At 44.5% G+C, this 137,126-nt stretch overlaps 2 protein-coding genes and 3 long non-coding RNA genes across 6 annotated transcripts; 3 read left to right on the top strand and 2 right to left on the bottom strand.

Annotated features, from left to right (window-relative positions):
- The first annotated feature begins 24,297 nt into the window (after nt 1–24,297).
- ZNF792 (zinc finger protein 792) lies at nt 24,298–30,779 on the top strand. Of its 2 annotated transcripts, XM_033225677.1 has the most exons (4): nt 24,298–24,632; nt 27,271–27,397; nt 27,898–28,020; nt 28,683–30,779. In XM_033225677.1, the coding sequence occupies exons 1-4, from the start codon at nt 24,600–24,602 to the stop codon at nt 30,302–30,304; spliced, it is 1,905 nt and encodes a 634-aa protein (XP_033081568.1). In that variant the 5' UTR covers nt 24,298–24,599; the 3' UTR covers nt 30,305–30,779. The 2 variants fall into 2 exon arrangements, with proteins under 2 accessions (XP_033081568.1, XP_033081569.1); XM_033225678.1 differs by lacking the exon at nt 24,298–24,632 and having other exon boundaries at nt 27,311–27,397; nt 27,914–28,020.
- Nucleotides 30,780–56,730: 25,951 nt separating this feature from the next.
- ZNF30 (zinc finger protein 30) lies at nt 56,731–76,907 on the bottom strand. Its single transcript, XM_033225676.1, is given in 5 exon segments — nt 56,731–58,679; nt 70,080–70,175; nt 72,114–72,246; nt 74,113–74,185; nt 76,848–76,907. Coding segments are annotated over 4 exon segments (1,944 nt in total). The 5' UTR covers nt 74,122–74,185; nt 76,848–76,907; the 3' UTR covers nt 56,731–56,973.
- A 19,327-nt stretch (nt 76,908–96,234) lies between these two features.
- LOC117092326 lies at nt 96,235–99,555 on the bottom strand. Its single transcript, XR_004440748.1, has 2 exons — nt 98,182–99,555; nt 96,235–96,949 (listed from the first exon to the last, which is right to left on the bottom strand). It is a non-coding gene; the product is annotated as an uncharacterized LOC117092326 (long non-coding RNA).
- Nucleotides 99,556–99,584: 29 nt separating this feature from the next.
- Nucleotides 99,585–106,027, top strand: LOC117092329. Its single transcript, XR_004440751.1, has 3 exons — nt 99,585–99,667; nt 101,622–101,737; nt 105,990–106,027. It is a non-coding gene; the product is annotated as an uncharacterized LOC117092329 (long non-coding RNA).
- A 25-nt stretch (nt 106,028–106,052) lies between these two features.
- LOC117092328 lies at nt 106,053–113,461 on the top strand. Its single transcript, XR_004440750.1, has 3 exons — nt 106,053–106,136; nt 112,054–112,166; nt 113,193–113,461. It is a non-coding gene; the product is annotated as an uncharacterized LOC117092328 (long non-coding RNA).
- The last annotated feature ends 23,665 nt before the right edge of the window (nt 113,462–137,126 follow it).

Genomic DNA, 137,126 nt, shown 5'->3' with positions numbered 1-137,126 from the left:
ATATGAAACAAACTTAGACTTTCCACTAATTTCTCAATAGCAAAAATGGGAACAAGAAGACAGTGGAACAATACCTTTGATGTGCTGGGAGAAAACACGTGTCAATCTACAGCTGCAGTCCCAGCAATCATTAAAGGATAAAGATGAACTAAATACACTTTCAGAGAAAAACTGAAATATTTTGTGACAAACATATCCCCCTAAAGGAAATTCTTTAAAAATTAGGTCAGAAGAAAGAAAAGCAATATCAGAGGGAAAATATGAGCTGTAAGATGGAATAACAAGCAATGAAAATGATAAATGTGTGGGTAAATCTAAATGGACAGTGATTGTTTTAGTCCATTTTTTTTTTTGGTATAATGGAAAACTACAGACTGGGTAATTTATAGCGAACAGAAATGTATTTAGCTCATGGTTCTGGAGGCTGGGAAGTCCAACACCAAGTGGGCGGCATCTGGTTGGCTTCCGGTGAGGGACTAGTGCTTGCATCATAACATGATGGAAAAGCAGAAGAGAAGCAGGTGTGTGTCGAAGGGGCAAAACTTAAGGGGGAACCTCACTTTATAGCAGCCTGCCCTTGCAATAACCAATCCAGTCCCCAAAGAGTGAGAACTCACTGCCTCCAGAATTAACCCAGTCTCCAGAGAATAGCATCAGTCTCTCTTAATGACCAAATCACCTCTTAAAAGTCCCATCACCCAGCACTACCACATGGGGGGCCAAAGTGGGAGGATCTCTTAAGGTCAGGAGTTTGAGACCAGCCTGAGCAACATAGTGACATCCTAACTCTATTAAAAAATTAACAGGGATGGTGGTACAAGCCTGCAGTCCTAGCTACTTGGGAGGCTGAGGCAGGAGGATCGCTTGAGCCTGGGAGCTTGAGGCTGCAGTGGGCTATGATAATGCCACTGCACTCCAGCCTGAGTGACAGAGTGAGAATTTGTCTCTAAAGAACAACAACGGCCGGGCGCGGTGGCTCAAGCCTGTAATCCCAGCACTTTGGGAGGCCGAGACGGGCGGATCACGAGGTCAGGAGTTCGAGACTATCCTGGCTAACATGGTGAAACCCCGTCTCTACTAAAAAATACAAAAAGCTAGCTGGGCGAGGTGGCGGGCGCCTGTAGTCCCAGCTACTCGGGAGGCTGAGGCAGGAGAATGGCGTGAACCCGGGAGGCGGAGCTTGCAGTGAGCTGAGATCCGGCCACTGCACTCCAGCCTGGGCCACAGAGCGAGACTCCGTCTCAAAAAAAAAAAAAAAAAAAAAAAAAAAAAAGAAATGTCCCCACAACAGAAAGAAATTTGAAGGGCCTGCAGTGTCCCACAATTGTTAAAATATGGTAATAATGTTTCAGAACATCAGTTCTAGAGGTTTCCAGAGAGGAAAAAAAAAGCCAAACAGATCACAGTCAAAGGATCACAGGTGGGAGGACATTGGAAACTCTGGGAAAAAAATGCTATTTAACCTAGACTTTTATCAAATTATCAGTCAAGTGGAAACCGGGTTAGACATTTTCAGACAAACAACGTCTCAAAACATTTCCTCCCAAACAATCTTTCTCAGGAAGCTCCTGGAAGATATTTCCACCCTAAACAAGGGAGTAAGAGGAAAGAGAAAATGAAGGACCAATATGACAAGATGGTGAAGTGAAGTCCCAGCAGGAGAACCATGCAGCTGGCTTAAAGAAAGTATAGATTGGAGCAGAAGAACAGAGATTGGAGGTTAAATTATTCAAAGCGGGGAAAAGGACAAATCTTAACTACAGTTGTAAAGGAAAACAAAAAGTTTGCATGAGAAAGAAATGTAAGGACAACACACGACATAGCTCATCTCTAACATTTTCCTGATCACCATAACATAATCGCTGAACTTCATAAAAATCATGACTTGACAATTCTGGGAGGATGGAGAGAGGGGAACGAAATATGTGTGTGGGAGAGGAGTGAAAAGAGCGAATTCATCATCTTCTAGTAAAAAGTAAGTTCATAATATATAGCACTCAAATTCAAGACTGTATATAAACCTGCTATTTATAAACATGGAGCTGGGTGCAGTGGCTCATGCCTGCAATTCCAGAACTTTGGGAGGCTGAGGTGGGTGGATCACTTGAGGTCAGGAGTTTGAGACCAGCCTGGCCAACATGATGAAACCCTGTCTCTACTAAAAATACAAAAATTAGCCCGGTGTGGCGGTGCATGCCTGTAATCCCAGCTACTTGAGAGGCTGAGGCAGGAGAATCGCTTGAACCCGAGTGGCAGAGGTTGCAGTGAGCAGAGATGGCACCATTGCACTCCAGCCTGGGCAATAGAGCAAGACTCCAACTCAAAAAAGAAAAAAAAAAGGAGACGAAAATAGAACTGGGCCGGGCGCGGTGGCTCAAGCCTGTAATCCCAGCACTTTGGGAGGCCGAGACGGGCGGATCACGAGGTCAGGAGATCAAGACCATCCTGGCTAACATGGTGAAACCCCGTCTCTACTAAAAAATACAAAAAGCGCCGGGCGCGGTGGCTCAAGCCTGTAATCCCAGCACTTTGGGAGGCCGAGGCGGGCGGATCACGAGGTCAGGAGATCAAGACCATCCTGGCTAACACGGTGAAACCCCGTCTCTACTAAAAAATACAAAAAACTAGCCGGGCGCAGTGGCGGGCGCCTGTAGTCCCAGCTACTCGGAGGCTGAGGCGGGAGAATGGCGGGAACCCGGGAGGCGGAGCTTGCAGTGAGCCGAGATCGCGCCACTGCACTCCAGCCTGGGCGACACAGCGAGACTCCATCTCAAAAAAAAAAAAAAAAAAAAAAAAAAAATACAAAAAACTAGCCTGGCGAGGTGGCGGGCGCCTGTAGTCCCAACTACTCGGGAGGCTGAGGCAGGAGAATGGCATAAACCCAGGAGGTGGAGCTTGCAGTGAGCTGAGATCCCGCCACTGCACTCCAGCCTGGGCGACAGAGCGAGACTCCGTCTCAAAAAAAAAAAAAAAAAAAAAAAAAAGAAAATAGAACTATTCACTAAAAGAGAGAGTGGCTAATTCTGGAGAGGGGGATGGGGCAGGAAGGCATGGGGTAGAGAAGAGAGCTGCTGGGTTTAGAAATCTTGTTGAATTCTTTAACTTTTTCTGTTATGCATTTATATGACCGATTAGAATTAAAATTTTAAAAGTTTACAACTGGTAGGGCCAAGAATTTTGAGTCTAAGAATCCCAAACTGATGGAAATACTTATAATACTCACAAAAAATTTTGTTTACGGGTAGACTAGGCAGTATAGTTTGCAATGAGGACAAAGGAAAAAATGCGTTTTGTTTGATATTTACAAGATATTATTATTTTTATTTTATTTTATTATTTTTTTTTTGAGACAGGGTCTCGCTCTGTCACCCAGGCTGGAGTGCAGTGGTGCAATCTCACCTCACTGCAAGCTCCACCTCCTGGGTTCACACCATTCTCCTGCCTCAGCCTCCCGAGTGGCTGGGACTACAGGTGCTATCCACCATGCCCAGCTAATTTTTTGTATTTCTTTTAGTAGAGATGGGGGTCTCACTGTGTTGGCCAGGATAGTCTCGATCTCCTGACCTTGTGATCTGCCCACCTCTGCCTCCCAAAGTGCTGGGATTACAGGTGTGAGCCACCGCACATGGCCTACAGGATATTATTAACAGGACATTATAATTAATTGTTTTATTTTCCCCACTGCTGACATGCCTGTGTGAATATGCTAAGCTAGTGGTTTGATGACTTATTTGTAATGCACTTTTAGAGCATTGTAAACACCTAATAAACACATGTGGAATGAAGGTGTGTGAAAACGATAAGTAGCAAAAAAGGGGTGCATTTTATTGTATATAAGCTATCCTTCAATAATATTGATTAAAATGCAAAAGAGATATTAGAATATGCAAATTATTCAGCAACATGAAGCAATAGTAGAAGAGCCAAAAGATGAAAGTGATTGACTATGGGATGTGGATGCAAGGCAAAGGACAGTTATTTATGTGTCTTTTATTGTTCATTTGTTTATTTATTTATTTATTGTGACCAGGTCTTGCTCTGTCACCCAGGCTGGAGTGTAGTGATGCCATCCCAGCTCACTGCAGCCTCGGTCTTCCATGCCTAAGCCATCCTCCCGCCTCAGCCTCCTGAGTAGCTGGGACTATAGGCACATGTCACCATGCCCGGCTAATTTTTGTATTGTTTGTAGGCATGGAGTCTCACCATCTTGCCCAGGCTGGTCTCAAAACCCTGGGTTCATTCCATCTGCCTGCCAGTTTCCCAAAGTGCTGGAATTACAGATGGGAGCCACTGGACCCAGCCATGTCTTTTAATGCTGCATGATATTTAAATGTTAAATATGTATATTTTAACACTACTTTATATATACTCACTACCTAAGGTAAGTACAGTTATAAAGTAAATACAGGATGGGTGCAGTGGCTCATGTCTGTAATCCTAGCACTTTGGGAGGCTGGTCAGGAGTTCAAGACCAGCCTGGCCAACATGGGGAAACCTCATCTCTACTAAAAATACAAAAATTAGCTGGGCGTGGTGGCGCATGCCTGAAATACTAGCTACTCGGGAGGCTGAGGCAGGAGAATCGCTTGAACCTGGGAGCCAGAGCTTGTAATGAGCTGAGATGGCGCCACTGGACTCCAACCTGGGCAACAGAGTGAGACTTCTCTCTCTCTCTCAAAAAAAAGCAAATACAGCACATATGTATTATGCATAATATATATATATATATATGTATGTATGTATGCTGGGTCTAGAATTTGAAAGTCACCTGAAAATATAATGCTTAATTTTTCAAACACTTATTTTGTGATTAGAACGAAGACAAATGCATAGTGGATGACGTTGTTGCCTTTCTATTCTATCACTGTCTATGCACCATGTCCAGATGGTCATGAACTTCACTGGGTGAAGGCAGATATCGGAATCTGTCTGGTATATGCAGGGACTCAATGACACTGGCTGCAGTACGCCCATGAGGTAGGAGGTGGGCTCAACTCCAGAGGTAAGGCTCAGACACCTGACTAAATTGAGAACTAGCTAAAACAGGGACAGGAGGCCGGGCGCGGTGGCTCAAGCCTGTAATCCTAGCACTTTGGGAGGCCGAGACGGGTGGATCACAAGGTCAGGAGATCGAGACCATCCTGGCTAACACGGTGAAACCCCGTCTCTACTAAAAAATACAAAAAACTAGCCGGGCGAGGGTGGCGGGCGCCTGTAGTCCCAGCTACTCGGGAGGCTGAGGCAGGAGAATGGCGTAAACCCGGGAGGCGGAGCTTGCAGTGAGCTGAGATCCGGCCACTGCACTCCAGCCTGGGCGACAGAGCGAGACTCCGTCTCAAAAAATAAAATAAAATAAAATAAAATAAAATAAAGTAAAATAAATAAAACAGGGACAGGAGGGAAGCAGTTTTCCATAAGACACGCCCACCAGTGCGCCATGTCAGTTTGCCATTGCCATGGCCACACCCGAGAGTCACCACCCCTTTCCATGGCAATGATATAACGACCCCAAAGCTGCTACCCTTTCCCTAGAAATGTCTGCATAAACCGCCCCTTAGTCTACATGCAATTAAATGTGGGCATAAATCTGACTGCAGAACTCCTTTGAGCTGCTGCTCTCAGCCTATGGGACCGGGTAGTCCTGCTCTGCAGGAGCAGTCATGGAGCTGTAACACAGCTTCTTCAATGAACCTCTTTTCTTCTACCCTACCACTGGCTCACACTGACTCACCCTTGAATTCTTTCTTGAGCAAAGCCAAGAACCCTCACATGCTAAGTCCCAGTTTGGGGGTCACCAGTCCTGAATCAAGTTGGGAGAACTTGATTCCTCCAGAAAGAAATATGTAAACTGGACAGTGCTGTCCTCACCATGCTGAGAGCTTTCTCTCCCCTAGTGCTCGGCTCCTGGCCACCTCTGCCTCCAGCCAGACTAGGTGCTCCCAGCCAAACTTGATCCTCAGCAATTTTGACCCAAGATGACTCTTGGTACTGAGAGGCCACCAGGGTCTGCTCTTCCACACACCTAAAGTTGAGGCAGTGAGAGGGGAATGCAACTGGGAGTGAAGTCCCACTGTCAGGGTCCTTTCCAACCTCCTCGTCTTGGCATCCAAGGGTTCCATGTCGACCCTACCCTAGCTAAACACCCAGCCAAATATGCCCCTGCTTGCTCCCTCAGCTCCATTCACTCTGTCTCTCACACACCACCAGAAGGTCCCCCTTAAAACCTGCGCGATCCACCTGCCTACAATACTCTTCCTTTCTGTACAAATCCACCCACTTTCCAAAGTCCAGTTTCAGGCCCTTGTCCTTCTTCCAGGAACAAAGTCCTCATTTGAGGTTTTGAATAGCTGGAGCACTACTGCTTCATGCAGTCCCTTTGGTGCACTTAGCGAACATCAACTGTGTTTTAACACCCAGTTTAGCAGCAACTTCCATTGTAAATACTTCAGCAATAATTCTCTCCAAGAACTCTTTGTCTCCTTGGTTCCCAATGAGATAGGTTTTTCCATTAGAGTAATTAACGCTTTGAATCGTAATAAAGTGTTTACCACATTTGGAATCTCCTGGTAGAATAAGAGTTCCCCAAAGAAAAGTACTTGGAATTAGTCACATAGCATTGATACCATAAAAGCTTGCTGAATTAAGACATTCCTGTGTATGGCTTGGCATTGTGGCTCACGCCTGTAATCCCAGCACTTTGGGAGGCTGAGACGGGAGGCTCACTTGAGGCCAGGAGTTCAAGACCAGCCTGGGCAACATAGCAAGACCCTGTCTCTAGCAAAAAATAAAAGAAAAAAAAAATTAGCCAGGCAGAGTGGTGTGCACCTGTGGTCCCAACTACTGGGGAAGCTGAGGCGGGATGATGGCTTCAGCTCAATAGGTTGAGTTTATAGTGAGCTATCAGTGCCACTGTATAGTCAGTGCCACTGCACTCCAGTCTGGGAAGCAGAGTGAGACCCTGTCTCAAAAACACAATAATAACAACAACAAATGCTTCTGTATTTTTCTCTCACTCTCCTATTCATCCTTCAGCACCCAGTTTAACCATTGCCTCCTCTAGAAAGCCTTTCTTTTTTTTTTTTTTTTTTTTTTTGAGACGGAGTCTGGCTCTGTCACCCAGGCTGGAGTGCAGTGGCCGGATCTCAGCTCACTGCAAGCTCCGCCTCCCGGGTTCTCGCCATTCTCCTGTCTCAGCCTCCGGAGTAGCTGGGACTACAGGCACCCGCCACCTCGCCCGGCTAGATTTTTGTATTTTTTAGTAGAGAAGGGTTTTCGCCGTGTTAGCCAGGATGGTCTCGATCTCCTGACCTCGTGATCCGCCCGTCTCGGCCTCCCAAAGTGCTGGGATTACAGGCTTGAGCCACCGCGCCCAGCCCTTTTTTTTTTTTTTGAGATGGAGTCTCGCTCTGTCGCCCGGGCTGGAGTGCAGTGGCCAGATCTCAGCTCACTGCAAGCTCTGCCTCCCGGGTTTACGCCATTCTCCTGCCTCAGCCACCCGAGTAGCTGGAACTACAGGCGCCTGCCACCTTGCCTGGCTAGTTTTTTTGTATTTTTTTAGTAGAGACGGGGTTTCACCGTGTTGGCCAGGATGGTCTCGATCTCCTGACTTCGTGATCCGCCCGTCTCGGCCTCCCAAAGTGCTGGGATTACAGGCTTGAGCCACCGAGCCCGGCCAAGATCTTATCTCAAAAAAACCAGAAAATTGGCCGGGCGCGGTGGCTCAAGCCTGTAATCCCAGCACTTTGGGAGGCCGAGACGGGCGGATCACGAGGTCAGGAGATCGAGACCATCCTGGCTAACACGGCGAAAACCCTTCTCTACTAAAAAATACAAAAATCTAGCCGGGCGAGGTGGCGGGTGCCTGTAGTCCCAGCTACTCCGGAGGCTGAGACAGGAGAATGGCGAGAACCCGGGAGGCGGAGCTTGCAGTGAGCTGAGATCCGGCCACTGCACTCCAGCCTGGGCGACAGAGCGAGACTCCGTCTCAAAAAAAAAAAAAAAAAAAGAGATAAGATCTTGCTCTGTCACCCAGAGTGGCGTGCAGTGGTTGATCATAACTTACTGTAGCCTCCACCTCCTGGGCTCAAGTGATCCTCCTGCCTTGGCCTCCCAAAGTGCTGGGATTACAGGTATGAGCCACCGCATCCAGCCTGACACAAAGTTTTGTGAATACAAATTCTTTTTTTTTTTTTTTTGAGACAGAGTCTTGCTCTTGTTGCCCAGGTTGGAGTGCAATGGCGTGATCTTGGTTCACTGCAACCTCTGCCTCCTGGGTTCAAGTGATTCTCCTGCCTCAGCCTTTCAAGTTGCTGGGATTACAGGTGCCTGCCACCACGCCTGGCTAATTTTTTGGATTTTTAGTAGAGATGGGGTTTCACCATGTTGGCCAGGCTGGTCTTGAACTCCTGACCTCAGGTGATCCACCAGCCTCAGCCTCCCAAAGTGCTGGGATTATAGACATGAACCACCGCGCCCAACCATGAATATAAATTCATAACAAATGTTTGTTACCTCATTCGGATGTGATCCAAGATGAGTTGAAGGAAGGGGCTTGGGCCTTGAAGAAGTAGGAGAGTTTAAAGACTCTGGGGGCTACATGAAGGGAAAGATTTGGGCTCTTACACCTTCTTCATTTCCCTGAGACCCAACCCCAAATTGGCCCCAACTTATTCAGTCAGAATACTCTTTATCAACACCATCATGAAAGTTTCTTCCCTTGTAATCTGAGAATGGAAAAGTCAAGTTTCCATTTCCTTCATGGTGGGATACAGTCCGTGAAGCTCTCCAGCCTGTGACCCCTTTCTAAGCCTTCCTGTTGCCAATCAAGTGCTCATTAGGTGTAGCCTCTTCCTCTATCATCACCTGCTCCTCATAAGGTCCTAAGTATGGACCCAGAGCCCGTACAGAAGGCCTACTCCACTGCGGACTGCAGACCCTGATTCTCAGTCCAAGGGACAGAAGGGGCTGAGCTGGAAACATGCCCCTTGGCCACAGAATCACCCTGGATGAGCCCTGCAGACCCTGAGAGCCAGCTCTCAGGGAAGAAAGTGGAGGAGGGTGGGAGGACAGCAGTGGGGAGAAGAGCAGGGGGAGCTGGCCGGTGCAGGGTGAGCCTGGGGTATGGAGCCTCAGAGCATCGTGATGATGCAGTGTTATACGACCAACAGGCTCACATGCCCTCTGTGCAGTGACAGACCATTCCACTGAGACATTCCACAGTGTGGGCAGCAGAGAGTTTCATGGTCACAGGGCACCAAGTGAGGACAGGAGAGGAAACCCTCAAATCCATCTCCCCAAGGAGTTTTGGGCTGGTGATTTTAAGGGGATCGTGGAAGGATGAGGAGCTGGAGAATTGCAGCTGTTGATTGCTTGAGGTTAGGGGGATGAAATCAGGGTATGAAAACTGCATTCTTTGGTGAGTCAGCAGCTCCTGTGGGTTTAGACCAAGTGGCATCAGTGGTTTCGTCAGTATACAGAACCTGAAAGAATATCTTAAACGGAAAACTTAACATTTCTTTCTTTCTTTCTTTCTTTCTTTTCTTCTTTCTTTCTTTTTTCTTTTCTTTCTTTCTTCTTTCTTTCTTTTCTTTTCTTTTCTTTTCTTTTCTTTCTTTCTTTCTTTCTTCCTTCCCTCCCTCCCTCCCTCCCTCCCTCCTCCCTCCTTTCTTTTCTTTCTTTCTTTCTTTTCTTTCTGGCAGAGTTTCACTCTTGTCGCCCAGGCTGGAGTGCAGTGGCACCATCTTGACTCACGGCAACCTCCGCCTCCTGGGTTCAAGCAATTCTCCTGCCTCAGCCTCCTGAGTAGCTGGGATTACAGGCACCCGCCACCATGCCCGGCTAATTTTTGTATTTTTAGTAGAGACGGGGTTTCACCATGTTGGCCGGGCTTGTCTCGAACTCCTGACCAGGAGACCCACCCAGCTCGGCCTCCCAAAGTGTTGGGATTACAAGCGTGAACCACCGCACCCAGATAAAACTTAATATTTCATAATGTTCAAGTTCTTATCTCTAGAGCAGTTAAGGGGAACTATCATCTTGGAAAAGGTCTGTGTGATTCTAGAACAACAGGCACCAAACCACTGTGAGGAAGGGTGGGTCAGAGAGCAAGATGACCTCACCATGAACGCTGAATGTGCCACAAGCTTGGTTTATTTTCATTTCTCCCCCTCCCTTCTTCCCTGATTAATTAGTGAATACGGTTTCAGCAGAAACACTGGTGGTGGAGGAAGGGCATGCCATTCACATCCTTCCCGCACCTCATTTGTCTCAGGGAGGAGCACTGTTTGGGGACCCCAGAAGGAGAAGGGTTTCTGACCCCAGAGGAGTAAGGACACTTTATAGAAAAATAGGCCGGGCGCGGTGGCTCAAGCCTGTAATCCCAGCATTTTGGGAGGCTGAGAAGGGCGGATCACGAGGTCAGGAGATCGAGACCATCCTGGCTAACACGGTGAAACCCCGTCTCTACTAAAAAATACAAAAAACTAGCCGGGCGTGGTGGCGGGCGCCTGTAGTCCCAGCTACTCAGGAGACTGAGGCAGGAGAATGGCGTAAACCCGGGAGGCGGAGCTTGCAGTGAGCTGAGATCCGGCCACTGCACTCCAGCCTGGGCGACAGAGCGAGACACCGTCTCAAAAAAAAAAAAAAAAGAAAAAAAAAGAAAAAAAAGGCAGGGAGCAGGGGAGGCCTTTACCAAAAGTCAGTATCCAAAGGCTCGCTGAATTCTTCAGCACGTTTCAGCACTTCACCTTTTCTTTTTTCTTTTTCTTTTTTTTTTGTGATGGAGTCTCACTGTGTCGCTCAGGCTGGAGTGCAACGGCACGATCTTGGCTCACTGCAACCTCCACTTCCTGGGTTCAAGCAATTCTACTGCCTCAGGCTCCCGAGTAGCTAAGATTACAGGCTAGTCATGCCTAGGTAATTTTTGTATTTTTAGTAGAGATGGGGTTTCCCCATGTTGGCCAGGCTGGTCTCAAACTCCTGATCTCAGGTGATCCACCCACCTCAGCCTCCCAAAGTGCTGGGATTACAGGCGTGAGGCACTGCGCCCAGTCAGGTTTCAGCATTTCATTTGAGCAGGGAATACATCCTCAAGAGGAGCAGGAAAAGGGAAGAAGATGCAGGAAAGTTGGCCATTATTTGAGAAGATAAAACCCACTCTCTGTGGTGCTGACAGTATTTCTTTGTGCACCGTCGTTCACAGCTCTTGGTCCAGAGGTTACAACCATCTCCACCACATCACCTGCAGACTGGCTCAGATTAATTTCCTCTGTCTGCCTCCTCCCTCGCTCACATTTAACTTTGCAAATCCCCTTCATCCATTATTCATTCATTCCACGAATATTTGTCGAAGGTGCTAGAGATGCAATGGGAAATAAGTCTCTTGCATTCAAGAAGCTTATAATGTGATGAAATCATTGTCTTTGCCAGCACGTATTAAGAATTTACACCTGGTGAATGTTCCTTCAAAAATGAGAAATCCGGCCGGGCGCGGTGGCTCAAGCCTGTAATCCCAGCACTTTGGGAGGCCGAGATGGGCGGATCACGAGGTCAGGAGATCAAGACCATCCTGGCTAACATGATGAAACCCCGTCTCTACTAAAAACTACAAAAAAAAAACACAAAAACTAGCCGGGCGAGGTGGCGGCACCTGTAGTCCCAGCTACTCGGGAGGCTGAGGCAGGAGAATGGCGTGAACCCGGGAGGCGGAGCTTGCAGTGAGCTGAGATCCGGCCACAGCACTCCAGCCTGGGTGACAGAGCGAGACTCCGTCTCAAAAAAAAAAAAAAAAAAAAAAGAGAAATCAAGTACGTCAGTGGACATTTGGTGGGAGATTAACAGAGAGCTCCAGAATGACAAAACAAATCCACAATTTTGGGGAGGAGAACAAAAAGAAAGAATGAAGACAAAATCCTTCAGAAATGCTCTCAACAGTGAGGAAAGAGAGGTCAGAAGCTGGGTATTGCTACATCCTGGAAACTCCACAAAGGAAATTAGGAAATTTAGGAAGGTGATTTCTTGTTCTAATTCTGCCTGACTCATGCAAATTCCAGCATATCTATTTACGCCTCTGTCACTCAGTTTTCCTCATCTGTACAGCCAACCTACTGTAATCTAATGCAGATGGGTGTTATAAAAATGCAACAGTGCACCTAAGAGTGCATCAGGAACCATGAAGTTCTATATACATAGAAAAGAATAAATTTTTTTAGAGTCCCTCCTAACATCGCTGATCTCTGTCTTCCAGGCACCTTCTTTCCTGGAGCACAACTCACCAATTCCACCATCAGCTGGTTTCTTCCTAGGTCACAAAAGCAATTGCGAGTGGGACTCCACTGAGGGGGGACTCGACTCATTACTTCTCTCAGGGGGCCCACAATGGAGTTAGAAAGGTGAGACTAGCAAACACTTACAGGAAACTGCCGTGAAGCCCCATCACGAGCGTGGGTTGGGGTGGGTGAACTAGAATTTGCTCTCTGAGCAGTTGGTGTTTGACTTGAGTCTTTGAAGCACCTGGAAAATGAAATCACACGTCCTTGGTGTTCCATGTTTGCCCTGACTGCACCATTATCTGAAGGCCCCTGAGGGCTGAGGTCTTGCATTCCAGGAGACCCTTGAGAGTCAGGGCTTTATGTGTTTCTCCTGTGCCTACATACACAGGTGGCATGGAGTTGTTCCACAGCACAGTTCCATTCATACACAAGGTTCTTACAGTGTGCAATGACCCAGGCTTGCAGCCCTTCTCAACCTTAACCGCACAGTAGAATCCCCAGGGAAGTTTTTAACAATCCAGGCAGCAGGCTGCACCCCAGACCAATGCAATCAAAATCTCTGGGGGTAGTCCCTTGCATCAGGGATTTTAAAAGTTCCGCTGGGTTGGGCGCAGTGGCTCATGCCTGTAATCCCAACACTTTGGGAGGCCGAGTTGGGCAGATCACATGAGATGAGGAGTTCGAGACCAGCCTGGTCAACATGGTGAAACCCCCTCTCTACAAAAATTAGCTGGGCGTAATGGCGGGAGGGAGCCTGTAAACCCAGATACTCAGGAGGCTGAGGCCGGAGAATCGCTTGAACCCGGGAGACGGAGTTTGCAGTGAACCGAGATCGCGCCATTGCACTCCAGCCTGGGCGACAGAGGGAGACTCCATCTCAAACAAACAAACAAATAAACAAACAAACACACAAACAAACAGTTCCTCTGGTGGTTCTAACATGCAGCCAAGTTGGAGAACCACTGAGTTGGAGCCTGGCCCTCAAGGTTGTACACGAATTGCCTGGGTGGGCGGGAGTGGGGCCGGGGGTTGACAAAATGCAGATTTTGATTCAGCGGGTATGGTTTTAAGTCCTGTGGTTCTGCTTTTCAAACAAGTTCCCAGACGCTGCTGGGGCTGGTGGCTGGACCGCATTTTGACAGAAAGCGGCTGGAACACAAGCAAAGTTCCCTGGGACCAGGATTATGGTTCTAGTGCCCTCTGGTGGTCAGGACCTCCCTAGCAGCGCCCCGCATAGAAGAGCTGATGATAGAAGCCCTGGCTAACAGAATTTTTGGCGGACACCTGGATTTCAGCCTTGTAATAACACGAGCACAACCCAGCCAAGGCTGCTTGGATTCCTGACCTACAAAACTGTGAGACAGTAAACGGGTGTTTTTTGAAGCTGCTAAATTTATGGTAATTTGGTGTGCAGCAATAGACGAGAACAAGCTTCATCGTAACAGGCCAGCTGAGAAGCCCAAACCCACAGGCTCGGCCCAGTGACCTTGCATAAAGTCTCTTCTCTAGTTCAGGCAGATGGATTCATTCCCAACCTCCTGCTCTCATGGGAGATGAGGCGGAAAGGATTGTACTTCTTGCTGCCTTATTTTTTCATGACTGCTGACTTCCTTTCATCCTATGATGCTTGTTGTCACTGACACCCGTGAAAACTCAGGGGTGGGATGGTGGTGGGGTTGTTTGTTCTCTGTGGCTGATTGTATTTTCCAAAGGTGAACGCACGGATATATCCCATGCCACATGCCCTCCATACAATGACTTCGATGACCTTGATCTCCTTCATGGAGATACAGGATCTATGTTCCCACTCCTTCCATCCAGCAGGCCTGAGACTGTGGCAGGGGTGACCCCAGGTAACTTTGAAGGCTAAGTCATAAAAGGGGATAACTTCTGCCTGGCTGTCTCTTTTTCAGGATGCTCATCCTCGGAACCCAGGCTCCATGCTGTGAGGAAGCCCAAGCAGATGCACAGAAAAGCCACCTTTAGGTATCCTGGCCACAGCCCCGTCTGAGAGCCAGCATCAACTGCCAGACTTGTGCATGAGAGAGCTTTCAGAAGGTTCCAGCCCCTGTCTTCAAGTGGCCCAGCTGATGCTGAGTGAAGCAAACATGAGCCCCAGTGAGTCCTATCCAAGTTGTAGATTTGTGAGCAGAATAAACATTGCTTTGATTCTGGAGTAGTGGCTCGTGCCTGCAATCCCAGCACTTTGGGAGGCTCGGGTGGGATGAATGCTTGGGGCCAGGAGTTTGAGATCAGCCTGGGCAACATGGCAAAACCCTGTCTCTACAGAAAAATAAAAAAATTAACTGGGTCTGTCGGTGTGAGCCTGTGGTCTTAGCTTCTAGGGAGGCTGAGGCGGGAGAATCTCTTGAACCCGGGAGGTCAAAGCTGCAGTGAACAGTGATTGCACCACTGAGCTCCAGCCTGGGTGATAGACCAAGACTCTGTCTCAAAAAGCAAACAACAACAACAACAAAAAGCCCCACATCACTTTAAGCCACGAAACTTTGGGATGATTGTGATGCAGCAAAAGAAAACCAGAACACTCTCATTTTTTCCCCGAGGACAAAATACTGAATTGGACCCCGTGTAGCGGTTGGGGTGACGAACCTTTGGTTTTGATAAATTGCAGGTGAATTACCTGTTTTCCATTAATTACTATTTTTTGTTTTATTTTGTTGAGATGGAGTCTTACTCTGTTGCCCAAGCTGGAGTGCAGTGGCGCAATCTTGGCTCACTGCAACCTCTGCCTCCTGAGTTCAAGCAATTTTGCTCCCTCAGCCTCCTGAGTATCTGGGAGTATAGCCGCCCACCACCACGCCCAGCTAATAGTTTGGATTTTTAGTAGAGACAGAGTTTCACTATGTTGGCCCGGCTGGCCTGCAACTCCTGACCTCAGGTGATCCACCCGCCTCGGCCTCCCAAAGTGCTGGGATGACAGACGTGAGCCACCATGCCCAGCCCATTAATTACTGTTTTTAAAAGGCAGTCTCATAAGAAACTAAGCACAGTGCTTATAAACCATTACAAACTCCCCAGAAAGTTTTTGGAATATTGGCATTTTTGTATATTTTTTTTTCTTTGCCACTTAATTCACTTAAAAGATTCTCTCTTTAAATAGTTCTCAGGCCGGGCGCGGTGGCTCAAGCCTGTAATCCCAGCACTTTGGGAGGCCGAGACGGGCGGATCACGAGGTCAGGAGATCGAGACCATCCTGGCTAATACGGTGAAACCCTGTCTCTACTTAAAAATACAAAAAACTAGCCGGGCGACGAGGCGGGCGCCTGTAGTCCCAGTTACTCGGGAGGCTGAGGCAGGAGAATGGCGTAAACCCGGGAGGCGGAGCTTGCAGTGAGCTGAGATCTGGCCACTGCACTCCAGCCTGGGTGGCAGAGCAAGACTCCGTCTCAAAAAAAAAAAAAAATAGTTCTCAAGGACAGTCCAGACCCGGAGGAAGGGTGGTTTGAGATATTTTTCTCCCGGGACCTCCCCACTGGTGTCAGGCAGACTTCTAAGAGGGCCTCCAACAACCTCCGCCTCTTGTTTGGGTGTCCTTGTGTCATTTCCTTCCCTTGAGTGTGGGCCCGACTTCATGACTTTGCTTCTAACCCAAACAATACAGCAAAGGTGGTGGGAGGTGGCTTCCATGATTACATTACAAAAGATTGTGACTTCTGTCTTATGGCAAACTCAACTGCCTTCTTGGTACGCTCTCTGTTCTGCAAGGCCCACGAGAGAAGGAATTGAAAGCAGCTTCAGGCCAAAAGCCGGGGAAGAACTAAGGCCCTCAGTCCCACAGGTCGTATGAAATGAGTGAACTTGGAAGTGACCCCTTTCTAGTTGAGCCATGAGATGAGATATTTGTCCTGGCTGGCACCTTGATTGCATTCTTGGGAGAGACCATGAAGCAGGGAACCCAGCAGAGCCATGCCTGGGTTCCCGATCCACAGAAACAGAGAGATAATAAAAGGGTTGTTTTTTTTTTTTTTTTTTTTTTTTTTTTTTTTTTTTTTGTTGAGACGGAGTCTTGCTCTTTCGCCCGGGCTGGAGTACAGTGGCGCTACCTCGGCTCACTGCAAGCTCCGCCCCCCGGTTTACGCCATTCTCCTGCCTCAGCCTCCGGAGTAGCTGGACTACAGGCGCCCGCCACCTCGCCCGGCTAGTTTTTTTTTGATTTTTAGTAAGACGGGGTTTCACCGTGTTAGCCAGGATGTCTCGATCTCCTGACCTCGTGATCCGCCCGTCTCGGCCTCCCAAAGTGCTGGGATTACAGGCTTGAGCCACCGCGCCCGGCCAAAAAGGGTGTTGTTTTAAGCCAGGCACAGAAGACCGATGAATATGGCTGTGCGGACATCTTTTTGACATACCAATTTCTTTTTTTTTTTTGAGACGGAGTTTCTCTGTGTCGCCCAGGCTGGAGTGCAGTGGCGCGATCTCGGCTCACTGCAAGCTCCGCCTCCCGGGTTCCCGCCATTCTCCCGCCTCAGCCTCCGAGTAGCTGGGACTACAGGCGCCCGCCACCTCGCCCGGCTAGTTTTTTGTATTTTTAGTAGAGACGGGGTTTCACCGTCTTAGCCAGGAGGGTCTCGATCTCCTGACCTCGTGATCCACCCACCTCGGCCTCCCAAAGTGCTGGGATTACAGGCTTGAGCCACCGCGCCCGGCTGACGTACCAATTTCAATTCCTTGGGATGTATACTCAGTAGTGGGGTTCCTGGGTAATTCCTGGGTAATCCAATAAATTTTGGATAATTTGTTGTGCAGCAGTAGGTTACTAGCACGCTGACCCTCCTCTGGCACCTGCAAATCATTTCTGTGTCCAAATCCTGAGCTGCCATCGTGCTCAGGCTAACCTGCACCCACCCTCCCCACACACACCAGGTGTCTCAGCTGAGCGCATCTACATGAAGCATGCATTTCAGTTACACCCAGACTGGTTGTCTGTACCTGCATTTGCTAAAACTGTGTTGGAACACTCGACCTCATTCCTCACCCCTTTGTGTTGGGAACAGGCCCCCAAAATCTGGCCATAAACTGGCCCCAAAACTGGCCATAAACAAAATCTCTGCAGCACTGTGACATGTTCATGATGGCCATGATGCCCACGCTAGAAGGTTGTGGGTTTACAGGAATGAGGGCAAGGAACTCCTGGCCCACCCAGTGCGGAAGGTCGCTCAGGAGATCGAGACCATCCTGGCTAATATGGTGAAACCCCGTCTCTACTAAAAAATACAAAAAACTAGCCGGGCGACGAGGCGGGCGCCTGTAGTCCCAGCTACTCGGGAGGCTGAGACAGGAGAATGGTGTGAACCCGGGAGGCGGAGCTTGCAGTGAGCTGAGAGCCGGCCACTGCACTCCAGCCTGGGTGGCAGAGCAAGACTCCGTCTCAAAAAAAAAAAAAAAAAAAAAAAAAAAAAAAAAAAAAAAGCGTTCTGAAGCCACAAACAATAGCATGAGCGATCTGTGCCTTAAGGACATGCTCCTGCTGCAGATAACTAGCCCAACCCATCCCCTTTTTCAGCCCATCCCTTCGTTTCCCATAAGGAATACTTTTAGTTAATTTGTAATCTATAGAAACAATACTTATCACTGGCTTGCTGTTAATACCTACATGGGTAAATTTCTGTTCGAGGCTCTCAGCTCTGAAGGCTGTGAGAACCCTCATTTCCCACTCCACACCTCTATATTTCTGTGTGTGTCTTTAATTCCTCTAGCGCCGCTGGGTTAGGGTCTCCCCAACTGAGCTGGTCTTGGCACTTTGTATCTTCTCTTCCAGAGCCTGTGTCCAATTCCCTCTGAAGCAGGGAAAGCATCAGCCACACTGTCCACCTGATACAATTTGGATATTTGTCCCCTTCAAATCTCAGGTTGAAATTTGATCCCCAGTGTTGGAGGTGGGGCCTGGCGGGAGGTGTTTTGCTCGTGGGAGTGGATCCCTCATGAATGCGTTGGTGCTGACCCCACAGTAATAACAGTTCTTTCTCACTTCCTGCCATGTGATCTCTATACACCAGGTCCCCTTTGCCTGCCATCATGAGTGGAAGCTTCCTGAGGCCTCATCAGAAGCTGATGCTCAAGTCATGTTTCCTATACAGCCTGTAGAACTTTGAGCCAAATGAACCTCTTTTCTTTTCCAGATAAAAATAAATTAGTGGCTGGGCTCAGTAGCTCACTCCTGTAATGCTAGCACTTTGGGAAGCTGAGGCAGGCAGATCACTTGAGGTCAGGAGTTAGAGACCAGCCTGGTCAACATGGTGAAACCCTGTCTCTACTAAAAATACAAAAAATAGCCAGGTATGTTGGCACACACCTGTAGTCCCAGCTACTCGGGAGGCTGAGGCAGGAGGATCACTTGAGCCTGGAGTTCAAAATGGCAGTGAGCTATGATCATGCCTCTGCACTCCAGACTGGGTTTTAGAGCAAGACCCTGTCCCAAAGAAATAAATCAATAAAAATAAAAATAAAATTACCCTGGCCGGGCGCGGTGGCTCAAGCCTGTAATCCCAGCACTTTGGGAGGCCGAGATGGGCGGATCACGAGGTCAGGAGATCGAGACCATCCTGGCTAATATGGTGAAACCCCGTCTCTACTAAAAATACAAAAAATAGCCAGGTATGTTGGCACACACCTGTAGTCCCAGCTACTTGGGAGGCTGAGGCAGTAGAATTGCTTGAATCCAGGAGATGGAGGTTGCAGTGAGCCAAGACTGCACCACTTTATTCCAGCCTGGGTAACAAAGCTAGACCCTGTCTCAAAAATAAATAAATAAAGAAGCTGGGTGTGGTGGCACATTCCTGTGGTCCCCCCTACTCAGGAGGCTGAGGCAGGAGGATCACTTGAGCCTGGGAGTTCAAAATGGCAGTGAGCTATGATCATGCCTCTGCACTCCAGACTGGGTTTTAGAGCAAGACCCTGTCCCAAAGAAATAAATCAATAAAAATAAAAATAAAATTACCCTGGCCGGGCGCGGTGGCTCAAGCCTGTAATCCCAGCACTTTGGGAGGCCGAGATGGGCGGATCACGAGGTCAGGAGATCGAGACCATCCTGGCTAACACGGTGAAACCCCGTCTCTACTAAAAATACAAAAAACTAGCCGGGCGAGGTGGCGGGCGCCTGTAGTCCCAGCTACTCGGGAGGCTGAGGCAGGAGAATGGCGTAAAACCCGGGAGGCGGAGCTTGCAGTGAGCTGAGATCCGGCCACTGCACTCCAGCCCGGGAGAAAGAGCAAGACTCCGTCTCAAAAAAAAAAAAAAAAAATAAATAAATAAATAAAATAAAATTACCATGTGACCCAGGAATCCCACTACTGAGTATACACCCCAAGGAATTGAAATTGGTATGTCAAAAAGATATCTGCACTGCCATATTCATTGCAGCACTATTCCCAATAGTCAAGCAACTGAAGTGCCCATCAACAGATAACTGGATTTTTAAAATGTGGTAGAGATACACAACTGAATACTATTCGGTCATAAAAGAGAAGAAAATCCTGTCAATTGTTACAACAAGGTTGAATCTGGAAGACATTATATTAAGTGAAATAAGTCAGGTACAGAGGACAAATACTACATAATCCCACTCATATATGGAACCTAAAAAAGTTGTCTCATAGAAATAGATTGAAATGTTGGTTACCAGAGACTGAGGCTGCCAGGTGGTGGGAGTGGGGTAATGTTGGTCAAAGGATACAAAATTTCAGGTAGCTAGGAGGAATAAGTTCAAGAGATCTATTGCACAACCTGGTGACTGTAGTTATGTTGTATTCTTGACAAATGCTTAAAGAGATTTTAAATCTTCTCAACACAAAAAAGATAACTAAGACCAGTACCATGGCTCACACCAGTAATCACAGCACTTTGGGAGACCAAGGCAAGGAGGAGTGCTTGAGCCTAGGAGTTCGAGACCAGCCTGGGCAACATGGTGAAACTCCATCTCTGCAGAAGGTACAAAAAACTAGCTGGGAGTGGTGGTGCACGTCTGTAGTCTCAACTACTCAGGAGGCTGAAGTGGGAGGATGGCTTGAGCCCAAGAGGTCAAGGCTGCAATGAGCTGTGATAGTGCCACTGTACTCCAGCCTGGGTGAGAGAATGAGACCCTGTCTCAAAGCAAAGCAAAACAAAACAATGTGAAGTGATGCATATGTTAATGAGCTTGATTTAGTCATTCTGAAGCAGGATATTTCCCTGACCCCTTATTGAATGGGAACTAGAGTGCACGGGCGCTGGCAGGGGCGAACTCCACTCACTTGCGGTTCCACCCCTCGTGGGAGGGGGAGCACAGGTGAGTGGGTGCAGGAGACAGGGTGAGTGCTTTTGGGTGCCAGCAAGAGCAAATTCCATACTGGCCCCATGGCAGCATCTAGGGGAAGGTGACTATAACCCCTGAAGCCCTTGAGGAAATGTTACAGTGCCCTTTTAGCTTTGCCATCCATGGATAGCTTAAGTGTTAACAGCTCAGTGGAGGGTCAGTGTGACAGCCTTTTGCACCCACACTCATGGCACCCAAGTTTTTGTTGGCGTCCAGGAGGAATGAGGTCACACAAACAAACTGAAGATGGTAAATGCACAGGGGATTTTATTGCCGGTGAAAGTGGCTCACAGCAGGAAGAGGAGCTGAAAAGGGGATGGAGCAGGAAGGTAATCATCCCCGAAGTTCCGCCATCCCTGGCCATCCTCTCCAAAGCTACGCTGTCAAGCTGTCCCTCTGAAGTCAGGCCACTTCTCTCCAACATCCAACTATAGTCTCCAATGTCCAGCTGCTTTTCTTCTCTCTGCCAGCTGAGCCTGGGGTTTTTATGGGCATAGTATGGGTGGCAGGGTGAGCCATGGGTGGTTTTGGAAAAGGCAACATTTGAGTGGGAAAACAGGGATGGAAGTTCTCACTTTGGGCCGTGGTATCAGGCTTTTCAGCCTGATGGACCCAGCCTCTTCCTCCCAGAATTTCCCTGCCTCCTGTCCCTATCAATTCCACAATGTATATATATTTCAAAACATCATGTTGCATACAATAATTATATATGATTTTATCAATTTAGAAAAAATGCAGCTATAAGAAAATAATAAAATCAAGTAGGCAAATGTTACTATGGTGTGCTTTCATGTAAAAATCATAACTATTGCTGGGTGTGGTGGCTCAAGCCTGTAATCCCAGCACTTTGGGAGGCCAAGACGGGCGGATCACGAGGTCAGGAGATTGAGACCATCCTGGCTAACACGGTGAAACCCCATCTCCACTAAAAAATACAAAAATCTAGCCCAGTGAGGTGGCGGGCGCCTGTAGTCCCAGCTACTCCGGAGGCTGAGGCAGGAGAATGGTGTAAACCCGGGAGGCGGAGCCTGCAGTGAGCTGAGATCCGGCCACTGCACTCCAGCCCGGGCGACAGAGCGAGACTCCGTCTCAAAAAAAAAAAAAAAAAAAATCATAACTATTCCCTCTGAGTCGGTAGAGCAACTATTCCCTTGCTGAGTTAGAGTCATTGTATATTTTGACAAATATCCAAAAGACTGCACAGAGGTGTCTCTTCCCTGCCACCCCATGGCAGTCTTTGTAAGAGTCTTGTGATGATGATGTTGGTAATGACAATAGCTTTTATGCACCCAGCAGGAATTGTGTCCTGGGCCCTGTTATCTGTTATCTATCATTGTAACCACCCAGTGGGTTCTTCTTGCTGGCTACAAAAAGACCACAGCATTGCAGTAAACAAAGTGTTTAATTGACACAGGGCCAGCTATGCCATGGGAGAAACAGAGTTATTGCTCAACTTGATCTCCCTGAAACGTCAGTGATCAGAGGTTTTTAGGGATAATTTGATGGGTGGGGGGGCCAGGTAGTGGGGAGTGTTGATTAGTTGGGTTAGAGATGAAATCATAGGGAGTCGAAGTTGTCTAATTGCACGGAGTAAATTCCTGGGAGGGGACCACAGGACCAGATGACCCAGTTTATCAATCTGGGTGGTACTAGCTGATCCATTGAGTGCTGGGTCTGAAAAATATCTCGAGCACCAATTTTAGGTTTTACAATAGTGATGTTATCCCAAGGAGCAATTGGGAAGGTTTAGAATCTTGTGGCCCCTGGCCCCTGGCTGCATGACTCCTAAACCATGATCTCTAATCTTGTGGCTTTTGTTAATCCTACAAAGGCAATCTGGTCACCAGGCAAGAAGAGGGTTTGTTTCGGGAAAGGGCTGTTTTATTTATTATTTATTTATTTATTTGAGTAGGAGTCTCGCTTTGTCGCCCAGGCTGGAGTGCAGTGGCCAGATCTCAGCTCACTGCAGGCTCCGCCTCCCGGGTTTACGCCATTCTCCTGCCTCAGCCTCCGGAGTAGCTGGGACTACAGGCGCCTGCCACCTCGCCCGGCTAGTTTTTTGTATTTTTTAGTAGAGACGGGGTTTCACCAGGTTAGCCAGGATGGTCTCGATCTCCTGACCTCGTGATCCGCCCTTCTCGGCCTCCCAAAGTGCTGGGATTACAGGCTTGAGCCACCGCGCCCGGACTATTTATTTATTTATTTTGAGACAGAGGGAGTCTGCTCTGTCCAGCTGGGCTGAAGGCCATTTTGGCTCACTGCAAGCTCTGCCTCCCGGGTTCATGCCATTCTCCTGCTTCAGCCTGCGGAGTAGCTGGGACTACAGGCACTCGCCACCACGCCTGGCTAATTTTTTGTATTTTTAGTAGAGACGGGGTTTCACCGTGTTAGTCAGAATGGTCTCGATTTCCTGAACTCGTGATCCACCTGCCTCGGCCTCCCGAAGTGCTGGGATTACAGGTGGAAGCACCGTTCCCGGCCTAGAGGGAAAGGGCTGTTATCTTTGTTTCAAAGTTAAACTATAAGTTTCTCCCAAAGTTAGTTAGGCCTATGCTCAGGAATGAACAAGGACAGCTTGGAGGTTAGAAGCAAGATGGAGTTTGTTAGGTCAGATCTCTCACTGTCACAATTTTCTTAGTTACAATTTTTGCAAAGGTGGTTTCACCATGCAACATGTAGTGTTATTTTTCCCATTTTATTTACTGAATTTCAATGAAAATCCCTGCTCTAAAGTTGGAGCCAGCATTGGAGTCCCCAGAGGGCTTGTTAAAACAGAGAAGGAGGCCTGGCACCGTGGCTCACGCCTGCAATCCCAATACTTTGGGAGGCCGAGGCGAGAGGATTGCTTGGGCTCAGGAGTTTGAGACCAGCCTAGGCCACACAGGGAGATCCAGTCTCCGTAAAAAATTTAAACATTAGCTGTGTATGATCGTGCGCGCCTGTAGTCCCATCTACCTGGTAGGCTGAGGCAGGAGGATAACTTGAGCCCGAGATGGAGACTTCAGTGAGCTATGATCAGGCCACTGCACTCCAGCCTGGACAACAGAACGAGACCCATCCCCCACCTCCCACTCCCCCAAAAGTAGAGAAGGCTGAATCCCATCCCTAAAATTTCTGAGTACTTAGATTTAAGTTGTTGCCCCAGAACTTGCATTTTCAGCCAGTCCCCAGGTGATGCGGCTGTTGCTGGTTTGAGAAGCCCTGAATGAAAGCTACATTTAATATTACTACGCAAAGACCCCGCCCATTGGGTACTATCCCCATTTCCAGTGTGAATTTGGGTCCTTTAGGGGTGAAGCGGCTTGCCGATGCCCACACGCACAGGAAGAGCACGGCCTGGGCCTTTGGTGGGCGGGGTTTAGCGCTGGCGGCCGCAGGCTCGGGAGCGGCCCCTTTAAGGGGAAGGCCAGAGGGCTGCAGGCGGCGGCGGTGGAGACCCGGCCAGGTCCGTTCTCCTTCCGGTCCTGGACCCCCAGCCTGACGAGAGGCTGGGCAGAAACTCGCGATCCCCAGACCCTGCCTGTGCACCGGCGGCTGGCGCCAGGCCAATGACTGTCCGGGAGAGCGCGACTCTCCCGGCCGCCTGGGTGGGGGCCGGAACTTCCTGCGCTGCAGCCTCGCAGGTCATTTCCCGGCGGGGAGGCTGAGTCCCCAGGAGCTGGGGACCCCGGGCTGGGGGCGGGGCGGGTGCGGCTGAGCCCTTGAAGCTGCTGCGCCGGCTTTCCCGGACCGTGTCGGGGACAGTGAGGCCGGGGACCCCCTCCGCGCCTTTGCACCAGGCGTGACCCTTTGCAAGGGGGGTGCCCGGCGGAGCTGCGCGCTCTCAGCGCCTCAGAGCCTGCGCCCCGGGCGCCGCGCACATTTTGCACGGGGGAGACTGAGGCTAGGAGTGCGACCCTCAACCCGGGGTCACACTTCGCCTGGGGCACGGCCAGGTGGGTGGTAGCCTGAGTCTGCGAGACCCCCTTCTCCCGCCCCGTGGTCGCCCGCATCGTGGGGCCCTGCTTTGACCACAGACTCCGATGGCGGAGGCGGCCCTGCGGGATCCCGCGCAGGTGAGTGCTTGGGCGTTAGGCCCTCGGCTGCCGGTCCCCCACCCTCCTGTTCCCGGCGTTGAGACGCAAAAGATGGCTTTGTTCTAGGACTTTTCACCTTTTCCATTTCCTTGCTTTTGAGTCAGGGGACCCTGGAAGGGAGTCGCTCCCAGCTAGGATCCTGAATCAGGGCAGGGTTTATATAGAGTGGCTTCCGTTTCTGAAATGTAATGGGGATGAAGGGAGAAAGGGCTTTGTAGGCGCAGGAACCAGCATACGCAAAAGCTTGGGGGGTGGGGTTGGGCATGGTGTGGAGACTGAGTTGGGAGTGTTCAAGGAACCTCACCCAAGTCCCTGTTATGTCTGCTGGAACCAGAGAGCAGGTGGGCTGAAGACAGCCTAGAACGGCAGGCTGGAGACCTGGGCCTCTGTTTTGAGGGTGTTGGGAGCCATGGAAAGTTTAGGGCAGAGGAGGAAGATGTTGTGACTCAGGTCTTAATAGGCTCCCTGTGGATGCAGAGTGGAGAACTGAATGGGGGTGGGCCGCAGGCGGGGAAGCTGAGGAGTAGCCTAATGGAATAGCCCAGGCCAGTGCTGCTGCTGTCCCGACCAGAGTGGGGACTGGAGGTAGAGGACATGATTGGGAACTTGATGCCTTTTAAGTCAAGCTGAACAGATTTTCCGATGTGGAGGGTGAGAAAGACGAGGGAAGAATCCATGGTTTTTGGTTTGGTGAATCCAGCTTCATGAACTGAGAAGTTGGTTGTGGGAGGAATTTTCCGTGGAAGCAGTAGAAGTTAGGTTTTGACCAGGTTGAGCCTGTGATTTCCCAGAGACTCCCAAATGGAGTTGAAGAGTGGGCAGCTAAACACACAGGGTGTTCTGAGGGAGTTGTCAAGGGTATGAGAGGCTGGATATTCATGAGAACAATGGCCAGATGATGTACACAAATAGAACTCTGCCCCAGAACCTGCCCAGGAAACCAACCCCCTTATCTACAATAAACAACCCATACAGCAGGAAGCCAGCCTGCTGTCTGTCAAACCCACAGGAAGCCAGATTGCTATCTGGACTGACAATCCAGGAAGTTAAAACAAAAACTTGTGTAATGAGCAGTCCCAAATGGCCAGGGTTTGATTAATAACAGACAGCTTTCCTAATGTTTGCTCCTGCTTCTGATTTAAGACCAACCAGAGAAAGGCAGATATGCACCCTAACCAATCACATAGGATGCCCACTTCTAGTTCACCCACCTACGAACAGGAGCCTCCAACCAGGGCATGCCTGAAGCCTTCCTTTTCTTTCGCTATAAAACTTTCCCACTCCCAGCTTGCGTTGAGTCTCTTGCTATAGTGAGCTTTGAGTAAGGAGCCTTGACTTTTCTCATTTCATTGGTCTTTGTTTATTTCAACTGTTAGAAACATCCAAAATGTGCCATCTGGTGTGTGGACGGGAGCGTAGCTGTGTGTCAGATTTAGGAGGTGAAACTTCAGGTCATGGTGACAATGATGTTAAAAAAAAAAAAAGAGGAAGGTGGGGCTGGAAAACTGAGAGCAGGGTTCTTGCTTGGGGACCGTGGCTTGTTTGGCATCATAAAGACAGGTGAGGAACAGTAGTGGTCATGGTGGTGCTGGGGCGGGGGGGCGCTATGTGGGTGTATCAGAGGGTCTGGCAGGTGGCCAGATCATCCCAAAGGGTGTGGATGTGAATGAGATGGATGCTGAGGCTTAGCAGTAGAGGAGGTAATATTGCAGTGAGGCCTGGGCTGGTGCTTACACACTCACCTATGTTCTCACCAGGCTTCTGTGGTGACCCTTGATGGGGTTTGTCCTCAGGCTGGGAAATTAACTTGGGCCAAGAGGGGTCAATTGGCAGAGTTGCTGGCCTTGGGTGGGGGTAGGATGGCCAGAGAGGTTGGCTTTTTTTTTTCTTTTTTCAATAAGTGTGAGTGATGACACGGTCAGAATGTGCAACAAAGAAGGCCAAGGGTATGTGACATCCATGTGTGCTGTGGGTGGCTTAGGTTGAAGCCAGGCCAGGGGAGCTGGGGGGCTCCAAGGCAAGGGTGAAGCACTCCCTCTCCCTGTTATCTGGGTGTTGCCCTTGGCAGTGGAGGCCATCAAAGATCTGGGGCAGGCTGGGATGGTGGCTGTGTTTGCCAGGTACTCTCTGGATGCTGTGTGCAGAGTGACACATGGGAGCCTGTGGAGATGGCTATGATAGGGACCAGGATGAGGAGAGGGTGGCAATGGCAATGGGAGGCCATGGTGAGGTCTGGAGCTGTGAGGATGGTGCAGTCCAAAGAGTGAAATGCACGTGGGAGGGAGTGTGAGCTGTTCACCTCAGGGCTCTGGACTGGGGTTTAAGGGAGAGAAGCTCACATTTGTATCTGAGAAGTGTGACACTGGTGACACTAGGGGAAGAGGCTGCCAGAAGAGGGAGTTGGGCCATGGACTTCAGGCCCAGAGCTTGGAGGGAGCCTCTCTGTCCCCTGCCTGTTGCTGCTCTGGGCTGACACAGTGTCCACATGAGGCGCCCACAGAACCAGGGCCTACTGCCTCCTGGAGCTGTGGAGCTGGGGAGGAGAGTGAGCAGGGGATGGGCAGCGAGTCCCAAGGACAGAGACTGATCATGGAACAAACTGTCCCCATCATGGCAGGGCTGCGTGACCTTTGAGGACGTGACCATTTACTTCTCCCAGGAGGAGTGGGGGCTCCTCGATGAGGCTCAGAGACTCCTGTATTGCGATGTGATGCTGGAAAACTTTGCACTTATAGCCTCGCTGGGTAAGGCTGTCACCCCTACCCTGGTGTCCCGAGCTCATCTCTGCCTGTCCCCTTTGCCCAAGAAACGGCTCTTTCCTTCCCACTGGCACTGCTTCCATCCCCACTTTCCTGGTATGTGTGTTGTGGCTTCTGGGGCTGAGCTATGTACGTTGTTCCCTCCTCTCCCTGAGCAGCCCCCACACCTGCTGCCTAAAGCCTTGCAGGGAAGCCCCAGGCATGAGGGGTCTTGCAGTCAGCTGCGTGACTCCCTCTGACTTGGCCATTCCCTCCTGGGTGATTATCCAGATCTGACAGTTCTGTGGTTTAAATTCTGTGCCTTTCCTCTTGCTAATATTTCCTTCACCAGACTGTGCCAAGAATTCCAGTCACTGACGTGGTTACCTCTTGCCATGACTACCCGATGTCCCTATGTCATACGGAGTTTCCTGTCTTGTAGTCTGTCATGGGGTAGTTCAACTGGGCGGGTGCTGGCCACTCACCCACTCTGTCTTTCCCCTTAGGACTTATATCTTTCAGGTCCCACATCGTTTCCCAGCTGGAGATGGGCAAAGAGCCCTGGGTGCCTGACAGTGTGGATATGACTTCAGCCATGGCCAGAGGGGCTTATGGCAGGCCTGGTTCTGGTAAGCAGTGACGGGAGCTGGGGGAGGATGTGACATCACCACTGTGTTTACATCATACCAGCATCTTCTCTCCTATTCATCATCATTTGATACCAAAGCCAGTAGCCAGACCACATCTCTGCTTTTCCTTCCCCATGCTTGACACATTATCCGCTTACCATTGCTATTCTGAGTTGGGCCTCTTGCCTATGCCCCACCTTTCTGGCCTCTGTTTCTTTCTTTCAGCTTCCTCTGCAGCATTTTCCAACACCCGCCTATGCTTAATATGTTGTGAGATACATGCTTTTCCTTGATGTGCTTGAACACCAGCTACTCAGTTGCAGGTTTTACTGGGTCTGGATGCTCGCACTGCATAGCCCTCACAGGTTACCAGCAGCCCAGGCCCTGCCAAAAGGCCTTTAAAGAGAAGTGAGTGGGAGACCTTGCCTCTCTGCCCAATACTGTCCCCCATCCTTGTGTCTCTGGTCCTGATAAGACCTCCCGTATTTTGTGACCTGGCCAGGCACAGTATGGCAGAGCAGATTATTCCTTACCCTGACCTGAGCCTTCTTGTGTTGCCAACAATCCCATGGACTCATTCTTGGGTCAGCCAAGCATAGGTGATGGGGGTCTTCCTTCTATTAAAGTTTATATGAACTTCACCAGCATTTCTCTGCTTTCAGATTTTTGCCATGGAACAGAGGGCAAGGACTTACCTTCTGAGCATAATGTTTCTGTAGAAGGAGTGGCACAGGACAGGAGTCCCCAGGCAACTCTGTGCCCCCAGAAGACCTGCCCCTGTGACATACGTGGCCTACGTTTGAAAGATATTTTGCATTTGGCTGAACACCAGACAACACATCCTAGGCAGAAACCGTTTCTGTGTGAGGCAGATGTGAAAGGCCCTGAGTTCAGTGCAAACCTTCCCCAGAAGCAGGTGCAGCAGAACGTACACAACCCTATCAGAAGGGAGGAGGGCCAGGCTTTGCCTGTAAAGACCTGGGGAGACCACACATCAGATCAGCTTTCCACCTGCAGGGAGGGCGGGGAGGACTTTGTGGCCACAGCAGGGTTTCTGCAGCATGAGGTCACTCCCAGCGATGGGGAGCCGCACAAGGCCACCAAAAGTGTGGTGGATTTTCACATTGCACTAAGGCATAACAAGTGCTGTGACTCTGGGGATGCCTTCAGTGACAAATCCACTCTTGTTCAGCACCAGAGAATCCACAGCAGAGAAAGGCCTTATGAATGCAGCAAATGTGGAATCGTCTTCACTTATGCCGCTGACCTCACTCAACACCAGAAAGTTCACAATAGAGGAAAACCGTATGAGTGCTGCGAATGTGGGAAATTTTTCAGCCAGCACTCCAGCCTTGTTAAACATCGCAGGGTTCACACTGGTGAAAGCCCTCACATGTGCGGTGACTGTGGGAAATTCTTCAGCCGAAGTTCCAACCTCATTCAGCATAAGAGGGTTCACACTGGTGAAAAGCCATATGAGTGCAGCGACTGTGGGAAGTTGTTCAGCCAGCGTTCCAACCTCATTCATCATAAGAGGGTTCATACGGGCAGAAGTGCCCATGAGTGCAGTGAATGTGGGAAATCCTTCAACTGCAACTCCAGCCTAATTAAACATTGGAGAGTTCACACTGGAGAAAGACCTTACAAGTGCAACGAATGTGGGAAATTCTTCAGCCACATCGCCAGCCTCATTCAACATCAGATAGTTCACACTGGCGAGCGGCCTCATGGGTGCAGCGAGTGTGGGAAAGCCTTCAGCCGAAGCTCTGACCTCATGAAACATCAGCGAGTTCACACTGGTGAGCGGCCTTATGAGTGCAATGAATGTGGGAAGTTGTTTAGCCAGAGCTCCAGCCTCAATAGCCATCGGAGACTTCACACTGGCGAACGGCCTTACCAGTGCAGTGAATGTGGGAAATTCTTCAACCAAAGCTCCAGCCTCCATAACCACCGGAGACTTCACACTGGCGAGCGGCCTTATGAGTGCAGTGAATGTGGGAAAACCTTCAGGCAGAGGTCCAATCTGAGGCAGCACCTGAAAGTTCACAAACCAGATAGGCCTTATGAATGCAGCGAATGTGGGAAAGCCTTCAACCAAAGGCCTACCCTCATTCGGCATCAGAAGATTCATACCAGAGAAAGGAGCATGGAGAATGTGCTCCTTCCCTGTTCAATGCAACAGCACACACCAGAGATAAGCTCTGAGAACAGACCTTATGAGGGTGCTGTCAACTACAAGTTGAACCTTGTTCATCCAAGCACCCACCCTGGGGAGGTTCCCTAGGAATGCTAGCTCTGTTGGAAGCTTTCTGGGGACTAGTTACATTCTCTTACCATGGATTTTATCAGCGTCTTTTCACTGCTGGGGTTGTGATAGAAGCCATGTCAGCACCACACACTGCAGCTCTCCAAAGAATGTGTCCACCACTCCACTGTGCTCAGGGAAGGCAGACCTCTCCTCTCTCTTTCCAATCCCTAAAGGGAATAAGGAGTAGTCTGAAGCCATGGGAAGATGTCATTCCCGCCCTGTGTGGCTGGTTTAGCTGTGGACATGACCAGTCTGTGGCTGTGAAGTCCTGAGCAGGGTTTTGCTGACAGCTTGTCCTAGAGAAGGTTTCCCTTTTTCTGGGACGTTGTTGGTCTCATGCCTCTGAAGGATTTGTCCAGCCTTCATGTTACTCTGCACGACAGCTTATCTCCTGTGCATCACCCTGGTTCATGTGATGATAATGGCCTTATGATAAAGCCGCCTTTAATCATCCATGTTCTCATCACTGTGTGAGGTGGTTCAAGAACAGAATTAAGATCTACCAAACTGAAGGGGTCTCCAGATTATCTTGGAGGGGACAGGAGGATGATAGAGAACAACTGTCAATCCAGACTTGGCCTCATTTGCATTGCCACCAAGGCCTCCTAGGAAAAAGTGTAGGAATTTATGAGTGTAATATTGTAGTCTGAATGGCAGGAATCTGCCCCGAGGAGGGGGCAGTTGTGACAAACTCTAGTGCATGTGGGAACAGCATGAATTGGGTCCCTTATTCCCAGGGGGTGCCCCATATTCCCCAACACTGTAAAGCAGATGCTGTTTAGCACCTGCCAGGGAGCCTTATGGCGTGAAGTTCAGCCTTAGGCAGGTATCTCTTAACTGTAAGACATACTAGGCCCAGCTGGGACCATAATTTGTACAGAAACACTGGATGTGATTAATAGGGAATAGGCGAGATTATAGCAAACCAGCAGAAATAGACCTGTTATAAAGGTGCATCCATGAATGCTCCCTTGAATGTGGCTGTGCAGGATTCAGGGTTTGTAGAAATTCTCAGGACCTGTAGACTTCTGTCCTATGACTAATGTTACTGGCAGAGCAAATAATCTAAAGGTTTTGGTTTTGTGGGTTACCATCTCTGTGCTGTGCATCTCAAGGCCAGTGCTGTGCTAGCAGGAAAACAGGGACTGAGAAAAAAGCAGATCCTATACTATAGGGATTGTAGCATCTATGACATAGCCAGCCATTCTTTGCTCCCAAGGCAAGAAGAAAGAGATGGCAGAGTCAATATAGGGTTGCCAAATTGGATTGAATGCTTTGTTGATATGTAATTGTCATGCAATAATTATACATATTTGTTAAGTTTTGTACATTTATTATGTACACTCAGGGAACTAATACCATAATCATGATAATGAACGTATCCATCACCTACAGGGCTACCTCATGCCCCTTTACAGTCCCTTCTTGCCTTCCCCAGGAAACCATTGATTTACATTTTTTACTTTAGATTTGTTTGCCTTTTCTAGAATTAACACAATGGAATCATAAAGTATACTCTTTTTTTTATCTGGTTTCTTTCATGCAGCATAATTATCTTGAGAATCATCCATGCTATGTGTATATATAGTTCATTCCTTTTACACTGAGTAGTGCTATTCTGGGTGAGTGCACCATGGTTTCTTATGGTTTATTTTAAAATGTTAAAAAAACCTGATGAAATACACTTAATATGAAATTTACTATCCTAACCATTTTTAGTGTATACTTCAATGGTATTAAGTAGATTTGTATTGTTGTGCAACCATCGCCACCATTCGTCTCCAGAACTCTTCAATCTTGCAAAACTGAAATTCTATACTCACCAAGCAATAACTGCCCATTCTCCCTTCCCCAGCCCATCAAAACCACCATTCTACTTTTTGTCTGTATGAATTTGACCACTCTAGGTACCTCATGTAAGTAGAATAATAAGTATTTGTCTTTTTGTAGCTAGCTTATTTCACACTTAGCATAATATCCTCAAGGTTCATCAATGTTGGAGCATATGTTAGAATTTCTTATTTTAAGGCTGATTAGTATTTCCTTGTATGTGCTGCATTTTGCTTATCTATCGTGTCAATGGATGCTTGGGTTGCCTCCACCTTTTGCCTATTGCAAATAATGCTGCTTCAAACATGAGTGCACAAATACCTCTTCAAGACCCTACTTTCAACTCTTTTGGGTATATCCTCAGAAGTAGAATTACTAGATGATACAGTAAATCTATTTTTAGTTTTTTGAGGAGCTGCCATACACTGTTTTCCACAGAGCTGCACCCTTTCACATTCTTACCAACAGTAAACAAAGTTTTCAATTTTTCAGTGCCAGGTGCGGTGGCTCACACCTGTAATCCCAGCACTTTGGGAGGCCGAGGTGGGTGGTCACGAGGTCAGGAGAGGAGACCATCCTGGCTAACATGGTGTAAACCTGTCTCTACTAAAAATACAAAAAATTAGCCGGGTGTGGCAGCGGGTGTCTGTAGTCCCAGCTACTTGGGAGGCTGAGGCAGGAGAATAGTGTGAACCTGGGAGGCGGAGCTTGCAGATCATGCCACTGCACTCCAGCCTGGGCAGCAGAGTGAGACTCCCTCTCAAAAAAAAAAAAAAAAAAATTTTTTTTCTACATCCTCACCAGCTCTTGTTTTTGTTTTTTTTGGTGGTAGCCATTCTAATGGGTGTGAGGTAGTATCTCATTGGATATGCATTCCCTAATGATTTGTGACTTTAAGTATCATTTCATGTGCTTGCTGGCCATTTGTATATCTTTGGAGAAATTTCTATTCAAGTATTTTCTCCATTTTTTTTTCACCTACCCCTCCTTATCTCCATTTTTGAATTGGGTTGTTTTGTTGTTGAGTTTTACAACTTTTCTGTATATTCTGAGTACTAATCCCTTATCAGGTATTTTCTCCCATTCTGTGGACCTTTTTACTCTGGTCATAGTGTCTGATTAGAAAGTTTTAAATTTTCATGAGGTTCAATTTGTCTGTTTTATTTTGGTGTCTTTGCCTTTGGTGTCATATCTAAGGAACCATTGCCAGCTATGTCTCTAAGAGTTTTTATAGTTTTAGCTCTTACATCTAGGTCTTTGATTCATTTTGAGTCACTTTTTGGAGTTAATTTTTGTATATGGTGTTAGGTAAGGGTCCGGATTCATTGTTTTGCATGTGGATATCCTGTTTTCCTAACACCATTTGTTCAAAAGACTGTCTTTTCCTCATTGGTTGGTCTTGGCACCCCTGTCCAAAATCATTTGAGCATATATGTGAGGGTTTCCTTCTGGGCTCCATTTTATTCTATTGGTGTGTATATCTGTCCTTACACCAATTTCATGCTGTTTTGATTACTGTAGCTTTGTAGTAAGTTTTAACATTAGGAAGTGCGAGACCTTCAACTTTGTTCTTTTTCAATATTCTTTTGGCTGTTCAGAGCCCTTGAGATTCCATATTAATTTTAGAATGAATCTTTGTATTTCTGCACAAGATATTATTGGGGTTTTAGTAAGGATTCCATCAAATATATAGATCACTTTGGGTAGTATTGACCTCTTAATAATATTAAGTTACCTAATCTGTGAATATGGAATTTCATTCCATTTATTTATATCTTTGTTTTCTTTCATGAGTGTTTTGTAGTTTTCATTGTACAAGTGTTCACCTCCTTGGTTAATTCCTAAGCATTCTATTACTTTTGATGCTAATGTATATGGAACTGTTTTCATGATTTCCTTTTCAGATTGTTCATTGTTAGTGTATGGAAATGTAAGTCATTTTTCTGTGTTGATTTTTTTATCCTGCTAGTTTGCTGAATTCATTTATTAATTTTAACAGTCTTTGTGTGTGTGTGTGTGTGTGTGTGTGAAAACTTTAGAATTATCTATATGTAATATCACCTGTGATCAGAAATAATTTTACTTCTTCCTTTCCAATTTGGCTGCCTTTTACTTCTTTTCTTCCATAGTTACTCTGGCTAGGACTTAGAGTATGTTGAACAGAAATAGAGAAAGAGGACATCTTTGCCTTGTTCCTGATCAGAAAACTTTTGGTTTTTCACCATTGAGAATGATGTTAGCTATGGGTTTTTTATATATGGCTTTTATTACATTGACATAGTTTCCTTTTATTTCATTTTTTGAGTTTTTTTTTTTTTTTTACATGAAATGGTATTGAATTTTTGTCAAATGCTTTTTCTGCATCAAAAGAGATGATTGTTTTTTTTCCTTTATTCTGTTAATATGGAATAGTATATTGATTGTTTTTCATGTGTTGAACCATCCTTGCATTCTAGGAATAAATCCCACTTGGACATGGTGTATAATCCTTTTAACATGCTGCTTAATTTGGCTTGCTAATATTTGATTGAGGATTTTGGCATCAATGTTCATAAGGGATATTGGTCTGTAGTTTTCTTATGTTTGTCTGGCTTTGGCATCAGGGCAATTCTGGCATCAGGGCAACTCATAAAATGAGTTAGGAAGTGTTCTCTCCTTCAGTTTTGTGGACAATTTTAAGAAGGATTGGTATTAGTTCTTTAAGTGTATAGTAGTATTCACCAGATAAGCTGTCAGGTCAGGGCTTTTGTGTTTTACTTGTTGGGAGGTTTTTGATTCTCTATCTTTACTGTTGATAGGCCTATTCAAATTTTTATTTTTTATTTTATTTTTCTTCTTCCTCTTCTTCTTACTCTTCTTCCTCTTCCTCTCCTTCCTCTTCCTCTTATTCATCATTGAGAGAGAGAGAAAGTGAGAAAGAGTCTCGCTTTGTCACCCAGGCTGGAGTGCAGTGGCATGATCATGGCTCACTGCAGCCTCAACCTGCTGGGCTCAACGATTCTCCCACTTCAGCTTCCTGAGTAGCTGGGATACAGGCATGCACCATCATATCCAGCTAATTTTTATTTTTATAGAGACAGGGTCTCTCTATGTTGCCCAGGCCAGTCTCAAACTCCTAGGCTTAAGCATCCTCCTGCTTTGGTCTCCCAAAGTGCTAGAGTCACTGGCATGAGCCACGGTACTCAGCCTTTTAGTTTTTCATGATTCAGTCTTGGTAGATTTTGTGTTTCACAGAATATATCCATTCTAGGTCATCCAGTTTGTTGGCATACAATTGTTCATAGCTCTCTTGGAATTTTTTTTTATTTATATCGACTCTATCATAGTGTCTTCATTTTAATTTCTAATTTTATTAATTTGAATTTTTTTTTTTTAGTCATTTCTAACTAAAATTTCTCTATTGCTTTTATATTCTCTAGTTATCTCTGCTCTAATCTTTATTATTTCCTTCCTCCTGCTAGCTTTTTGGCTTAGTGTTTTTGTTTTTTGTTTTTTGTTTTTGTTTTGTTTTTTTTGAGACAGAGCCTTGCTCTGTTGCCCAGGCTGGAGTGCAGTGGCACGATCTTGGCTCACAGCAACCTCCGCCTCCCAGGTTCAAGCGATTCTCCTGCCTCAGCCTCCTGAGTAGCTGGGATTACAGGTGCGTGCACCACACCCGGCTAATTTTTGTATTTTTAGTAGAGACAGGGTTTCACCATGTTGGTCAGACTGGTCTCGAACTCCTGACCTCGTGATCTACCCGCTTTGGCCTTCCAAAGTGCTGGGATTACAGGCCTGAGCCACCGTGCCTGGCCTATTGTTCTTAAGTTTCTTAAGTTATAAAGTTTTTCTTAAGTTTTTTTAAGTTGTAAAGTTAGATTTTTGATCTGAGATCTTTCTTGTGTTTTAATATAATCTTTGTAGCTATAAATTTCTTCCTTAGGTACTGCTTTTGTTGTATCCTACAATTGTATATTGTTTTCATTTTCTTTCATCTCTATTTTATAATTTCCTTTGTGATTTCTTTGATATAATGATTATTTAAGAGTGTCATTTACTTTCTACAAATTTGTGAATTTTCATGTTTTCTTAACTTTATCCTCTTGTGATCAGGGAAGATATTTTATATGATATATATCTTTTTAAATCTATTGATCCTTAATTTATGGCCTAACATGGTCTATTTTGGAGTATATCCCATGTGCAAGTGTATTCTATTGTTATAGTGTATTCTATATATTTTCTGTTAGATCTAATTGGCTTATTGTATTGTTCAAGTCCTCTATTATTGGCCTTCTGATTGTTTTATTTATTATTGAGAGTGGGTTATTGAAGTCTATTGTTGTAGAACTGTCTATTTCTTCTGTTAATTTTGTCCATTTTTGCTTCGTATATTTTGATGGTCTGTTATTAGGTATATAAATGCTTATAATTGTTATATGTCCTTACTGTCTTGAATCTATTCTTAATATGTAATGTCTCTCTTGTCTTATGGAACCTCATTTTGATTTAAGGTCTATTTTGTTTGATACCAGTATGTCCATCCCTGCTTTCTTTTGGTTACTATTTGCATGGAATATCTTTTTCCATTTTTTTTTTTTTTTTTCTTGAGGCGGAGTCTCGCTCTGTCGCCCGGACTGGAGTGCAGTGGCCGGATCTCAGCTCACTGCAAGCTCCGCCTCCTGGGTTTACGCCATTCTCCTGCCTCAGCCTCCCGAGTAGCTGGGACTACAGGCGCCCGCCACCTCACCCGGCTAGTTTTTGTATTTTTAGTAGAGACGGGGTTTCACCGTGTTAGCCAGGATGGTCTCGATCTCCTGACCTCGTGATCCGCCCGTCTCGGCCTCCCAAAGTGCTGGGATTACAGTCTTGAGCCACCGCGCCCGGCCTCTTTTTCCATTCTTTTACTTTCAATCTATTTGTGTCTTTGGATCTAAAGTGAAACTTAGTAGACAGCACATAGTTGGATCATGGGTGTTTTTTGTTGTTGTTGTTTGTTTGTTTTTTTTAACTCATTCTGCCAGTTACTGTGTTTTGCTCTGAGGATTTAATCCAGTTATATTTAAAGTAATTACTGATAAGGAGGGACTTATTTCAGTCATTTTGCTATTTATTCTATGTGATTTTAGTTTTTTTGTCCCTTATTTCCTATATTACTCTATTTTGTGTGTTTGATTTTTCAAAAGTGAAACATTTTAATTTCATTCTCATTTCATTTTGTGTATATTCCATAACGATTTTCTTTGTGGTTACCATGGAGATTACATTTCACATCCTAGATTTGTAATACTCTGATTTGAACTTTTACCAGCTTACCATTAATAACACAGAAAAACTCTGATCTTATACAACCCCATCCCCAACACTTTTAGATAGTAATGTCATAAAATTACCTCTTTATACATTGTGTGTCCAAAAACATAGATTAATAATTTTTTAATGCATTCATCTCTTAAATCACGTAAAAAACAAAAAGTGGAGTACAAACCAAAGTTACAATAATATGAACTTTAAAATTTTCCCAGGTATTTGCCTTTACTAGAGATCCTTATTTCTTCTCATGGCACTGAGTTACTGTCTAGTGTCCTTCCATTTCAACTGGAAGGACTCCTTTTAGCATTTCTTGCAGAGCAGTTCTCTTGGTAACACATTCCCTCAACTGGGAATGTCTTCATTTCTCCCTCAGTTTTGGTGGATAGTTTTGTCAGATTTAGGAGTCTTGGTTGTCAGTTCTTTTCTTTTAGCACTTTGAACATGTCAGCCCACTGCCTTCTGCCTTCTGCCCTCTAAGGTTTCTGATGAGAAATCTGATAATCTTAGTGAGTATCCGTTGAATGTAATGAGTCACTTCTTTTTTGCTGCTTTCAGTATTTTCTTTATGTCTCTGTCTTGACAGTTTGATTATAATGTGTCTCAGCATGAGTCTCTGAATCATTCTTCTTGGAGCTCATTGAGCTTCTTGGGTGTTTATATTTATGTCTTTTTACATCTGTGTAGTGCAGGTACAAAAAAAAGAAAAGTCTTTGGGTAGTTTTGGCCATTTCTTAAAAATAGTCCCTCTTCCTCCTTGTTTCTGTCTTTCCTCTGGCACTCCCACCTTTTCTTCTATTAGTTGCGTGTGGGTTTTTGTCTGTTACAAATTGAGCTACTGTAACCATTAGTGTATAGGTCTTTGTGTGAAAATATCCTTTCTCTTGTGTTATTATCTAAAAGTGCAATGCCTTTGTTGCAGGTTAGGTGAATATTTTACATTTTAGGAAACTGCCAAATTGTGTTCTAAAATTATTATGCCATTTTACATCCCCTGGGATGTAAAATTTAAAACAAATATAGGGACATATATTTTAAATTTATTAAAATATTAAATATTAAAATAAAAATTTAAAAATAAATATAGGGATATATATTTATTTTTCTTAAGTGAACTTTAGTGGTTTGTGTCTTCAAAGAGAGTTTGTTCATTTTAGTTTATTTACCAGATTTATTGGCATAAATGGTATAATCCCCCATGAAATTACATCCCCGATTGTGAGCAAGAGTTCCAGTTTTGTCACATAATCACCAACAATTGCTAAGATCTGTGTTTTTAATGTTCATAATGCTACTAGGGATGGAGTAATAATATCTCATTGTAGTTTTAACTTGCATTTCTCTAAGGGTTTATGATTTTGAGCATATTTTAAATCATGTTTTTATTTGCCACCCATATAACTTCTATGGTAAAATGTCTACTCATATCTCTTGCCTATTTTAAAAGTAAATATTAGTTGATATTGAAATAGTAAAGAAATTTTTTGGAACTGCAGTCATTCATCAATAATGCCAGTGACTTTTTTGTTTTATAGGGTAATTTTGAATATTGGAAGAATATTTCCTCAAAATTTTGTGCTGTTCACAATGGAAAACTAGAGACATGAAACACTTTTAAGTTTAATCTGAATTATTAACATATTCTCTACTTTTTTAAGTCTACATGGCCAATAAAACAACAGATCAAGTTCTGGTTTGTAGTGTTTACCAATACCCTAGGTGTAAATACTTCTGTCTTGGCCAATTTCAAGCTGCAACACGATGTCTCTGAATATGGAGTTGGGAAGACATGTGCAATAGCACACCATTGTATCCTGTTTCCACTGAATAGATGCAATAAATGTAAATAACCTCTAAAGCATAGATAATAGTAAAATAATTAGGAAATGGGGATTTGTAAAGTTTTTTTTTTTTTTAAGAAAAACAGCTTTATTGAAGTTTAAAGTAAACATATTTAACATATACAAGTTTTGGTACATATTTATAGCCATGAAATTAAGGTTTTCTTGGGCCCTCTGTAATCTCTTCCTCCTTACCCACCTACCCATCTTTAGGAAACCACTGATCTGCTTTCTGTCACTCTACATTTGTTTACATATTTTAGAATATTACATTAATCTGGGGACAGCTTAGGTAGGTCTGGGTTGAGAATCCCGCATGAAATTGCAGTTAAGCTGTCTCTGGAGCTACAGTCTCAGGAGACTTGCTAGAGGCTGGAAGATTCAATTCTAATCTTTTCCATGGCAGTTGACAGGAAGCTTTAGTTCCTTGCCACATGGGTCTCTCCATAGGGATGCTCATCACATGGATTCTTTCAAACACAAAAGTGATCCAAGAGCAGGAGAGTCTACCCAAGAAGGAGACCAGTGTCCTTGATAACCTAAAATTGGAAGTTTTAGGCCGGGCGCGGTGGCTCAAGCCTGTAATCCCAGCACTTTGGGAGGCCGAGACGGGCGGATCACGAGGTCAGGAGATCGAGACCATCCTGGCTAACACGGTGAAACCCCGTCTCTACTAAAAATACAAAAAAAAAACTAGCCGGGCGAGGTGGCGGGCGCCTGTAGTCCCAGCTACTTGGAGGCTGAGGCAGGAGAATGGCGTAAACCCGGAAGCGGAGCTTGCAGTGAGCTGAGATCCGGCCACTGCACTCCAGTCCGGGCGACAAAGCGAGACTCCACCTCAAAAAAAAAAAAAAAAAAAAAAAGGAAGTTTTATGTCCTCACTTTTTCTGTTTTATATGGGCTTTACAGATCAACCCTTATAAAATGTGTGAGGGGTACCCAAGGGTAAGAATTCCAGGAAGTAGAGATTTGGGGTTCTTTTTAGAGTTTACCTGCTACAATCACATTTTACCTTGTTTTAAAGTCTTTTTTTTTTTTTTTGAGACGGAGTTTCAGTTTTGTTGCCCAGGCTGGAATGCAATGGCATGGTCTCTGCTCACCGCAACCTCCGCCTCCCAGGTTCAAGTGATTCTCCTGCCTCAGCCTTCTGAGTAGCTGGGATTACAGGCATGCACCACCACACCCGGCTAATTTTGTATTTTTAGTAGAGACGGCATTTCTCCATATTGGTCTCAAACTCCCTACCTCAGGTGATCCACCCACCTCAGCCTCCCAAAGTGCTGGGATTATAGGCTTGAGCCACCGTGCCTGGCCTTAAAGTCTTTTAATGGTAAATTGCATTGATTTTCAAATATCAAGTGAACTTTACATTTTGAGAGTAAATCTACATTTTCTTGATGTGTTATCTTTTTTTTTTGTATTGTTGGGTTTGATTTGCCAAAATTTTGTTGAAGTTTTTATATCTGTGTTCATGAAGGATATTGATCTGTGGTTTTCTTGTAATGCCTTTGTGTGGTTTTGGTATCACTTTAATAGCTTCACTAATTGAGTTGGAAAGCATTCCTTACGCTTCCACTTTTTTGGAAGAGTTTCTGCGTTTTTAGGTTTTCTTCCCTGAATGTTTGGTAGAATATACCACTGAAGCCATTTAAGCCACAGTTTGCTTTGTAGGAAGGTTTCTAATTACAAATCTGATTTTAAAAATAAATATAGGGATATACATTTATATATTTAAAAATAAATATAGGGATATATATTTATTTTTCTTTTTTTTTTTTTTTTTTTTTTTTTGAGACAGAGTCTCGCTCTGTTGCCCGGGCTGGAGTGCAGTGGCCGGATCTCAGCTCACTGCAAGCTCCGCCTCCCGGGTTTACGCCATTCTCCTGCCTCAGCCTCCTGAGTAGCTGGGACTACAGGTGCCCGCCACCTCGCCCGGCTAGCTTTTTGTATTTTTTAGTAGAGACAGGGTTTCGCCGTGTTAGCCAGGATGGTCTCGATCTCCTGACCTTGTGATCCACCCGTCTTGGCCTCCCAAAGTGCTGGGATTACAGTCTTGAGCCACCGTGCCCGGCCTATTTATTTTTCTTAAGTGAACTTTAGTGATTTGTGTCTTCAAAGAGAGTTTGTTCATTTTATTTTATTTACCAGATTTATTGGCATAAATGGGTTCATGATTTTCCTTTCAATATCTGTAGAATCTGTCATGTCTCTCATTCCCAATCTGAGTAATTTATGTGCTTCTTTGTTCCTTGGCTAGAGGTTTGTAAGTTGTATTGTTCTTAAGGCTTTTGGTTTCACTGATTTTCTTTACAGTTCATTCTTATTTAATTGACTTCCTTTTTTTTTTTTTTTTTTTTTTTTTTGAGACGGAGTCTCGCTCTGTCACCCAGGCTGGAGTGCTGTGGCCGGATCTCAGCTCACTGCAAGCTCCGCCTCCCGGGTTCACGCCATTCTCCTGCCTCAGCCTCCCGAGTAGCTGGGACTACAGGCGCCGCCACCTCGCCCGGCTAGTTTTTTGTAGTTTTTAGTAGAGACGGGGTTTCACCATGTTAGCCAGGATGGTCTTGATCTCCTGACCTCGTGATCCACCCGTCTCGGCCTCCCAAAGTGCTGGGATTACAGGGTTGAGCCACCGCGCCCGGCCTTGACTTCCATTTTAATCTTTACTGTATAGTCTCTTCTGCTCGCTTTGCATTTCTTTTCCTTTGTTAGTTTTTTAATGTGGAAACTGATATTCTTGTTTTTGGATATTTTTTCTTTTGTTTAATGGGTTTACCTAACCCATTAAACCTAGGGTAAACCTAGCCTTCAGTTCTGAGGATTTTCTCCTGTCTTTTCTTCTGAACATTTTGTACTTTTATATTTTATATTTTAGTCTGTGATCCATTTTGAGTGATTTGTGTTGAAAGTATGGGATTAAGTTGATGTTCACTTCCTTTGTCTATGGATGTTCAATTGCTCCACCATTATTTGTTGAAAAGCCTTATCTGCCTTTATTTATTTGCTTTTACTGGTTTGTCAAAAATCAGTGGTTATGTTTCTTTGCATGTTTCTGGGTTCTCTATTCTGTTCTGTAGACCTGTGTTGATTATCCCTACCCGGTACAGTGTTTTGTATCCTTAGCTATATAATAACCCATAACATCAGACAGGGTGATTCCCCCAGCAAAGTCTTTAAAATCTGTCCACATTGACATCAACAGACACATTTGTTAGCGCCCTAAGAGATCCCTTCACTGCCAGGGCTTTGGCAACCTCTTCTCATGCGTCCTTGAGTCTCTAGATCACCTGTGATGGCCAGAAGTTTCCTAAGGGCTTCTGATACAAGAAACTGCCCTTTTCAAACCCATGGTGTGACTCCATTAAAACAAACTGACTAGCTATATACTAGGCTCTTCTAGAAATAGAGACTTTCACAGACCTAATACTTAGCTGCCCATTTGTTTTCAGTCAAGAAACAGCAACCTACAAACTTGGCATGGCTACCGAGGCCTCCTTAATAGAGGATAGAGCCAAATCCGGGCCCTCTGGCATATTCCATCTACAGGAGAGGTGGTCTCCTTTGTCCTCAGTCTCTTGCCACATGCCGTGGTACTGGAGGAAGTCACCCCCTCTCCTAGACCAGTTGGCTACCTGGGGAGACCCTTGGGATTAACCAAGTAAGCAGCAATAGGAGTTTGCAGACTGTAGGAACGACACTGCCAGCCATCATAAATATTTAATTTTTTGTGTTGTTTTTTAAATTAGTGGAATCTTGCTACTTTGCATCTCTTAAACAGGATGTCCCAAGAGTCAACACAATTGGCCAAACTTCAGGCAGTCATCTTAGCACTGGATGACCTGGTCAACAAATGGCCTCATCTTCACATTTTTTGCAAACTATTGGGCCATTGCCTAAGAGGTGTCCACTTCAGAGTACACAACTCTCGGAATCTCCTATCTTACAGATACCTAACATATAAATGTAAATCACACATGTCTCTACATATACTATGGCCACAATACAAGGCCTAATAACTCCTTATTTCCTTCAGTGTTAGATATGACTGATAATAACAATGGCACACATTTCACTTCCCAGAATGCACAATTCTGGGTTCTTGGTAAAGCTATCCAGTGGAACTCTCATGTCCCTGATAGGTGCCAGATAGCCAATTTATTCTATTTTATTCTTATTTGTTATTTTTTTTTGTGGAGACGGGCTCTCTTTATGTTGCCAGGGTGATCTCAAGCTCCTGGGCTCAAGTGAACCTCCCACCTCAGCCTCCCGACCTCCCATTTGAACTGTGCCCAGCTCAGATACCCAGTTTAATTAAGATCTCAATTTTTCTTTTTTTTCTTTCTTTCTTTTTTTTTTTTTTTTTGAAACGGAGTCTTGCTCTGTCGCCCAGGCTGGAGTGCAGTGGCACGATCTTAGCTCACTTCACCTCCCAGGTTCACGCCATTCTCCTGCCTCAGTCTCCGGAGTAGCTGGGACTACAGACGTGTACCACTGTGCTTAGCTAACTTTTCAATTTTTTTGTAGAGACGAGGTCTTACTAGATTGTCCACACTGGTCTCAAACTCCTAGGCTCAAGCGATCCTCCTGGCTTGGCCTCCCAAAGTGCTGGAATTACCGGTATGTGCCACTGCACCTGGCCACCAAGGCACTTCTTACCCTTTGAGAATCCTAGACATTACTGATCATGACCAAGTATTCATTTCACTTCTCTGAATACGCATGCTGGGCTCTTGCAGATGGCGCTCAGTGAAAACTGTGCCTTCCTTGCAGGCTTCAGGTTTTGGGTCTCTTAGAATGCTATAATGGCTTACTGTAAACAAGTTCCAATTCAGTTATGTAAGCATGGTATATTTTGGTCATCAACAAACATCTGGGGTGAGCTGTAATAATGAGTCTGACTCCAGTTCATCCAGATGTGAGAGAGGAAGAAAGAGAGGTGAGACCAAAGAGCTGTGAGCAAGCACCAAACACTGAGGGGGGACACTGCAGTGAGCTGAGACCACACCATTGCACGCCAGCCTGGGTGACAGAGCGAGACTCCATCTCAAAAAAAAAAAAGAGAAAAAAGAAAATGGCCTAAGAGGCAGGGAAGGAAATTGTCTTGGGCTTTTACTGCAGTTAGGAGATGGGGCCAGTTTTCTTATCAGTTTGTCCAGATTTGAGAGAGGAAGAAAGAGAGGTGAGACTTAAGAGCTGTGAGCAAGCACCAAAAACTGGAGTCAGACTCATTATTACAGCTCACCCTGGATGTTTGATTACTAAAATATGTAACACATGGTATATTTCCCAGGTTCAAGCAATTCTCCTATCTCAGCCTCCTGAGTAGCTGGGATTGCAGACACCCGTCACCATACCCAGCTATTTTTTTTTTTTGGTATTTTTAGTAGAGAGAGGTTTGAACTCCTGATCTCAGGTGATCCGCCCACCTGGGCCTCCCGAAGTACTGGGATTACAGGCGTGAGCCACTGCTCCCAGCCCTCTTAAGCCATTTTCTTTCAGACCTGTCCTCCTAGACACCTCAGTTATGTAAGTAATAACCTTTTAATCCTTCTTAGTGTGTGTATGTGTATACATGTGTATGTGTGTGTATGTGTGTGTATGCATGTGTATATGTGTGTATGTGTATGTTTATGTATGTGTGTGTGTGTTTATGTGTGTGTGTGTGTGTGTTCCCATCAGTCTCCACATCTGAACTAAATTTCCGGTGGTGGTTTCTTCTGTCAGGGTGGCTAAAACATGGCTCTGCTTTTGATCTGGCCCTGGGAGATGTTAATTTTCTTGAAAATTAAAATAACTCAGCACATTTATTTTTGTAGAAACTTCAGTAATGTTGCTTTGAAAGTATTTTATTTACATTTTAGCAACAAGCAGACAGGTAGCTTTAACTAGGACTCAAGATTTATAGCCTAAGGGAAAAGAAAACATTATAAAGCCCCAAACAGTCATAATCACTGTTATTTTTCAATGGACGTAAAATAAATAAATTCAGTTAAGCATATGAATTAGCACTGTGAACTGAACTGGTATAGGAGCCACCTGATCCAAAGCTCAAGGAGGACCCAGAGTGCCCAAGTTCTGGTCTTATGTTAATTATTCTGCTCAGGCTGCTGCAGCAAAATACCATGGACTGGGTGGCTTAAACAATAAACATTTATTTCCCAGAATTCTGGAGGGTGGGCTGGGTACCGTGGCTCACTTCTGTAATCCCAGCACTTTGGGAAGCTGAAGTGGGTGAATCGCTTGAGGTCAGGAGTTTGAGACCAGCGTGGCCAACATGGTGAAAACCCATCTCTACCAAAAATACAAAAATTAGACAGGCGTAGTGGTGTGTGCCTGCAGTCCCAGCTACTCAGGAGGCTGAGGCAGGAGAATCTCTTGAACCCAAGAGGCAGAGGTTGCAGTGAATCGAGATCGCACCACTGCACTCCAGCCTGGGCAAAAGAGTGAGACACACACACACAGAGATAAGGGTGCCAGCACGGTCGGGTTCTTGGTGAGGACCCTCTCCCTGGTTTGCAGATGGCTACCTCCTCGCTGTGTGGTCACAAGGCCTTTCCTGAGTGTGTACACATAGAGAAGAGAGAGAAAGAAAGAGAGGAAGAGAATTAGTGCCCTTCTATAGGGTGGCAGGGTTGGGGGCTCCATGCTTACGACTTCGTCTAAACCTAATTACCTCCCAGTGTCCCACCTCTAAGTACCATCACATTAGATCAGGGTTTCAACACATGAATTTGCGGGGAGGCACAAACATTCAGTCCATTACATTCTGCCTTTATTTATTTATTTATTTATTTATTTTTTGAGGCGGAGTCTCGCTCTGTCTCCCGGACTGGAGTGCAGTGGCCGGATCTCAGCTCACTGCAAGCTCCGCCTCCCGGGTTTACGCCATTCTCCTGCCTCAGCCTCCCGAGTAGCTGGGACTACAGGCGCCCGCCACCTCGCCCAGCTAGTTTTTGTATTTTTAGTAGAGACGGGGTTTCACCGTGTTAGCCAGGATGGTCTCGATCTCCTGACCTCGTGATCCACCCGTCTCGGCCTCCCAAAGTGCTGGGATTACAGGCTTGAGCCACCGCGCCCGGCCAACATTCTGCCTTTAAATGTTCCCCATAAAATTAACCAGCACTTCTTGAAGAAATGACTACCTCTAAGAATGGTACAGGGGGATTACAAGGTGATTTGGGCCAACTTGAGTCAGAAAGCAATGATTTGTTAACAAATTAGGATCTTTTCAAAGACACAGAGTATGGCTGGGTGCGGTGGCTCACATCTGTAATTCCAGCACTTTAGGAGACTGAAGTGGGAGGATCGCTTGAGCTCAGGATTTGGAGACCAGCTTGGGCAACATAGTGAGACTCCATCTCCATTTTTTTTCTTTTTTTTTTAAGACAGAGTCTTGCTCTGTCTCCCAGACTGGAGTGCAGTGGCGCGACCTCGGCTTACTGCAAGCTCCGCCTCCCAGATTCATGCCATTCTCCTGCCTTAGCCTCCTGAGTAGCTGGGACTACAAGTGCCCGCCACCATGCCTGGCTAATTTTTTGTATTTTTAGTAGAGATGGGGATGGTCTCGATCTCCTGACCTCGTGATCCGCCCACCTCAGCCTCCCAAAGTGCTAGGATTACAGGCATGAGCCACCGTGCCCGGCCCTCATCTCCATTTTTATAAAAGAACAAATAAAAAGGAAAGACACAGTCACCAGCTTGAAGGGATTCCCACCGGCATGAGTTGTGATAATTTGGGCATAAAAATAAATTGTGACTTTAGTGCAGAGTTTAGTAAGCTATGGCCCGCAGGTCTAATCTGGCCCACGCTCTGTTTTCGTAAATACAGTTTTACGGGAACACAGACATACTTACTCATTTATGTACTATGTATAGTGGCTTTTGTGCTGTAACTGGACTTGACCAGTTGCAACAGAGAGACTATGACCCGCAAAACCTAAAATATTTGCTATATGGCATTTTACAGGAAAAGTTCGCTGACTCTGGTCTAATGGATTTAAAGACTGATTTTAGGAATATCAGATTCCATGAATAACACTCAAAAGGATGAAGTCGTCTATGTGCTTAAGTATTTAGGGTCAATTATCATGATGTCTACAACTTTAAAATCATTCAACAAAATCCTATTCTTAAGTAAATATGGCAGAATGTTAACAACTGTTAATATATGTTGTGGGCATGTGTTTTTCTATAGTTAAGAAAAGCTTTCTGTGTTTGTAAAGTTTAATAATGTTTTGAAAATTAATAGAGTCATTTCCAGAGACACAGAAGTGAGCTTGAAGGTACACCCATGGCCAAAATTACAATTGAGCATTAGAGAGAATGCGGATTAATATACACTGTGAGACTAAAAATCAGTATTTTTTTTTTTTTTTTTTTGAGACGGTGTCTTGCTCTATGCCCAGACTGGAGTGCAGGGGCATGATCTCGGCTCACTGCAACTTCCGCCTCCCAGGTTCAAGCGATTCTTCTGCCTCAGCCTCCTGAGTAGCTGGAACTACAGGTGCGTGCCAGTACACCCAGCTAAGTTTTTGTATTTTTAGTACAGATGGAGTTTTACCGTGTTAGCCAGGATGGTCTCGATCTCCTGACCTCATGATCTACCCACCTCAGCCTCCCAAACTGCTAGGATTACAGGAGTGAGCCACTGCACCTGGACAGTATACTTCTTTTTATTTAATTTTATATTTCCTGGTTCTTAGTAAGTATGCACATAATGATACTTCTTTAAAAAATAAGATGCAGGCCGGGCGCAGTGGCTCAAGCCTATAATCCCAGCACTTTGGGAGGCCGAGACGGGAGGATCACGAGGTCAGGAGATTGAGACCATCCTGGCTAACATGGTGAAACCCCATCTCTACTAAAAAATACAAAAAACTAGCCGGGTGAGGTGGTGGGCGCCTGTAGTCCCAGCTACTCGGGAGGCTGAGGCAGGAGAATGGCGTAAACCCAGCAGGCGGAGCTTGCAGTGAGCTGAGATCCGGCCACTGCATTCCAGCTTGGGTGACAGAGCGAGACTCCGTCTCAAAAAAAAAAAAAAAAAAGATGCAAAATCTTCTGTGTCATCATCTGTATGATACTGCAGAATAATTGCATGCAAAAGTTTACATGAGTTTAAAATAAACCCTCATGACACAATGCTACATATTGTTCAAAAAAAAAATTATGTAAAAAGTGGCCTGAGGATACACACCAGATTAATATTAGTTCGTGCTTCAGAAGGAGAATATGTGACCAGGGATTCAGAAAAGGGAAAATTTAAAAGCTGTCTGTGACATCCTCTTTTACAATGAATAAATGTATTACACATTTAAACACAACATAGGATCTATTAAAGTTGATAGTTGCCAAATCTAAGTGATAATTAGAAATATATGTTTTATTGTTGTTGGTACTTTTCATAAAGTGGAATTGTTTTTAATAAAATAAGGAGAGACAGGAATTAAAAATTTAAATTAATTTTATAAAACTTATTGTTATTTTTCTAAAACTTGGAGAAATTTACCATATTCAGTATATATAGGAGAGTATATTAAAGTTCAATTTTTATTCAAGCAAATTGTGACTTTCTTGTTTGAGTCAGATGTAGCATCTTTCATGGGGAATAAATTTGGCTGTCTTGTTCTAGAAGTAATTCCTGAAAGTCCAATGTAGCATTAATTTCCATCACTATTTTAATGATTTTGTTAGACCCTAATTCGTGTTACGTAATTTACTGCTTAAATATTTAAAACATTTTGTTTCCTGAAATTGAACTCTTAACTTATAAAAAGTATTTGGTACCAGAACTGATTGCAGGCAACAGATATATTAAATGGGAATCTGGAATTGTTTGTCAAATCTGATCATGTTTAAAGATAGCAACATCCAGGTAACACTGGAAAATGGAATACTAGTCATGCCATGGCAAACTAATAACTGGCACGAAGGGCTTGAAAGCTTTTGCAGATTGCATGTTGGAAGACAATCTTCCCTGGATTTCTTGGTTTTCCTGCACTGTGTGTATCTCCTGAGCAAGGAAAATTGACATGCTGTAAAGATATTTTCTCCTCTCCCCAAAACCGTATTGTCCCCATTCTAAGGGTAATGGTTTAGGGACCCCTTTTATCTCCATGGAGCCAATTTCTTACATTCTGGGCTAGAAACCTTTCCCTCCTTCTCAAGGAAAGAATTCATTTACATTCATCTCAGAGCAAAAGGTAGGTCTCTCTTCCACTCGATCTCTGGAGGGGAGATGAGTGAGCAGCTCCCAGATAAGCCTTGAATTAAATGATTTTGGGATTTTCGTCCTGTGATGCAAAGCCCTGCACATGCAAGGACACCTCACTGCACTGCCCCATGGGGAAATGAGGTATGAAGGAACCAACACAAACTACTGTGTAAGTAAAAGGTTTCCTGATCCAGAAGTCCTGTGTATATAACTGGCAGACTCATTCATTCATTTGTAAGTGTAGAGTAACATTTCAGACCCTTCACAGTTCTGGATGTATAACTCAGACACTAGGTGGCTTCTAGATAATCCATGATGGTGAGGATGGGGAATATAAGGATTCCAAAATATGGAATGGAATCAGTTGGCTGCTTCTGATTGCACTAGTGAACTCACAAAAGAAAATGACAACATCCTTAGAATGGCTTGAATGGTTTAAATGATCTCCATGCTATTCCTGTTTACCTCTCTGACCTCATCACTTACTACTCTTTCCAGGCCCTCCCTTGTTTCAGTCACGTCAGCCTTCGTATCCATGGATAATTAATTTGGTATTGGATTTGTAGTTCTTTTAGTTTTCAGTATGTCATATTAGTTCATTCCCCAAACACTCCGGGAGAACTTAAACAACATATTACATAATCTATGAGTTTGTGTTTCTTCTGTGGACATTCCCTTGGGGGCTGGTTTTTCTGCTCAAAAATGGTGTTTGCTGAGTCTACTGTAGATCTGTGATCCTGAGATTCCTTTTGTAATTTTTTTTTTTGAAAGAGGGTCCTGCTCTGTCACTCAGGCTGGTGGTCCAATCACAGCTAACTGTAGCCTTCACTTCCCAGGCCCAAGTGATCCTCCCCCCTCGGCCTCCTGAGTAGCTGGGACTACAGGTACGCACCACAGTACCTGGCTAATTTTTGTGGTCTCTTGTAGAGATGTGGTCTTGCTATGTTGTCCAGGCTGGTCTTAAAATCCTGAGCTTGGCTGGGCGCGGTCGCTCAAGCCTGTAATCCCAGCACTTTGGGAGGCTGAGACAGGCGGATCACAAGGTCAGGAGATCGAGACTATCCTGGCTAACATGATGAAACCCCGTCTCTACTAAAAAAATACAAAAAACTAGCCAGGCGAGGTGGCAGGCGCCTGTAGTCCCAGCCACTCGGGAGGCTGAGGCAGGAGAATGGCGTAAACCCGGGAGGCAGAGCTTGCAGTGACCACTGCGCTCCAGCCTGGGTGACAGAGCGAGACTGTCTCAAAAAAAAAAAGAAATCCTGAGCTCAAGTGATCCTCCTGCGCCGGCCTCCCAAAGTGTTGAGATTACAGGCGTGAGCCACTACACCTAGTCTCCTTTGTAATTTTTGATGGGTTTGATGTAGTTTGGATGTTTTGTCCCCTTCAAGTCTCATGTTGAAATGTGATCCCCAGTGTTGAAGGTATGGCCTAGTGGGAGGTGTTTTGGTCATGCAGGCAGATCCCTCACGAATGGCTTGGTGACTTCCTCATGCTAATGAGTACGTTCTCACTCTATTAGTTCATGTGAGAGCGGGTTGTTTTAAAGTGCCTGCCATCTCTCTTTTTCCCTCTCTTGCCATATGAGATGCCTGCTCCCCCTTTACCTTCTGTCATGCGTAAAAGCTTCCTGAAGCCTCACCAGAAACTGAACAGATGCTGATACCATTCTTGTACAGCCTGCAGAACCACGAGCCAAATAAACCTCTTTTAAAAATAAATTACCCAGGCCGGGCGCGGTGGCTCAAGCCTGTAATCCCAGCACTTTGGGAGGCCAAGACGGGCGGATCACGAGGTCAGGAGATCGAGACCATTCTGGCTAACACGGTGAAACCCTGTCTCTACTAAAAAAATACAAAAAACTAGCCGGGCGAGGTGGCGGGCGCCTGTAGTCCCAGCTACTTGGAGGCTGAGGCAGGAGAATGGCGGGAACCTGGGAGGCGGAGCTTGCAGTGAGCTGAGATCCGGCCACTGCACTCCAGCCTGGGCCACAGAGCGAGACTCCGTCTGAAAAAAAAAATAAATAAATAAAAAATAAATAAATAAATTACCCAGTTTCAGATATTCCTTTATAGGACACAAAAAGGACTAATGCAGAAAACTGGTACTGAAGAGTGGGGTGTTGCTATAAAGATACCTGAAGAGGCCAGGTATGGTGGCTCACACCTGTAATCCCAGCACTTTGGGAGGCTGAGGCAGGCAGATCATTTGAGGTCAGGAGTTCAAGGCCAGCTTGGACAACATGGTGAAACCCTGTCTCTACTAAAAATACAAAAATTGGCCGGGCGCGGTGGCTCAAGCCTGTAATCCCAGCACTTTGGGAGGCCGAGACGGGCGGATCACGAGGTCAGGAGATCGAGACCATCCTGGCTAACACGGTGAAACCCCGTCTCTACTAAAAAAATACAAAAAATTAGCCGGGCGAGATGGCGGGCGCCTGTAGTCCCAGCTACTCGGGAGGCTGAGGCGAGAGAATGGCGTAAACCCGGGAGGCGGAGCTTGCAGTGAGCTGAGATCCGGCCACTGCACTCCAGCCTGGGCGACAGAGCGAGACTCCGTCTCAAAAAAAAAAAAAAAAAAAAAAAAAAAAAAAAAAATACAAAAATTAGCTGTTTATGGTGACAGGTGCCTGTAATCCATTACTTGGGAGGTTAAGGCAGGAGGATCACTTGAACCCAGGCAGCAGAGGTTGCAGTGAGCTGAGATCACATCACTGTACTCCAGCGTAGGCAACAGAGATTCCGTCTGAAAAAAAAACAAAACAAAACAAAACAAGGCAGCTGTGGAATTGAGTAACAGGTGGTAGAAGTTGGAAGAGTTTGGAGGGCTCAGAAGAAAAGAAGACAGGAAGATGAGTGAAAGTCTGGAACTTGCAGAGAATGGTTAAATGGTGTGACCAAAATGCTGATAGAAATATGAACCACGGGCCGGGCGCGGTGGCTCAAGCCTGTAATCCCAGCACTTTGGGAGGCCGAGACGGGCGGATCACGAGGTCAGGAGATCGAGACCATCCTGGCTAACACGGTGAAACCCTGTCTCTACTAAAAAAAATACAAAAAAATAGCTGGGTGAGGTGGCGGGAGTCTGTAGTCCCAGCTACTCGGGAGGCTGAGGCAGGAGAATGGCGTGAACCCGGGAGGCGGAGCTTGCAGTGAGCTGAGATCCGGTCACTGCACTCCAGCCTGGGTGACAGAGTGAGACTCCGCCTCAAAACAATAACAACAACAACAACAACAACAAAATCAATGTAAACCACAGTATGAAGAAAATAAACATGAAAAATTATACAACAATCTGAAACGATGAAGAAAAAGCATTTGACAATATAAAACTCATTTTAATGATAAATGGTAATTCTTCACTCTGACAAAGGACATTTACAAAAAATAAAAGACTAACTTTATAGTTAATAGTAAATAACTGGATGTTTCCCCCCTAAGATTAGACAAAAGCCATGAATAGCCACTCTTGCTCCTGCTATTCAACACTTAACTGGATGGCCTAGGAAATTCAGTGAGAGAAGAAAATTCGGACTAGATAGGAAGAAGTAAGATTGTCTTTGTTCACAAATGACATGGTTTTTCATGGAGAAAATCCTTAAAAATCTATAAAAGCTACTAGAACTCATAAATGAATGTAATGAGGTGACGGGAAAGTCAATGTGCAAAAAAAAAATTATTCTTATATAATAAAGGTCATTTTCTGGTTGTTCATCAATAGCATTTGCCAAAATTTTAAGAATTATGACATACTAGGGAATAAGTTTAACAAAATATGTGAAAGACTGGAACACTAAATATTATAAAACATTGCTGAAATTAAGGAACTAACAAAAGGAGAGATATGTGCATGAGTTATACTGTGAATCATCTCCATATTGATCTATAATCAGTGCAGTATGGGGATATTGATCTGTAGATCAATATAATCTATATTATAATCCCAGAAGCTTTTCCCCTTCCATAGAAATTGACAGGCTGATTTAATAATATGTGAGTGAAAAGGAACCACAACAGTCAAAACAGTTTTGAAATAAACGCTCTTTGGTATTGGAAGAATTATACATATATGGCACACTAGTGTCTTAGTCCATTTTAGCTGCTATAACAAAATGCTACAGGCTGGGTCGTTTAAAGACAACAGAAATGTACTTCTCAAGTCCAGGTTGAGTGTTGGGTGAAGGCCTGCTCCTCATAAACAACTGTCTTTTTTAACCTCACATAGTGGAAAGGGTGAGGGGGTCTCTCCTGCCTCTCTTATAGGGGCACTAATCCCATTCATGAGGCCTCCACCCTCAAGAACTAATCATCTCCCAAAGCCCCTGCCTCCTAATACCATCACCTTGGGGGTGAGGATTTCAACATATAAATTTTGGAGGGACATAAACATTAAACCATAGCAAATGATATAGAAGAGTATTAAGAAACATAAATATATGTGTGTGATCTGTTGATTTTTCCTTGAGCTTTATTAAGGTATAATTGATAAACAAAAATTGTACATATTTACAGCATAGACATGATGTTTTAACATATGTATACATTGTGAAATAACTAAATCAAGCTTGTGGCCTACTGGTTTCAACAAAGTAACTCCATGGAGACAGATAATTCTCTTAAAGAACCTGTCCTGGAACAACTGAATATGATCATGCCTTCTTTTAACAGCTTTATTAATTACATTCACTGTGACAACAATTGTATGGGTGGTAGGGATAAAGAAGTGAACAAAGCAAAATTCTGGCTTTCAATCCTGGTTTCCTGTAGAGACATTAATTTTCTAATTTTGTTGTTTTTAAATTAATGTCTCAAATTATAGTTTTGCCATCCTATCTAAAGTTCTGATATATAGGCATCTCATGATCCTCTTTTCCTGAATAGACCCTAATTTCAAATTTGGCTACCTCTTTAATCCCAAACCTATACATACATGTAACCACTTTCCCAATGGAGAAGTTAAAAATATCACTATCCAGATTACTAATTACATGAGAGCCTTATAATGGAAAACTCCAGCACCGACTGCCTTAACCAAATTTTAAGAGTATTACTAATTATGGGAAAACCTGATACTATGTTTCTAGATATATGTGGCATCACCTTGGAAGTATTCTTCAGAATCCAGTGAAATATTTGTAACTTCCAATATATAGAAAAAACATGAGACAGAGGGTGATATGGTTTGGCTGTGTCCCCACCCAAATCTCATCTTGAATTGTTAACTCCCACAATTCCCACATGTCATGGGAGGAACCCAGTAGGAAGTGACTGAATTATGGGGATGGGTCTTTCCTGCCCTGTTCTCGTGATAATGAACAAGTCTCATGAGATCTGATGATTTTAAAAAGGGGGGTTTCCCCGCACAAGCACCCTTCTCTTTGCCTGCTGCCATCCACATAAGACGTGACTTGCTCCTCCTTGCCTTCTGCCATGATTGTGAGGCTTCCCCAGCCACATGGAACTGTAAGCCCAATTAAACCTCTTTCTTTTGTAAATTGCCCAGTCTCAGGTATGTCTTTATCAGCAGCATGAAAACAGACTAATACAGTAAATTGGTACCAGTAGAGTGGGGTGTTACTGAAAAGATACCTGAAAATGTGGAAGCGACTTTGGAACTGGGTAACAGGCAGAGGTTGGAACAGTTTCGAGGGCTCAGAAGAAGACAGGGAAATGTGGGAAAGTTTGGAACTCCCTAGAGATTTGTTCAATGGCTTTGACCAAAATGCAGCAACATGAAAACAGACTAATACAGAGTGTAAGTGACAGCATGAAGAAACAATCAAATACAGAATGCAAGGCATTCTATGACACACTTTCCTTGGATTCTTCAAAAAAACAAAATTTGTGTAGAAAGGTGGGGCTCAAAAGCAAGAGACTCAAAAGTGTAATGGTGAAGTCTACAATTTCTCAAATGTAGACATAAGTATGTACAGATAAAGCAGCAGAGATAAAAGAAAGAAGGTGGCCGAGCGCAGTGGCTCAAGCCTGTAATCCCAGCACTTTGGGAGGCCGAGACGGGCGGATCATGAGGTCAGGAGATCGAGACCATCCTGGCTAACACGGTGAAACCCCGTCTCTACTAAAAAATACAAAAAGCTAGCTGGGCGAGGTGGCGGGCGCCTGTAGTCCCAGCTACTCGGGAGGCTGAGGCAGGAGAATGGCGTAAACCCAGGAGGCGGAGCTTGCAGTGAGCTGAGATCCGGCCACTGCATTCCAGCCTGGGCAGCAGAGCGAGACTCTGTCTCAAAAAAAAAAAAAAAAAAGGCAAAATGTTATCAAAGATGGTGATAATTTTATTATTCTTTCTACTACTCTCTATGCTGAAATTTCCATAGTAAAGCTGTCAAAGAAATTTTCAAGTGTATCATTTATTTTTGCTATCCTATTTTGATTTCCAATTTATCCTGAATTTTGGGCAGAGAATGTGGACTATAGGCTATTCTCAATATTTTCTCACACATTAAGCAGTGGGTATCTGTCAAAAGTTCAATCAACTTGAGACAAATGCTCTACGCCAATATCTTGTTATGTTCCTTTCTTTCTACAAAGTTTTATCTGGAAAGAATGATCTCAAATTCTAAAATGGAGGAATGAATAAAGAGGCCTTTCTAAATTAACTACAACTATAGGATTTTACTCTCAAAATTTCACTAGTAACTGCAAAAAAAAAAAAAAAAGATAATGTAACTAATATTACTGAACATAGGTTTTATTTTTATTTGAAATAAGAATGTAGGTTCTAGTATCACCTTTTTTTTTTTTTTTTTTTTGAGACAGAGTCTGGCTCTGTCGCCCAGGCTGGAGTGCAGTGGCCGGATCTCAGCTCACTGCAAGCTCCGCCTCCTGGGTTCACGCCATTCTCCTAGCTCAGCCTCCCAAGTAGCTGGGACTACAGGTGCCCGCCACCTCGCCTGGCTAGTTTTTTGTATTTTTTAGTAGAGACAGGGTTTCACCGTGTTAGCTAGGATGGTCTCGATCTCCTGACCTCGTGATCCGCCCATCTCGTCCTCCCAAAGTGCTGGGATTACAGGCTTGAGCCACCGTGCCCGGTCTATTATCACCATTTTTAAACAATGCCCTCAGGTGATAAGTGTGGTGCCTAATACCAAATGGGCTTCAAGGCAGTAGAGTAACAATGATGATAATTAACATGAGTGCCATGGCTAAAGGCTTTTGTTACATTGTTAACTGGTTTTAAAAAATAATGATGAATTATTTGAAGTTCAATAATGGTTTAGGAGGTACAAGTTTGTTTATTCACTTGTTCATACAATCACATTAGAATAAATACATTATATAAAATTTCGTGCTGTCAATGCTGTAACCATTAAGTAATAATGTTTCCCACTTTTTCTGAATGGTCCACCAGTATAAATATTGGTATTACAAACCTAGAAATGACAAATGAAGATGCTTATGTTTTCTGAATTGTATTATGAATTTTAAGAAAGATGAGAATAGGCCTGCCAATATTCTTCATATTTGCAAGTTTCCTATCAGCATAAATTCCCTGATGTTCAACAATGTTTGAGCCATACACGAAGCACTTCCCACATTCCTCAAACTCTTAGGGTATAACACCCATATATGCTTTCTCGGATGCACGTTAAGGGCTGAACTGTATCTAAAGGTCTTCCCACATTTTTTACATTTAAAGGGTTTCTCACCAGTGTGTACCCGCTGATGTTCGGTAAGGAATGAATTAAGTCTAAAGGCCTTCCCACATTCCTTACATTCAAAAGGTTTCTCACCAGTGTGAACACTCTGATGGCCAATAAGTTGTCCATAAACGGTAAAGGCTTTCCCACATTTATTACATTCATAGGGTTTCTCCCCAATATGAATTCTTTGATGCTGAACAAGGTATGAGCCAGAACTGAAGGCCTTGCCACATTCCTTACACTCATAGGGCTTCTTACCAGTCTGGATTCTGCCATGTTGTACAAGGTACGAGGCTCGACTAAAAGTCTTCCCACATTCCTTACATTCGTAGGGCTTTACATCGGTATGAATTTTCCGATGCTGTGCGAGATGTACGTGCACTCTGAAGGTCTTGCCACATTCCTTACACTCATGGGGTTTCTCTCCAGTATGAACCCTTTGATGTACAGTAAGCTGATGGTGACTAATAAAGGCTTTGCCACATTCCTTACATTCATAGGGTTTCTCCCCAGTATGAATCCTCTGATGCTGAACAAGGTATGAGCCAGTACTAAAGGCCTTGCCACACTCCTTACATTCATAGGGCTTCTCGCCAGTGTGAAGTCTTCCATGTTGAACAAGATATGAAGCACGACTGAAGGTCTTCCCACATTCCTTGCATCTGTAGGGCTTTATCCTTGCGTGAATTTGCTGATGTGCATGAAGGAAGGAATTAAGTCTAAAGGCCTTTCCACATTCCTTACATTCAAAAGGCTTCTCACCAGTATGAATACTTTGATGTCGAGGAAGCTGTCCATACACAGTGAAAGCCTTCCCACACTCCTTACATTCATAGGGTTTCTCGCCAGTATGAATTCTCTGATGCTTAGCAAGGGGTGAGCTAGTACTAAAGGCCTTCCCACATTCTTTGCATTCATAGGGTTTTTCCCCAGTATGAATTCACTGATGTTGAATCAGGTATGAAAAGGTACTGAAGGCCTTTCCACACTCCTCACACACAAAGGGTTTTTCACCAGTGGGAATACTCTGATGCTGGGTAAGCTTTCCACATGCTAGAAAAGCTTTGCCACATTCCCCGCACTCATATGGTTTCTTCCCAGTATGAATACTCTCATGTACTGTAAGTTGATAGTTACCACTAAAAGTCTTTCCACATTGCTGACATTTGAGTGACTTCTCACCAGTGTGAATTCTATGCTTAAGAAAGGCTGCACCTCTGATAAAGGCCTTCCCACATTTCTCACATTTGTAGGGTTTCTCACCAACATGCAATCTCTGATGTACAGTGAGTTGACGTCCATTACTAAAGTTCTTCCCACATTCTTTCCATCTGTTGGGTTTTTCACTACTATGTATTCTTTCATGTTGAACAGGCTTTGAGTCTTGACAAAGAGTCTTTCCATATTCCCGACATTCATGTGGTTTCTGTCTACTAATTTTCTGATGTGGGGCAAAAGATGGACAGTTTTCAGAGGGGAGCATTTCTTTACAGCCAATTGTATCATCTTCCAACTGCAAATCTGAAAGAAAAATGTTTAAAATATCTTATTGTTCTATATGAAAAAAAATTCTAGGGAAGAAAAGAGAAAAACTGAAAATAACACTAACTAGAAATAAATAGCTCAGTAATATTAAAATACCATTATGAAATTCAAAAAACAGAAGGAATACAGAGATTAACAAGTGTTTATGTAAAATAGTAAGGTTGGTGATTAGTGACACAGTTTTTATTTAGGTGTGCATAAAAATCTTTGAAGAGCCTGTGAAAAAATGGATGTTCAGGCAGCATCCAGGCCCTCTGAATCAGATATAGGGGGAGTTCCTGGGCATCAATACTGTCAACCTTTCTAACAAATGTTTCTGATGCAGATGAAATTTTTATAATCCATATTTTATTGTTCCTTCTGAGGGTTTCTTGTGGCACTTACATTAAAATCCATGTATCTTTCCACAAATAATATGGTCCCTGTGCACCTCTCACGCCTCATATCAAGACACAGCTCCCTCTGTCCCATACTGACCTAATTTCCCCCTTTTAGCACCTTGACGTTCTTACAAATTTTCTCACCTTTTGGTTCCATGTGCAGGTGGCAGCATTGCCTAAAAATCTTCTGGCATGTTTTATTTGTAGACTGGAGCTTTCTTATCCTATCCGTGTTTAAAATAAAATGTCACTTTATCAGGAATATGGTAAACTGTTAACTTTGTCTAAGGATGTCCATGTCTTTATTTTCCAGCACTTCATTCCTTGGTTTCCTACTGGTTTTCTTTTTCTTTTTTTTTTTTTTTTTTCGAGACAGGATCTCACTCTTGGCTAGGATGGAGGGCAGTGGCACAACCACAGCTCAATGCAGCCTCAAACTCCCAGGCTCAGGTGATTCCCTCCTACCTCAGCCTCCTGGGTAGCTAGGACTACAGGTATGTGCCACCACGCCCAGCTAATGTTTTTGTAATTTTTACAGAGATGGGGTCTCGCCACATTGCCCAGGCTGGTCTCCAACTCCTAGGCTCAAGTCATCCTCCTACCTCACCTCCCAAAGTGCTGGGATTACAGGCATGAGCCACTGAGTCCAGCCTCCTATACAAAAGAAATAATAATAATAAAATATCTCCATACAAAGAATGATATTTTACAATTCCAATGACAATTATCATTTGTTGTTAAAACCATGACAAGACATATTGCTAAACTGAAGAAATGCATACTCCTTGAGAACAAAGTAAGATCACACAGATTATTGTTTAGTCACAAGGAGAAACAGGTAACTCAATAATGTGGACTTGGACCATTATCACTGTAATCTAGTAGACAGTCTTTTAATGAGGAGCACAGGAAGACATTAGATGTCTCCTGATAAGATACACATTGCCTCCTTTGATATATTCATACAAAACTGTTTACCACCTTTTAAAGTATTACCATATTATTTGATAAGGCCATAGGATGAGATCACTGGGGTGGCCACTAAAGCATTGGGTTTGTACACAAAAACCAATGGCAAAATTGGATTAGATGTTATCTCACTGAACTCAATACCTGCCTTTAGGATGGTTCCCGTTCTCTCCTAGGATCACTGTGGCCCATTCATCTCCCTTGTCAGAAAAAGAAACCTTTAGATAACTTAATTCAAAGAGGAGAGAAACCGGACCTTAGTTTGTGTCAAAAAACTTCAGTCAGGCTGTGTGCAGTGGCTCACACCTGTAATCCTAGCACTTTGGGAAACCGGTGGGCAGATCATGAGGTCAGGAGTTCAAGACCAGCATGGCCAATATGGCGAAACCCTGTCTCTACTAAAAATACAAAAATTAGCTGGGCATGGTGGCAGGCACTTGTAATCCCAGCTACCCGGGAGGCTGAGGCAGAAGAATCGCTTGAACCCAGGAGGTGGAGGCTGCAGTGAGCCGAGAGCATGCCATTGCACTCCAGCCTGGGCAACAGAGTGAGACTCCATCTCAAAAACAAAACAAAACAAAACTTGTCACCACTGAAAGAGAACTTTGGACTGTTTTCTTCTACCTCCGAGCCTTTTAATGTCATGCTACACAAAAGGACCCTCAAAATGGGGAGAACCATCTTCACACTGTAATCCAGGTAACAGATCTGGACAATGTCACAAAGACACAAATTCATGTCCATGAAACTCGATAGGCAACTGGTTCAAAATACATTGTTTAAAAAAAGTACCATGCCTTCCAAGCAAGAAACATTATTCTTATGAGAAGAACGTTGTACTTGCATCTTTAAAGACCTCTGAAATCTTTAAAAACTCTAAAATGATTTAGGAAAGAAATAAGAAGTCACGAAATTAGATAACTGGGATAATTCTTCCATATCTGGTTCTGTAGGCTCTTTGGATTAGGGATGGGATCTGTCCAGGTGGTTGCATTTGGGTATAAGTCTTTGATCCTGGCCTAGAAGTGAACTATAAATTCTGATCGTAATCATTCTCTTAGGATTTGTCTATACTCTAGGATTCAAATGCCTAGAGTCATAAATGCTATTGTGCAACCATTTTCTCATCAAATGATCCAAATGATACTCTATTTTTTTTTTTTTTTTGAGATGGAGTCTCGCTCTGTCACCCAGGCTGGAGTGCAGTGGCACGATCTCAGCTCATTGCAAGCTCCACCTCCCAGATTCACGCCATTCTCCTGCCTCAGCCTCCCGAGTAGCTGGGACTACAGGCGTCCACCACCACGCCTGGCTAATTTTTTGTATTTTTAGTAGAGACGGGGTTTCCCCATGTTGGCCAGGATGGTCTCGATCTCCTGACCTTGTGATCCGCCCGCCTTGGCCTCTCAAAGTGCTGAGATTACAGGCGTGAGCCACCGTGCCTGGCCTGCTTGTTTGTTTTTTTAAGACGGAGTCTCGCTCTGTCACCCAGGCTGGAGTGCAGTGTGGCTATCTCAGCTTAGTGCAGCCTCCACCTCCCTGGTTCAAGTGATTCTCCTGCCTCAGCCTCTCAAATAGCTGGGATTACAGGCATGCACCACCATGCCCAGCTAAGTTTTGTATTTTTAGTAGAGACATCTCACCATGTTGGCCAGGCTGGTGTCAAACTCCTGACCTCAGGTGATCTGCCTGACTCGGCCTCCCAAAGAGCTGGGATTACAGGTGTGTGCCATCATGCTCAACTCCAAATGATACTCTAAATAAAAGAATAGAAAAAAAACTTTTGGAGGTTGAAATGACATAGTTGTGTACATTTGATAATCATGGTGCCAAGAAGATAATAGCCTATTTTACAGATAAGGCTGAAGCATGAATGACCAAAAAGGAGACGGGGGACATTGAGAACAGAAATCAATGAAATCCCGTATCTCTGTGCTAAAGAAAACTGAGACCAGCATACCTCCCTGAACCTGTCTTAATCTTCAATACTCTCTCAGGGCCCATGGGATCAATTTTTAGTTTTTGAGTTTCTTTTTCAAGCAGTTCTAACTATTTCTAAGAATTAGTATTTCATGACTTTTAGTCTTTCTTAAAGGCCTTCAAAAGAACAAAGAGAAAAATTACTTATTTTCAAAATACACTAAATTTCGTTCAATTTTACAATTAGAGCTCTACTACACCTTTTTATAAAACTACAACCTACTATGAGACAGTAATTTTATTTATTCCAGTAAGAATAAGTTTCCTGGGAACATTTTTCTGTCTCATAATCCTGAGAGTTATTTCATCATTATTTGTGAATTATGCCCAAGCATGTCAACAAAGAAAAACTAAATAAGAAAGTGGATGAATGATGGCACTGCCTAGAAAGATGATGCAGTGGTGAAATAAATCAACGCTGAACCATCTTTCCATATCCTTACTGTGTTGCTCAAAAACCTGCAGTGCCTTTGAAAGCTTGAAAAAAGTCTGGACACATCACCTGCATGTCTTTTTTTTTGAGATGGAGTCTCGCTCTGTAGCCCAGGCTGGAGTGCAGTGGCCGGATCTCAGCTCACTGCAAGTTCCGCCTCCTGGGTTCACGCCATTCTCCTGCCTCAGCCTCCCGAGTAGCTGGGACTACAGGTGCCCGCCACCTTGCCTGGCTAGTTTTTTTTTGTATTTTTTTAGTGGAGACGGGGTTTCACCGTGTTCGCCAGGATGGTCTCGATTTCCTGACCTAGTGATCCGCCCGTCTCGGCCTCCCAAAGTGCTGGGATTACAGGCTTGAGCCACCATGCCTGGCCTGCATGTCTTTTTTTTTTTTTTAATTAGCTTTTAGGCTAGGCACGGTGGCTTATGCCAGTAATCCCAGCCCTTTGAGAAGCCAAGGAGGGTAGATCAGTTGAGGTCAGGAGTTTGAGACCAGCCTGGCCAACATGGTGAAACCCCGTCTCTACTAAAAATACAAAAGTTAGGCCGGACACGGTGGTTCACACCTGTAATCCCAGCACTTTGGGAGGCCGAGAAGGGTGGATCACCAGGTCAGGAGTTCGAGACCAGCCTGGCCAACATGGTGAAACCCCGTCTGTACTAAAAATACAAAAATTAGCTTGGTGTGGTGATGGGCACCTATAATCCCAGCTACTCAGGAGGCTGAGGCAGGAGAATCGCTTGAACCTGAGAGGCAGAGGTTGTAATGTGCTGAGATTGTGCCACTGTAGTCTAGCCTGAGTGACAGAGCAAGACTCTGTCAAAAAAAAAAAAAAAGTTAGCCAGGTGTGGTGGCAGGTGCCTGTAGTCCCAGCTATTTGGGAGGCTGAGGCAGAAGAATTGCTTGAACCTGGGAGGTGAAGGTTGCAGTGAGCCGAGATCACACCACTGCACTCCGGCCTCGGTGACAGAAGAAGACTCTGTCTCCAAAAAAAAAAAAGAAAATTTAACTTTTTATTGAACACAATTGAGAATTCAAAAATTTCATTATCCACCCATAGGAACAAAGATTAGCAAGCTGACAAAGGAAGACATGTCATAAATATCAGACAAATCAGAAGATAAATACGAAAATAAAGGAAGCAGCATTCTAGACCTTCGCTGCCTCATCTGGGGCCCACGAGCCACAGGCCTAGACCAAATTGAGATGTTCTGTGAAACATCCACACTAGATCTCAATGACTTACTAAAACGAAAATAATTATATAGTGATTATGTATTAAAATGATATTTGGAATATACTGAAATGAAATATGTTATTAAAATTAACTTTAACATCTTCCTTTTCCTTTTTATTAATAAATGTGGCTACTAGAAATTTTAAAATTATATTTGTGGCATCATATTTATATTGGAAGTGCTGTTCTAGATGACAAAAGGATACCTGGTGCATTGTCTTACTAATCCACATTGTTTATTTTTAAAAATAAAGACACTGGCCGGGTGTAGTGGCTCACCCCTGTAATCTCAGCACTTTGGGAGGCTGAGGCGGGTGGATCACTTGAGGTCAGGAGTTCAAGACCAGCTGGCCAGCATGGTGAAACTCTGTCTCTATTAAAAATACAAAATTATCTGGTGTGGTGGTGTATGCCTGTAATCCCAGCTACTCTGGAGGCTAAGGCAGGAGAATTTCTTGAACCTGGGAGGCGGAGGTTGCAGTGAGCTGAGATTGCACCACTGCACTCCAGCCTGGGCGACAGAGCAAGACTCCATCTGAAACGAAGAGAGGAGAGGAGAGGAGAGGGGAGGGGAGGGGAGAGGAGGGCAGGGGAGGGGAGGGCAGGGCAGGGGAGGGGAGGGGAGGAGAGGAGAGGGCAGGGGAGGGGAGGGGAGGGAAGAGGAGACACTGATAGGTAAGTTGCATGTGGACTGAGTGGAACTCTATAAGTACCTGATGGGAACTCCATACTCTGAGCTTCCCTAAATGTAGAATCTCTTTTAAATGGCATGTCTTCTGTGGGGACCCTGGAAACCATGCCCATGGAATTGCTACGGGTACTGAGTTCTGTGAAAGGCTTGTATCTTCTTTAAGTCGTGGCAGCTCGCAAACTCACCTGGTGTGTGTCTCGTCTATCTGTGCCTTACTTTTGGATGGCTATGCGAGTGTATCCCGCGTGAACCACTGTAAGGACACAGCCTGACAGAATAGGTGAGGAAGCCCTGCCGGCAAGCTAGGGTTCCTGCTGCGGAACAGATGGAGCCAAGACAACCACAGGCAGTCTTAGTCTGAATGCGCAGTTGAGCCTAAGATGAACCTCCGGTGGGCACTGCAAGTGAAATCGGTTTTTGTGTGTTTGAATCATATCCTTAATTCTTAGTACCTTCTGGAGTATTTAGGAATAAAGTCTTGTAATTGTACAACTTACTTAAATGGTACAGCAAAAAATTTTTGTATATACAGATATAGAGCACAGTGGTAAATTATTAAGGACTAGTGAATCTTGGTGAAGATTGTTATGGAGTTTTTAACTCAGTTGGCAAAATGCAAAAAAAGTTCCCAAATTCAGACTTTTAAGAAGGGTATAATACTTCCAGATATTAAGCATTATAAAAAACAAAAAAGAAAATCCTCCAAGGAATATAAGGTGACTGGTAGGATACAAGGTGTATTGGTTTGAATAGTGTCCCCCAAAGTCCTGTCCACCCAGTACTTCAGAATGTGACCTTCTTTCTTTCTTTTCTTTTTTTCCGTCTCTTCAGAACCAAATGCCTTAAGAGGACTGCTGTGCTCATTCTTGGCACTGGCTTGTCTCCCATTCTGTTTTTACCAGACCAGTTAGGCTTTCACCCCTAGATGCCCCTGAAAATTTCCTTTAGCAAGGCTAAATATTGTGGTCAGACTGGGTGCAGTGGCTCACACCTGTAATCCCAGCACTTTGGGAGGCCGAGGTGGGCAGATCACCTGAGGTCAGGAGATTGAGACCAGCCTGGCCAACATGATGAAACCCCACCTCTACTAAAAATACAAAACTTAGCCAGGCATAGTGGCAGGCGCCTCTAATCCCAGCTACTCAAGAGGCTGAGGCAGGAGAATCACTTGAACTTTGGAGGCAGAGGTTGCAGTGTGCCAAGATTGTGCCACTACACTCCAGCCTGGGCGACAAGAGTGGCACTCTGTCTTGAAAAAAAAAATATATATATTGTGGTCAATTCTCATCACTGCTTAGCTTAGTTCACTTTTCAGATGATCGTTCTTCTATCTTTTTTTTTCTTTTTTTCTTTTTAAGAGATGCAGTCTTGCTCTGTTGCCTAGGCTGGAATGCAGTGGTGTGATCATAGTTCACTGCAGCCTCAAACTCCTAGGCTCAAGCAGTTTTCCTGCATCAGCCTCATGAGTAGCTAGGATTACAGGGGCATGACTCTATGCCTGGCTAAGTTTTAAACTTTTTGTAGAGATGGGGGGGGGTCCTGCTATGTTGCCCAGGCTGGTCTCGAACTCCTGGCTTGAAGTGATTCCCCCTGCCTTGGCCTCCCAAAGTGTTGGGATTATAGGAATAAGCCACTGTGTCTGGCCTACTCTTCTATCTTGAAACACTTTCTTCATTTGTCTTTGGTGGCACCACTTTCTGGTTTTAATTCTATCTTAAAAGAGGCAGTCTCTTTTGCAGCCTCCTCTAGAAGACCTCTAAATGTTAAGAGTAGCCACTACTGGCTGGGTGCGGTAGCTCACGCCTGTAATCCCTGCACTTTGGGAGGCCAAGTCAGATGGATCACCTGAGGTCAGGAGTTCAAGACCAGCCTGGGCAACATGATGAAACCTCATCTCTACTAAAAATATAAAAAATTAGTAAGGCTTGGTGGTAGGCACCTGTAATCCCAGCTACTCAGGAGGCTGAGGCAGGAGAATCGCTTTAACCCAGGAGGTGGAGGTTGCAGTGAGCCGAGATCGCATCACTGCATTCTAGCCTGGGTGACAAGAGTGAAACTTCATCTCAAAAAAAAAAAAAAAGAAAAGAATCGTCACTACCTGCACTGACTCTCTAGGGTACCTCAGCCAGTGCCATGGCTTTTAAATAGCAGCCAAATGCCAATGAATCCCAATTTTTGTTTTTATTTATTTATTTTGAGACAGGGTTTTTCTTTGTTGCCCAGGCTACAGTGCAGTGGTGATATCAGTGTGATCATAGCTCACTGCAGCCTTGACTTCCTGAGTTCAAGCCATCCTCCTGCCTCAGCCTCCCAAGTAGCTGGAACCACAGGTGTGTACCACCATGCACGGCTAATTTGTACATTTTATGTAGAGATGGGATATCCCTATGTTGCCCAGGCTGGTCTCCAGCTCCTGGGCTCAAGTGATCCTCCCAACTTGGCCTCCCGAAGTGTTGGGATTCCAGGCATGAGCCACCAGGCACAGCTGCATCCCAAGTTCTCATGTGTAAGCCTAAACTCTCCCTGAGCTCCAGACTTGCATATTCCACAGCCCACTCGGCATCTTTGCTTGGATGAGTAGTAGTCATCTCCAACTTAACATATGGAAAGCAGACACCTTTAGATCTGCCCTCCAACCTGCCCTTCCCTCTTTACCATCTCACATGACTGTACCCCCATTCAGCTGCTCAAGTCCAAACCTGTTGATCCTTCCTGATTTCCCTCTTCGCCTCCATATCCATTTACAATCCACCAATATGTTGTGAGTTTTACATTAAAAATGTATGATGAACACCCTGCCTTCTCACCACTGTCCACCACTAACATCCTAATCCAAACCACTCAGAACCCCAGCTTGCACTGCTCTTGCCCCCATTCAGATTACCCACTGCAAATACCTGCAGTAATTATCTAAAAACATAAACTAGGATGATGGTTGATAGGGTTTGGCTGTGTCCCCACCCAAATCGCATTTTGAACTGTAGCTCTCCTAATTTCCACGTGTTGTGGGAGGGATCTGGTGGGAGATAATTGAATCATGGGGGCGGTTTCCCCCATACTGTTCTCATGGTGGTGAATAAGTCTCATGAGATCTGATGGCTTTCTAAGGGGAAACCCCTGTCACTTGGTCCTCATTCTCTCTTGTCTGCTGCCATGTAAGACGTGCCTTTTGCCTTCCGCCATGATTGTGAGGCCTCCTCAGCCACATGGAACTGTGAGTCCATTAAACCTCTTTTTCTTTATAAATTACCCAGTCTCCGGTATATCTTTATCAGCAGCGTGAAAACGGACTACCACAATGGTGGAAGTGGTAGCATTGTTTTTGAATTTAAACAAATACCCCCATAAAAACAGAGCAAACAGGATAGCAAAACTGTTAAAAAAAAAAAAAACTACAGATAACATATACAAAAAAACTACAGGAAGAAGTACCCTCAAAATGGCAAAATTCTAGCAGACAGAGACAAAATACTACAGCTAAGACTTGTGTGGTTAGGCATCTGTGCAGGAAAAAGCAGAGGGGGACAATGTGGGGTGTCTGACAGACCTGAGAACCCCAAAATAACCAGCAGGTGTCCATAAGCATAGCAGGCTGATTTGAGAAGAGCAGGTAAGACTGGGAGTGAGAATATGGGATGTCTGGCAAAGTTTGAAGTGGCTAGAGGTGATTAATCAGGGAGGGAGAAAGGTGAGTGTGATTAGGTACAGGGCATAAGCCTTAAGGGAAGGTAAAAGAGTTTTCTCTCTTCATTTGGAGAATCCGGGTCGAAGGGTATATGAAAACTCTTAGTACAACTTTCCAACTTTTCTACAAGCCTGACATTATTTTATAAAAATTGTATTTAAAATTTTTTATTTTACTTTAAGTTCTGGGATATGTGTGTAGAATGTGCAGGTTTGCTACATAGGTATACATGTGCCATGGTGGTTTGCTGCGCCCATCAACCTGTCATCTAGGTTTTAAGCCCTGCATGCATTATATATTTGTCCTAATACTCTCCCTCCCATTGTCTCCCAGCCCCTGTAAAAAATGTTTTATCTTTTTTTTTTTTTTTTTTTTGAGACGGAGTCTCGCTCCGTCACCCAGGCTGGAGTGCGGTGGTGCGATCTCCACTCACTGCAAGCTCCGCCTCCTGGGTTCACACCATTCTCCTGCCTCAGCCTCCCGTGTAGCTGGGACTACAGGCACCCGCCACCACGCCCGGCTAATTTTTGTATTTTTAGTAGAGACGGGGTTTCACCGTGTTAGTCAGGATGGTCTCGATCTCCTGACCTCGTGATCCGCCCATCTCGGCCTCCCAAAGTGCTGGGATTACAGGAGTGAGCCACCGCGCCCGGCCTGTTTTATCTTTTGACCAGAGTGATGGTTACAAAGGTATCTGCCTTATAATAACTCATCAAGCTATACATTTTGATATTGTTTTTCTGGTATCTGTTTCCTATTTAATAGAATTTTCCAAAATTCAAAAATTGGAAAAATGTAAATTAGGTCATAGTTTCTAGTTACATTAGAAAATAATCCAAATTCCTGGCCAGGCACAATGGCTCATGCCTGTAATCTCAGTACTTTGGGAGGCCAAGACAGGAGGATCACTTGAGCCCAGAAGTTCAAGACCAGCCTGAGCCACACAGTGAGACTTTGTCTCTACCGAAGATTAAAAAAATTAGCCAGGTGTGGTGGCACGTGCCTGTAGTCCCAGCTACTCAGGAGGCTGAGGCAGGAAAATGGCTTGAGCCCAGGAGGTCGAGGCCGCAGTGAGCTATGATTGCACCACTGTATGCCAGCCTAGGTGACAAAAGAAGACTGCCTGACTCAAAAACAAAACAAAACAAACAAATTCAAATTCCTGCTAGCATGCTAGCTTTTTTCTTCCTACTCTTCTCCCATTAATTCTGCCCGAGCCTACTTACTGCTCCTGAAACACACAAAACTCGTTCCCACCCAAAGCATTCACATCTGCTATTCCCTCTGCTTGGCATGTCTTACATAATTACACGGCCTGAACTCTCACTTCTTGTTCCTGTCTCTGTTCAAATATTACTGTCTAAGAATATGTGAATAATCCAAATGCAAAAGAGGAGGTGAAAGCAGTGAAATTCAAAACGCAGATGGAATAATGCACTGGGAAAGTGACTAAGTCCGTAATAAACCGAGAGGGAAACAAGAGGTGAGTGAGTATTTCTTTTTTTTTTTGAGACAGAGTCTCGCTCTGTCGCCCGGGCTGGAGTGCAGTGGCTTGATCTCAGCTCACTGCAAGCTCCGCCTCCCGGGTTTACGCCATTCTCCTGCCTCAGCCTCCCAAGTAGCTGGGACTACAGGCGCCCGCCACCTCGCCTGGCTAGTTTTTGTTTTTGTGTTTTTTAGTAGAGACGGGGTTTCACCGTGTTAGCCAGGATGGTCTCGATCTCCTGACCTCGTGATCCGCCCGTCTCAGCCTCCCAAAGTGCTGGGATTACAGGCTTGAGCCACCGCGCCCGGCCGTGAGTGAGTATTAAAATGGGTAATGAAGTTCCTTTGGAGAGGCTGGTGAGATTATCTCTTTCTTACCCAAGTCTCAGCCTTTTTCTACCCAGGCCGTAGGGCTTTGAAGGGAAACTTCCAAACATGGCAGAGATGCACCTCCTGCCTGACAGCTGGGCTGTTTCCAGCAACGATGGCCTCCCTACCTGCCATGCTCTTACTCACCTGTGCACCATCTTCTTTCATCTGTTCTCACTGTCACCTCAGGCTCTTTCCATTGTTCCAATAAGGCGATCACATGTGGTTTAGAAAGGGAATGTCCTGCTTATGAGATAAGAACGTGGAAAAGAAATAAAATATGAGTTCAAAAATACTTTCAGCTTTGGTTAAATTTGCCATAAATGAAAGGTCAAATGACAGTGACCTTTATATCTCAGAGATGAGAAGAGTAAGAGGATTCATAATTCCAGATAGGTAGAGAAAGGTTTTATTTATCTATTTATTTAGAGATGGAGTCTCACTCTGTCACCAGGCTGGAGTGTAGTGCGCGATCTCAGCTCACTGCAACCTCTGCCTCCCAGGTTCAAGGGATTCTGCTGCCTCAGCCTCCCGAGTAGCTGGGACTATAGGCATGTGCCACCACGCCCAGCTGATTTTTGTATTTTTAGTAGAGATGGGATTTCACCATGTTGGCCAGGCTGGTCTCAATCTCTTGACCTTGTGATCCGCCCACCTTGGGCTCCCAAAGTGCTGGGATTACAGGCATGAACCACCACGCCCGGCTGAAAGGTTTTATTTTAAATGAAATCTATCTATCTATCTATTATAAACATAGATAAGTGTATACTTATTTATTTTTTGTGTCTTGATAAAAAACGGGGCCCAGTGGCTCATGCCTGTAATCCCAGCACTTTGGGAGGCCAGGGTGGGCAGATCACTTGAAGTCAAGAGTTCGAGACCAGCCTGGCCAACATGGTGAAGCCCTGTTTCTACCAAAAATACAAAAATTAGCTGGGTATGATGGTGTATGCTTGTAATCCCAGCTACTAGGGAGGCTGAGGCCGGAGAAATTGCTTGAACCTGGGAGGTGGAGGTTGCAGTGAGCTGAGATCATTATACTCCACTCCAGCCTGGGCAACAGAGTGAGACTATGTCTCAAAAAAAAAAAAAAAAAAAAAAAAGTATGACATTGTGATTGAGAACATGGATTGTGGAACCTAAGTGCCTGGGTTCAAGTTTCTGATACCGTCACCTATGGGCTGTGTGGTCTTGCATAACTCACTTAAATACACTGTGCTTTAGAATTCTCATCTAAAATGGTTAGCACCTATAGAGTGCTTGTAAGGATAAAAATCAGTTAATACAAATATATATTGATATAAAGAGCAGAGAACAGTGAACCAGCACACAGTAAGCACACTGTGTGTTACTAACATTATTATTGTTATTTTGCTAAGAGAAAAACAAAGTCTCCTTAGACATCTACATCTATAGGATATAGATTTGATTTGCATTTACTCTTTTTTGTTTGTTTGTTTGAGACGGAGTCTTGCTCTGCCACCCAGGCTGGAGTGCAGTGGCCGGATCTCAGCTCACTGTAAGCTCCGCCTCCCGGGTTTACGCCATTCTCCTGCCTCAGCCTCCCGAGTAGCTGGGACTACAGGCGCCCGCCTTGTCGCCCGGCTAGTTTTTTGTATTTTTAAGTGGAGACAGGGTTTCACCGTATTAGCCAGGATGGTCTCGATCCGCCCGTCTCGGCCTCCCAAAGTGCTGGGATTACAGGCTTGAGCCACCGCGCCCGGCCCCTGCATTTACTCTTAAATGCAAAGTTCAGAGATGATGAATTTTAACCACAAAATCAGATTATATTATACGAAATAAAATCAGGTAGCTCCAGTTTTAAATGATTTGTTTATCCAATCTGCCGGCATATAAGTTATATAGGCTCTTCAGACAGAACAAATCAAGACCCTTTGTCTAGCTGTTTTGCCTGCAAGGTGGGTCAGATTTTTACAGAACGTTCAGAGCAATTCAGAGTAAAAACATAATAGAAAACCTGGCCTCTTTTGTCAATGTTTTGCAATAAACAATCCAGAATTCTAATCCTGCCATTGGATCATTTCCAACCTAACAAAGCTCAAATGATTTCTCTGGCAACAAGAAGAAATTGTGTTCAGTTCTTAAGATAGCCCTAAAATCTATAATGGAGAAAGTATAACAGGGAGCAGATTCTCAAGTATTTGAGAAAGGTACACTTACCCATTGACATCAAGTTCCTGTAGTTCTCCAACATCACATCTCTGTACAAGCCCCTCTGGGAACAGTCCAGACTCTCCCACTCCTGCTGGGAGAAGGCTATGGCCACATCCTCAAATGTCACTGATCCCTGAAACTGCAAACCCACATATTTCTGGTGAAATCAAAGAAAATGCTTTCAAGGTGAAAGGAGATGAAATAAACGTTTCGATGTAGTAAGGGAACAATAACAGGCTGGAAGCTTATAACATGGGAAGTGGATGAGCATAGTATCTGCATGTTCTAGAAGAATCCTGCTGCTATGGACAAAATGTCCTATATATTGTAGGATATCACAATACTCCATATCTGTGGTGAAATGGACAAAATAATCCTAGTTTCCCTTTTATGTAAAAGAGTATATACAAAGATATTGCCTGCTAGGTATCCAACTAAACAAATTCTCAAAAAGGATTAGTCTCTATATTACTCTCCCTTTAAGAGGAAGATAGCTATGATTTCTTTCTCCAACTGTAGAATAAAATCTGCCTTAGAAAATAGCCATGACACAAATTTGTTGAATAACTCCTCAAGCTTCAAGTTCATTATGTCAGATCATAAGTGTTTTTCCTTGTATTAATAAACACTTTTTTCCATAGTGACATAAAAGTTATCTTGTGGATCTATATTGAGTTAGTAACTTTGTGAGGCTGAGGTGGGCAGATCACTTGAGGTCAGGACTTTGAGACCAGCCTGGCCTATGTGGTGAAACTTGTCTCTACTAAAAATACAAAAATTAGCTGGGCATTGTGGCAGATGCCTGTAATCCCAGCTACTTGGGAAGCTGAGGCAGGAGAATCACTTGAATCCAGGAGGTGGAGGTTGCAGTGAGTCGAAATTGTGCCCCTGTACTCTAGCCTGGGTGACACAGCAAGACTGTCTCAAAAAAAAAAAAAAAAAAAAAAAGTAATGATTTTATACTTATAAATGAAGATTGCACCAAATGCCTCAGGTTTCCCCAATTCTGGTAATTTGTTAATCTACTACTGACAATAATACACTTATAGTGTCATACAATATCCTTCACTTAATATTTTGTCTGTTGTTTTTTTAAATTTTTTTGAGATAGAGTCTCACTGTGTTGCCCAGTGTGTAGTGCAGTGCTATGATCATAGCTCACGGCAACCTTGAACTCCTGGGCTCAAAGTATCTTTCTGTCTGAGGTTCCCAAGTAGTTAGGACTACAGGCAGGTGCCCCCATGCCTGGCTAATTAAAAAAAAATTTTTTGGTAGAGACAGGGTCTTGCTATGCTGCCTAGGCTGGTCTTGAACTCTTGGGCTCAAGTGATCCTCCCACCTTGGGCTCCCAAGGTCCTGGGTTTACAGGTGTGAGCCACTGCACCTGGCCATTTGGCTATTCTTGAGTTAGTGGATTAGGGTGAAAATGACTCAGAACCAAACGCATGTTGTCCAAGTCTGGCAGGTCCCATTCCATAATAAAATTGACGTAGTATCACTCTCGGGCATCCCAAGAAGAATCGTATCAATGTTTCACGTCACAATCACATCCCCAATCAATCTTAAAAGCCTCGGAGAGCATGTTATCTCATCATATTGAGACCAATTAGTACAAAATTCCATCTTATCAGCTCTGTGGAAAACTTCAAATCTTCTGATGTGTGGCCAAATGAAGCCAACAGATCAAACTCATCAAACCACAGCTGGATGTAGGAAGCTCAAATACTTCTGCCATGGGACTTCAGTCCTTCACTGCTCTATCACAGCCTTTCAGCTAAGACTTACTATTTACCTGCTCAGTAATTTGCTCAATGAATTCAGGAACACCAATTAGAAACGAGGACCTTGTAAGGAGGAAACAATACTTTGACATCTTTCTGCCACACAGAAGGAATCAAGTAGGCAATTAGATGGTGCACTCTCATGCAGAATGCTTCAGATCAATTAAGGAAAATAGCCACATAATGTAAAAATCCCAATATTTCAAGAAGAAACACCAACTTACGTGGGCCATGCTTTGAGAACTCTAAGAACTGATCAGTCTTCACTGGGGTTCCTCTATCTGAGAAGTTCAAACTCTAGAAAATCCAGAAAGAGGTAAAGGAGGCTTTAGTGTTCTCAATGACATACATTAATAAACCTTCTTGTCCCTCCATTTCAGCTTCCGAACTGTGCTACAAACACCCTCAAACAAAATGTGGAGAACAGTGGAATTCAAGCCCCAGTGAACTAAGCTGTACAGAGTTGGATGCAGAGGAGTGGCACGTCTTAAGGAAGGCAGAATCAGACACAAGCTTTCCCACTAGGCCCTCATTTTGGGAATGTTGATCTAGGTCTCAAATTGGGTTGCAGTCTTCTTTTGAACAGATTCTCCGCACTCCATTCCCACGTTCTAAGCCTAAGAAAGAGTCCACATTACCCAATCCAGAGCTTCTTTAATGGTGGCAGTATAAATCTGAGGTTGGTCAGGACATGGGAGATAGAGAACATAGGAGAAAATGATCAGGCAGTTACTAATACGGCTCCGTTTTCTCACCACTAAAATAGTAATAGGAATATCAGCTCCAACATGCGGTTGTCCTGAAGAATAAGAAAACCCACCCCCAGCCGGGCGCGGTGGCTCAAGCCTGTAATCCCAGCACTTTGGGAGGCCGAGACGGGCGGATCACAAGATCAGGAGATCGAGACCATCCTGGCGAACACAGTGAAACCCCGTCTCTACTAAAAATACAAAAAACTAGCCGGGCGAGGTGGCGGGCGCCTGTAGTCCCAGCTACTTGGGAGGCTGAGGCAGGAGAATGGCGGGAACCCGGGAGGCGGAGCTTGCAGTGAGCTGAGATCCGGCCACTGCACTCCAGCCTGGGCGACAGAGCAAGACTCCGCCTCAAAAAAAAAAAAAACAAAAACAAACAAACAAACAAACAAAAAACCCACCCCCAAAACTTAACAGAATACTTGCTTAACATGAGTTAGCTCTTTTATCTTTTTTTGAGACGGAGTCTTGCCCTGTCACTCAGGGCTGGAGTGAGTGCAGTAGCGCCATCCTGGCTCACTGCAACCTCCGCCTCCCAGATTCATGCGATTCTCCTGCCTCTGCCTCCGTCCTGAGTAGCTGGGACTACAGGCGCAGTCACGCCCAGCTAATTTTTGTATTTTTAGTAGAGGGGGTTTCACCATGTTGGCCAGGATGGTCTACATCTCCTGACCTCGTGATCCGCCCGCCTCGGCCTCCCACAGTGCTGGAATTACAGGCGAGAGCCACAGCGTGGGGTCGAGTTAACTCTTATTATGGTAGTTCCCTCTTTTTCACGGGGGGAGATACACTCAAAGATCCTCAGTACATGTCTGACCGAACCCCATATATACTAGGCTTTTTCTTACACATACACACCTATGATTACGTTTAATTTATAAATTAGGCATCATAAGGGATTTTTGTTGTTGTTGTTGTTGTTGTTGTTTTGTGACAGGGTCTCGCTCTGTTGCCCAGGCTGGAGTGCAGTAGTGTGATCTCGGTTCACTGCAACCTCCACCTCTTGGGAGCCTCCCGAGTAGCTGGGATTACAGAGGCCTGCCAATACGCCTGGCTAACTTTTGTATTTTTAGTAGAGACAGGGTTTTGCCATGTTGGCCAGGCTGGTCTCGAACTCCTGACTGCATTGGAGTTATTACATAAACATTATACAACCTTTATTTCATTTTAATTAAAGAAACACTTTGTTTCCACTTATTTATGTATCTATTTCTTTTTAGAGACAGGGCCTTGCTTGGTCACCCAGGCTGGATTGCAGTGGCCTCATCTCCACACACTGCAACCTCCACTGACTCCCAGTTTCAAGCACTTCTCCCACCTCCGCCTCTCAAGTAGCTGTGACTACACGCGCGCGCCACCACACTTGGCTAATTTTTACATTTTTAGTAGAGACGGGGTTTCACCACGTTGCCCTGTTGCTGGTCTCGAACTCCTGAGCTCAGGCAATCCACCCGCCTCAGCTTCCCAAAGTGCTGGGATTACAGGCATGAGCCGTGCCACCCGACCTGTTTCCACTTTTTACTTAAAACGTGTTTCTCTGGCATGCTTTCTTTTAATTCTAACTAAAAAATTAAGAGCAACTCTTCTTTAAAAACAAACAAAAAACCAACAGAAAAGATTCTCTGATGTTTAAATTTCCTCTGTCCCCTAGCAGCTAGAGAGAGAACTACTGCTGTGGGATAACGCAAAATTGAAGAACCTTAAGAAAAGCCTGGGTCCTATTTCTGTGCAATATGGAGATTGACGGAAATGTTTACAGCTGTCATCTTGTTCTCCTTTCTTACATAATTTTGTCATTAGGAAAGTAATCTGCACAACAGATCTTTTGAAGTCCTTTTCCCTGCACTGATAATTTTCAGATGACATTGCTCTCATTTTTTTTTTTTTTTTGAGACGGAGTCTTGCTCTGCCACCCAGGCTGGAGTACAGTGGCCGGATCTCAGCTCACTGCAAGCTCCGCCTCCCGGGTTCCCGCCATTCTCCTGCCTCAGCCTCCCGAGTAGCTGGGACTACAGGCGCCCGCCTCGTCGCCCGGCTAGTGTTTTGTATTTTTAAGTAGAGACAGGGTTTCACCATATTAGCCAGGATGGTCTCGATCTCCTGACCTCGTGATCCGCCCGTCTCGGCCTCCCAAAGTGCTGGGATTACAGGCTTGAGCCACCGCGCCCGGCATTGCTCTCATTTTTAAAAAAGGTGTAAATACTTATAAAGTTTTTTCCAAACGAGAAGAGGCTTCCTGGCACTCCCATTTCTTCCCGCTGCATGCACAAGGTATCATATCTATCGTTTCCTTTTTAAACTGAGACTTAAAGAGTCTTTTGCTCCTTTACATAAATCAATTACAGTGATTTTATCCAAAATAGTAACAAATATTAATAGCGCAGATTCGCATGGAGGCCATGCACCCAGTCTTCGCGGGTGCACACCGGCCCTGTCCCACGCACCCTCCTTTTCCCTGCCTCTCCCGCATTCGCGGGCCCGAGATCCTCTCCCGGTCCATCCAACGCTCACGCATGTCTCAGTTCAGGTTCCGCGCCGACCCAGGTCTGCAGAACTCCCGGTGCTAACTGTGTTCCTTTGCAGAAATTCAGGTTGCCCGGCGGGGCTGCTCTAACCTCTGAGCCGGGGGCTGACTTCTACCTCGCAAAACTCCTAAGGTCGCTGCCGGGTCAACGACCACAATGAACTAGCGAGGAGGTAGAGGTTGAGGTCGTTCCAGGGGCCGTTGAGAAATGTAGTTTCAGGCTACATTGGCCGGATCGCAGTAGCCTGTGGGAAATGTAGTCCGGAGCCGTCAAACCGCCGAGCATGCGCGGCGCAGTCCACAAGGCCTCCCACCGGCACCCGGAGACTTCTGGGCGCTCCCGTCCGGCTGAGGGTGCGCAGGCGCAGGCGCTCGCAGAGCGGGAAGCTTGTAGACCTCCAAGCTGGGTGATTTTGGGGAGTCGGGGGGCTACTGACACCTGAGGCCCGAAGTAGGTGGCCAGCTTCTTAGAGGGCCAACCCAGGGCAGTAACACACCAGGTCAGAAAAAGCAAAAACAAAAACAAAAAATGATAATGTATACCAAAATATGTTATTACTTTAACGCAAAAATATGAAAACTAGGTGTTTGAAATTATCTTTCCATACTGTTTGCTTTTCGCTACAGAAATACTATTATTTAACAGAACATTAATACGATTAATAGTGGCAATTTGACTAATCACGTGTGAGAAAAATATATTTCTGTTCTCTGATACAGAAATTTTAAGTTTCTATTAAATATTTAAATTTTCTGGGTTCTATCTAAGATGCTAAATGTAAGACCTTTTAAAAGGAGAATGTAAATAAGACTAATCAAACAGACATTAACTATATGTAAAAGACATTTATCTTTCTGTCCCATCATACGTTTAGAAGATATTTACCCTTTCTGGTTCCTTTTCCAGTAATACTTCTCTGTATTATTTGCCTGTAGCCTTTATGGCATTCTTCTTTTGGTTTATATAATGCTAAAACTGAAATACAGGCAAACGTGAAATTCACCTTGACTGTCAGCTCCGATTTTTGTTTGTTTGCTTTGTTTATGTTTTGTTTTGAGACAGGGTCTCCCTCTGTTGCTCAGACTGGAATGCAGTGGCGCGATCTCGATCTCGGCTCACTGTAATCTCCCCCTCCCAGGTTCAAGTGATTCTCCCACCTCGGCCTCCAGAGTAGCTGGGACTACAGGCGCGCGCCACTATACCTGGCTAATTTTTATATATTTTTTTGTAGAGATGGGGTTTTGCCATCTTGCCCAGGCTAGTCTCGAACTCCTGGGCTCCAGCGATCCACCCGCCTCGGCCTCCCAAAGTGCTGGGATGACAGGGTGAGCCACCGCGGCCAGCTGAGCTCTGTTCTTATTAAGCCCACATTACAGTGATTCCTGGTGTCAGCCCAGGGTGATGACATTGATACGGAAGTGAGGAAGGGGAGTGCGGGGGAGGGAAGGGCGGGGTCCCTTTAAATGATACGGAAGTGGGGAAGGGAAGTGCTGGGTACAGGAGGGTGTGGTCCCTGGCTAGGGTTCTACCCCTGGCCCTGTGCCCACTGACCTAGGTGAGGACAGGCATTTTTGTTTTCCTGCCCAAATTTTGCATTTCCCAAGACCGCCCTGGCCTGCCACGCCGCCATCCTGTTCCCGCCCCCATCCGGTATGTATAAATACTCCGAGACCCTAGGAAGCAGACACACATGCCGCTGGACATCGAGAGGAACATGTTGGCGGAAGAAGACATGACAGACGCTGGCACGCGGGCAGGCCACCCACCAGAAGAACGCAGAGTTTGGCTGGGGCAGTCGGAGGAGAGCAGGTGCTGCGGAGCAGCCCGACTCCAGGGGAAAACCATCTCCCTTCTGGCTCCCCTAACTGTTGAGAGCTACTTCCACTTAAAACCCCGCAGTCATCCTTCAAGCCCATTTGTGATCTGATTCTTCTGGTACACCAAGACAGGAACCCCGGGATACAGAAAGCCCTCTGTCCTTGCGATGAGGCAGGGATCTAATTGAGCTAACATAAACCGCCTGCGGACGGCTAAACTAAAAGGGCACCCTGTAACACGCCCACTGGGGCTTCAGCTGTAAACATTCACCCCTAGACACTGCCATGGGGTCGCAGCCCCACAGCCCACCCGTCTGTATATTCCCCTAGAGGTTTGAGCAGCGGGGCACTGAAGAAGCAAGCCACACCCTCGTCGCACGCCTTGCCAGGAGGACAAGGGAACTTTTCCCTTATCAACATCAACCTAAATAACCTCGCAATAAAAGTATTTGACTGTGAATAGTTAGGATTTTCCCTACCAGCAGTAGCAGGTTTTTAGCCTTATTGGAATTAGTTTCTAGCTCTGCAAAAATGTTCACTCGCTTTGTAACTCCAGGCTTTTTTGGTAGAGCAGCTGTTTGTTGATCAGTGGCGTCGCCTCTGTAAGTTCACCATGTAGGCTATTCATGTCTAAAGGGTCCATCATTTTCAAACCTTCTGAAACTCATTGGATATCTGTCATAATGTCTGAAGACAAATATTTCATTAACAAATAAGAAGGTGATAGACCTGGAGTGAAAATCCAGCCAGTTCATGTCAATCGTAGACAACTTTGCAAGATCCTGTGATTCCTGAACCAGCTGTGGTCACTGATCACTTCTGTCCTGGAGGAAGTAGAGACGTTCAAGACAAATAAGGACTCATCTATTCCCTTGATTAAAGGACTTTTCATAGAGGATCCATTAGGGGCCAAATTATGTACACTGTGCTGTCTGAGATGGGGATGTGTAAATAGCCATCAAAATGTCATCTGGGCAGAAATTTGTGAGGATAAATTTATGTTCAGGAGTGAGGGGTGAATACAATAGAAATTTATATTTTGCAGAGGGGAATGTGGGTTCCATGGTGGGTAGAAATACAATAGATTACTAGAATACTTAGAATCTCAAAGAAATGTTTAAATTACAGGTTTTTTTGAGAATTTTTTTTTTTTTTTTTTTTTTTTTTTTTTTTTTTTTTTGAGGCGGAGTCTCGCTCTGTCGCGGACTGGAGTGCAGTGGCCAGATCTCAGCTCACTGCAAGCTCCGCCTCCCGGGGTACGCCATTCTCCTGCCTCAGCCTCCCGAGTAGCTGGGACTACAGGCACCCGCCACCTCGCCGGCTAGTTTTTGTATTTTTAGTAGAGACGGGGTTTCGCCGTGTTAGCCAGGATGGTCTCGATCTCCTGACCTCGTGATCCGCCCGTCTCGGCCTCCCAAAGTGCTGGGATTACAGGCTTGAGCCACCGCGCCCGGCCGAGAAAATTTTTGAAATGATTTATTCAAAAAGTGCCCCTCAAATACCAAGTGCCCACTCCATAGATGACAGCTTAGGATCACAGTCTTACTGCTATGCCCTTGTGTTTTGAGTGAAGACTTGCATGACTATAGTATGGTTCTAGGTGTTTAATCGTTGAGGGTAAACTGGAGATTTCAGATGAAGCTGTCTCAGGGAAGAGGGAGGAAGGATACTTACAAGCCCTACAGCTGGAATCTTAGCATCCAGTGGAAAATTACAGTCTCTGATCCCTCAGGAAATTTTCTCTGACCTCTGTCAGTGATGTTCTAATCCAGGAGAGCAGAATTTCCCCCCCATATAATGTTACTCACGGTATTTCCTGAAATACATTTCATCTAAGTTCCATATGTTTATCTGAAAAGAACAGCCACTTACCAAATTGTGTTTCCAACTAGGATAGTGGCCGCAGTTGTCGTATCTTGTGCATTTGTCAAGAGAGGTCATCTGAACACTGAGATAAAGGCTTGGGATTCCATGCTCTCATCTCTTTCTGGGAGTGATTTTCTTCTCATCTGTGAGTGCAGAGACAGAGTCTTCAGGGGGAATTGAGATTACCTCCAAAAAACATTTGTGAAGTGAGCAATTCCCAGAAGGCTGTTAATGCTGATTAATGAAATTATACAAAAAGAATCATAAGATAACTGGAGAAGAAAATTATCTGTGATGCCTGAGAAAAGATACGTTCCAGTGGGAGGTAAGTACAGATTACTGAGTTCTGAGATGTGAGGAAATTTAGTTGAGGTAATGGTTCTACTAGAATTGTGGCTACCATTAAATTTTTTCCTTAATTTTTTGTTCCTTCAGATTATGATTTAAATTAAATTTTTGTTCCTTCAGATTATGATTTATTTCTCTTCCTGATAACATTGAACAATCGTAAATGTGGAGGGAAAGGAATTGTTGAGGGTAGATTTAGAGAGAGTAAACAGGTGCAAAGCCATGGTTCCCGTGTGTTTTAACAAATACTGAGCACCCGCCCTGTTGCAGGTGCTTTCTAGATGTGTGAACAAACAAAGAAATGTATCTACCTTAATCTGAGTTGAGAGAAGCACACAATAAATAATAAAGGAAATGTTACAAGTTACATAGTGACTTATAAGGTGTTATAAGTTATGTAACCTATGTTACATATCTGTGACTTATGTTATAAGTTACATAGTGACTTATGAGGTGAAAAGTGCAATAGGAAAGGAAACATGAGGAGCAGAATCCAGTGATGAGAAGCCTGTGGAGTAGGAGGGACTCCAGTAGGAAATAGAGGGGGTAGGGTTGATCTCATAGGGAAAATGATACTTGAGCAAATATTTTTTTTTTTTTTGAGACGGAGTCTCGCTCTGTCGCCCAGGCTGGAGTGCAGTGGCCGGATCTCAGCTCACTGCAAGCTCTGCCTCCCGGGTTTACGCCATTCTCCTGCCTCAGCCTCCCGAGTAGCTGGGACTACAGGGGCCCGCCACCTCGCCCGGCTAGTGTTTTGTATTTTTTAGCAGAGACAGGGTTTCACCGTGTTAGCCAGGATGGTCTGGATCTCCTGACCTCGTGATCCGCCCGTCTCGGCCTCCCAAAGTGCTGGGATTACAGGCTTGAGCCACCGCGCCCGGCCTGCTTGAGCAAATATTTAAAGGAGTCGAGGGAATGAGTGATTTGGAGACACATGAAGATGTTCCATGAAGAAGTGGTCAGAACAATGCCCTTTTGGCAGGAGGATGCCCACATTTATTGACTAGTTAATGTGAGAAGATAAAATCTAGGGTTCCCTCCCCAACTTGGGACCACATTGAAGGTCTTTTACAGATCCAGAGCTTCCTGTGGAATTGGCTGAGGCCTTTGTTGTGAATGTATAACATGTCTACTCCCTCTGCCCAATACTGTTTACTTTCTTCACCTTCCCCAGGTACTGAGGCCAAGAGCCATTCCAAATAATTGTCCTGTGTGATAATCTCCATCTCAATGTCTGCTTGCCTGTGAACCCAACTTGTGATAGAGTTAAATTAATTTGATGTTATCAAATATTTGGCTGAATTGTTAAAGCAAGCAATCTACGTAGGTTAGTAAAGAAAGTATCAAGCCAGGCGCCATGGCTCACGCCTATAATCCCAGCACTTTGGGAGGCCGAGGCGAGCAGATCACGAGATCAGGAGATCGAGATTATCCTGGCTAACATGGTGAAACCCCATCTCTACTAAAAGTATAAAAAATTAGCCAGGCATGGTGGCGGTCACCTGTAGTCCCAGCTACTCGGGAGGCTGAGGCAGGAGAATGGCATGAACCTGGGAGGCAGAGGTTGCAGTGAGCCGAGATTGCACCACTGCACTCCAGCCTGGGCAACAGAGTGAGACTCTGCTATCTCAAAAAAAAAAAGAAAAAGAAAGTATCAATATAGGAAGAGGCTATCAGAAATAGAGATAGCAGAAAATCTTTTGTACTGCAGATTCAGAGGAAGACCAAGAAGCTGTGTTTTGAGTCATTGATCTAACAGCCCACGTGACAGAGTGAGACTCTATCTCAAGAAAAAATAATTATAATAAAAGGATCAATTTAGACTAGGAGAATTCTGAGATCTCCTGGGCTTTTTCAGGTGGTAGACTGAGGGCTGAAATTGGAGTCAGGTGACCCATCTAACTGCATATTTCCATATGCAACTTCTATTTTGTGGAAATCAGAAGAGTCTAAAAAGCTAATAGGGAAATACAAGGACACAGGGAGTTCACCCATGAAAGCATTTTAGATCTGGAGAGCCACTTTCTAAAACCACTAGCCTGGCATTGGTGCCATTCACAGTTTCCAAGTGGAAGTGAACAAGCATTTTAAAGGTATAGGGAAGGACTTTTCTCCAGCTGATATGGTGGCAACAAATTACGTGTAAGCATGACAACTAGAAATCATATTTTGTCCCAAACCAACATATAACATGTTCTGTCAGTGCAGGTGTCCCCCGAAGGGAAGATACAACAATAGGATTAGACGCAAGGGAATTGTTGGGGGAAAGCACCTTCAAAGGATAAAGGGAAGCTAGAAGTGCAGAGAGAGAGCTTTCAGAATGCTGGCTGGGTGTGGTGGCTCATGCCTGTAATCCCAGCACTTTGGGAGGCTGAATCAGGCAGATCACATGAGGTCAGGAGTTCAAGACCAGCCTGGCCAACATGGTGAAACCCCATCCCTACTAAAAATACAAAATGAGCCAGGCATTGTGGCACATGCTTGTAATCACAGCTACTTGGGAGGCTGAGGCAGGAGAATTGCTTGAACCTGGGAGGTGGAGGTTGCAGTGAGCTGAGATCACACCACTGCACTCCAGCCTGGAGGACAAGAGTAAAACTCTGTCTCGCAGGTGTTACAAATCTGCATACCCTTTCCTTGTCTAAGTGCCAGGAGATAGCAATACTTTCATTTTCCACAAGCCCATAGAGGAAATATAATCTAAGCTTCTCTAAAGGGATAAAAACATACAAACAAAAAATTACTAAGATTGTATCCAATCACTTAGCAAATGGACTGATTAGAAAAAGCAAGGCAGGTGTTGGGGAGATGGGCATCATTTTACATGGCTCTTTCTCCTGTGAGGACCTAGAATGGATAGCAAGGCCGTGTTAAAGATTTTGTCAGTTCCCTTTTCTTCTTTGCAGCACTTATTACACTTGTGTGTAATATACACATCCCCTAATATAATGCCATAGAGATTTTTCCATTTTGTTAACCAAACTCTCACTCTCTATTGTACCATTGTTACATAGTAGATGCTCAGTAAACAAACTTCCTGAATGATAAAAAAAAAAAAAAAAAAAAGAGTAAAACTCTGTCTCAAAAACAAAACAAAACAAAACAAAAACTCAGTACCTGTGAGATTCCTTTTGTGTTATTTTATTTTTATATATATATATATAAATTTGGCCCCTAATGGAGCCTCTATTCACCCAATCAGTTCTTCCTGCCCACTGCACAGAAAAAAATCAATCCACTGAGACCATGGCTTTGCAGTAAAGAAAAAGTTTGATGAGAGGCTGACCATGCCACGAGGGAGATGGAGTTATTAGTCGTCAATCTCCCTGAAATTTGGAGGCTGGGGTTTTTCAAAGATATTTTGGTGGGCAGGAGATTAGGGAATGGGTGCTGCTGATTGGTTGGGGAATGCAATCGTAGGGATGAGGAAAATGGTCCTCGTGCACTAAGTCTGCTTCTGTGTGGGGGCAACAGGACTGCTTGAGTCACAGGTTGGGTGGAACCATCTGGTTGTCGAAATGCAAAAGCCTAAAAAGACATCTCAAAAGGCCTTAGATTCCACAATAGTGATGTTAATTACCATTAACATAGTAATTAACACAGGAGGAACTGGGGAAGTTGCAGATCTTGGGACCTCTGGAATAGTGGCTGGTAATTGTTTAACTACACCTACATCTTAGTAGAATTCAGGCCCCTCTGATTTTCCTAACCTGGTAGCCTTTCGTTAGTTTTACAAGAGTGGTTTAGTTTTGGGGAAGAGCTATTGTCTTCCAAAGTTAGGCTGACTTATGCCCAGGAATGACCAAGGGCAGTTTGGAGGTTAAAGGCAAGATGGAGTTGGCCAGAATTTTCTCTTACAATTTTTTGCAAAGGCAAAAAATTCATATATATTGGGTTTCATCCATGGCTCCTGGCTCATAACTCTCGTAGCTCTTGGTACAGTCTTTTGTTATAATGTTGGGTGTGTTGGGCCTGAAGGGCAGACCTCAGGAAACAGAATCTCTCCTGCCCTCATTTCACCTGCCCCAAGGCACGATTGTAATCTTCCTGTGAAAAGTAAAGTAGAGGTTTCTCTTCAAAGATTTCCCTCCCTGTCTAATTAGGAATAAATAGTAACTTCTCTTAGAAGCAAAATTTATTCAAAGACCTGTGCTAACATTCTTAAATATCTGCTAACCATAATAAAGAAATCAATGTACTTTATGTTGTTAGCTCCCACAATTTAGCCTAAATATTTGCCCTGGCATGCTTATACCGATCCAAGCAAGCATTAGGTCATAACGTGTTCCTCTTCCTTATTTGAAGGTGTTTTCACCTTTCTCAGCATTCCACAAGTTACTTCCTCCTTCCTTTGTTCTCCTCTGCCTTTACCTCTTTTAAAAAGTTCTAAGTTACTAGCCAATCAGTACAAATACAGAATGTGAGGTCCCGTTCCAGCCAATGGAAACTGGACACAGCAGTAGGGTGGATGCATGAGGTTATAAATGACCCTGTCTCCTTTGTTCGGTGTACTCTCGTGTTAAAACTGCTGGCGAGTGTACCCTTTCTGCAGAAAGCATAAAAATGGCCTTGCTGAGAAAATTAAATTTATGTTCAAGTGCTATTTCTTTATGGCACCAGGAAACAAGCATTTCAAACATTCCCCTGCCTTTCTGATTGTGGGTCTTAAGACCCTCCCTTGAGAGGGTCCTGCCTTATACGCTGGGGGAAGGAATGCTTCAATAAGAACCCAAGAGAACTGGCTTTGGAGAACTTTCAGATAGCTGAACACATGGAGGTTCCTGGAGGATAGTGTGCATGGGGAGGGCATGGAAGCTCTGTGCTCCTTGCCCCGTACCATCTCTTCATCTGTGTCCTTTGTAATACCCTTTATGATACAGTAGAATAGTAAATGTAAATAAGTGCTTCCCTGAGTTCTGTGAGCTGCTCCAGCAAATTAATTAAACCCAAAGAGGGGGCTGTGGGAACTGTAACTTGAAGTCTGTTGGTCAGAAGTTCTGGAGAACCGGACTTGTGATTGGTGTCTGAGGGTATGGGGTGGCGGGGGCAGTCTTGGGGACTGAGACTACCACCTGTGGGATATGGAGCTATCTCCATGTAGGTAGTGTTGGAACTGAATTGGAAGACACCCAACTGGTGTCCACTTCTTGGACCCCTACATTTGGTCACATAAGGCTTATTCTGTGTTGATGATTGTGATGGTAGTGTGAGTGCAGAGGAAAAACACGGTTGGAGAGAGTTTTTCCTCCACTTGTGAAAGCAGTGAAAGAAGGAAGGACTAGGTAGCAAATGAGTCACATCTCAGCACACTTCTGATAAGTTTTTGACCAGGCTAGTGGGGAGTCCTGGAGCCATACAAACCCTGTAGAGGATTATCCCACTGGGCAGGAAAGGCCAGATTCTTGTACCTTTGCTGTACATGGTCATTAGATGGGAGGAGCCTAGGGGAAGGGAGACCTGGAATAAACCCTGTGGTGTATCTAAAGCACTGCTCCTGGAAGCTGTCCATCAGCTGTGCCTGTGCCCTGACAGGTCTCATGAAGGTAGATCCAAGGGAGCACTTCCATGGCCACCACAGTCCACCCCTGGTGCTGCACAGAGCCACTTCCCTGGGCACATTCATGGAGCAGCTCTTCCAAAGTCCCCAGGGGGAGCAGCCATGACTGCTAGCTAGTTCAAAAGGATCCTGCTGTGTCCCAGTCAACAGTGGCCTCTTTTAGAATTAGGACCACTAACCCAGCAGATCCTAAAGATATGGGTACTCCAAGCTGTAAAGGTAAACTGAGGCTGGAGCCAAACCGGGAATGAAGACACAAGGCAAATGGCAGTGAGAATAGCCTTTTATTAGGGCTTGCGGGCGAGGTTCCTCGGTCCAAAGGCGTGGGCCGAGGAAGTTGTGCTGAGGGAGGAAGGTAGGGGCTTCTTATAGCCTGAGAGGTAGGGAAGCTGGTTGTGCAAACAGGGCCTGGGGGGGTCTTTAAACTACTAGGGCAGGAGTTGAGTAAGGGTCATGAGGAAGGGGTCTTTGGAAACTGTCAACCGAAACTGCTGTTTACCAACTTGTGGAATGCAGGTGAGCTGCAGGTCATGGGGGAGTGTGGTTGCCCAGCCGGAACTCTGACGCATGTAAGTCTGCGGGTGTGTACAAGGGTGAAGGGAGTCTTTAACAAAAGGCCTGCTACGCCGGGTAACGCCGCCATGTTGGGTCTAGATTCCTGCCTAACACAAGCTAATGTCTCATTTCTAGCATCTGAGCTTTTATGACATAATATATAGAAGTTGTCTCTTTGTAATAGCTTATGAAAGTGACAATATTTCTCAATATTTTAGAGGAAGTTTCTGATCACGGCAGGGTATCAGTAAATATTCTTTCTCCTTCCTCCAAGGACATTCCTTGTGGTGAGTCCTGCTAAAATGGCAGAGCACATGGCCAGTCCTTGAAGTGCTCCTAGAAGTAGTCTTTGGGAACAACAAGTGGAGCTCACATAGCACCTTTCAACTGCAAAGATACAAACTTGGAGTCAACCTGTTCTGTTCCCTGAAGACCCTCGCAGGCACCTGTGCTCACTAGGCTTCTTAGAGACTGCTCTAGCCAGCTGTTCCCCACACAAGTAGTCAGGCTGGAGGTTCTACTGCTTTCTATGAAGGTCAGCCACTTGTTCTTTCCCCTCTGGAACATGTTAGCACCACCTTCACAATGCTCTCTTTCCCTGTTCTGAAGAACATACTTCAAAGGGTCCCCAAAAAGCATGGTGGGATATGTCCCCATATCTGAGGACAGGATCCAGGTCCTGAGAATCACCCCAAGAAGTGCTGAAGGGCCCAGAACACAGTGTGGATTGGCGCTTCCCCTGCACACCTCTGCAGAGTGGCCAGTTCTCTATGGGGATGCCATTTCCTTTTTTTCTCCGTCAATTTCCTCTTCTCAAAATAACACATTTCTCCTCCCTCCCTCCCTCCCTCCCTGTCTCTCTTTTTCTTTTCCTTCCTTCCCTCTTCCCTTCCCCTCCCCTCCCCTTCCCTCCCCTCCCCTTCCCCTCCCCTTCCCCTCCCCTTCCCTCCCCTCCCCTCCCCTCCCCTTCCCCTCTCCTCCCCTCCCCTCCCCTCCGTCCCCTCCCCTCCCCTCCCCTCTCCTCCCCTCCCCTCCCCTCCCCTCCCCTCCTCCTCCCCTCCCCTCCCCTCCCCTCCCCTCTCCTCCCCTCCCCTCCCCTCCCCTCCCCTCCCCTCCCCTTCCCTCTCCTCCCCTCCCCTCCCCTCCCCTCCGTTCCCCTCCCCTCCCCTCCCCTCCCCTCCCCTCTCCTCCCCTCCCCTCCCCTCCCCTCCCATCCCCTCTCCTCCCCTCCCCTCCCCTCCCCTCCGTTCCCCTCCCCTCCCCTTCCCTCCCCTCCCCTTCCCTTCATCTTGCTCTGTTGCCCACGCTGCAGTGCAGTGGTGCGATCTCAGCTCACTGCAACCTCAGCCTCCCAGGTTCAAGTGATTCTCCTGCCTCCTAAGCAGCTGAGACTGCAGGTGCTCGCCACCACATGTGGCAATTTTTTTTGTATTTTTAGTAGATACGGGGTTTCGCCATGTTGGCCAGGCTTGTCTTGAGCTCCTGACCTCAAGTGATCAGCCCACCTCAACATTCCAAAGTACTGGGATTACAGGCGTGAGTCACCACATCCAGCTTCATCTTTCTGTCTTGGCCTTCTGTCTTTTCATTGTTCTGTCTACATTATCTGTGATTTCAGTTTTATTTTTATTTTTAGAAGTTGGCCAGTAGATATGAATAAGGAGAAGGAGTGTTTGTATGTTGACATATACTCTCCGAAATGTAGGATGAATGTATTTTTCCTTTTTTTTTTTGAGATGGAGTCTTGCTCTGTCGCCCAGGCTGGAGTGCAGTGGCCGGATCTCAGCTCACTGCAAGCTCCGCCTCCCGGGTTTACGCCATTCTCCTGCCTCAGCCTCCCAAGTAGCTGGGACTACAGGCGCCCGCCACCTCGCCCAGCTAGATTTTTGTATTTTTTTAGTAGAGACGGGGTTTCACCGGGTTAGCCAGGATGGTCTCGATCTCCTGACCTCGTGATCCGCCCGTCTCGGCCTCCCAAAGTGCTAGGATTACAGGCTTGAGCCACCGCGCCTGGCGAATGTATTTTTCCAAACTGAGTGTTGATATACATATAGGAAAAATCTCACAAAACAGGATGCAAATAAAATCAAATGATGGATCAAAAAACAGTAACACAGAGGCCATGCAGGATTTCTATATCCTTAAATGATGATCAACTTATTAATTGATAGATCTTTTATTTTAATTTTATTATTGTTATCATTATTATTATTATTTTTGAGATAAGAGTTTCACTCTTGTTGCCCGGGCTGGAGTCCAGTGGTGTGATTACAGTTCACACTCAAACTCCTGGGCTCAAATGATCCTCCCACCTCAGCCTTCCAAGTAGTTGGGACTATCGGCATGCGCCACCACACCCGGCTAGACCTTTTAAGATTTTTATACTTATAAGATTGTTTATTTATTTAGAGACGGGGTCTCACTCTTTCACCTAGGCTGGAGTGCAGTAGTGCGATCATGGCTCACTGCAGCCTCCATCTCTTGGGCTCAAGCGATCCCCCTGCCTCAGCCTCCTGAGTAGCTAATACCACAGGTATGTGCCACCACACCTGGCTAATTTTTAAATTTTTTGTAGAGACAGGGTTGCTATATTGACCAGGCTGGTTTCGAACTCCTGGGGCTCAAGCAGTCTGCCTACCTCAGCCTCCCAAAGTGCTGGGATTATAGGCATGAATGCTTGGCCTTATAAGATTATATAAACAATCAATCTAAACTTTATATTTTCTTTAATAATAAAACATTGCTTTATTAGTAAATGTTTAAAAATATTAACAATAAAACACTTAATGTTTTTTCTACTTTAAAAATGTTATGCAACCCCTTGTTCTGTCAAAGCTAATTCATTGTTCTTCAAGGTTGTTGTGACCTTCCTGCTCCTACCTGATTATCGTGTACAACCCAGGGAGCAGATTCATTCTTCCTATTCTTGGTATCTTTCATCCATATCTGAAACTCTTTAGTGTACTCAAATTCTTTGTATATCTTTTGTTTGTTACTGACACAAAAAGGGAAGAATACACATTTCTAAGTAAAAAATGGTCATATAAAAAATCCCAGGATATATATACATATATGTCACATGCATGTGTGTGTATGTTTTTCTCCTAGATGAAATGGACAAATCTTGGAAACACACAAGCTACCAAAACTGACTTAAGAAGAAATAGAAAATCTGAATAAATTTTAAGAGATTGAGCCAGTTTTCAAAAACTCCACACAAAGAAAAGCCCAGACTGGATGACTTCTCTGATGAACTCTAAGCACAGCAACATGAACCTAGTGGGAGCAGCAGATGGAAAGGAAATAGAGGCAGACCAGAGGTAATGTTCCATCACTATTGCCAAATCTGAGCCATCACTGTCCCTCGCCCTGACCACAGCCTTAGCCTCTTGGTGTTCTCCTGGCTTCCATGCTCCTGCCCAGCTACAGAACAATGCTGTCAGAATGGCTATTATTAAAAAGTCAACAGATGCTAGCAGAGTTGCAGAGAAACAGGAACAGGAATTTTACACGGTTTGTGGGTGTGTAAATTAGTTCAACCATTGTGGAAGATGGTGTGGCGATTCTTCAAAGATCTAGAACCAGAAATACTATTTGACCCAGCAATTATATACACAAAGGAATATAAATCATTCTGTTACAAAGATACACACACGTGTATGTTCACTGAGGCACTATTCACAATAGCAAAGACATGGAATCAACCTAAATGCCCATTAGTGGTAGACCGGATAAAGAAAATGTGGTACATATATACCATGGAATACTATGCAGCCATAGAAAGGAATGAGAACATGTCCTTTGCAGGGACATTGATGGAGCTGGAAGCCATTATCCCCAGCAAACTAACTCAGGAACAGAAAACCAAACACCACATGTTCTCACTTATAAGTGGGAGCTGAACAATGAGAACACATGGATACATGGAGGGGAACAACACACACTGGGGCTTACTGGGGAGTGCGGTGGGGGAAGGGAGAGCATTAGGAAAAATAGCTAATGCATGCAGGGCTTAATACCTAGGTGATGGGTTGATAGGTGCAGCAAACCACCATGGCACACATTTACCTATGTAACAAACCTGCACATGTATCTGGAACTTAGAATAAAAATTAAAATTAAAAAAAAAAAAAACCAAAGTCTTCCAATCATTCCCATTTCTAAGTTAAAGGCCCCTTTCTTATGACTTCTAACAAGGTCTTCATAGACTGTGCCCTGTCCTCTGCGTTCTCCTCCTCTTGCTGTCATACTTGGCTCCATGCTATCTCCATTGGCTTTAATATCTACTCCCTGGGACCCCGGGCAGCCTTCCTCTGGGCCTTTGCAGTGGCTATTCCCACTCTCTGGGTTGTTCTTCTCTCAGATATCTGCGTGGTTCCCTCAACTGCCTGCTTCTTGATTTTGCTTAAATTTCACCTTCCTAGGGGGACCCATTCTGTCCATCCTGTGTAAAAACAGACACCCATGATTCTCCTTACTCCCAAATTTAGTTTCCCACAAACTGCTTTATCCTCTATAGCACTCATTAACTAGCTAATCTACAAAATAATGCACATGTTTTTTATGTGTGTTGTCCATGTTCTCCCCCCGCCCCATTAAGATAGAGGCACCAATAAGGCAGGGATTTACCTTTTTTTGCAATTGATGCTACTTGAAATTGTCCCGAGTACATCCTTGATATTCAATAAATATGTTAAATTGATAAATGAGCCGGGCGCGGTGGCTCACGCCTGTAATCCCAGCGCTTTGGGAGGCTGAGGTGAGTGGATCACCTGAGGGTCAGGAGTTCAAGACCAGCCTAGCCAACATGGTGAAACCCCATCTCTACTAAAAATACAAAAAAAAAATTAGCTGGGCATGGTGGAGGGCACCTGTAGTCCCAGTTACTCGGGAAGCTGAGGCAGGAGAATCGCTTGAACCCAGGGGGCAGAGATTGCAGTAAGCCGAGATCACGCCACTGCACTCCAGCCTGGGCGACAGTGAGACTCTGTCTCAAAAAAAAAAAAAAAAAAAAGATGAATGAATGGCCTCCTGAGTAGTACCTGGACTTCACAGCTAAAAACTGAACTCACTATATGTTTGTCCAAATGACTCATGTCCATTTGTCCAAGCCAGATGGCTAGAATAGCCCTGGCCTTGCTGTCACCTACTCTACTTTATCTTCTGTTGCCTCCTCGCCATCCCCACTGTCAAGTCCTCACCTTTGCTTTAGTCACAGCTTTAGCCATTGTCTCACTTTGCTTTAGTCACTGCAAGGAGTCCCTTAGTCTCCTCACCCCTGGTGTGGCACCCATCTAATCTCCCTCTCAGGTAGCCACAGTGTATTTCTCAAGCATACATAGAATCGTGCCACTTTTTTTGTTCCCAATCCCTTGGTGACTCCCTATATGCTCAGGATAATGAACAAATGTCCCATCATTGTATATATATTTGTCAAAATGTGTGCTTGCCAAATGCTGCAGCCACATCTCCCACTTTGGTTTCAGTTTCTACGCATACCTGACTATCTTCCTGGTGTCCCACTGGCTCTCTTTCTTCCCTGCCTCTTCACATGCAATTTTCTTGACCTTGGAAATAGACTTTCTCCACCTAGTTGGCTGTTCCTTCTTTAAGGTGCAGTTCATGTTTTATCTCCCCCAGACTTAGTTTTATGTCCTTCTTCCTCACCTGCTCCCTTCTCCCTATCACCATTCCTTCTAGTTGCAATTTCTGGTTGTTCATTTATCTCCCACACTGCCTTGTAAATTCTGCTGGGGTGAAAGATGTCTTCTTCTTCTTCTTCTTTTTGAGACAGGGTTTGACTCTGTTATCCAAGTCGGAGTGCATTGGTGCAATCACAGCTCACTGCAGCCTTGACCTCCTGATCTCAAGTGATCCTCCTGCTCTAGCCTCTCAAGTATCTGGGACTACAGGTGCATGCCACCAAGCCCAGTTAATTTTTTAGATTTTGTAGAGGTGGGGTCTTACTATGTTTCCCAGGCTAGTCTCCAGCTTCTGGCCTCAAGTGATCCTCCTGTCTCAGCCTCCCAAAGTGCTGGGGTTATAGGCATGTGTCACTGTGCCTGGCTAAGAGATGTCTTTGAACTCAATACGAGTAAGGCCCGAGAAAGACTCTCATGTAGAATCATAACTGTTTTATAAACTAAAATTTAAGGAGCTGAGGAAATGCTTGTATGCATCACTTTCACTAGCTTCTGATGGTTCTCCTGGTATATGAAAATATTTTACTTTAGCACATAAGTCTAGCAGAGATGAGAACTGCTCTACCATCAGCCAGATCTGGATGAAATTTTAGCACTTGTGGGGTAATATTTAGGGGTTTAGAGTACAGCCAGCCTAGTCAGTTTTCCAAATAGGTCTCATCTGGGCATTTCCTTGATTTTTTTTTTTTTTTTTTTGAGATGGGAGTCTTGCTTTGTCGTCAGGCTGGAGTGCAGTAGCGCGATCTCGGCTTACTGCAGCCTCTGCCTCCTGGTTCAAGTGATTCTCCTGCCTCAGCCTCCCAAGTAGCTAGGACTACAGACATGCGCCCCCACGCCAGGCTATTTTTTGTATTTTTATGAGAGACAGGGTTTCACCATGTTGGCCAGTATGGTCTCAATCTCCTGACCTCATGATCTGACCACCTTGGCCTCCCAAAGTGCTGGGATTGCAGGCGTGAGCCACCACTCCCAGCCAAATAACGATTTCTTTTTAAAGCAGAATGCTAACAGCTTCTAAAAACAGGATATTTGTGCATATCTCTCATATATATGTGTATATACATATTCTCCTAGATGAAATGGAAAAATATGCTCACCTAGGCTTAACATTTTCAGTAATTACAGAGTACGAGCTCTTAGTTCCTTTGTTTCTACAGGCCCAGGAGCCTGGATACCACATCTACTCTCTCTGGTTCAAGTATGAATGTTTGGGATGATTCACCTAAGTCAAAGTGAAAGAAAAAGACACTTCAGATGTTCAAGCATTTTTATTTTTTTCAAGACAGAGTCTCGCTCTGTCACCCACTCTGGAGTGCAGTGGTGCGATCTCCGCTCACTGCAACCTCCACCTCTTAGGTTCAAGTGATTCTCCTACCTCAGCCTCCTGAATAGCTGGGACTATAGGCATGTACCACCTCTCCTGGCTAATTTTTGTATTTTTAGTAGAGATGGGGTTTTACCATGTTGGCCGGGCTGCTTGGAACTCCTGACCTCAGGTGATCCACCCACCTTGGCCTCCGAAAGTGTTGGGATTACAGGTTTGAGCTACCACCCCCCGGCCAGTTAAGCATTTTGAAAGGATAAAATTGTCAAGTGTCATCTAACACATGTCCAGAATATCTGGCCTACATTGAGGTCAGATGGTGGGGGGAGAAGCACAGAGGGAGGAGGAAAGGACAAGTCATCCCATCTTATATATAATCTAGGAAAGAAAGGTGAGGGCCCACCAAGGCAAATGGGTGATGGGAAATGAGACAGCTGTAGGTAGCATGGAGCATCCTTCTAGTTTCTTTTTTTCTTTCCTTCTAGTTTCAAGACAGGAAAATTGGGCCAGGGGTTAGGTCTGGCAGGCTGACAGTCAAAGCCAGGGATGCATGGTTAATGATACCTAACTAGTTTTCTTTACTCCCCACAGTGGAACTGCTTGATACCAGTGTGTTGAATTCTGACTGGTCTCATCTGCCTCACAATGTGTGGGCTTCCACCTTGCTTTAGCAGGACAGAGAGCAGGTTTGGTTTGTTTGCTGTCTCTAGGTGGGGCTGAGCCTCCGTCCTAAAGTGTAAGGTCTATTCATGACTGATAGTGGCCTCTCTCTGCTTCTAGAGGAAGCTTTTGCTCCTTAGTTGGTGAGATCCTCATTCTTTCACCAAATAAAATAAATCAATTGGCCACCCCAAATCTCTGTCTCCAGTGAGCTCTGAGCATGCAAAAAAGTGCCCCAAAAGCAAGACTGTTGCTTGCCATGTCCACACCAGAAAGGAAGTTGCTCTGACCAAAGCTAGGAACACAAATGCTTCCAAGCACAAGAATTTTCTCAATGGTTCTGAAAGGGGGCTGAGCACAGTGGCTCACATCTGTAATCCCAGCACTTTGGGAGGCTGAGGTGGGCAGATCACCCAAGGTCAGGAGTTCAAGAGCAGCCTGGCCAATATTCTGAAACCCTGTTTGTACTAAAAATACAAAAATTAGCCAGGTGTGTTGGTGGGCACCTGTAATACCAGCTACTCGGAAGCTGAGGCAGGGAGAATTGCTTGAACCTGGGAGGTGGAGGTTACAATGAGCCGAGATCATGCCACTGCACTCCAGCCAGGAAAACAGAGCAATACTCCATCTCAAAAAAAAAAAAAAAAGTCAAAAGTGCTACTCTGAATGGATGGACTCTGGGTGTTCTGACTGAAGGCAAGAATAGGAGTGGCTCCCTAAAATTATATGCTGTTATACCCTCTGATTACAACAAATAGGGTCTGGTCAGGAATATCTGAGTCATTGTAGAAAGAGACATATAGACACGCACAGGTATGGTGTAGTCTCCACCCCTTAGAGCTCTGTGCTTTGTCCAGGTGAGCCCTTACTACTCTGATTGGGAGACAGGAATATGGGGACTTTTAAACACACATTTGCACCTGCAACAGACGTGCTACACCCACCTGAACCCCAGGCACTCTGACTGAGGTCATAAGCTTTGTACAGAAGTCATCTGTCTCCAACCAGAGGTATGGCACTGTCCCCTGATAGCAATTCAAGAGCACAGTGCCGGCATCTGGTGACAGCCTTCTTGCTGCGTCATTACATGGTGGAGCACATCACATGGCAAGAGCAAGATCCTGTCAGCTCAGCTGTCTCTTCCTCTTACCAGTCCCATTATAGGGGTCCACCCTGATGACTTTATCGAATCCTCATTACCTCCCAAAGGCCCCCACCTTCAAACATATTGACATAGGAATTTGGGGATTGAGTTTTTAATACACGAAATTTGGTTGACACATTCAAACCATAGCAGATGCCAAAGGTGGACATGGGGGAGTCAAATTCCCAAAAGCTGACACAGTGGTGCTGTCACTGGTTAAGTTTGAAGGGTTTTGGGGGGCTGCCAGGTTCTTCAAAGGGAAACAGCTATTAATGTTGCAGGGAGAGACAGGAAGATAACAGATGGGGAAATGGGCATGGTATCCATGTTGATTTCATCAGAGTCAAAGGCAGTCTGAAGAGGGTCTGCTTACTATAGTGGAAGTGACTGCAGAAGCAGTGGTAGGAGGGCCAGAAAAGATAGGGCATTGAAGAGAGTGGCTTCCTGTTGAGGCCTGTCAGGAACACTAGATTTCAGCTGACAGGTGTTTCCTTGGTCAAAAGGCAATGTTGGAAATTCAGGTAGGGCTGTTGACCATAAAAACAGGTGGGTGGGTAGAGACTGCATTCCTTACAAGGGATATCTGCTCCATACTGGGATGGAACTGGTCAAATGGGAGAATACTCATCCTAGATCCTAGGGGAGACCAGGAGATGGAAACCTGTGAAAAGGGATTGGTATCCATGTAGTTTATACCCAAGTACAAAGTAGGCTTGAGGTTATGTCTGCAGATTACTGGCTGTAATAGTGAAAATGCTTGAGGCACCAGTGATGGGCTGGTCTGTGAAGATGGGCATACAGGTGGAAGAATCTGTAAGAAAAAGGGAGAAAAATCCACAATGAATTAATTCTGATTAGATGACTAGATAGATTCTGATTAGATGACTAGACTGATAGATGACTCAATTCTGCAGGAGGTAGACTTGAAGCAAAGGGCAAGGGGTTAGGAGATGTGGTGAGGTCAAAAGTAGAGATCTAGGCTAGGCGTGGTGGCTCACACCTGTAATCTCAGCACTTTGGGAGGCCGAGGCAGGCAGATCATGAGGTCAGGAAATAGAGACCATCCTGGCCAACATGGTGAAGTCTTCCTGGGCAGGGATCTAGGCGGTAAGGATGGGACTGACCTCACAGAGGAGACTGCCTACTAAAAATACAAAAATTAGCTGGGCGTGGTGGCACACGCCTGCAGTCCCAGCTACTCTGGAGGCTGAGGCAGGAGAATCGCTTGAACCTGAGAGGTGGAGGTTGCAGTGAGCCAAGATCGCACCACTGCACTCCAGCCTGGTGACAGTGCGAGACTCCGTCTCAAAAAAAAAAAAAAAGTAGTGGTCTGGGCTGGGTATGGTGGCTCACATCTGTAATCCCAGCACTTTGAGAGGCTGATGCACAAGAATCACTCGAAAGCAGGAGTTCCAGACCAGCCTGGGCAACATAGCGAGATTCCATCTCTACAAAAAAATAATGCCTGTAGTCCTAGCTGCTCTGGCGGCTGAGGTGGGAGGATGGTGTGAGCCTAGGAGTTTGAGGCTGCAGTGAGCCATGATTGCACCACTACATTCCAGCCTGGGATGAATAAATAGTGCGCCCCCTCCAAAAAAAAAAAAAAAAAAATCTGCAGATGAGGGATAGAAATGGAAATGGCTTTTATTCCCATAAAGGGGAACTCCCCAAATGATATTGAACCTAAGGGGAGAAACAAGAACAGAAAGAAAAAAAAAGAGAGTTAATGATCTGTATATGGGGTGAGGACTAGTACAGGGGCAGAAGGGACTGGGAGCCTGGAAGACAGGACAGCCAAGTCAGTGGCTGATAACATGATAGTATCAGCAAACTACAAGGTGAAAATGGCCAAGGGTGGGGTGCCTGCTGTCCCTGCAACAAGCAGGAAGAAGGAAGGGGCAGGCTGAGGGCACTGCACTGCTATCTGAAGGGGCCTTGATTTTCTCTTCTAAGAACATGTGGTTAGACTGGGGCTTTCTTATTCAAGCCTACATCTTCTCCAATGACTATACAAAAAAGCTTAGGAGAGGTTGGGCAGCTCACCTTGACCTCAAAAAATAGCAGCGGCAGTGGGAGCAGCAGGCGAGTTGGAACTTTGTTTACAGAGTCTACAACTGGCAGACGTGGGTTGAGAGTTCCTGTTTGAAACCCTTCTTCCCTTCATCTTCTCTGTCTTCAGAGAGAACTGGACCTCCAGAGAGGTAGGAATCCCCTAGCAGCACTGCCTGAGCTGGTGTTGGCATGGCCTTTGATGAATGAGCTCATACAATACCTCTTTCTCATCTAAGGCGTCTTCCGGGGGTTGGAGAGGAGGTTTCCCTTCAATGGCCCGGGACTGCACGGGAATGAAGTTAGGACTTCGTTGTCTTGGGGATAGATCTGATGACTCACTCCCACTGCGATGGGTGGGGGTAGGGGAGCGTCTCTGCGCTGGGATCACTATACTCATCCTTCACCTTCACTATGCCTGGCTGCTCTCTCCTAGGGTCCTCATCTCAGTCTTCCTGGGCAGGGATCTAGGCAGTAAGGATGGGATCGACCTCACTGAGGAGACTGCCTACTCAGATAGCAATGGAGGAGAGTCGGTTTGCGCCCTGGATGACAGATCGTAACTGTCCTGCGTGGCTGAGCATCTTAGAGTGAACAGCAGACAGCACCGGCTTCATGTGAGAGTCCTGCCTGGACATTGAGGATGGATCCGAATGAGGAGCGCAGAGCCTGATGGATCAGACGCCACCACCCCTTAGCGGCGATGAAACCGAGGGGTAGAGGTGCAGGATCGCGGGAAGCACTTGTCGAGCTAGGCCAAGGAGAGAGGTGCAGGGAGAGCGAGGTGATCTAGACCAGACAGGGAACTCTGTGGGGCGTGGCGGGGCCGGGGTGAAGCTTGCAGAGGTAGTTGTCCGTGAAGAGCAGCTTGTGCGCTGTTGGATCCTTGGAGTGGAGTGGGAACGCCGAGGCGAAGCGCACCCTGTTTTAGCCAGATGCCGGTGAGCGGCCGTTGGAACGCTTGGCAGAGAAAGCTTGCGCGAGCCCAGGGCGCGAAGAAATACAACAAAGGGCCAACGGTGTGGTCCAACGGTCCGATCCCAACCGGACTCGAGCTGCAACCGAGTGGTTGCAGGCGTTAGGCTCCCAGCGGCTCCCCGCCGTTAAGTGGGGATTCAGGACTGCCGAGGCTCGCTCGGCACCTGGCCTGAGGGTGGGAGATTTGGCAACCAGTGCCCGTGGGTGCTCCCGCCCTTGCCGCTGGGGACTCTGGAGGCAGACCTTGCCCAAAGCTGGAGGCGGGAACTCCCCATATCCTCCCACAGTAGGGACCTGGCTCACAGGGAAGGTGCCTGGGGAAGGGCCGGGCGGTGCTGTCTCCTGACTCCGCCCAGGCAGCCCCGCCGCTGCAGCCGGCCTGGGCTAGTGTAGGGAGAAGACACCAGCGCAGGCAGGGAGCAAGCGCCCCCAGCTGCTTCCTTGCAGGCAGCCGCCACACCGCTAGAGAGGACCCAGTTTCCCTTCTCTCCTCTCTATACAGGTAGCGTGGGAGGATGCCGCCTCCTTCAGGAAGCTCTCTTGCGCCTCTCCGAGTCCTGGAGCCAGGCGGCACTTCTCTGTGGTCGCCTAGAAGGCTATGAACTTAGGGCATCCCCATCTGGGCTGTGAAGGTTTGACTTGGAGACCAGATGCTCAGACCTTCCTGGATGTTGCTTCCCACAATAGCTCTACCTGGCAGGCAGGTTCTCTTCATTTTGCAAATTTGGTAAAACAGCATTTGTAAAACTTGAGAACCTTCCTTGGCTCACACAGGTGGTAGTGGCCCTGCCAGGATTTGACCCAGGCTCTCGGATTCCAGAGTTCCTGAATTTAACTACCTGTACTGTGATGCCGCCTTATCATGTGTGCATCGTGCATTACTATGTTTTATAGCCTGTAGGGTACTTAGCCCCATGCACACCTACAGTGATCACAGGCACTGCCTACTGGAAGGTCTTCTTTGGCTGGGTTCCAGTTTCCTCAGAAGATGTAGGGCAGGGAGTTCCACTTGTCAGCACCTGCCACAGGGCCTTTCTCTTCAAATGGACCCCAGCAGCCAACCACTCAGCTGTCTCAGCAAACATAAAAGATGGCACATCAGGTGGATGCAAGATTTACCCTGGCTTAACATCCTTGTGCCCAAAGGGACCAGGATCTCCCATAATAATTCCACAGAACAGATTTCAGAGTTTGGCCAAAATGGAAAACTTACCAATATTAACTTTTCTAATCCATCTCATGGGATATATTTCCATGTATTTCAATCTTTTACATTTTTTCTCAGCAAGGGTATAAACATTGGTCAAGGGTCAGCAAATATGGCCCACAGCCTGTTTTATTTTCACTTTTATTTTTGAGAGGGAGTCTTGCTCTGTCACCCAGGCTGGAGTGCAGTGGCATGATCTTGGCTCACTGCAACCTCCACCCACCCCCGAGTTCAAGCGATTCTCTTGCTTCAGCTTCCTGAGTAGCTCAGATTACAGGCACCCGCCACCACGCCCGGCTAATTTTTGTATTTTAGCAGAGACAGGTTTCACCATGTTGATCAGGCTGGTCTCGAACTCCTGACCTCAAATGATCCACCCGCCTTGGCCTCCCAAAGTGCTGAGATTAAGAGTGTGAGCCACCACGCCCCACTCAGCCTGTTTTTATAAGGCCAGTTAGCTAAGAATGATGTTAGTGTCTTTAAAAGGTCTTTAAAAACAACAGAAAATTCCAGAGAATATGTGACAGAGATCATACGCGACCTATAAAGCCTATATTATTTACTCCCTGGCCCTTTACAGAGAAAGTTTGCAGCTATTCTTTTGTAGTTTTCTGTGTATAGGTCTTACTTGGCTTTTGCTAATTTATCCCTAAGTATGTTATGGGATTTGCAAATGTTATTTTCAAATAGTTCATTGGTAGAACACAGAAAATGCATTAAATATATATGTATATATATAGTCCTTGTATACACACATACATATATACACACACACCTTATATTATTGGGGTCTTGCTAAATTCATTGTTTATTTTTGGTTTTTTTTTGTGTGTGTGTGCAGATTCCTTTGGGTTTTCTACATATATTTTCCATGCATCATGTAAGAATAAAGTCAGTTTTACTTCCTTTTTTTTTTTTTTGAGACGGAGTCTCGCTCTGTCACCCAGGCTGGAGTGCAGTGGCTGGATCTCAGCTCACTGCAAGCTCTGCCTCCCGGGTTTACGCCATTCTCCTGCCTCAGCCTCCCGAGTAGCTGGTACTACAGGCGCCTGCCACCTCGCCCGGCTAGTTTTTTTATTTTTTAGTAGAGACGGGGTTTCACCGTCTTAGCCAGGATGGTCTCGATCTCCTGACCTCGTGATCCGCCCATCTTGGCCTCCCAAAGTGCTGGGATTACAGGCTTGAACAGATTACTTCTGTTTCAACCTGCATGCCTTTTATTTCTCTTTCTTATCTTCTACGTTTGCAGAGACCAACAACTGTCAGCACAGCAAAACTGGGCATTTCTTTTCTAACTGAGCTTTGCAGCTACCTACACAGTTTGTGGCATCTTCTCCTGGGGGCAAGGACATGAGATGACATCAGGTGGGTGCAGGATCTATCCTGGCTTAAAAGCTTTATGCCCCATGGACACCGATATCTCTGGTAATAATTTCATAGAAAACTTTCAGGGTCCTGGCCGAAATGGATGATTTACCTGTCTTAAACGTTATCTTAAGTGAATGACTTAACTTTTTCTGGTCCACTATCATGGTATGCATTTTGTGTATATGTGTGTGTGTACATATAGACATATATATATGCATGTATATATATGCATGTACTCACATATATGTGTATATATACGAGCACATATATATCTATGTCTATGTATCTGTCTATTGGTATGTAGTCGGATACAGCAAAAGTAATTGCTTTTTTATATGGCACCTCAGTAAATTCCCTTCTTATCTCTTGTAGTTTTTTTGTATATCGGGTAGTGTTTTCTACATATACAATTATGTTTTCTATGCATAAAGGGACTTTTTTCTTTTTAATCTGTATGATTTTATTTTTCTTACCTTTTACAGTTACTGTGATCTCCAGTAAAATGTTTAATACAAGTGGAGACAATAGATAACCTTTTCCAACTCCTGATCGGGGGAAAAGTGCTCAGTGTGCGATTAATTTAAGGCTTTTATAGATGTGCTTTATCATGTAAAGGCTGCTCCCTTCAATTCTTTCTATACTGAGAAATTTTTTGAAAGAGGTGTTAAATTTTTTCAACCCATGTCACAAATCTGCATATGTACTCCTCTAAACCTAATATAAAAGTTGGAAAGAAAAATAAAACTATTACTTGAAACCCATGTTGTCATAGAAGAGATGTTTTTATAAATTAAGTAATGATTGCTTGTGAGCTATTGTGTCTGGAGTCAAAGGTGTATTAAAATTAATCTAAGAACTCTTGCCATAACTACAAAAACAAATGTGCCAGGCCACAAAAAAATACATGTTAAAAAGTTTTGTGCATCAAAAGACACTATCTAACAGAGTGAAAAGACAACCCAGGCAATTGAAAAAAATACTTGTAAGTCATATATTTGAGAAGGGATTGATATCCAGAATTAAAATTTTTTCAATTACTTTGTCCAAAGCTATTGAGATAATCATATGACTTTTTGTTTGTTCTCTTAATATGGTGAATTACATTTTTAATTTTGAGTGTTAGACCAACCTTACATACCTGGGACAAACCCCACTTGGTCATGCTAAGTCATTCTTTTCTGTTTGGTTGAATTTAATTTCCAAGATGTTGTGAAAGAATTTTATGTTGGCCGGGCATAGTGGCTCACGCCTGTAATCCCAGCACTTTGGGAGGCTGAGGTGGGTGGATCACCTGAGGTCAGGAGTTCAAGACCAGCCTGATCAACATGGTAAAACCCTGTCTCTACTAAAAATACAAAAATTAATCGGGTGCGGTAGTGCATGCCTGTAGTTACAGCTACTCGGGAGGCTGAGACAGGAGAATTGCTTGAACCTGGGAGGCAGAGGTTGCAGTAAGCCGAGATCACGCCACTGCACTCCAGCCTGGCTGACAGAGCGAGAAGAAGAAAATAAAAAAGAATTTTATGTCTATTTTCATGAGGTTTATTAATCTGTTGTATCCCTTTCTTGCTTGGTTTTTATATTAGGGTAATGTCAGTTATACAGAATGAGTTAGGAAAAATTGCTTTCTCTATTCTCTGAAAGAGTATGTTTAATGCTGGTAAAACATCTTTCTTATATGTTTCATAGAATTCACCATTAAAATCATTTGGACCTGCTGTTTTCTTTTTGGAAAGATATTTTTAGTTCCTTTTTGTTCCTTTAATATCTTTCAGATCTGCATTCATGCCCCATTTTTATTCATGATATTGGTAATTCTTGTTATGTTTTTACACTTTATTGAGATGTAGTTCACATAGCCATATAATGTACTCAATCAAAGTGTATAATTCAGTGTTTTGTAATATATTCATAGATATGTACAACCATCACCAGAGTCCATTTTATAACCTTTTATCATCTCAAGAAAACCCTCTACTTTTCAGCTATGAGTCTATATCCTTCAACTCTTGGAACCCACTGATCTGTTTTCTGTTTCTATGGATCTCCTGTTCTGGACATTTCATATAAATAGAACCATATGATGTATGGTCTTTTGTGTCTGGCTTTTTTCACTTGGCATAATGTTTTCAAAATTCATCCATGTTGTAGCACGGATGTTTTTATGGTCAAATAATATGCATTTTTAGGACCAAATAACATTCTGTTATATGGATGTACCATTTTCGTTTACCCATTAATCACTTTGGATTGTTTCTACCTTTCAGCCATTACGAAAAATGCTGCAAACACTGATATACAAGTTTTTGTGTGGGCATGGGTTGCTTTCATTTATCTTGGGTACATGCTTCAAAGTAGAATTACTAGGTAATACAGTAACTCTTTTTGATAGTTTGAGAAACTGACAGATTGTTTTCCAAAGTAGCTACCCCATTCAACACTCCCACCAACAGTGTTTGAGGTTCCAGGTTCAAATTTCCCCAGGTTTTTGCTTATTTGACTTTTTGATTCTAGTTATCCTAGTGGGTATGAAATGACACATCATTGTGGTTTTGATTTGCATTTCTCTAATGACTAATGTTGCTAACCATCTTTTTGTTTGCAAATTGACCATTTGTATGTCTTCTTTGGAGAAATGTCTATTCGTATCCTTTGCTTATTTTTAAATAGGTTTTTATCTTTTATTATTGAGTTGTAAGAGTTAGTTATACATTATGAATACAAGCCTCTTACCGCATATATGATTTGCAAATATTTTTTTCCCATTCTATGGGTTTTATTTTCAATTTCTTGATGGTATCTTTTGAAGCACAAAAGTTATTCATTTTGATGTAGGAAAAAATTTATCTAGTTTATCTTTTGCTTGTTATTTGCTGCCACGTCTAAGAAACCATTCCCAAAATCAATGTCATGAAGCTTTTTCTATATGTTTTCTTCTAAGAGTTTTATAGTTTTAACTCTTAATTTATGTAGTCAATTCACATTGAGTTAATTTTTGTATATGGTGCAAGGCAATGGTCCAACTTTATTCTTTTGCATGTGACTATCCAGTTGCCCCAGCACTATTTGTTGAAAGATTACTTTTCCCTCATTGAATGGTCTTAGCACTTTTATTAAAAAATCAGTTGACCAAAGATATATGGGTTTTGCATTGGTACTAGGTCCAAAATGGTGGAGTAGAAGCAAGCTGGCTTCACTCTCACCACAGAAAACAGAAACAAATATCCAGCACAAAGATAATCACCAGCAATATCCCAAAACTCAGATGAGAGAGTCTCCTGGGCAGAAACCCCTAGCTAGCCTTCCTACCCTGCCAGGGTAGCCCCTTTGGGACTCCCTCATTCAAGATGGGCAGATCTCAAAATGTTTGCTAGAGCAAAGACACACCTGGGCTTAAGGTGCCACCTAGCACCGTAAAGGAGAGAGTGACCTAGTAAAAAAGGTACTCAACAGATAAACTGCAAAGAATCGCTAAGCAAACGTATCTAAGAAAAACAAAAACAAGGCCGGGCGCGGTGGCTCAAGCCTGTAATCCCAGCACTTTGGGAGGCCGAGACAGGCGGATCACGAGGCCAGGAGATCGAGACCATCCTGGCTAACATGGTGAAACCCCGTCTCTACTAAAAATACAAAAAACTAGCCGGGCGAAGTGGCGGGCGCCTGTAGTCCCAGCTACTCGGGAGGCTGAGGCAGGAGAATGGCGTAAACCCGGGAGGCGGAGCTTGCAGTGAGCTGATATCCAGCCATTGCACTCCAGCCTGGGCGACAGAGCAAGACTCCGTCTCAAAAAAAAAAAAAAAAAGAAAAACAAAAACAAACCAGACAGAGAAAGCTGGAATAACTAACACATCCTTCAGTGCAAAGACATAGATATAGATCCATAAGAAACAATAGCAGACAGGGAACCATGACCTCCCCAAAAGGACAAAGTAAAGAGCCGGTGACCAATCCTAGCAAGATGACAATAGGCAAGCTCTATGATCAGGAATTCAAAACAGCAGTTTCAAGGCAACACAGTGATTTCCAAGATAATACCGAAAAGCAATTCAGAAATTTATCAGAGAAATGTAACAAAATGATTGAAATAATTAAAAAATCTAACAGAAGGTTTATGGGTTTATTTCATGCAATTGTAGACATTCAATTCTATTTTATTGATCTATATGTCTATCCTTGTGCCAACACCACACAGTCTTGATTACTATTATATTGCAATAACTTTTGTTTTTTGTTTTTTTTTTTGAGACAGGGTCTTGCTGTGTCATCCAGGCTGGGGTGCAGTGATATGAGCATGGCTCACTGTAGCCTTGATCTCCCAGCTTCAAGCAATGCTCCCACCTTGGCCTCCCAAAGTGCTGGGATTACAGGCATGAACCACCATGCCTGGCCCATTGCAGTAAGTTTTGAAATCAGTAAGTGTGAGTTCTCCTACTTTGGTTTCCTCCCTCCCTCCCTCCCTCCCTCCCTTCCATCCTTCCTTCCTTCCTTCCTCCCTCCCTCTCTCCTTTCCTCCCTTCCTCCCTTCCTTCCTTCCTTTCTTCTTCTTTCTCTTTCTTTTTTTATTTTTTTGAGATGGAGTCTCACTCTGTCACCCAGGCTGGAGTGCAGTGGCGTGATCTCGGCTCACTGCAACCTTCGGCTCCCTGATTCAGGCAATTCTTCTGCCGCAGCCTCTCCAGTAGCTGGGATTATAGGCACGTGCCACCACACCTGCCTAATTTTTATATTTTTAGTAGAGATGGGGTTTCACCATGTTGGCCAGGATGGTCTCGACCTCTTGATCTTGTGATCCGCCTCCCTTGGCCTCCCAAAGTGCTGCGATTCCAGGCATGAGCCACCACACCTGGCCTAGTTTTTGTATTTTTAGTAGGGATGGGATTTCGCCATGTTGGTCAGGCTGATCTCGAACTCCTGACCTCAGGTGATCTGCCCGCCTTGGCCTCCCAAAGTGCTGGAATCACAGGCGTGAGCCACCATGCCCGGCTGTTTTTCTTTTTCAAACTGTTTGGCTACTTAGGGTTCCTTGTGATTCCATATGAATTTTACAATCAGCTTATCACTTTCTGCAAAGTAGTCAGCTGGGATTCTGCTAGAGTCGGCATTGAATCTGTAGATCAGTTTGGGGAATATTGTCATCTTAACAATATCAAGCCTTCTTATTCGTAAATGTGCATTCTTTTTCCTATTCTGTAGATATTTTTGATTCCCTTTTTTTTTTTTTTTTTTTTTTTTGAGATGGAGTCTCGCTCTGTCGCCCAGGCTGGAGTGCAGTGGCTGGATCTCAGCTCACTGCAAGCTCCGCCTCCTGGGTTTACGCCATTCTCCTGCCTCAGCCTCCCGAGTAGCTGGGACTACAGGCGCCCGCCTCGTCGCCCGGCTAGTTTTTTGTACTTTTTTAGTAGAGATGGGGTTTCACCGTATTAGTCAGGATGGTCTCGATCTCCTGACCTCGTGATCCGCCTGTCTTGGCCTCCCAAAGTGCTGGGATTACAGGCTTGAGCCACCGTGCCCGGCCGATATTTTTGACTCTCTTTAAACAATGTTTTGTAGTTTTCAGAGTATATATTGAAAATGTTTTTGTTAAATTTATTCCTAAATGTTTTATTCTTTATGATGTTACTGTAAATGAAATTGTTTACTTAATTTTAGTTTTGGATGATTCATTGCAAGTGTATACAAATACAATTGATTTTTATATATCAATTTATATCTTATGATACTGCTGAACTAGTTTATTAGTTCTAATAGATTTTTCATTGGATTATTTTGGACATTTCCCACAAAATAACTCTAATCTGCAAATTTCCCTAGCTACAGACTCAAGTACAATAATAAATAAAAGTGATGAGAGTAGACATTATAATCTTGTTTTTTTGTTTTGTTTTGTTTGTTTGTTTTTTGAGACAGAGTCTTCCTTTGTCGCCCAGTCTGGAATGCAGTGGCATAATTACAGCTTACCACAGCCTTGACCTCCTGGGCTCAGGTGATCCTCCCACCTCAGCCTCCCAAGTAGTTGGGACTACAGGTGCCCACCACCATGCCTGGCTAATTTTTTTGTAATTTTTGTAGAGACAGGGTTTTGCCATGTTGCCCAGGCTGGTCTCGAACTCCTGGGCTCAAGCAATCTGCCTGCCTCAGCCTCCCAAAGTGGTAGGATTACAGACAAGAGCCACTATGCCCAGCCTATAATCTTGTTCTTAAACTTAGAGGGAAAGCATCCAACTTTAATCATTATGATGTTTGCCGTGGGTTTTTTGTACTTGCTCTTATCAGGTTGAGGAAGTTCATTTTTATTACTACTTTGTTGAGTTTTAAAAAATTATTATTATGGCCAGGCATGATGGCTCACACCTGTAATCCTAGCACTTTGGAAGGCCAAGGCCAGCAGATCACTTGAGCTCAGCAGTTTGAGACCAGCCTGGGCAACATGGCAAAACTCCATCTCTATATTGAAAAATAAAAATAATTTAAAAATTACTATTATGAAAAGATGCTGAATTTTGTGATATGCTTCTTCTGCATGTGTTGAAATACCATATGATTTGTTTTTTGTTCTACTGATATTATGTATTACAATAGTTTATTTTTGGATGTTAAACCAACCTTGCATTGCTGGCATACATTCTTTTTATATATTGTTGGGCTTTGTTTACTAGTACTCTGTTGAGAGTTTTGCATCCATATTTATAAGAATCATATTGGCCTGTACTTTTCTCTTTTTATGATGTCTTTGTCTTGTTTTGGTATCAAGATAATACTGGTTTCATAAAATGAGTTAACTGTCCATAAAATGAACAGTTCACAAAGAATTGGTATTAATTCTTTGTTAAATGTTTAACAAAATTCAGTCATCTGGACCTGGAAGTTTTTTTTTTTTTTTAGATGGAGTCTTGCTCTGTTGCCCAGGCTGGAGTGCAGTGCAGTGGAGTGATCTTGGATCACTGCAGCCTCCACATCCTGGGTTCAAGCGATTCTCCTGCCTCAGCCTCCTGAGTAGCTGGGACTACAGGCATGCACCACCACACCTGGCAAATTTTTTTTTTTTTGTATTTTTAGTAGAGATAGGTTTCACCATGCCGGCCAGGTTGGTCTTGAACTACTGACCTCAAGTGATCTGCCTGCCTTGGCCTCCCACAGTGCTGGGATTACAGGGGTGAACCACTGCTCCTGGCCTGGAACTGGAATATTTTGTGGGTGGTTTTTTTTATTATGAATTAATTACTCCTCACTTGTTGTATGCCTGTTTAGATTATCCTATTTCTTCTCAAGTTAGCTTTCATAGTTTCTATGATTCTAGGGATTTGTCCATTTCACCCAAATTATATAATTTCTAGGTATAAAATTGTTCTAGTATTCCTTTATAGTTCTTTTAATTTCTATAATGTTGGTAGTAACGTTTCCTCTTTCATTTCTGATTTTGGTAATTTGAATCTTTTCTCCTTTTATCTTGGTCAGTATAGCTAAAAGTTTGCCAATTTTTATTCAATGGCCTGATATTTTATAATTGAGTTGTAGCAGTCCTTTGTTAGATACATATTTTGCAAATATTTTTTCTTGTTAAGGTTTACCTTTTCATTTTCTGAATTCTGCCTTTTTTGAACAGTATTTTTTTTTTAGATGGAGTCTCGCTCTGTCGCCCAGGCTGGAGTGCAATGGCGTGATCTCCGGTCATTGCAACCCCCACCTTCCAGGTTCAAGTGATTCTCCTGCCTCAGCCTCCTGAGTAGCTGGGACTACAGGCGCGCACCACCATGCCCAGCTAATTTTTTTTGTATTTTTAGTAGAGACAGGGATTCACCATGTTGGCCAGGATGGTCTCGATCTTTTGACTTTACGATCCGCCTGCCTTGGGCTCCCAAAGTGCTGGGATTACAGGCATGAGCCACCATGCCCAGCTGTTTTGTTGTGAGACAGAGTCTCGCTTCGTCTCCCAGGCTAGAGTGCAATGGTGCAATCTCGGCTCACTGCAACCTCTGCCTCCTCCTGGGTTCAAATGATTCTCCTGCCTCAGCCTCCCGAGTAGCTGGGATTACAGGTGCCTGCCACCACGCCCAGCTAATTTTTGTATTTTTAGTAGAGATGGAGTTTCACCATGTTGGCCAGGATGGTCTTGAATTCCTGACCCCATGGTCTGCCCACCTAGGCCTTCCAAAGTGCTGGAATTACAGGTGTGAGCCACCGTGCCCGGGCTGAGTTCTCAGTTTTCTTATGGATTCTATAGAATTCTCAATATGTACGATCACATCATCTGCGAACACAGACAATTTTACATCTTTCTTTGCCTTTTATTTATTTTACTTGCTTAATTGCTCTGGCCAGGACTTCCAGTAGTAAAGTTAAATGGAAGTAGTAAGAGCAGGAGTCCTTGCCTTGTTCCTAATTTTAGAGGAAAAGCTTTCAGTTTTTCACTGTTGACTGTATGTTAGCTATGGCCTTTTCCTATTGGCCTTTACTGTGTTGAGATACATCCCGTCTAATCTAATTTGTTGAGATATTTTTTCTTACGAAAGGGTGTTAAATTTCATCAAATGCCTTTTCTGCATATTCCAATTTCCAAAAGCTGATGGAGTTGTGCTGCCATTGGGTTTCAGAGCCACATAAAATGATTTTTATCCTTTATTATGTTAATACAGTAAATCACATTAATTGATTTTCATATATTGAACCATACTTGCATCTCAGGGATAAATCCCACTTGATTATGGTATCTGATTATTTTAATGTGCTGTTAAATTCAATTTGCTAATATTTTGCTAAGGATTTTTGCATCTGTGTTCATCAGGGATATTGGCCAATAGTCTTCTTTTCTTGTGCTATCTTTGGCATTGGTGTCAGGGTAGTGCTGGCATCATAAAATGAGTTTGGAAGTGTACTCTCCTCTTCAGTGTTCAATTTCCACATATACGTGAATTTTCCAGTTTTCCTTCTGGTGTTGATTTCTAGTTTCATTCCATTTGGCTCAGATAAGATACTTGATATGATCTTCTTAAATTTGTTATTTGATCTTTTCCCCTCAGTTTCAGCTGGCTCTCCTAAACTGTGAATTATCTTAGAAAAGACTATATTTTCAGGAATTAAGTCTAGTAGAGACATAGCAGGACTCGACAGCCAGCCAGACCTAGATAAAATTGTAATTGATCTATACCCAAGAATATTTTATGTGGGCTTGAGAATAATGTGTATTCTGTTGCTATTGAGTGAGATGTTCTGTATACGCCTGTTAGGTCTATTTGGTCTTCAGTGTTGTTTAAGTCTTGTTTACTAATTGATCTTCTGTCTGCATGTTCTTTCTATTCATACAGAAAGTCAGGAATTGAAGTCTCCTATTATTGTCTATTTCTCCCTTTAGTCCTGTCAATGTTTGCTTTATATATTTAGGTGTTCTTATGTTTGGTTCATATATATTTATAATTGTTATATTTTCCTGATGAATTGACCCATGTATCATTATATAATGTCCTTCTCTGTCTCTTACAGTATTTTTGACTTAAAGTCTATTTTGTCCAATATAAGTGTAGCTACCAGACTCACTTCTGGTTACTATTCATGGAATATCTTTTTCCATTCATTCAATTTCAAACGATATATGTCCTTAAATCTAAAGTGAGTTTCCTGTAAACAGAATGTGGTTGGGTAATTCTTTTTTTTTTTTTTTAGACGGAGTCTTGCTCTGTCACCCAGGCTGGAGTGCAGTGGCACAATCTCGGCTCACTGCAAGCTCCGCCTCCTGGGTTCATGCCATTCTCCTGCCTCAGCCTCCTGAGTAGCTGGGACTACAGGCGCCCACCACCGCGCCTGGCTAATTTTTTGTATTTTTAGTAGAGACAGGGTTTCACCGTGGTCTCGATCTCCTGACCTCGTGATCTGCCCGCCTCGGCCTCCCAAAGTGCTGGGATTACAGGCGTGAGCCACCGCACCCGGCGGTAATTCTTTGTATCCATCCAGCTACTCTGTGTCTTTTGATTGAGAAATTTAATCTATTTATATTTAAAGTAATTATCGTTAGGGAAGGATTTACTATTTTTTTTGTTCATTGTTGTTAGTCTAGTTCTGTTAGTTTCTGAAGAAATATTCTTAGTTTACTGTTCTTACTGCTCCCATATCCCTACTAATAACCCCTCCAATTTTACTTTTGATATATTCACCCGTCAATCCTACTATATTGTAAATTCCGTTGAGGCAATAGATGCCTTTCAGCTATATGTCACTAGGCTCAAGCACAATGTCTATTGTAGAATCAACTCTGAATAAATATTTAGTAAAATAATATGTGTAAGCTAAGTGAAATGCTTATATTTTTCTTTTCCCCCCAGCTTCAGCTGGTTCTCCTGAACCATGAATTATCTTAGGAAAGATTGTATTTTCAGGAATTAAATCTAGTGGAGACGCAGCAGGACTCCACAGACAGCTAGATTTGGATAAAATGGTAAGGACTGTAATTTGCCATTTTAGGGTTTTATACTAGAGCCAGACCAATTACTTTTCCAAATAGACCTTATCTAGGTATTTTCTTGAAAAAATGCTCTTTTCTGAATTTTCATGGAGCATGAAAACACTTCTATATAATTTGTGACATCCTAGACTTAAAATTTCCAATAATCACAAAGGAGCCATGAGCTTTTTCTTCCTTTTTTTCTTCTAGACATAAGGGCCTCTACGCCATACCCATCCTCTCTGGTCAAGGTGTGAATATGTGGGGATGATTTTCTTAAGTCTAAATGAAAGAGAAAGACACAAAGGAGACATTTAATTATTTTCAAAAGACCAAATTTGTTAAGTTTGTTTCCCTAACACACATCAGGGGTGGGCTGGCCTACGACCAAATCAGAGTGATGGGAGAGACGCAAAGAAGGAAAAGGCAAGGGCGGGTCACCCATCCCTTCCTCCTTTGAGCTTCTCTTCCTCATGGCTGCTATCCCTTATATCAAAACACAGAGATGTCAGATGTCAGCCTGTGCAGTTGTAAAGTGTGGCTACACCACATCCTACTTGCTGAGCCACAGAACTTTGAAAAGTTACATCTGCCTCAACACAGCACCACTTATAGAAGTCAATTCTTCTTCCACAATTGAGTAAAAGAGCAAAGACATGTGAGCAGGAGGATCAATGAACAAAAACAAGGCATTCTCTCTCTCTCTCTATATATATATACACACACACACACACGATGTATATATGTAATACACATACACATAATGTATATGTGTGTATATATACATATGCACATACATATAATGTGTGTGTGTGTGTGTGTGTTTATCAATCTAGGAAAGAAAGAAAAGGGCCCACAGAGGCAAATGGGCCAGACAAAAGGAGGCAGCTACAGGCAGCAGAGGGTCCTGCCAGTGTAAGATGGGAGGAAAACTGGCCCATAGCTTGGTTCTACCAGACTGACAGTTGAAACTGGGTGTGGTGTGGTGGATACTTACTGATCTTTTTCTTCTTTCCACAGTAGACCGCCTCAAGGCCAGTGTATTGACTTCTGACCAGCCTCATCTGAACCCACACCCTTTAATATCTATACAAAACACCCTGAAGGGTTGGGCTGCCAGCTTTCTTTAGGATAACAGAGGGCAGGTTAAGTTTGTTTGACATAACTAGAAGAGGCAGAGCCTCTTCCTAATGGAGCAAGGTCCATTTATGGCAAGTTGTGGTCCCCGACCACTACCAGCTACTTCTGGATAGCTTTTGCTTAGAGTTGATGAGATATTGTTTCTTTCACTAGAAGAAAATGAATGAGTTGGTGATCCCAAACTTCGATCTCCAAAGGAAGCCTGGGCAGGTGACAAAGGTGCCTTAAGCAAGACTGCTGCTTCCATGCTCACGCTGGAGGTACATTTGTTCTGAAAGATGGAGCAAAAGTGCTTAGCACAGGATTAATGAACAAGAACAAGTCTATATTATATTACATTATATTATGTTATGTTATATTATATTTGTATAGCAATCTGGGAAAGAAAGAATGGGGCTTGTTAAGGCAAATGGGCAAGACAAAAGTGGATAGCTATAGGCAGCAAGGGGTCCTGCCAGTCTAAGACTAATGGAAAACTGGCCCATAACCAGGTATTTTCTCAGTGGTGTTCACTCCACCAAGTCAAAGGGCTACTTTGTCTAGATAGAGCCCAGGTATTCTGAGTGGGTGCAGGAATAGAAGTGTCTCCCTAAAAGTGTATGCATGGTGCTCTCCTGTGAGACTGTATCAGATGTGCCCTAAGCATGACCACACCAGCAGCGGTGAATGACGGTGAGCATACAAATACCCTGGAGCACAGAAATGGGGCTGCCTCCTCCCAGAGTATCGCCTGTGCTCCAGACTGTGTACCCCAGGTCCTCTGCCAGTAGCATCTCCAATCACAGGTGAAATGCCAGCCCTTCAGACAGCACAGGTGGGCCCTAGGTATCTGATGGAAGGAATGAACAGATATATCACATGGCATGCATTTCTTCTCAGTGGTGCAGGTATCTCCAGCAGGTTTGCTCTGGCCAGGTGGGCCCCAATACTTAGACCATATGCAGGAAGAGAAGACTTTCCAAAAATAGTTATGATGTTGGCCCCTTCCATTGCAACACATGTGCCCTGGACAGGTGGGATTCAGGTGTTCTGGCTATAGGTAGGAACGTAACGGCATCCAAGCATAGATACAGTGCTGGTCCCTTAGACTGCAATAGATATAGTTAGGTGTGCCCCAGGTGGCTTGACTGGGGGCAGGAAGAGAAGGATCTCAGCACAGGTGTGGTGCTGGTCCCTTCCACTGGAACACAAGTGCTCTGGCTAGACAGGTCCCAGGTGATCTGAACAAAAGGGGGAACAGCCATGTCTTCTGAAACACTCTTTCTCAGTGCTGACAAATCTTCCAGTAGTGGTAGGTGTGTTTTGGCTGGGCCGGCACCAGGTGCTCTAACTACAGTTGGGAAGGAAAGTGTTTCCCAGGACAAATTTGATTTGTTCTTAGCAGTGCTGTTTTCCCCAATTGCAGCAGGGGTGCAGCAGGGCTGACAGGACCCTGGTGCTCCGGTCTAAGCCTCCCCCATCATGAGCTATGGTACTGGCTGTCCCCCACTCATTTTGCTCCAAAACTAAGTGATCCAGATGTGGTGGTAGACTCTGGGTGGTAGACCCAATGACCCCAAAGCTTTTACTATCCATGAGGGCTTCAGATCCCACAAATACAAATTGGTTTGGATTGGCATCAGCAAGAAATGAGCAACAGTCCTCAGTGTTGTGCTTTCTGGTAGCATTTCATGGCAAGAATAAGAGTGGCCACACCAATGGGTAAAACACCTGAGGCATCACCATGGGCTGGCTGAATGCTGACATTGATGCCAAAGTGGACATGGGAGTGTCTAGTTCCCAAAAGCTGAATGAGTTGTGCTGCCATCGGGTTCTAGGGCTGCAGTAGAGGTTAAGTATGAAGGGTTTTCAGGGACTGGCAGGTTTCTCAAAAGGAAACAGCTGTTAACATTGCAGGGAGAGACAGGATGATAACAGATGGGGAAATGGGCATGGTACCCATGTTGATTTCCCTAGAGGCAAAGTCAGGCAGAGACACCGAGTCTGAAGACGGATTGCATACTGGAGTGAAGGTGACTGCAGAATCAGTGGTAGGTGGGCCAGAAAAGACAGGGCATTGGGGAGAGTGGCTTCTTGGCAAGGCCCTGAATCAGTACCCCAAGATTTCAGCTGATAAGTGTTTCCTGAATCAAAAACAAGCTTAGAAGTTCAAGTAGGGCTGCTGACCATAAAAACAGGTGGGCTGGTGGGGACAGTGGCCTTTGCAGAGGATATCTGCTCCACACTGGGATGGGCCTGGTCCAATGGGAGGAAGCTCACCCCAGATCTTGAGGGAGACCTGAAGAAAGCTTGGAAGGAAGAGTACTATCCACATCAATTATAACACAGTCCAAGTAGGCTGGGAAAGCCAGTCTGCAGACAGGCTGCCTGGCATGCTAGAAGTAACTGCAGAAGCAGTGATGAGTTGGCTGGTAAAGACAGGGGTACTGGTGCAAGCAACTTAAGGAGGGATCTGTAAGAAACGGGGAGGAGAATCCACATGCACAGTTGTATATGACAGAAGGCAAACTTTAAGGAGAGGGAGAAAGTTCTAGGACATGTGGGTTAGGCAGAAGTAGAGGATCCTGCAACTATGACTGAGGGACTGGAATGCAGAGGGCCCCTGTTCTCATTAAGTGGAATAGCAAACATAGGTTGGAAGCCAAAGTGAGAAATAGCAGGAAGAGCAAAAGGAGAGTCAGGAACTGTGCGTCTCATTTCATGATCAGTATCTGATGTGCGTGTAGGTACAGAGGCAAAGAGTACGGGTGGCCTAACAGGCCAGTCAAGTCAATGACTGCTAATTTGATAGTTTCTGGAATCTGCAAGGAAAAGGTGACCAATGGCAAAGGATCTGTGGCCTCCACAGCAGATAGGGAGAACAAGCAGGCTGAGCTGCTCTGCTGTCTGAAGGGGCCTCAATATTATTCTCCCACCTTGAGGTTCCATTGGTGTTCAGGGTTCTCCAAGCTTAGGTCTTCTGCAGTAACTATTCAGGCAAGGTAGGAGATGGGGGCAGCTCTCTTCACTCTCACAACAGTGGCAATAGGGGCAGCAATGGCAGCAGCAGGGGCATTGACAATTTCTGTTCACAGAGTCTACAACTGGCAGATGTGAGTGGAGAATTTCTCATTGACAGAGTATCTGAAAGCTTTCCTCTGTGAGTTGTTGTCTTTGACTTCAATGTGGCTGGTGAGCTGAGTTGATAATGGCCTTCATCAAGCTCTTCCTTTCTCTGGCAGCAGGAAGGAGAATGTGGCTGGCCATTCAGCCCTGCTGCACCTCCTTCACTGTCATGAAGAGGCAGGAAGCCTGCAGCAGGCAGGACTATCTGGGCTGCTGATGGCATGATCTTTTGTGAGTGAGCTCATAGAAGACATCTGTAACATCTAACCTCAGCTGTCTTCTGAGTGATTGGAATAGAGGCTTTTCTTCAGGGGTCCAGGACTGCTCCCAAATATGTGATGCTTCTGTTGGTTGCTAGGCACCTAGATGCTGATCGTACTCTCCCACTGCTATAGGGGTCCCTTTTCTCTAACTCTGTCTTCTCTCACACTGAGGATCTTCCTCCTTCAGTATCCGTTTCCTTCATGCCCCTGGTATCTTCATCTCGGTCTCCTTTAAGCAAGGATCTGGGGGGAGGTGTAAGTGGCTGTCCCAGGCCTCAAAGGTGACTGTCTGATCAGGTGATGAGGGAGGAGAGTCCATTTGTGCCTTGGAGGAGGGATCTTTGTCATTCTGGAGTGGCCACTTTGTGGTACAAGCAGACAGCAATGTCATTTTCAGAGCGTCATCTCAGGATCCCCAGAGAGGAACACTGAGGCTTCCTGGTGGGACACTATCCTTTAGGGGTATATGACACCAGGATCCCAGTAGAACTACCAGGCAAAAAGCCAAAATAGAGTGATCCCAGCCAGAAGGGGGAGCACACTGTGTAGGATTGAACAAGTGCGTGATAGCATGGCCAGGCAAGCAATCAGGATGGGGGCAAAGCTTGCTAAGCAAGTTGCCTGTGAAGGGCAGTTTATGTGCTGTCAGGTCCTGGGAGGATATGACATTTGGAGAGGTCTCCTAACTACCTGCTACCTCCATGGCAAACCAGGTACTGTTCAGCTTGATGCATGTGACACATGGGACATGTGGCAGAGAAAAAGTGCCCCAGCTAAGGGCATATTGCCAGGAAAATGCATGAGGAAAAGCACTGAAGGGCAAGAGGCCCAGAGGCCAAACCCCAGCAGGACTCTCTAGTACTTCTTGGCATTCCTACTACAGGTTGCAGGTGTTTGGCAACAGACAGTCTTGGTGGCAAGGTGGGACTGTCCAAGACTGAACTCCAGGAGCCTACATAATTGTCACTTCCAGGGCACCATGTCTGCAGGCACCTCAGTGCCACAGGGCGAATTTCAGGCTGTTCCTTTTGGACAACTGCCGCAGATGACACCAGTTCACCCTCAACACCTATCCCCACTCCTCCAGGCTGGTAGGTCAAGTCTCCAACACCAGCTCCTCCAGGGCCCTCCCTAGCTCTTCTTCAGTTCCAGGAGCTGGGTGCACCTTTTCTGTGGCCACCCAGGACAGGTGAGTATCCCAAGCATCTCTGGGGGACTGCTAGGCTTTCTGAGGTGGCAACGAGGATACCACAACACGTTCTTTCCTGGCAGGCAGTTTATCTTCACTTATTTTTACAAATTTAGTAAGACAGCATTTAAGCTGTAAAACCTTCCTTGTATCACATGTGTACTAGTGGCCCACATTCCACACTGGGTGGAATTTGAACCCTGGTTGTCTGATTCCAGAGCTCATACATTTAACCACCAGACTATGGTGCCTTCCCATCATGTAGACATCACATATTACCATTTTTGACAGTCCTTAGGGTACTTAGTACAATTACACCTCTATAATGAACACAGGTACTGCCTATGGCTTTTCTCCTTTATTTTCTTAATATGGTGAATTACATTTATTTCTTAAATATTAAACCGACCTTGCATTTTTGGGAAAAACCCCACCAAAAGTGGTCATGTTAGATCATATATATTATCATTGTTATATCTTCTTGATAAGCTGACCCTTTTATCAGTATATAATGTCTCTCCTTTTATAGTCTTTTTTTTTTTTTTTTTTTGAGACAGAGTTTCACTCTGTCACCAGGCTGGAGTGCAATGGCGTGATCTCGGTTCACTGCAACCTCCGACTCCCTGGTTCAAGTGATTCTCCTCCCTCAGCCTCCTGAGTAGCTGGGATTACAGGCACATGGCACCATGCCCAGCTAATTTTTGTATTTTCAGTAGAAACAGGGTTTCACCATGTTGGCCAGGATGGTCTTGAACTCCTGACCTCATGATTCATCCACCTCGGCCTCCCAAAGTGCTGGGATTACAGGCGTGAGCCACCGTACCCGGCCCTTTTAATAGTTTTTAACTTTAGGTCCAATATTAGTATAGCCACTTCAGCTCTTGTTTGGTCATTATTTTTATTGGATAACATTTCCCATCCTTTCGATTTCAACCTATATGTGTCTTTAGATCTAAACAAATCTTGTTTAGACAGCATATCATTGGGTCTTGGTTTTCATTTATTATGCCAATATTCACATGTTTATTGGAGAGTTTAATTCATTTACATTTTAAGTAATTACTGATAAGGTAGAACTTCTGCCATTTTATTTGTTTTCTGTATATCTTATGCCTTTTTTGTTCTTTTCCTCCATTACTGCTTTTTTTTGTGTGTTTAACTGATATTTTATAATAAATGTTTTCGATCCCCTCTTCATGACCTTATGTATATTTTTAAAGATACTTCCTGTGGTTTCCATGAGAATTATATTTAACATCCTATAACAATGTAGTTTGAAATTATTGCAAGTTAACTTAAGTGGCATATAAAGTATCTACTCCTATACAGCTCCTCCCTCTTTATCTTGTCACAGATTACCTCCTTATATATTGTGTGCCCAGTCATATACACTTATAATTTTTATGTACTCATCTCTTAAATTATGTAAGAAAAAGTGGATTTACAAATCAAAAGCACAGCAACACTGACTCCTATTTTTGCTTGTGCAGTTATCATTACCAGAAATCTTTGTTTCTTCCTACAGCCTTGTGTTACTGTCTAATGGTCTTTCTCTTCAATTTGAAAGGCCCATTTTAGAGTCTCCTGTAGGGAACAAACTCCTTCAGATTTTGTTTACCTGGGAATATCTTAATTTCTGCCTCATTTTTGAAGGACTGTTTTGCCAGATATACAATTCTTGGTTGACAGTTCATCTTTTTCTTTTAGCAACCCAATACCTCTGGCTTTTATGGTTTCCAGTGAGAAACTGGTTGTTGGGTAGGCATGGTGGCCCATGCCTGTAACCCCAGCACTTTGAGAGGCAAAGGCAGAAGGATTGCTTGGGCCCAGGAGTTCAAGACCAGCCTGGGCAGCATAGTGAAACTCATCTCTGCAGAAATAATAATAATAATAATAATAATTTAAAAATTAGTGGGCATGGTGGCATATACCTGTAGTCCTAACTACTCAGGAGGATGAGGTTGGAGGATTGCTGGAGCCCAGGAGGTTGAGGATACAGTGAGTGATGATCATGCCACTGCACTCCAGCCTGGGCAAAAGTGAGATCGAGTATCCCTTGTACATGATAAGTTCCTTCCCTCTTGTTGCTTTTAAGAGAATTTGTGCTTGTCTTTCAACAGGTTGATTGTAATGTATTTCAATGTGTATCTCTTTCAGTTTATTCTATGTGGAGTTTGTTGATTGATATGTCCCCACCCAAATCTCATCTTGAATTGTAATTCCCGTAATCCCCATGTGTCATGGGAGGAACCCAGTGGGAGGTAATTGAATTATGGGAGCGGTTACCTCCACGCTTCTGTTCTCAAAATAGTGAGTGAGTTTTCACCAGATCTGATGGCTTTATAAAGGACTTTTTCCCCTTTGCTTGACACTTCTCTCTCCTGCTGCCTTGTGAAGAAGTATGTGTTTGCTTCCCCTTCTGCCATCATTGTAAGTTTCCTGAGGCCTTCCCAGCCATGCAGAACTGTGAGCCAATTAAGCCTCCATCCTTTATAAATTACTCAGTGTTGGGTATTTCTTCATAGCAGCATTAGAACGGACTAATACATTGATCATAGATTCATGTATTTCATCAAATTCGGGAAGCTGTCAGGCATTCTTTCTTCAAATGTTATTTCTTCCTCTTTTTCTCTTTTTGCTTCTGGGAATCCTTTACTGCATATGTTAATGTGCCTAATGGTGTCCTGCAGGTCTTATTTTTTTTCACTTCATTTTTTTTTCTGCTCCTCAGACTACATACTTTTCATTGTTTTGTGTTCATGTTCACTGAATCTGTCTTCTGCCTGCTCAAATCTACTGTTGAACCCCAATAGTGAGTTTTTAACTGTAATTATTGTACTTTTCAGCTTCAGAATGTTTTGGTTCCTTTTTGTAATTTCTATCTCTTTACTGATATTCACTACTTATTCAAACATAATTTTTCTGATTTCCTTAATTCTTTGTCCATGTTTTTCTTTCACTCTTTGACCATATTTAAAATGGTTGTTTCAAAGTCTTTGTCTCGTAAGTCCAATATCTGAGCTTCCTGAGGAATAGTTTCTGTGAATTAATTTTTTCCCTTTGAATGGACCATTTGAAAGTTACAGTATGATAATTCTGGATGTCATATTTTCACCTTACCCAGGGTTTGCTGATTTATTTTAATTATTGGAAGCTATAGTAGTTCAATTGTTTACTGACTTTTCCCAACTACTTTTGCATAGACTGTTTTTCTTGTTATGTGTCCAACTGATGTCTCTCTTCCTTAGCTTATGTTCAGCAACTGTTTTGACCGAGTATTCCTTGAATGCCAAGGCCAAAAAAGAGAGAAAGATAAAGTGTATTAGGATTCTCCAGGGAGACAGAATAAATAGGATATATTGATAGAGGTACAGACATATGGGAGGGGATTTATTAGGGGGATTGGCTCATGTAATTATAGAAGCTGAGAAGTCCTGAGACAGGGCATCTGCAAGCTGGAGACCTGAGAATGCTGGTAGCATGGCCCAGTCCAAGTCTAAAGGTCTCAGAACCAGAGAAGCTGATGGTGTAACTCTCAGTTTGAGGTCAAAGGCCTGAGAATCCAGGAACCACTGGTGTAAGTCCTGGAGTCCAAAGGCTGGGGAGCCTAGAGTTGTTGTCCAGGGACAGCAGAGGAAGAGTGTATCCCAGTTCCCACAGATAGATTGACACATTCACCTTTTCTCTGGTTTTGTTCTCTCCAGACCCCAAGCAGATTGGATGGTGCCTACCCACATTGAGGATGAATCTTCCCCACCTAGTCCACTCAGACTCACATGGTAATCTCCTGTGGAAACACCCTCACAGACACACCCAAAATAATGCTTTACCCAATTTCTAAGTGTTCCTCAATCCAGCCAGACTGACAGCTGAAATTACTATCAGAGAGAAAGGCATTGGGGTAGGGCAATAAACAAACAAAGAAACGAAAAACAGATGAGAGAAGAAGCAGCAGCTATCTCTTCCAGTATTTTCAGACTGGCTCTGTGCTATGGCCCTCATTAACACTTAGCAAGGCTTTTATTGAGCCTGGGGACGAGCCCAAGGTGAAAGCTAAGGGTCTGTCTTTTCAGGTCTTTCTGAACATGTGTCTTGCCTTGAACATGCATGGAATTTTCTAAATTTAGTCATATTTAAGGGCGCTTTTAAGGCTCTAATTTCCCAGAGCAACTCTCTTCCTACTCTTCCTCTCTGGCTTAGGTGGTCTATTGTTTCTTTCAACCATAACTTTTGCCCTACACCACCACTTCAGGTTGTTTGCATTACAATATTTTCAAGCAATATCTGTCACTTTTCCAGCCTGTGTGACTTGAAGTTAGATTAATTGGAAATGAACACTTTGCATTGGTCCTTCATGTGTCCCCTAAGCAGGTTAGCACAGCAATACATGATAATTTGTGAGTAAGGTCTGCTCTGCTCCCTCTGGAACCAGGGAACAGGATCCTATGGTAGGAATGCGAACTGAAGTCTTCAGAACTGCCACTGAGCAGAAAAGGGTATGGGGCAAAGGCCAGTAGGAATGTATAACGCTTTCCTACCACTTAGCTTTTTCTTGATTCAGCATCTTCTTGGTTGGTGTAAACCTTTGACGGTTTTCCAGCATTCTAGCAAAGTTGTTTCTAACAATTTCTGCTGGTTTTTGTTTGTTTGTTTGTAGAGATGGGGTCCTACTATGTTGCCCAGGATGATCTCAAACCCTTGGCCTCAAGCAATTCTCCCAGCTCAGCCTCCCAAGTGCTGGGATTACAAGCATGAGCCACCATGCTTGGCCCTGCTTTTTACTTATGTTTCCATGGGAGGATGAGAGTTTATAGCTGCCTACTCCACTATTTTGCTGATGTCACTGTTAATTACATTTCATTTTCCAATTTTAGCTTGTTATTTTTAATAGAAAAGATGATGTGCAAAGCCCTGATTATCACGTATTTACTGATTTTGTTAAAATGAAGGCAAGAAAAGTAAATTTTGTAGAGTAAATATAGACTAATAAAATAAATTTTTTGTAATGTCAACCCAAATGAGGGACTGAGACAGGGATCACAATCTAATAAGGTTTACTAATCTGGAGCTTGAAAGTGTGCATCAGGGGAGCCAGGATTACCGCAGTCTGTAACTCAGTTCCAAAGTCAATTACATAAAGCACAGTATTTTTTTTTTTTTTGAGACGGAGTTTCGCTCTGTTGCCCAGGCTGGAGTGCAGTGGCCGGATCTCAGCTCACTGCAAGCTCCGCCTCCCGGATTTACGCCATTCTCCTGCCTCAGCCTCCTGAGTAGCTGGGACTACAGGCGCCCGCCACCTCGCCCGGCTACTTTTTTGTATTTTTTAGTAGAGACGGGGTTTCACCGGGTTAGCCAGGATGGTCTCGATCTCCTGACCTCGTGATCCGCCCGTCTCAGCCTCCCAAAGTGCTGGGATTACAGGCTTGAGCCACCGCGCCCGGCCATAAAGCACAATATTAACATATTTTTTTTTAAATCAGGGATACTGTGGTACAGAGGGTGGGCAGGGAAACAACCATTACATTCCTGTGATTTTGATCGGTGTTTAGAGAGGTTATACATAAGGTAAAGCAAATGTGTGGTTGAGTGGGTAGGAGATGGAGGCATCTTAGGGCCTGGTGGAAGGATAAGTGACTTTATCTTGCCTTGTTTTACATCTGATAAACAAGTTTACAACCAGTACCCATCAGTGAAATATTTAACAGACTCTAGGTACACAGGAAGTGGTCAACTTTAGTTTATAGGCCTTGGGATTGAAGCTGACACGTGTCTATCTATGGGAGGTTGCAACACATATCTTTGACTAGCATAGCTGCTCTTGTACATACACACATTCTTGAGCTAGTGTTAGTTTACAGTAGGCCTGTGTTAGTTTCCCTTTTACTTATTTTCACAATAATGAACCCAAACTTCACCAGCCTATCAAGAGAACACATAGGCATGCATAATAACAATAATGAAATTTCCTCATCTTTGATTCTTTTTGGACAACTTCTAGTCCTATAAAATCCATGGATTTTAAAATTTGTTTCTATTTTGTCATTATGAATAAATATTTATCAAGGTAGGAGGATAGGACATATTTCATTGAATTGTGTTTTTGTTCAATTTATTACTTCTACAATTTAGACACAAGAATACAGTCCTCCAGTGTACTTTTACCCTCCAGTGTACTTTTACACACGGGAACAGGCATGGCTAGGTCCCTGGCAAATTGAAAACCAGTTATTTTCTGAAAGATTAGGGATCATGGTCTCACAATTTAAAAAATTACAAAACACATGAGGAAATAATTGATCATGATGGAAATACAACAGAAAACACACATGCACAGACACACAAAATATACAATCTGACCAGCTGGACTGAACATGCTTGAAGTATTGAATATAATACAAAATATACTTCTCTAATAGGGTTACGGTTTAGAAGTAAGGCATTAAGTTTATGAGATCAGAGGGTAGGTCAAGAAGTCCAATATACATCTATCAGACTTCCAGCAGGAGCTAACCTAAAGATGAGGGAATAATATATTCATGTATGGGAATCTGATACGTGACAGAGGAGGCAACACAGATTAGCTGAGAAAAGATGGCCCAATCAATAAAGCATGCTTGAATAATTGATTGGCTATGGAACTGAAAAAATGAAAACAAATCCCTACTTCAGGTTATATTCAAAATTCAATTAGAATCACTTGAGGCCAGGAGTTCAAGACCAGCCTGGTCAACATGGTAAAACCCTGTCTCTACTAAAAATACAAAAATCAGCTGGGTGTGGTGACGCATGCCTGTAATTCCAGCTACTCAGGAGGCTGAAGCAGAAGAACTGCTTGAACTTGGGAGGTGGAGTTTGCAGTGAGCTGAGATCGCAATGCTGCACTCCAGCCTGGGTGACACAGTGAGACTTTGTCTCAAAAAAAGAAAAAGAAAAATTCAATTAAAATATAGGAAAATATTTTATGATTTCAAGGTAAAGAAGAATGTTTAAAGACAATGCAATAAGCATAAGCCCCAAAGGAAAACACAACTAAATTCAAGGACTTTGTTAATCAAACATGTCACAAAGAGCATGAAAACATATACCTCAACTGGAAGAAGATATGTGCATCATATATAACTGAAAAAGACTGATGTAAAGAACACTAATGATTCAATAAGGAAATTAAACATAGGCCAATAGAAATGTGGGGAAATACGTGCTATTAGGCATTTCACAGAAAGGAAAACTCAAGTAGCCATTGTATTAGTCAATTTTCATACCACCATGAAGAAATACTGAAGACTGGGTAATTTATAAAGAAAAATAAGTTTAATGGACTCAGTTCCACATGGCTGGAGAGGCCTCACAATCATGGCAGAAGGTGAAGGAGGAGTAAAGGCACGTCTTTACACGGCAGCAGGCAAGACAGCATGTGCAGGGGAATTGCCCTTTATAAAACCATGAGATCTCATGAGATTTATTCACTATCACGAGAAAAACATGGGAAAAACCCACCTTCATGATTCAATTACCTCCCATCAGGTCCCTCCCATGATATGTGGGGATTATGGGAGCTACAATTCAAGATGAGATTTGCGTGGGGCACAGCCAAACTACACCAGCCATTAAATATAAAAAGATGTCTCACTTTATTATTTAATGCAAGACAAGCAAATTAAAACCAGAATCAGCTGTTAGTTCATATCCACCAGGTGTTTGGATAATTCAGTCATTTAGCACTGCCTAATAAAGTTGAATATGTACATATTGTACAATGAGAAAATTTAACTTCTACAATTCTAAACCCTAGATAAACTGGATGTGTCCACAATGAGATGCCATCTCACACCAGTCAAAATGGCTATTATTAAAAAGTCAAAAACTAACAGATGCTAGTGAGGTTGTAGGGAAAAAGGAACGCTTATACACTGTTGGTGAGAGTGTAAATTAGTTCAACCATTTTGGAAGATAGTGTGGAGATTCCTTGAAGACCTAAAGACAGAAATATCATTTGACCCAGCAGTTCCATTACTGGGTATTCCTTAAACAAAGGAATGTAAGTTGTTCTACTATTAAAAAAAAAAAGACACATGCATGTGTATGTTTAATTGCATCACTATTCACAATAGCAATGACATGGAATCAACCCAAATGCCCATTAATGATAGACTGGATAAAGAAAATGTGGTACATATACACCATGGAATACTATGCAGCCATAAAAAGGAACAAGATCAAGTTCTTTGAAAGGGCATAGATGGAGCTGGAGGCAATATCTTTAGCAAACTGCGGAAACAGAAAACCAAATACTGCATGTTGTCACCTGTAAGTGGGAGCTAAATGATGAGAATATATGGACATACAGAGGAGAACACATACTGGGGCCTATTGGAGTTGGAGGGTGGGAGGAGGGAAAGGACCAGGAAAAATAACTATTGGGTATCGCTTAATACCTGGGTGATAAAATAATCTTTAAAACAAACCCCAAACCTGCACATCCTGTACATGTATCCCTGAACTTAAAAGTTAAAAATGTTTTTAAACAAAATATATTAAAAGTTTTTAAAAATTGGCTGTGTCCAGCAAACAGGTCTGTTTATAATGTCAAAAACTTGGGAACAGTACAATGAATAAATAAATTGTAAATACAAAAAATACTACACAGACATTAAAATGAATAAACCCCAAGTTGACAAATTAATGCATAATGTTGAGCAAAAGAAAAGGTTCCAGATGAATATATACAGTATGATTCTGCTTATCTTTTTTTTTTTTTGAGACAGAGTCTTGCTCTGTCCCCCAGGCTGGAGTGCAATGGCATGATCTCAGCTCACTGTAATCTCCACCTCCCAGGTTCAAGCGGTTCTCGTACTTCAGACTCCTGAGTAGCTGGGATTACAGGTCGTGTGCCACCACACCTGGCTAATTTTTGTATTTTTAGTAGAGACATGGTTTCACCACGTTGCCCAGGCTAGTCTTGAACTCCTGGACTCAAGTGATCCACACACCCCAGCCTCCCAAAGTGCTGGGAATACAGGTGTGAGCCACCATGCCCTGCCTGATTCTGCTTATCTAATGGTGAAAAGCAAATAAAAGTAAATTAAAGGTGGAGCCATGCAGTCATTATTAAACTATTTTGAAAAACAAGGATGACTAATAAAAACTGCAGGATAGAGGCAGGAGGGTGGACTAGGACTGCATACAGATGAGGAGGGATCCAGGGGGCTCTGCACCATGAGCTCACCTGCATGGTGAATTCACAGGTGATCATTGTCCATTATTCCTTAAAGTGTTCATATAAGTGAACACCTCCTCTTCTTTGTGTATGTGCCTTATTTAGCAATAGAAACGTTTTAAAAATAGTGAGATATACTTCAGATATGAATAGATCTTTGTGGAAACCCAACCATAATAGTTTTCATGTGAAAGGGGCTTGTGAATTTAAAAAAAAAACAGCAGCAGCTCCAGTGCAACAGTAAACTGAGACACACACACACAGCCATACATATTCATATAAGAAGGTCTATTGATAAGCCTTTTATTTTATTTTTTGCCTGGTGGTAGGCATAAATAACCTGGTAAGGATATCTACCCAAAGGGATATAAATCATTCTACCATAAAGACACATGCACACATGTATTCATTGCAGCACTTTTCACAGTAGTAAAGAAACGTAATCAACCTAAATGCCCATCAATGGCAGACTGGATAAATAAAATGTGATACATATGATGGAAAATATGGAATACCATGCAGTCATCAAAAAAGAATGAGATCATGTCCTTTATGGGAACATGGATGAAGCTGGAGGGCGACTATCTTTAGCAAACTAATGCAGGAACAGAAAACCAAATACCGGCCGGGCGCGGTGGCTCAAGCCTGTAATCCCAGCACTTTGGGAGGCCGAGACAGGCGGATCACGAGGTCAGGAGATCGAGACCATCCTGGCTAACACGGTGAAACCCCGTCTCTACTAAAAAATACAAAAAACTAGCCGGGCGAGGTGGCGGGCGCCTGTAGTCCCAGCTACTCGGGAGGCTGAGGCAGGAGAATGGCGTGAACCCGGGAGGCGGAGCTTGCAGTGAGCTGAGATCCGGCCACTGCACTCCAGCCTGGGCGACAGAGCGAGACTCCGTCTCAAAAAAAAGAAAAAAGAAAACCAAATACTGCATGCTCTCACTTATAAGTGGTAGCTAAATGAGGAGAACACATGGACACAAAGAGGGGAATAACACACCCTGGGGCCTACTGGAAGGTGGAGGGTGGGAGGAGGGAGAGGATTAGAAAAAGTAACAATTGGGTACTAGGCTTGGTACCTGGGTGACGAAATAATCTGTACAACAGAACCCCTGGACATGAGTTTACCTATGTAACACACCTGCATATGCACCCATGAACCTAAAATAAAAATAAATAAAAAAAGTTACCCAGGAATTTTCATGTCATTTTTGTTTTGACATATGCATATCCTTTGCCCACTTTTTAATGGGGTAGACAAACCTATCTTATAGACAAATTGCAAGAAATACATATGGATGCTCCTTCTTCCAGGAGGTGGAGACTAAATATTCTCCCTCTTTAAGGGTGGGCTGACTTGGTGACTCCTTTCCAAAGACTACAGTAGAGGGAGGAACACATAGCAACTTTACAGTGGGTAAAACACCATGAAAGGCTACATTATTCAAATGATCAAGTTTTACATCACCAGAAATAAGAGATATTGATACCATGTACCCCGATGCAATGTGACAAGAAAGATACTTAACTTCTAAGGTGTCTTTCCAAAAACCTCAAAACTCCAAAACCCCAGTCTCATGGTAAGGAAGCACCAGACATACTCAGACTGTGGGGCATTCCATCTGGCCAGGTCTCTTGAAGACTACCAAGGCCATGAAAAACAAGGAAAGTGTTAGTCCAAACTGCATTATTTTGTAAGCCCCCCACCATTTCACAGACCTTGGTCAAAGTGAAACATTCCACGGGGTTTGGACTGTGAGAAACATTCTGCCTGACCACCTGACTTTTTTTTTTTTTTGAGACAGTGTCTCACTCTGTTGTCCTACTGTGGGATAATTAAGGAAAAGTAGAGAGACCGAGGGGTTGAGGAGGAATTATTTAATTATGTAGGTGCACTAACCTAGTCAGATTAACATCCAAAGGACTGAGCCCTGAACAGAGTTAAGCTACCTTTTAAGCCTTTCGTGGGGCAGGGGGGAGATCTGTGTAGGGGGAAGCATATTACAGAAGCGAGAAACAAAGACAGTTATTTAACTGAGACATGCATTACATTATTTCTTACTTTTCAAGGAACAACATGTTTTACGACTTAAGATTACCTGTCTAGCAGACCTTGCATCTGCACAGCTAGAGAAACAGAGTCTTCACACTGCCTGGGAAAGGGAGAGATAAGGCTCACTAGCCACAGAAGGAAAAACAGGCAGTTAATTTGAAGGATTCCAGCTCTTTCTCTTCCTCAGGGGGAATTGGTTTTTTTTTTTTTTTTTTTTTACAAACAACTGAGTTTTTGCTTACACATTCTTTAATTTCTTTTAATTCCTGTTCCAGCAATGGCTGGAGGGCAGTGGTGCGATCTCAGCTCACTGCAAGCTCCACCTCCCGGGTTCACACCATTCTCCTGCCTCAGCCTCCGGAGTAGCTGAGACTACAGGTGCCTACCACCACACCTGGCTGATTTTTGTATTTTTAGTAGAGACGGGGTTTCACCATGTTAGCCAGGATGGTCTCAATCTCCTGACCTCGTGATCCACCTGCCTCGGCCTCCCAAAGTGCTGGGATTACAGGCGTAAGCCACCACACCTGGCCCCAACGACCTGACTTTCTTATCACATCTTGCTGGGACCTCATTATCATATCCTGCCAGATAAAGAGCCAAACCGCCTCATCATGGGAACATCTTATCAACATCCTCCTGGGGAGTAAGCCATACCCCCCCAGACCCCTACCCAGGCGTATAATTGCACCAGTTGTAAGCAGCAGTGGGCCCTGGCGTTAAGCTGGTGCCCCATCTCCAAATAAAACCTGCATTGCAGTAGAGCCGCCATCCCTCTCCTCCTCTGCCCTTCCCTTCCCTCCCCTCCCCTTCCCTTCCCTTCCCTCAGGTATTTCTTTATAGCAACGCAAATGGACTAACCCAATTTAGGACACCCCTAGGGGGAGGAGTCAGGCTGCTGGGATATCGCTCCTTTCTGATCCATTTCTGGATGCCTCACTGATTGGATTTGCATTAAACAGTCATTCTGCAGCAAGATCACAAATCTACTCTTTATTTTTTATTTTTTAGACCAGCGTCTTGTTCTGTTGCCCAGGCTGGAGTGCAGTGGCACAATCTCGGCTCACTGCAACCTCCATCTCCCAGGCTCAAGCAATTCTCCGGCCTCAGCCTCCTGAGTAGCTGGGATTACAGGTGCCCGCCACCACGCCCAGCTAATTTTTGTATTTTTAGTAAAGACAGGGCTTCGCCATGTTGGCCAGGCTGGTCTCGAACTCCTGACCTCAGCTGATCCACCCACCTTGACCTCCCAAAGTGCTGGGATTACAGCTGTGAGTCACTGCATCCAGCCTACTCTTCTTTATTAAGGGGCCTGATTACTTGCTCTGGAAAAGATCTCATCACTGATCCCTTATACGTCAGGACAGGCAGAAACCACCACCTCCTCCACCCTGAAGAGTGTTTTAGGAGAACACAGTGAGAAGCTCAAGGGCGTGAAATTCAAAAACGTGTGCATGAGCTGTGGACTAAGGCCTGCCTAAATGTGTGTATTGGATGGTGGTTGTGGTAGGGGGGTGGTGCTAGGGCTTCCTAAATTTGGGGAGATGATGACAGGCATCAGCAGTTTTTCTTAACCAGATGAAAATAGGTGGAATCATACTTTTTTTTTTTTTTTTTTTTTTGAGACGGAGTCTTGCTCTGTCGCCCAGGCTGGAGTGCAGTGGCCGGATCTCAGCTCACTGCAAGCTCCGCCTCCCGGGTTTACGCCATTCTCCTGCCTCAGCCTCCGGAGTAGCTGGGACTACAGGCGCCCGCCACCTCGCCCGGCTAGTTTTTTTTTTGTATTTTTAGTAGAGATGGGGTTTCACCGTGTTAGCCAGGATGGTCTCGATCTCCTGACCTTGTGATCCGCCCGTCTCGGCCTCCCAAAGTGCTGGGATTACAGGCTTGAGCCACCGCGCCCGGCCTGGAATCATACTTTTTAATGTAAAACTGATTTTAACTCAGGGTAGCATGCCAGGAGGAAGATTAGGGCTGACTGTCAATCACCCCCTCTCTGGTCTCTTTCTGGAAGCTTCCCTCATCAGTCCGCATTTCCTCATTGTTCTTTACCAAGACCACAGATCTCTTGCGCGTTATCATAGTGCGCGAACCCAGCAGGTGTTCATCCAACATATACTCCATCGACTTTTTATCCCACATGTACTCAGGAGAGAGGACCTTGGTGGGTTTGTGGTTAAGCAGGTACTTGTTTAAGTGGCTTTCGTCATCACACAGGGCCTCGATGTGGTTGGCTTGCTCGATCGTCATCACCTGGTGACAGGCCGTGGTGAGCCTGTAAACCTTCAGCACAGATCCACCAAATAAGGCCCCTGTGTAATAAAAGTCCCCTTTACCATCAGGAATATGAGCTGGGACTGAGGCTGGTGTTCATAGGCAAAGGTGTCCCAATGGAACCTATAGAAACCAGGATGGATGGTAGCAAACAGGGAAGAGAGGATCTCCACACCCACGTGGTCACTGAACTTCATGTCCACATCTGCGCACACAAGATAATCCACCTCTCTGAGGAAGTGCTGCTGGGGAAAGTTTCTGATCACCTCCATGAGGTGCATGGTGATGTCCTGCCAGTGGGCATAGCTCCGGACCTGGAGGATGACCATCCACTGTCCCTCTTGGAGCTTGATGTACGGAACGTGACCTGGCTGGTGGGTGAAGATGTAGTAGTTCACCCTATGTCCCACCATGAAGAGTGTCTCTGTACTCTCCAGGAACAGCTTCAGGAATAATAGTATTTTTTTATGGTAAACATGGTTAATCCAATGGTGGCATTCTGGCGCTGGAACTGGTCATTTAGCAGGTCAGTGTTGAAGGTCCCGTCCCACACAATGGGAGCCAGTCAAAGGGTCACAACAAGGACATCGTTTCTGGAGGGTGTTAGGGCATCTGGCTGGGGATACACCATCCTTGATAATTTTACAACTTGCTGGCCACCGCATTCTCTAAGAGCCACGCTTGCCCCAGCTAGTAAGCTTTTCAGGATCTGGCTCTGTGAGTTCAGGTAACAATAGCCAAAAACCTTCAAGAGGAGAGTTACTAGGGTCTCAGGAGTAGGAGGGTGAAGGCACCTCATGGTCCATGCATTCTGCCTCTCCCCACCAGGAGAGGCCACTGTGGACAGAAGGCTGTGGAGGAGCAGCTGCCCTAGCAGCATCTAAGAGATCCTGGTTGCATCAGTGAGAAGTGGAGCAATGGCCAACCTACTGCGGAAACTGTCCAGGTTTCACCATGTGAGCTTTCTTCTAATAACTCTTGTCTTGACCTTCTTTGACTATTGCTATCTGAACCTACAGAGACAGAAGCTGAAAAGCTTACTAGCTGGGGTAAGTATGGCCCCTAGAGAACACCATGGCCAGCAAGTTGTAGCATTATCAAGGATGGTGTATCTTCAACATTGATCTGCTAAATGAGCAGTTCTGGCTCCAGAATGCTACCACTTGATTAACTGTTTGCCATAAGAAACACATATTATTCCTGAAGCTGTTCCTGCAGAGTGCAGAGACACACTTCATGGTGAAACATAAGGTGAACTAATACATCTTTACCGACCAGCCAGGTCATGTTCCGCACATCAAACTCTGAGACGGACAGTGGATGGTCAGCCTCCGGGTCTGGAGCTATGCCCGCCGGCAGGACATCACCAGGCACTGCATGGAGGTGATCAGCAACTTTTCCCAGCAGCACTTCCTCAGGGAGGTGATTACCTTGTGTGCGCAGATGTGGACGTGAAGTTCAGTGACCATGTGGGTGTGGAGACCCGCTCTTCCCCTGTTTGCCACCATCCATCCTGGCTTCTATTGGCTTAATCAGAAGAGCTTTGCCTATGAACGCCAGCTTCAGTCACAAGCCCATGTTCTCACAAATGAGAGGGACTTTTATTACATATGGGCCTTATTAGGTGGGTCAGTGCCAGAGGTTTACAGGCTCACCATGGCCTGTCACCAGGCAATGATGATTGACCAAGACAACCACATCAAGGCCCTGTGGCATGATGAAAGCCAATTAAACAAGTACCTGCTTCACCACAGACCCACCAAGGTCCTCTCCCCTGAGTGCATGTGTACTCAATGGCTACTGATGTATATGTCCTATCAGGAGCAGATAGGCTTGCCCACCATCATAAAGCACAGGAGATTCATGGTCATGGTAAAGTACAAGGAGGAAATACAGACTGATAAGGGATGCTTCCATAAAGGGATTAGATCAGGGTTGATGGCCAGTCAGACCTGTCTTCCTCCTGGTACGCTACCCTGATTTAAAACCAGTTTTACTGAAAAGGTATAATTCGACCTCTTTTTTCTGTCTGGTTAAGAAAAATTGCTGGCACTTCCCACCATCTCACCAAGTAGCTGGGATTATAGATGGGTACCATCATACCTGGCTAAGTTTTGTATTTTTAGTAGAGATGGGATTTCACCACATTGGCTAGGCTGTTCTTGAACTTCTGGCCTCATGTGATCCTTCTGCCTTGGCCTCCCAAAATGCTGGGATTAAAGGCATGAGCCACCACACCGAGCCAAGATTTCCCTTTTTAAAGGGAAGTTAGTGTTTTACAGAAAAACGTGTGGAAGCTACAAAGAGTTCCCATAACTATTCTCTTCACCTCACCTGTGACCCCATGCACACCATTTCCCATTGCATACGTGTGGTATGTTTTTTCACAACTGATGAGCCAACATTGATACATTAACCAAAACCCATAGTTTACAGTAGGCTTTATTCTTTGTGCTATACATTCTATGGGTTTTGACAAATGAATAATGACATGTATTCACAGTATCATACAGAATAGTTTCACTGCCCTAAAAATTCTCTGTGCTCCACCTATTCATCCCTCCCTCCCTCTTTCAGAAGCTATGGCAGCCACTGATCTTTTTAGTACTTCCATATATTTGCCTTTCTAGTATGTCATATTGTTGGAGTCACACAGTATGTAGTCTTTTCAGATTGTCTTTTTTAACTTAGTGATATACATTTAGGCCTCCTCTGTGTGTTTCAGTGGCTTAGTATCTTATTTCCTTGTGTCACTGAATAACATTCCATTGCATGGATGTATCACAGTTTGTTCACACATTCACCTGTTGAAGGATATATTTATTGCATCCAGGTTTTGGCAATTATGAATATAGCTTCTATAAACATTTGTGTGCGGGACTGTGTGTGGACATAAGTTTTCAGTTCATCTAGGCAAATACTAAGGAGCATGACTGCTGGATGGTATGGTAAGAGTATGTTTAGCTTTCTAAGAAACTGCCAGTCTCCCTAAGTGACTTTACCACTTTGCATTCCCACCATGAGTGAATGGGAATTCTTGTTCCATATCCTTCCATCATTTAGTGTTGGTAGTTTTGGATATTGGCCATTCTACTTGGTGTGTAGTGGTACCTCATTACTGTTTTAATTTGCAATTCCTTAATGATGTTATCTTTTAATATGCTTATTTGCCATCTGTATATCATCTTTGGTAAGATGTCTGTTTCAATCTTTTGTGCACTAATTGGATTGTTTTTCTTATTGAGTTTTAAAAGTTATTTGTATATTCTAGATACCAGTCCTTTTATCACATATGTGTTTTGCAAATATTTAGTCTCAGTCAGTGGCTTTTTCGTTCTCTTACCACTGTCTTTTGCGGAGCAGCAGTTTTTAATTTTAATGAAGTCCAAATTACCATCTTCTTTCTTTCATGCACTGTGCTTTTGATGTCGTACCTAAAAAGTTTTCCCCAAACCCAAAGTCACCTTAGTTCTCTCCCATTATCTTCTAGGTGGTTTCATGTTTTTTTGTTTCATATTTAGATCAATGAACAATTTTGACCTAATTTTTGTTGAAAGTGTAAGGTCTATGTCTAGATTCTGTTTGTTTTGTATGTGAATGTCCAGTTGTTCCAGCACTTGTTGTTTATTTTTTTAATTTTTAAATTTTGCAGGTACATAGTAGGTATACATATTTATGTGGTACACAAAATATTTGATTACAGGCATGCAATACATAATTGTCACATCATGGAGAATGGGGCATTCATCCCCTCAAGCATTTATCCTTTTCAGCACCACTTGTTGAAAAGACTGTTTTCATTGAACTGCCTTTAGTCCTTTGTCAAAGACCAGTTGATTGTATTTGTGCAAGTCTATTTCTAGGTTCTCTATTCTGTTCTACATGATCTACATGTCTATTCTTTCACCAATAGCAAGTCTTGATTAATACAAGTCTAGTCTGCATTGCCCTAGCAGAGGTTCTCCATGAGGGCTCTATCTCTGCAGCAACTTCTACCCTGGATATCCAGGCATTTCCATACATCTGCTAAAATCTAGGTGGAGGTTCCCAAACCTCAGTTCTTGACTTCTGTGCACCCACAGGCTCAACACCACATGAAAGCCACCAAGACTTGGGGCTTGCCCTCTCTGAAGCAATGACCTGACCTATACCTTGGTCCCTTTTAGCCATGGCTAAAGCTGAAGCAGCTGGGACAAAGGGTACCATGTCCTGAGGCTGTACAGAGCAGATGGGGCCCTGGGCCCAGTCACAAAACCATTTTTTTCCCTCCTAGGCCTCCAGGCCTTTGATGGGAGGGGCTCCCATGAAGGTCTCTGACATGCCTTGGAGACATTTTCCCCATTGTCTTGGTGATTAACATTTGGCTCCTTGTTACTTATGCAAATTTCTGGAGCAGGCTTGAATCTCTTCCCAGAAAATGGGTAAAAACCCTTTTGTATTGCATCATCAGGCACAAATTTTCCAAACTTTCATGCTCTGCTTCTTCTTGAATGCTTTGTCAGTTAGAAATTTCTTCCATCAGATACCCTAAATCATCTCTCTCAAGTTCAAATTTCCACAGATCTCTAGGGCAGGGGCAAAACGTCACTAGTTTCTTTGCTAAAGCAGAGTAAGAATTACCTTTATTCCAGTTCCCAAGAAGTTCCTGGTCTCTATCTGAGACCACTTCAGCCTGGACTTCCTTGTCCATATAGTGTAAGAAATCAAACATATATTGTTTGGACGAACGGAGGCATGATGGCGCACTTCCGGGTTCTTCATCCCCCAACTTTTCCCGCGCGCGCGAAAATGCAGCCGACGCCCGGGAAGGTGCAGACCCACTGGGCATGCGCCAGGTGACGTCAATCTGAAGAGACCAAGATTTACCTGGTCGCACCTGCGGAACGCCCCCGGACACGCCCATGCCCCGCCTATGGCCCTCCCACTCCCAGAAAAGCCGCTCCGGACGAGTGCCACGTGCGGACTTCCCAGCTTCCCCACTGCGGTCCGGACTGTCCGAACTCCGTCCGAGAGCAGCACGGGGAACTCTGTGGGCCTCATTTGCCGGAGGCCAACAGACCTCTCCTCACCCACCTTCTTCCCCTGAAGCTAGGTGACCAAAATAAACTTGCAGTTTTGCTCCTACCCTTGCCTAGTCGCTGGGTCCTTTGCGCCCGATCTGGTGGTCTTAGAAAAAACAAAACATATATCTCAGTCCTGGGCCCAGTACAAACACATTCCTCCATATATCTCAGTCCTGGGCCCAGTACAAACATTCCTCCATTTGTCTCAACTTCCTGGGCCCAGTGCAAACATTCCTCCATTTGTCTCAACTTCCTGGGCCCAGTGCAAACATCCCTCCATTTGTCTCAACTTTAGAAAAACACCACCTGGAGAGTCCCCGATAAGGTCACAACCATTTGTGGAGTGGTTTTACTGAAAGCGTGGGAACCAATAAAAAAACTGCTAAATGTATAACTTAAAATGTTAACCAATTGTAATGCTGTAACCCAAAGAATTCCCTTGTTTCTCTGTAACCTTACATATCCTGTTTACATCGGGCTATAAAAAGTGAGCACATGCATCGTTCGGGGCCCTCTTGTATGCTGTGGAGCAGAGGGACCAAGTTCGAACTTGCAGTAAAGATCCTTGCCGCTTGGCTTTGACTCTGGACTCTGGTGGTCTTCTTCGGGGAATAAACTGTCTGGGCATAACAATAGCTATCAGCATT

The sequence above is a fragment of the Trachypithecus francoisi genome, unplaced genomic scaffold (assembly GCF_009764315.1).
Source record: "Trachypithecus francoisi isolate TF-2019V2 unplaced genomic scaffold, Tfra_2.0 Lachesis_group12, whole genome shotgun sequence".
NCBI lineage: Eukaryota > Metazoa > Chordata > Mammalia > Primates > Cercopithecidae > Trachypithecus > Trachypithecus francoisi.
This window is presented reverse-complemented; position numbering and strand designations above follow the sequence as displayed.

What these genes read in the sequence shown, in the direction of transcription:
- ZNF792 (XM_033225677.1), top strand. Translation starts at nt 24,600, where the DNA reads ATGGCGGAGGCGGCCCTGCGGGATCCCGCGCAG. An exon ending in TGCACTTATAGCCTCGCTGG is followed by an intron (nt 27,398 to 27,897) that starts GTAAGGCTGTCA and finishes CTTTCCCCTTAG; the next exon opens with GACTTATATCTTTCAGGTCC. An exon ending in TTATGGCAGGCCTGGTTCTG is followed by an intron (nt 28,021 to 28,682) that starts GTAAGCAGTGAC and finishes CTCTGCTTTCAG; the next exon opens with ATTTTTGCCATGGAACAGAG.